At 39.4% G+C, this 144,179-nt stretch overlaps 3 protein-coding genes across 5 annotated transcripts; all 3 read left to right on the top strand.

The window, feature by feature from the left end:
* The first annotated feature begins 3,736 nt into the window (after positions 1 to 3,736).
* Positions 3,737 to 45,597, top strand: rbbp8l (retinoblastoma binding protein 8-like). 2 transcript variants are annotated; one of them, XM_047387854.1, is made up of 16 exons: positions 3,737 to 3,851; positions 4,302 to 4,323; positions 4,442 to 4,565; positions 18,289 to 18,377; positions 18,468 to 18,510; positions 23,682 to 23,777; positions 24,914 to 25,026; positions 25,139 to 25,214; positions 26,979 to 27,157; positions 27,252 to 27,295; positions 30,120 to 30,199; positions 33,667 to 34,372; positions 34,452 to 34,545; positions 37,471 to 37,535; positions 37,648 to 37,840; positions 45,062 to 45,597. In XM_047387854.1, the coding sequence occupies exons 4-16, from the start codon at positions 18,317 to 18,319 to the stop codon at positions 45,121 to 45,123; spliced, it is 1,812 nt and encodes a 603-aa protein (XP_047243810.1). In that variant the 5' UTR covers positions 3,737 to 3,851; positions 4,302 to 4,323; positions 4,442 to 4,565; positions 18,289 to 18,316; the 3' UTR covers positions 45,124 to 45,597. The 2 variants fall into 2 exon arrangements, with proteins under 2 accessions (XP_047243810.1, XP_047243729.1); XM_047387773.1 differs by having other exon boundaries at positions 37,468 to 37,535.
* Positions 45,598 to 77,809: 32,212 nt separating this feature from the next.
* On the top strand, positions 77,810 to 104,775 carry hck (HCK proto-oncogene, Src family tyrosine kinase). 2 transcript variants are annotated; one of them, XM_047377271.1, is made up of 13 exons: positions 77,810 to 78,063; positions 89,478 to 89,560; positions 93,237 to 93,270; positions 95,139 to 95,232; positions 96,728 to 96,823; positions 96,903 to 97,006; positions 97,291 to 97,440; positions 97,804 to 97,956; positions 98,049 to 98,231; positions 100,049 to 100,125; positions 101,946 to 102,099; positions 102,294 to 102,425; positions 102,581 to 104,775. In XM_047377271.1, the coding sequence occupies exons 2-13, from the start codon at positions 89,486 to 89,488 to the stop codon at positions 102,781 to 102,783; spliced, it is 1,455 nt and encodes a 484-aa protein (XP_047233227.1). In that variant the 5' UTR covers positions 77,810 to 78,063; positions 89,478 to 89,485; the 3' UTR covers positions 102,784 to 104,775. The 2 variants fall into 2 exon arrangements, with proteins under 2 accessions (XP_047233227.1, XP_047233216.1); XM_047377260.1 differs by having other exon boundaries at positions 77,814 to 78,063; positions 89,478 to 89,602.
* A 5,117-nt stretch (positions 104,776 to 109,892) lies between these two features.
* Positions 109,893 to 137,511, top strand: tm9sf4 (transmembrane 9 superfamily protein member 4). The gene is made up of 18 exons (XM_047372377.1): positions 109,893 to 109,937; positions 116,298 to 116,408; positions 117,516 to 117,615; positions 119,858 to 120,014; positions 120,303 to 120,447; positions 122,823 to 122,946; positions 123,082 to 123,203; positions 124,034 to 124,145; positions 126,257 to 126,327; positions 126,482 to 126,614; positions 128,170 to 128,251; positions 129,164 to 129,239; positions 130,724 to 130,807; positions 131,956 to 132,131; positions 132,233 to 132,296; positions 132,427 to 132,546; positions 135,033 to 135,122; positions 136,726 to 137,511. The coding sequence occupies exons 1-18, from the start codon at positions 109,920 to 109,922 to the stop codon at positions 136,873 to 136,875; spliced, it is 1,935 nt and encodes a 644-aa protein (XP_047228333.1). The 5' UTR covers positions 109,893 to 109,919; the 3' UTR covers positions 136,876 to 137,511.
* The last annotated feature ends 6,668 nt before the right edge of the window (positions 137,512 to 144,179 follow it).

Genomic DNA, 144,179 nt, shown 5'->3' with positions numbered 1-144,179 from the left:
AATGGTTGTGATCAGTCTCACAGAGAAAGGTATCTCAATCCTTGTGGTTTTTAGTATAACAATGACCATCAGTGGGACCCTTTGTGGGGTGCCTTGAGACGACATTGTTGTAAATAAGCGCCGTTTAACTAAATAATCTGAACTGAAACTATCTGTGTAGTTATGCTGCTATAGGCTTAGGCTGCTGGAGGACATAACGACCACTTTCACCCTCTTCGCTACATTCTCACACTACTCTCCAATTTTGCATTATTTGCTGTTATTTCAGCTTTTAACCTTGTTCTCTCTATTCTCTTCGTAGAAGCTACACCTGGCCTGGCTCTGTGTCTACCTGTGACACCTTTCTGGAGAGGGGAATCGTCCGAGCTTCTGCTGGTAACAACTTAATGCTCACCCTCTACCAATGATCCACATGGCCCTGTCTTTTAGTGTTTAACCCTTTCTCTCTCCTAGACATGGCGATTGACTGAGCTTAACTGTAACATACTCTATGTGCTCTCTTTCAGACTCTTACCTTGAAAACTGACTCAGAGTTTTCTGTTATTTCTTTCTAGGTGAAACGACTAAAGGAGCTACATCCATTAACATTTACTTTTCCTTCCCATAGAAAGTACTCCTGGATCAGTGCTTCTGTGTTCTTTTTGTGTCTCTGCTCTGTTCTCTCAAACCCCCAGTCGGTTGTTGCAGATGGCCGCTCATACTGAGCCTGGTTCTGATGGAGGTTTCTTCTTGTTAAAAGGGAGTTTGTCCTCTCCACTGTCGCTACATGCATGCTTAGTATGAGGGATTGCTGCAAAGTCAACTCCAGTGACTGTCCACTGTCTCTACATGCTCATCCGGGAGGAGGGAATGCTGCAAGTCACTGACTGGATGCAATCTGCTGGGTTTCCTTAGATAGAAAAACTTTTTATCCAATTTGAATAAAAAGCTGACACCGACTACACTGTTCAATTGTTAGTATTAATTGGAATGTATGTACCTGACTTTTGTGAAGTGCCTTGAGACAACATGTGTTGTGAATTGGCACTATATAAATAAACTGAATTTAATTAAACGTCTATCCTAGATCTTAGCAAAACCAAAATATTATCACACTGCTGATTAAAACCTGTTAGTAGCTCTTTAAGCTCCTGGTTATCAATATTTTCCACCCTTCTTGTGCTACTTTGGTATGGTGTGTTTTATATATTATTTCCATCTATTCATTTTATATTATGTTTCTATCATGGAACGTAAAATAACAAAAATTGTGTAAATCTTTTTTTTTTTTTTTTTTTTTGTTTCTATATTTTTTGTGCATTTCTGGGAAAAATAAATAGGTTAAGACCCATCTTAACAGGTTGACAACTGGCCATCCACCTGTTGCCTCTACTGGCCCTTACCAGTCCACAGTGACTGGATTTCATTCACTCATAGGCCTCCATTCAGCTCTTTCCAGGGACTGTGAGGTTCATAACCACTAATTGCCCAGAGAACTTCAATTTTCTGACCAAATATCACCTGAGAGATGTTCGGGTCTAATACCCGTTTCCAGTTGTTAACTGAAACCAATGGGTATACTTGTAATGATTTTTTGTAGACTTACAAAAAACCCAAGTCCAGAGGAGGAAACCCAAAAAAAAAAAAACACAGGAATCTCAGGTGGAGCACAAACAGTAAAAAATTCATAAAAAGCAGGAGCGTCTGACAAAGGGATAACTGTGAGACTCTTAAATCCATTGGAGTTTGATTACTGTAGTGCAAAATAAGTAAGACTGCCATGAAAAAAGGACTGCAGCTGTGGGGCAAGCAGAGAGCTGGTGAGAAGTGAGGGAATAGTATGAGAGGGATTATTAATAAACAAAAAGAGAAACACAAGGAAACAACTAGATAGAGCATGACTGTATGCAACAATGATTCATCCAAATTAAAAGGTGATAATGAAACTCAGAAGCAGGACTGACCCCATCAGAGAACTCTATTGTAGCCACTTGGTAGGAATGTCACCGTTATCCCATCTTGAAGTGGCAGACTGTCCCCATCCACCTTGAGAAATGCAGGAGCCTGAAGAGTGGGTCATCTTTGAGCCCCTCAGAGAACTCTGGAGCAGTCAGTTGGTGAGGCCAGTTGTCCTCAGTCCCCACTAAGAAAGCAGAAGTTTAAAGAGGGACTACTTGGAACACATTGAACTAGTGAAGGATAAGTGCCGGCTGTGACTAGAGTGGCTGGACTTATGCGACTGTGATTAGACTATGAAGAGAATTCCCAGTTTCCAGAAAACGTGAGTAAAATACTTGTCTTATCCAACTTGTCTCATGTGTTCTTTATCTCCTGAGTCCATTTAGCATGTCATGGTGGAGATGAGCTGATTTTTTTCCAATCCATTTTTTAGCAGTACCAAGAATCTGCTTAACGTCTTCCAGGAATCATGCTCCACACCTGCAGCTGTGTATTTGGTTCACATGATGTGTAGCTGGTCGGCTCAGATAGTTGAACATTTTCGACTAATTTTGGACCAATTAACTAATTGCATGTGAAAACACATTCTCCAATAGATGCGGTGAATAGTACACAGCATGAGTGAAAGATTAGTATTCGCGTTTATGTATCATCTAATTATTCCTCTTAAACTGACTCTGCTTTCAATATTGGTTTGAATAAACCCAATTAACTTGTGCTTGTGCTATGTGATTCTTGGACCTTTCTACAGCTTCAGCTTAAGAATGAGAACCGGCGAGCGAATAATGTTCGAATATGTCAATTCTGCCATTGATGTTGGTGTGTGTAGCGCCTTCTCTAACAGGGGAGTGGCAGGTGGAAATGACGATGACCAGCGCAGCCCAGTCGGTCCGGTGGTAAGGAATCTGGTTTTGGAATCAGGAAGACGTGTGTGTGTTTGTGTGTGTGTGTGTTCTTGTACTTGTTGCTGAGTGAGAACCATTTGTCGTATTTTTATCGCAAAGTGAGGACATTTTGACAAAGTGAGGACATTTTCCTGGTCCTCACTTTTTCAAATTCCATTCTTGGGACAGGGGTTAGGTTTAGGACTAGGGTATGAATTGAGTTATTGTTAGGGTTAGGTATTAACTGGTTAGGGTTAGTAAGATAGTAAAACACGGATGTGTGTGTCTGTGTGTGTGTGTTTTTATAACAGGAAACACAACAGAAATCATGTATTGTCTGCTATTGTCTGCTGTGTACCATCACATCTACATACCCGTGACACAGCCGCCATCTTTAACACACTCTGCTGATTGTTTCAAATTCCAGTCTGATGCATTTTAACACAATACTGCTTAATTTTACCTCAGGACAATGAACATTGTTTCAGTAGATAGTGTTTGTCTTATTAGTACTAATTTAAGTTTTAAATTAAAGCTTTAGAATTATTCAGTTCATTCCATTGTCAAATCAGGTTTTGCATTATCACAAATAGAGGAAAATAATTAGACTTGTTTTTTTCATTAGTGTCTACATTGGATACTTCTGTTTCCCAGCTTGCTTCTGTCCCTTTATCACTGCAGGGCTTTCTGGAACCGGTTTAACCAGTTTTGTGGGATTTCAGCAGAACAGGAATATCAAGGGAGAACTTGCCCAGGCCTCAGTGTTTGTGTTCCTCAAGGGGAGGACCGACCAAACCAGTTTTCTCTAGTGAAGAGATGAGAGAGGGAGAGACGAAAAAGAAAAAAGAAAGGTGGGTGGGTGAAGGGGGGTGTGAGCGTATGGGGCGTTTCCCTTCACCTCAGTCTCTACTGCTTCTCTTCTTTTCATTACGCGTTTCCCTCCTCGTTTCAGCCCTTATACACTTCTGAACAGAGAGGCAGAAAACAGGACCCAGGAGCGCCAGAGCAGGAGTTCCCAGGTTGAGTTAGGTGAGTTTGGAATTGGCAAAGGTCTGACCTGAAGGCCAGGAAAGACTAGCTTATAGATGAGCAGAGGAGCTGCTAGTAGGTACTGCAAGAAATAAGCGACTGTACAGGAAACAATTTATGGATTTATCAGTTCACTTATGCATATGAGTGAGGATTTGGTTTAAATCTACCCACTTATTATCTTTACTACATATGAAGTGTATATTTGTAGTTTTTTTCTTTTTAAAACATTTGAAATGTTTTTATGCTTTTTTTTGTATGTTGAAAGGATTTCAATTATGTGAGTAATTTCATTGTGTAAAAATATGTCAATAATTAGCCCTGCAACCACATCCTCTCACCACATGTCTTCCTCTGATAGTAAATGAAGACTAGAGTGAACTAAAATTCCTGTTTTGCTCCCTTTCTTCAAATCACCATAATTGTACCTGTTGCTGACTTGAACACCAGAACTTCCTCCCACGCAACTCAGGTCTGGTTTTGCTCAAACTCCAAATTTCCCGCTCTGATACTAATTGTTTGTCAGAGGCTTATAGCTTTCACATCAGGTGTGTGTTGTGTTTACCATTGTGACAAATGTCTCTTCACAGGTGTGGGGCATCTGGGGCTAGCTGTTTGTACAGAAAATGGTAACATCTCTGTCAACTGACAGAGAAAGTCGATGTAATTGGTCTATTTGATGCAGTCTAAAGACCTGTGAGCTTGAAATACTGGGTAAGCAGTAATACATTTATGTATTTATGTGTGTGTGTGTGTGTGTGTTGGGAGGGGGGGGTGTGAATAAGGATCTGTGATAGCAGAGCCAGCAACCTGAGGCAGACAGGTCGTTTCTTGCTCTGCTGATCTGAACAGCCTCTTTTCTAACATATCCTGACACGCCATGAGAGCCAAAACTCCACTGATCAAAACATTAAATAATAGTCTTCAACTTCATTTCTGACACATTTAGGTACAAGTTTGATGTCTCTCACTCAGGCTACTTTACATACTGCAGGTCACAAAGCTCAAATCCAGTTTTTTTGCTGACACCTGATTCTTTTTGAGATTTTGTTCACATTACAATTTTAATGCAACTCCTATCAGACTCCAGTGTAAGCAGGCGCAGAAGAAGGTGTGACATCACACGTAGCACACAATGTTCATAGAAGTAAATACAGATTATACACATGTAACCATACAGTCTTTCAATAAATTAGAATCTAGTTCTTTATTGCAGTTACTCCTATATAGATTACTTACACACAAACAGATGTTTTCAAGCCTTTATTTCTGTTACTTATGTTAATTTTCTACTTACATCTAATGACAACATGACATTAAAGATTAGAATACATTGGACCGTTTAAAGAACACTATTTTAAGAAATATGTGCTTAATGAAAAGTATGTTTAATACCTGGTTAAAGGTTGTTATCTTTAAAAGGTACTGACAAACAAGCCTCACCAGAACGCATATTCTAATTTGTTGAATACGACTCTCTGTGCATCAATTCTAAATTTGTGCAGTCTAAGCTGACAAAATCATGAGTGACTTCATCAACGGTGTCTGCTTAAATGCTTATAAATACTGTTGCCCCTTCTCCACTAGTACCTACTCAATGTTGTTCGGCACCGCTCAACTGATTGTTTACGATTTTAAGTTACTATTTTTTTTACCTTGTTTGCTAGCCGTTCCAAGTTAGCTGACCCGTGCTGAAAATGCGATGTCATAGGACTATCTATTACTAATTGGGTAGGGGGCGTTACTAGTCACAGCATATCTGATATCTTCAATAGTTAAACTGCTGGAAAAGTGGCATTTGCAGGCAATATGTTGAATATCTTGATTTTAATTTTTTTAACTTTGCTCAGTATTTCACTATGGGAGATAATGATCTACTTCTGGATTACATGTTTCCTCGATGCTGTAAATCACAGCATTCCTGTTACGGGCATCAGTCAGGCCTTGACATTACCACCTCAAGTGTGTGAGCCAGTGATGACTGAGCAGATATGCTGAAAGTCCAAGAGTCGGTGCTCCTAGAAGAATTGGCATGAGGGAACACCTGTAGTGGGTTCGGATTCCATTAAGTAAAAGATATAGCCTTCACAATCCAGTGTGGTAACCTCTTGCCAAAGATAGGCATGCACCTTATTAGAAATTGCAGAAGACATAAATAAGTTGTCAGATACACACCTGTGCTTATGTCTTGTATGACTTTTGAGAATGTATGCGAAGGACAGTTGGGTGTCTGACACACAGCTGTTCTTTCTGCATCCAAGACATTAGCAGTGGTCTGTCATGGAGAACAGAGGTGGATTCAAAGCCACTCATTCCACGTGTATGACGACTACGACACTTTAGACTCATAACTTAGTGAGCCCAGGTGCAGGTCCACTGTAAACCAACAAAGCTGACAGACATGGAGAAAGTTCTTATCAGTGCAGTCTTAAATGGAAGGAATTTCATACTGGCAATTTCAATAGCCTCAAAGGGACAATGGCAAAGGCCCTACACCACAAGTAAGAAATATCACAATTACATCAGTGGCCAAGAGACTGGTAGTTAACATCATGTGCATCTCAGAAAAGCACACCACGAATGTGGTCTCATGGTTCTGTCACCAAATCCCATGGGCAAGGTGCTACTTGAAAAAAACGTTTCCAATAAGCTCTGTATAAAACACTGACCTTCAATACAATTTGTTCTCCTCATTACTTCGGTTGAGTCTTGTAAGGCCATATATTGCCATGGAAATTTAAACTAGCTAAACATTTTGGCAGATTTGAGCTCTTTTGTTGATGTTCACAAATATTACTATAATATTTAACCCTCTAAGCAATACATTTAAAATAATTCTAAAGCTTTAAGTTTTTTTTGCAAGTTTTTATTGCAAGTGGCTGAGCGGTACCTGATGTGTGAAAGAGCTGAGACTGAGAGGAGAGAAAGGAGAGAGCAAAGCGAGTGACAACAGATAGAAGAAGAAAGAGAGTGCAAAACAGCAAAAGCACAAAATTTCAAAACTCTTTTTGACTATAGTTGAAATACTTGATTGGATATTTGGTAATTCTTAGAGTTTCTCTGTTTATTGTCCACCACAATGAAAGGGAATTCTCTCTTGCTCACACTAGTACTCATTTGACAATGTAAAAACTGCAAAACCGGGTCTTGCATTCTGGATCGTTTCCCTCTGGAGGAAGACCTGCAGTGTTTAAAGTGAAACAAAACCCTGAATCAACTTTTTTTTGCAGATAAACTGTATAAATTGGGCCTTAAAGGTGCTATCTTTATGTTACTGTGCAATGTTTTACATTTTCATGTAAACCTGTTTAATTCTGAAATATTTGTCTAAAAGCCATCTTAGTGTCTCTTGGCAATGCCCACTTCGGTGGCATTTTTTTAAAACTTGGCTGGGGTTATACTTTTGTGTCAGGTTTAGTTCCACTTTAAATGTTACCTGTCAAGGGCCAGCCCCAGACAGTCAATTGATCCAGGTGTGGATGAAAAATCTTTCCTTGTGCTTGAGACAGAAAGTCTCTGCGAATTGGAGAGGCCACGTTTCTCATTCTAAAATAAGATCTGGTGCTATTCCACATAATTGTTTCTCTGGACAGCTTGTGAAGCACGGAACCATGATGGTTTTCATTTTCAACACATGGCAGTTGATTATACAGGACAGATAAAGTTTCAAAGCTCAGTACTGAGCTCAGTTCTTGTCATTGGGAGCAGAGGAACATGCTTTGGTAATCGTTTGGTTTGTTTCTCCCAATTTATGGGGTGGGGAGGTGGGGGGGATACTTGTTACAGATAAACATACATGAGTATGTTTAAATAGGAGGTGTAATGGGGAACAGGTGAGTATCAGGTGACACTAACAAAGGGCTGTGGAGCGTATAGCAATATTGTTGAAGTGCTTGGTGGCACTATGTTTACTGAACATGAGTGGGAGAATTTAACAGGACTTCTTGTAAACTGGGAAACGCAGGAGCATCTCAGCACTGAACAAAGACATTTGATCATCTGTTTGGTAACCTTCGCTTACTTGAGGGAGGAGGCAAAAGACAAAGAGGAGAAGGCGAGAATGGGCTTGGGTTTACACCTCCATACTGTTTGATTAGTTGTCCAGCAGGCTGTCTCCTTCAACAACCAAATTTCATCTTTGTGCTTCCACTGCTCCCTAAAAGAGCACAAAATAAGATCACACACTTATTTCTTCCTAAAGAGAAGGGTAGGGTGTCTTTTACGCATAAAATGGTAGAATATTGTGACTATTAAGGAAGTAAACTTATTGTTCAGCAAATACAGGGGTTGGACAATGAAACTGAAACACCTGGTTTTAGACCACAATAATTTATTAGTATGGTGTAGGGCCTCCTTTTGCGGCCAATACAGCATCAATTTGTCTTGGGAATGACATATACAAGTCCTGCACAGTGGTCAGAGGGATTTTAAGCCATTCTTCTTGCAGGATAGTGGCCAGGTCACTACGTGATACTGGTGGAGGAAAACGTTTCCTGACTCGCTCCTCCAAAACACCCAAAGTGGCTCAATAATATTTAGATCTGGTGACTGTGCAGGACATGGGAGATGTTCAACTTCACTTTCATGTTCATCAAACCAATCTTTCACCAGTCTTGCTGTGTGTATTGGTGCATTGTCATCCTGATACACGGCACCGCCTTCAGGATACAATGTTTGAACCATTGGATGCACATGGTCCTCAAGAATGGTTCGGTAGTCCTTGGCAGTGACGCGCCCATCTAGCACAAGTATTGGGCCAAGGGAATGCCATGATATGGCAGCCCAAACCATCACTGATCCACCCCCGTGCTTCACTCTGGGCATGCAACAGTCTGGGTGGTACGCTTCTTTGGGGCTTCTCCACACCGTAACTCTCCCGGATGAGAAGAAAACAGTAAAGGTGGACTCATCAGAGAACAATACATGTTTCACATTGTCCACATCCCAAGATTTGAGCTCCTTGCACCATTGAAACCGACATTTGGCATTGGCATGAGTGACCAAAGGTTTGGCTATAGCAGCCCGACTGTGTATATTGACCCTGTGGAGATCCAGACGGACAGTTCTGGTGGAAACAGGAGAGTTGAGGTGCACATTTAATTCTGCCATGCTGACATTACCCTGGATACCGTGGCTCTTGATACATCACAAAGACTTGCTGTCTTGGTCACAGATGCGCCAGCAAGACGTCCACCAACAATTTGTCCTCTTTTGAACTCTGGTATGTCACCCATAATATTGTGTGCATTTCAATATTTTGAGCAAAACTGTGCTCTTACCCTGCTAATTGAACCTTCACACTCTGCTCTTACTGGTGCAATGTGCAATCAATGAAGACTGGCTACCAGGCTGGTCCAATTTAGCCATGAAACCTCCCACACTAAATGACAGGTGTTTCAGTTTCATTGTCCAACCCCTGTATGTGTAAATATTAAAAAACGCACAGTAGGCTGTCAGTTTTAGCTGAGAGAGAGATGTTTTAGTAGGCTGAGACAGACTGGCCTTTAGGGCATAGGTGGTAAGCCACTAACCCCTCCACTGCTATTGGTACAGCCAGCAACATCTCACCCATCCCATGTAATTCATGTTTAGAGAAGCCTTTGGTGGAGAGCTTTCTCTGGATCAGACTTTACCAATAATGACTCATCACGCAAGCCAAAAAGGCTGCCAAAAGCTGCTTTGATGTTGGCAAGGCTGTTGGGAGGCTCTTACCATCATACAAGTCATGTGTAATGTGAGGCGGAGATGACATCATTCGCGGAGGTGTGCATATGGATAGCGAATGAGCAACGACTTATGACTTTCCCCAGTACTTCTTTATTTTATATATCAACTTTACCACACGTTACTGGGGAGCACACCAGCACACCACACATGGGGAAATCTAGCTCACACAAAGAAGAAGATAATATATTGGCCTACTGATCATAACAGGCAAGAGGTGACATACTGCATTACAACAGCAGGAACTGTTACACATGTTCTGCCCTTTCTGCATCCTACGCTGCCCGACATGGAATGCCAAATTTCAAGGTGACTAACCTGCACCCATCATAGACGTTGCTGTCCACTGAGCAAGCAGTTTCTGGTCTATTTGTTAATTGCAATTGTGGAGCAGTGTTAAGGTGAGGGTGATTTCAGTTACGAGCCTTTGGCAAGGGCGGAGGCCATAGCCATAGCAAGAACTTCAGAACACAGAGGTTGTCTTAACAAGGTAGTGTGTGAACTATAAAATAAAGTGATCTTATTATGACATATTACCTTCGCTGAATGTTTTGCAATTTAATGCCACACAAAAGTTAGGCTACTCTTTACATGTAAGCTCCTAAGCAGGACAAAATGAATAGCCAAGAAAATAGTTCACCTTTACTTCGTCACTGTTTCAAAATATTTTTCAACCAGCACCTCTTTCAAAGCTCTTACTCAGCACAGTACAGACCTGAGCATTCAGCAATGTTTTTCCAATACACGATGTCAGAGAACCTTGCAGTGCCAAGCTAGCCTAAATGTACAGAAGGACTTTCTCTGTTGTTTCTAAATAGGGAGTGATGACATCATGTCTAAATACTCGGTAAACCAGGCAACAGAGATCAAAACAGCTGTAGCAAGTATATTAAAATTCTGACACAAGGCGTCTTGGTATTTAAATACAGAAACTGTTTAATTGAATTATCTACTTCCTGAGGGGAATATTTTAACCACTACCCATTGTGACTTGTGTTAGGATGACATAAAGAAAAGAAAGGATATTAGTTTAGATATTTTTTATATTGGTACCACTTGGCTATTTTTTGTATTTTAAAGGCTCAGAAGTTGAGAAGAATTAAAAACGGTCTAATATTCCTAAAAAAAATTTATACAAAAAAAAACAATGACATGAAATTGCTATTTGATCCCATCATAAAGGAAAACTAAATATCTAAAATACAGAATACAGAGGGCAAACACAAAAAATATTCATAAATGTATTACTAGATTTGGCAGACACGACACAAATACTTACTAGCTTACTCAATATAAATTTTTTTTTGTGATCCTGTAACAATGAAGCAACTCAACCAGAACCCAAAACGCAGCCAGACAAGAGAATGGTTAACCAAAAGTTTTAATATAAAAAAATAATAATAATAATTGGGTAGGAGAGGTTCCACTGAAGCGGTCAGACAGGAAGGACAGGAATGGAGGTTTATCAGGAAACTGAAATCCAGCCGGGGAGGAAGGGGAAGTGGACAACAGGAGGTCCTGGGGGTTCCAGGAACAAACAGGGGACAGAGAATATTTCCACCAACCAGATGCAGAAGCGGGAGACAATCCAAGGTAAAGCACTGGAGGGTTTCAGGCAGGGGTAGTCCAGTAATCCAGAGACAGAGTCAGAGACAGGCAGGTTTCAGCAACGTGAGGTCAGGATTTTTCCGAACAGCAGAAGGACTAGGCAGAAATCTGTGTTCAAAAAACAGGCAGGATCAGATAACCAGAAAAAACTCTCTTGAAACATGAATCAAGGCTTGAAAGCTGTGACAGAGGCAACAGACGATCTCGCACTGAGCTGGTGACGAGCAGCTGATTAAATAGGAGCAGCCCAGTGCAGGTGAAGGCAATGAGTAATCAGCACAGTCAAGGTGGAGCTGAAGGGCTGGAATCATGACGTCACCCCCTCCTCTGGGCTGGTCCGGATGTCGGCGATGAAAATCGCGGATAAGGCCCTTATCCAGGATCAGGCGAGAAGATATCCAAGACCTCTCCTCAGGACCATAGCCCTTCCAGTCCACCAGGTATTGGATGCCACGGCCCCATCGTCAGGAACGTAGCAAGCGTTTTACAGTGAAGACAGGGGCTCCATCTATGAGTCGGGGGGTGGAGGGGGTCTGGAAGGAGGGCAAAACCTGGATGACCTTACAGGTTTGACCTTGGAGACATGGAAAGTGGGGTGCACACGTAATGAAGAAGGTAGACTGAGACGCACAGCTAGTGGGTTAATGACCTTGGCAATAGGAAAAGGACCCACAAAACGGGGTGCCAACTTGCGATTCTCTACCTTGATGGGTAAATCCTTAGTGGATAACCAGACCTTCTGACCCACCAGGTATCTTGGAGCTTGGGATCTGTGACGGTTGGCATTACGGGCATAGACAGCTGAGGTCTTGCAGAGAGATGCTCTGGCCTTTCTCCATACTCTGAGACAACGACGTGCTGTTAAATGGGCAGCAGGAACCTGGGTAACCCCTTCCTGAACAGAGAGAATAGGCGGTTGATAGCCATAAACAACATGAAATGGTGACAGACCTGTGGGCACTTGATGGTAATCCATTGATGGCGTACTCCACCCATGGTAAATTCTGTGACCAGCGACTGGGAGCATCCATGCAGAGGATGCGTAATTTGGTCTCAACTTCCCGATTCATCCTTTCTGTCTGGCCGTCCGTCTGAGGATGGAAACCTGAAGAAAGGCTGACGTCAATGCCAAGAAGGGTGCAAAACTCACCCCAGAAACGGGAAATGAACTGAGGTCCTCTATCTGAAACGATGTTACGGGGAATGCCATGAAGTCTAAACACCTCTCGGGTTATTACATCAGCGAGTACAGGAGCTGAGGGTAACTTGCGGAGAGGAATGAGGTGGGTCATCTTGGAAAATCTGTCAACCACAGTGAGGAGTACAGTGTTACCATGAGAAGGAGGTAGGCCAGTGACAAAATCCATAGAGATGTGGGACCATGGTCGGTGTGGAATAGGAAGAGGCCTTAGTAGACCGGCTGGAGGGCGTCTTGAGGGCTTAACTTTGGAGCAGGTGGTACATGCTGACACAAACTCTCGCGTGTCCTTTCTGAGTGTGGGCCACCAGAAACCTGACTGGACCACTGCCAGGGTCCTAGTAATACCCGGGTGACAGAAAAGTTTAGAGCCATGACAGAACTGAAGGACTTTAGACACCATCTCCTCAGGAACATACAGAAGTCCCTTAGGACACTGAACAGGAGGTGGTTCTCTGTGATGACTCCTCTTGAGCAGGCTTTCGATACTGGTAAGAGCTAGCCTGGTCTTGGGGGAAAGGATATAGTCATGATCAACAGAATCAGAAGGACGGACAGAAAACTGATTAAGTCTAGAAAGTGCATCAGGCTTGATGTTCTTGCTGCCAGGTCGATAGGCTAGGGTGAAGTTAAATCTACTAAAAAATTGTGACCATCTAGCCTGGCGTGGGTTAAGTCTCTTGGCAGATTTGAGATATTCCAGGTTCTTATGGTCTGTCCACACAGTAAAAGGATGTGTGGACCCCTCAAGCCAGTGCCTCCATTCCTCTAACGCTAGTTTGATAGCCAATAGTTCTCTGTTCCCAACATCATAGTTTCTCTCGGAGGTCGAAAGCCAGTGAGAAAAAAAAGCACAAGGATGTAACCTAGCATTGTCTGAAAACCTTTGCGACAGGACTGCGCCGACCCCAGTCTCCGAGGCATCAACCTCCACAACAAAAGGGTTCGATGAATCTGGAAAACGCAGAATAGGAGCTGAGGTAAAGAGACGTTTTAGTTTGTCAAAGGCCTGTTTGGCTTCTGAGGACCATTTGAACTGAGTCTTTATAGAAGTGATTTGATAAAGATGGGCGGCCACAGAACTATAACCCTTGATAAAACGGCGGTAAAAATTGGCAAACCCAAGAAAACATTGAAGTTCCTTCAAACTGGATGGATCAGGCCACTCCAGGACTGCAGCCACCTGAGGGGTCCATGTGAATTCTGCCAGGAGCTATGACAAAGCCCAGAAAGGATACAGATGATTGATGGAATGAACATTTCTCGGCCTTAACAAATTGTTTATTTTGGAGAAGCCTGAGAAGAACCTCCCGAACATGTTTGATATGGGTAGAAAGATCCTTTGAAAAAATTAAGATGTCATCAAGGTATACAAAAACAAATCTGTTTAGCATGTCCCTTAAAACATCATTAATCAATGCCTGGAAGACGGCTGGGGCATTGGTGAGCCCGAAAGGCATGACCAAGTATTCATAATGACCCGAAGGGGTGTTAAAAGCTGTCTTCCATTCGTCTCCTTCTCTTATGCGGACCAGATGGTAGGCATTACGCAGATCAAGTTTGGTGAAGACAGTACTACCTTGAAGGAGCTCAAAAGCAGAAGTCATGAGAGGTAGAGGGTATCTGTTCTTAACTGTAATTTCGTTTAGACCTCGATAATCGATGCATGGTCTAAGTGAACCATCCTTCTTGCCAACAAAGAAGAATCCTGCACCTGCAGGAGAAGAAGACTTTCTGATAAGTCCTGCCTTGAGGGCGTCAGAAATGTATTCCTCCATTGCCTCTCTCTGGACCTGTAATGGAATACATTCTGCCTCAAGGAGGGGTAGTACCAGGGAGAAGGTCAATGGCACAGTCGTACTCTCTATGGGGTGGTAGAGAAGTGGCCTTAGATTTGTTAAATACCTCACACAAATCATGATAAATCTTAGGGACCTTAGACAAGTCTGGATAGACAAGGTTGATCTCACGGGGAGATGTCATGATAGGGGCTTCCCTCAAACAATTAGTGGAGCATGATGGCCCCCAAGACTGAACCTCACCAGTGAGCCAGTTGATGACTGGACTGTGTTTGATGAGCCAGGGCCATCCCAGAATCACAAGAATCTCTGGAGACCTGGTTAGCAGAAACATGATCCTGTCGTGGTGGTTTCCTGAAATGAGTACAGAAACAGGCTTAGTGCAGCGAGTTACTTGATCAATGAGATGCCCATCAATAGCAAAAATCTCACGTGGTCTCTCTAGAAGTTCCAACTCCAGTGCAAGCTTATGAGCTAGGCTGACATCAATAAAGTTAGCATCAGCCCCAGAGTCAATGAAAACAGGTACCTCCTTATTTTCAGGAGAGTCGGGAAATCTGATGGTGCACTGATTATGGGGAGGGTTCTGAGACCTGAGGATAGGGCTCAGCAAAGACCTCCCGAACTTTACTGAGCCTGCCCTTTTAACGGACAGTTAAAGGCCCGATGATTCCTCTCTCCACAATAAAAACATAGTTGATTCCTGAATCTCCTATTCCTCTCTTCAGCGGAGAGTCTGGTCCTGCCCAGTTGCATGGGCTCCTCAGTGTTAACAGGAGGAGGAGTGAAGACTTGGGGCATAGTGCTTGAACTGACCTGGACGGTTGAGACTCGTCTTTGATAGTTAGATGATGACCTCTCCCTCTTACGTTCACGAAGGCGTTGGTCAATCCGTGTGGCCAGCCTTTCTAAGGCCTCGAGGGTCTTGGGAGGGTCACGAGTAGCAATTTCATCCTTGATATCATCTGACAGACCCTGGTAAAAAACGTCAAACAGGGCTTCATTATTCCAAAAACAACTAGACTTCAAGGCATGGAAATTGATAATGTAGTCAGTAACAGGTCGAGAGCCCTGTCTGAGAGAGAACAGACTCCTGGCAGCCTCTCTCTCAGGTCGAATAAGATCAAAAACCCTCTTCATCTCATCAGAAAATTCTATAAATGAGACACAACAGTCAGCATCATTCTCCCACTCAGACGTTCCCCAAAGCTTAGCTTTACCAGACAGTAGAGAGATTGTATAGGCCACCTTGGCTCGTTCCGAAGGAAAGGCAGTGGGCTGGAGTTCAAATAGCAGGGAACACTGGGTCAAAAAAGGTCTGCATTGTTCAGGATCCCCATTAAAACGCTCAGGGGGGGGAAGCTTAGCCTCGTTGTTTGCGTTAGCCGTCGGAGTAACAGTAGAGGGGAGTGGTTGAGCAACTGAGGAACTAGCTTGAACCTGGGTGATTTTAAGAGAAGAAAGTCCCCGTAAAAGCTCCTGGACATTTCTTTCTAGGCCAGTAATAGCCCCCTCTACTTTAGAACACCAATCGAGATTCGGCTGTGGGTTCATACTGGCGAGATCGTACTGTAACGATGAAGCAACTCAACCAGAACCCAAAACGCAGCCAGACAATGGTTAACCAAAAGTTTTAATATAAAAAAATAATAATAATAATCGGGTAGAAGAGGTTCCACTGAAGCGGTCAGACAGGAAGGACAGGAATGGAGGTTTATCAGGGAACTGAAATCCAGCCGGGGAGGAAGGGGAAGTGGACAACAGGAGGACAGAGAATATTTCCACCAACCAGATGCAGAAGCGGGAGACAATCCAAGGTAAAGCACTGGAGGGTTTCAGTCAGGGGTAGTCCAGTAATCCAGAGACAGAGTCAGAGACAGGCAAGTTTCAGCAACGTGAGGTCAGGATTTTTCCGAACAGCAGAAGGACTAGGCAGAAATCTGTGGTCAAAAAACAGGCAGGAACAGATAACCAGAAAAAACTCTCTTGAAACATGAATCGAGGCTTGAAAGCTATGACAGAGGCAACAGACGATCTCGCACTGAGCTGGTGACGAGCAGCTGATTAAATAGGAGCAGCCCAGTGCAGGCGAAGGCAATGAGTAATCGGCACAGTCAAGGTGGAGCTGAAGGGCTGGAATCATGACAGATCCATACTGAATAAAAGATGGTTTAAAGGCCAAAATTTTACCGCTTTTATTTTTTCTGTTTAAGCTAATTCTAGCCTTTAGTAATTTAAACTTTTTAGCAATTTTAAGAACCTATTTTCCAATCTGCGTTGCTTTTAACTAAACAACTCTATTTTTGGGGACAGTTTTGTAAGGGCTAATAATCTTTCTTTGTATTTATATTCCCAAGGCTGATAATCACATAATAAACAATAGAATGAACCGATCATTCATATTCACATCTTAATGTGCTCCAGAACTAATAAACATGCATCAAAAGAGACAGTGGGGTTTAAATTGCAATGATTTGAAGAATAACAATAAATCTCTCAGTAACGCTAGTCTAATTCAGCAACTTTGCAGCAATATTATTAAAAAAGCATCTATTAACAAATCTAGTCACTTTTTTTGGTTGTTGGTTGTAGTCTCACATAAAAAAGGATGTATTGTTCTCACTCTCCCAATGAATGACAAGTGCTCCTCTCGGCCCCTCCCTCATCCCAAAGTAGTCACAGACAGCCAAAGCCTCTCACACAAGTTCCTCCCAGCTGCAGTCAGACATCCACACTGCTAATGAACCACATAACCACAAACCCTGCGTACTCCATTTCACATCGTTTGAACAGGTTTGTGGTAGAGCTGGGGAGAAAATTAATATTTGCTGCCCAAATTTCAGAAAAATTAAGAACTTATACATTGACACTAGCATTGGACTAAATGGGAAAAACAGCTATGAGTAATATTGATAATGGTTATTCCTAACAGACTTCTTGGTAATATACAGACAGAGAGACTCATTTAGCAAAAATATCCATAATTTCTGTTCGTGACTCAACAGAAACGTTTTAGCAAAGGTTCATTGAACAACTCCACTAGGTTAGCCAGCTAGGAATATAGACCCCGGGTGTATAATTAACAGCACTCAGGAGTTCTTACATCTTATGTGGCATTACAAAGACACATTTTTAGACTTCTATACATTAATATCTATATATTTGACCTTTCATGTAACATCAGTGAGCAGTGAGCGCAGTTTCTCTGGTTTGCCTTGCTGAAAAAAATACTACCTACAGAACAGCAGCAGGGACAGTTGAACCTGTGGCCTGGTAAAAAAACACAAGGACCGGTACCGAGATGATATTAAGTGAAAGAAATTCTCCTCTGTTTCCTGTCCTTGTGTTTTGGTGTTGCAGACCAGGTGTGTTTGAAAATGTTTTGCAATGATCTTGTTTTTGTATGGTGTCACTGTCAAGCCAGAGATTGTCCATATATATTTTATATAGTGGCTGCAATCTATATGGTGTTGTAGAAACATAGGGAGCTAAGATCAATTTGCAGCACAGCACCCTCAACAAAATGTCAAGCTCCACCATAGCACCAGGACCTGGTGCTGCCACTAAAATCAGATTAGATCAGCCCAAACCTCTATGAATCCACACTCTGCTTACCAGTATTTCCCCTTTCTCTTTTAATCACTGAACTCGTGTTGTATTTTGAATTTACTGATGTAGGAGAAATATGTTCCAACATGCTATCCTTTGTGACTTGAAAATGTGATTCATTTTATAGTGTAAGCCACACAGTCACTTGTGGTGTTCATGTATTTAAAACACAAACAGCAAACCAAAGTACCACACCTGGCAGGTCCGGCCTAACTAGTTTTCCTCGATTTAACAAAAAAATTGCTTCCACATGAGAAAAACAAAGGGAACTGCACTTCTTGTTCTCAGATTCACACAAACAGTCCTCAGGCTATAACGTTCATGCGTTTAACAGTTTTGTGAATGTTTTCACAGGTTTTATCATTTCATAATAACATTGGATTAAGGGCGTGGTGTTTCAAGTTACACCAAACCTGATTGTCCAAAAAGGAAAATCTTCTTTAGTTCTATTCTTCAGATGGAAAATGATAAAAAAATAACTTGTCTGTCTGTTTCGCAGTTTAAGTTAGACTGTGACTGCTGGAGAAATGGAGAACTTTAAAGATGTTCTGCAGAAGCTGCATGAGGTCCATGAGCGAGAAGTGGAAGGTGAGGGCTAAGGACTAACAAGCATTACAAAGCACTGTTGTTTACGTAGCTCCTCATAATCAAGGATGTTTTCTTTGTTTTTCCTTGTAGTTCTGCAGGTGAAAGTCAAAGAGCTGTCCAACAAGAAGGGCTGGTGAGTAGATAAAGGCTACAACTGAATCATGGTATATGTGGACAAAGCTGGTTCAGTCTGCATGCAAAAATTTTCAGACAGCTAAAATGTTAAGTGTTTTCGGATCAAACAGCGAGCCGGGTGGGCATGTCAGACCTGCACCTGGCTCCATGTTCATTCACGTCATTTTCTGCAGGGAAGGAAGCACATGTTGCAACAAGTCTGTTATTGAGTCACTAAACCTTTGATTTGTTCATCTTGGAACTGAGCAAAAAGGGAAAGGAGAGAGGAAGGTTATGCAGTCTAAAAACACCTATAATAATATTAATATTATATTAATTCAACAAACAATTAAACAAGTAATAATCAGGCAGCATACGCCAATAACACTTGGTTTTATGAGGCTCCAGAGCAAAGAAGCTATGGTGAGAAAACTGCATTTTGTAGATAAAACTACAGTAATTCATGAGTCTTATTTGTGTTGTGATTAAACAGCAGCTGAAAAGTCTAAGAACCGCTTCAAAAATACTCTTTACTGCCACCAGCTCTCTATGACTGCAGAGAAAGCAGCTATTATTATAAAATAAAGGAAGAAAAGTTTTCATTTTTGCTGAAAGTTTTACAGTCTAACTTACATAAATAGCTTTTTTTTTAAAGAGGGTGTATAGTTATAATCGTCAGTATCTTATTTGGAGAAAAAAAAGCAGTCAGTGTGTTCTTAGTCTCGAGAATCACCAAGAAATTCTCATAGAAGTGTCAAGCAAACAGTTGATTAGAGCAGAACCTTCACAAGTGAAGTTCAATGATGCAATACATCCCAGTCCCAAAACATTCCCAAATGTTTGAGCAAACATTAAGTATTTTTAGTAGGGATTGTCGCCTTAAAGGAAAAAATACACACATACACACACACACACACACGCATATGAATAAAACCTATTCACAGTGGGGTTTTGCATCATTGGTCTGAAACATTACATATATTGATACTCTGCCAATGATCCAATACGGTTTAGATGCATAGACAGAAAAAACTATCATAAAACTACATTTCACCTCTCTATCACAACACAGTCCCCTTAACATTTAGGGTAAACAATGTGCATTTAAATGCAGAGCAGTTTTGTTTCATTTGTGTTGATGCAACCACATAAAATGAAAAAATGGTACCACACAACTAAGTGCACGTAATTAATTAACCTAATATAACATTTCACAAACAGGTCTCATCTAACAATTCTAGTGCATTTTATTAAACCCTGACTCACAACTCGCTTAGTTTCAAACATAAAATTACCTTTCAAAAAGTTTCCTTCTATAACTTCTGTCCTTCTAAGTTCATTCAGTACTGCCCCCCGCCACCCCTAGTGACAGTTGTTGGTGTATTAGTTGTCTCTGATTTCTAGAAATACGCGTACATCATCAGCAGCTGGCATTACTAAACAACCTTTGTATATGTTCAGTAAAGAAAGTAGATCTATACCTGTCTATAACTGTCAGCATTTCCAGATCCAGCATGTTCCATATCAGGCACAAGTTGAAACCTCAAAGTGGGACATGGAATGGAATTTGTGCAGCCTTCTTGTTTTCTGCTAAAAGTCTTGAAATGGACATGTCTCAACATGGTGTAGAAAAAGCGATCCCTTTTAAGCTCAGTGCTTCCTGTAACATTCTTTAAACACCTCAGTGATACTGAAAATAGCTAAGGTTGCTTCTGCTTCACTCAGAGACAGCATCCACACTGAAGAGTGTCGTTATCAACATGACCTGGCAGCACCTAGTAGGGTGTGTTCACTAATAAAAAACAAGTCATTTTTAATTTGCGACTGGCCAGTCACAGGTAAGTGCTGGTCAAGCTGAAAATAGATAAATCCAGATAATTTGGGTATTCCGTTTCCTAAAGTTCCCAAGGAACGTATCAAAAGTAAGATGTGTTTCACAAGTTTGCTATTTTTCTTCATTTTCAGCCATTTTGACTTCATGCTGCCACCCAATGTAGTGTCAACGTATTGCAGGCATTTGACATTATAAACAGGATGAAGATCAAGTTAACTTCTTTTAAATCAGTCAAACCCAGGGGTGAAAGTAGTTTCAAATTCATGCTGGTGCTTAGGGGCGGAGCTAGAGGGGGGGCTAAGGCATCAAAACTATGAATTAACACATGTGGAATTATATACTGAACAAAAAAGTGTGAAACAACTGAAAATACATCTTATATTTTAGGTTCTTCAAAGTAGCCACATTTTGCTTTGATTACTGATTCACACACTCTTGGCATTCTGTTGATGAGCTTCAAGAGGTAGTCACCTGAAATGGTTTTTACTTCAAAGATGTGCCCTGTAAGGTTTAATAAGTGGGATTTCAAGCCTTATAAATGGGGTTGGGACCATCAGTTGTGTTGTACAGGAGGTGGATACAGATGATAGTCCTACTGAATAGACTGTTAGAATTTGTATTATGGCAAAAAAAAAGCAGCAAGTAAAGCAAGTAAAGAAAAACGAGTGACCATCATTGCTTTAAGAAATGAAGGTCAGTCAGTCCGAATAATTGGGAAAACTTTGAAAGTGTCCCCAAGTGCAGTCGCAAAAACCATCAAGCGCTACACAGAAACTGGCTCACATGAGGACCGCCCCAGGAAAGGAAGACCAAGAGTCACCTCTGCTGTGGACGATAAGTCCATCCGAGTCACCAGCCTCAGAAATCGCAGGTTAACAGCAGCTCAGATTAGAGAACAGGTCAATGCCACACAGAGTTCTAGCAGCAGACACATCTCTAGAACAACTGTTAAGAGGAGACTGTGTGAATCAGGCCTTCATGGTAAAATAGCTGCTAGGAAACCACTGCTGAGGACAGGCAAGAAGCAGAAGAGACTTGTTTGGGCTAAAGAACACAAGGAATGGACATTAGACCAGTGGAAATCTGTGCTTTGGTCTGATGAGTCCAAGTTTGAAATCTTTGGTTCCAACCACTGTGTCTTTGTGCGGCGCAGAAGAGGTGAACGGAGGTGAACTACATGCCTGGTTCCCACCGTGAAGCATGGAGGAGGAGGTGTGATGGTGTGGGGGTGCTTTGCTGGTGACACTGTTGGGGATTTCTTCAAAATTGAAGGCATACTGAACCAGCATGGCTACCACAGAATCTTGCAGCGGCATGCTATTCCATCCAGTTTGCGTTTAGTTGGACCATCATTTATTTTTCAACAGGACAATGACCCCAAACACACCTCCAGGCTGTGTAAGGGCTATTTGACCAAGAAGGAGAGTGATGGGGTGCTGCGCCAGATGACCTGGCCTCCACAGTCACCGGACCTGAACCCAATCGAGATGATTTGGGGTGAGCTGGACCGCAGAGTGAAGGCAAAAGTGCTAAGCATCTCTGGGAACTCCTTCAAGAATGTTGGAAAACCATTTCAGGTGACTACCTCTTGAAGCTCATCAACAGAATGCCACGAGTGCACGGAGCAGTAATCAAAGCAAAAGGTGGCTACTTTGAAGAACCTAGAATATAGGACATATTTTCAGTTGTTTCACACTTTTTTGTTCAGTATATAATTCCACATGTGTTAATTCATAGTTTTGATGCCTTCAGTGTGAAGCTACAATATCCATAGTCATGAAAATAAAGAAAACTCTTTTAATGAGAAGGTATGTCCAAACTTTTGGTCTGTACTGTATATATACGTGTGTGTGTGTATATAAATATGTGTCGTTATATTTACATCTATCTATCTATCTATCTATCTATCTATCTATCTATCTATCTATCTATCTATCTATCTATCTATCTATCTATCTATCTATCTATCTATCTATCTATCTATCTATCTATCTATCTATCTATCTATCTATCTATCTATCTATCTATCTATCTATCTATCTATCTATCTATCTATCTGTAAAATGATGATATATTAGTTTATCTAATAACAACACACTAGCTCAACAAATGTAGATCAACTTCTCCGAAACACCATGTTTGAACTTTCAGAGTTACCGTAGTTCCCCTGTGGTGCAAGCACAGCGCGACGGTTCCGAGCCTGCAACAAGCACGCGCCTTTTGTGCTAGTGGTACGCAGTACCGGACCGTACCGGCCCATTTTCACCTCTGGTCAAACCTGTTTTCGTTGTCCGATGAGCTAACCCCTCCCTCCTACTTCCCCATGTCTCAATCCAGGTCTCCATCCAACGGGTCCGGACTTCCCTAAACCTGAAAGGTCTTACTAAGCAGGTTTACTGAAAGTTCTGTTTAAGCTGGTGTCGGGAAATGACTCGCCTAGCCTCTGATAGCCTTCATCCAAAAGTCTCGCCCTTCTTCAACTGGAGGTCCAGGCGACCGAGTAGCCTCTCGTAGTCATCCACACCTTCAACAGTCACTTTTGTTCAAGGCTGCTCATTCCCTAATTTACAACTGGCTCTTGGTATATGGGCTAGGTTAATTTTAGTAGCTCAGCACAAGCCCCAAGGGCGCTGTTTTAACAAACTTGGCTAAGGCAACCTATAAAAACCTCCTAAAATATCTGAGAACCAGGCAACAAGATTTTTTATCACCAACGAAAAACCAACAATACGGTGACTCAAATAATTGAATGTCCACGATTGAACTAGAATTTTATAGATAACGTGGCAGATAATATGTGGCTCCACACAGGCCTCTCCAGTCTCTCAGCTCCAGAATATGAGAACATGCTTGTTTCACTCCTCACTGCTTCAACTGTGTGTTTTACTAATTATTGCATGGATTACACATAAGGATATAAGGATATTTATTGTAACTTTTATGGAGTTAACTGTGAGCAGTTACTAAATGTTGCATGGATTACATGGAAAGATCTCACCTTATTTTGACACTGTATAAAGACTATTTATATCTCAGAAAAGCAATGCCTATTATTACACTTCATAACTTCTATAACAGACAGGTGTTTAATTTATATCCATTCAAACTGACCTTTATTTTAATTCATGGTACTTGTTTAAGAGATCACTTGTGTTAGTGTAGTGATGACATACAGAAGTACATTCATTGTCATGCAAAATAAGATCCTCCTCCCTACACACTAGAGAACTTTAGTGTAAGTTGAAACTTGTTTCAGCACAGACCTACAAAGTAAAACAAAAAAATTATATTTATTGATTTTTTTATTACTTGATTACTGAAACCCAACTCAAATCTGAATGATTTGCTGCCAACAGTGACACAAAGCGCATGGAGGAACTGTTCACCAGAAACCAGCAGATGAAAGAGCAGCACAGATTACTCACTGAGAACATCAAGACACTGGAAAATAGGTACAATTGACTAAAAAACGGCTATTTTCTGTTTTGCAGGGTTACTCGAAATATTGACTTGTTTTCTGAGAATCGACTAATGTGGCATTCAGGTAGTAATTACAGGACAAACTGAGGGAACATAAGAGTGACTAAACAGTGCTACAACAAGCTGAAGCTCTAAACAGGTCAGATATCAGGGAGAACATTGTTTATGTAATTATTGCGAGCACCAGAAAGGGGACCCAAAGGTTTTTAATGTATAGACATTCTTTTAGATTAGTAAGATGGAGAGGTTTACAGGCTTGTTTGAGTCCTTTCTTTGTTTGCAGAAAAAAATGAAAGAAGCTGGTCAAGTTAAATGTTACAGTCATACAGTTCCAACCTAAAAGCATGGAGGCGAAAGTTAAAATAAGGCCTTTTTTAGGTCATTTAACTGGGATACAGCTTTAGGTTAAGCTTAAGCCAATTGTTGTACCTAGTTACTCCTGGTAAGGTTCACCACTGTCCCATATTTTTTTTCATTTGTGGATAATGGCTCTGACTGTGGTTGTTGTTAATTTGCCATTGTCAGACAGCTTCCATTTAGATTATTTCTTGGATGTATGGGTCTGTCAGTGATCTGGCCTGGGTCAAGCTTATCAATTTGAACTCAGCTGTCCAAAAAATGTAGTTAATTATAGGTAATTTATGAATTTAACAAGGCCTTGAAATTATATTTTAACATAAGACCAGGTCGGTGTGGGGAACTTTTTTTCCCTTAATAAATAAAATCATCATTTGAAAACTGAGGTTGTCTTTGTCTGATGATCTGAACATTTTCCCAGACAGCCCAACTTAACAGCTGTGCCTCTTAAAATATATGTGAATTCAGAGCATTCATTCATTCATTCATTCATTCATCTTCTATACCGCTTATTCCATAGTGGGTCACAGAGGAGCTGGTGCCTATCTCCAGCAGTCCAGGGGCGGGAGGCAGGGTACACCCTGGTCACCAATCCATCGCAGGGAATTTCAGAGCATAATTAGTTCATAACTAGATGAGAAAAACACATTAAAATGGCATTTTCCATTGCAATGTAAATAAAGAGGCACAGAGTTTTTAAGATGGGCCTAATCTGTTTGTAATACCTAGTTTTGTTCTGCTGTGTGTTCAGACTGCGAGCCGGACTGTGTGACAGATGCACAGTAACACAAGAGGTCGCCAAGCGAAGACAGCAGGAATATGAAGCCTCACGGATACAGAGCCTCCAGCATATCTCACTCCTTGGTATTCCAGATATGTTTGATTCCTCTAAAAGTTCCTTCATTTTTCAAAACTTTACTTGTTGCTTTTATACAAACAATCAATTCTTTCTTGCTACTTGTTTTTGGGGTTATAGCTGGAGAAATGACCAACCTAAGGAAAGAGAATCTGAAACTTAAAGATGACATAACCAATTTAAGAGCAATGCTTGAGTGAGTATATTATATTTAAATATAAAGATTTAGTTTAATCTACAATTTAGAGAGAGTGCTAAAATCCTATTTACTGATGTTATAGTTAATGTAACCTTGATTTCAAATGGGAACGTAATCATATGGAGAACTGCTGTACATATTGCTGCACTTATAAGGGGTTTTATTAAAAGTGTTAATTAAACAATGAGATAATTACCTTAATTCAAATCCCGTAGGTTTTAAGAATAAATTTGGCAGTTATAACTGAATGCAAAGGAAGCTGTTGAGCAAAATCAGCAGGAGATGCGTTCAATAAATCATCCTTGGGTGTTATAACTACATGTGCCCAACCAGAATCCAATTTAATGTGGTCAAAGTCAATTTAAGTAAAGAGTTTTTATATTCAAATCAAAAAGTATTTGCTTATAGACCAATTCAATCTAATTCATTAGAAAGAGTTTAGAAACATCTCTGCAATTTAAAATTCACAGAAGAAAATGAACAAAAAAATCCAGATTTGTTCTAAAATGTTCAGTTCACTGCTACATATGTTCCACTAAAACTTCCAATGACAGATTCCAATTCAATCAATTTTTAATAAATGTTCATCCAAATCATTCCATATTTGTGCTAAAACTTTAAAGCCAGATCCTTCCCGTTTGATCCATTTCAGCAAAAATGAAATTACCTTAATTCAAATCACTTAGGTTTTATTTATATATATCTAATTTAATTTCCACTGGATAAAAATTAAATGCTTTGCAATCAACTCCAAAAACAGGCAGCCCCAATTAAGACAACAGGACAAACAGCCATGCCCAGTTCAAGTTATTCCAGCAAGATTTCAATAAGTTTATTTCAGTTTCATTTTTAACTCTCACAACAAAAGGCATCTCAGGGCACAGAGAATATAAATTACAATATTGTCCTCTAAAGCACATCCCAGTAAATAAATATACATTCATTCATCTTCTATACCGCTTATTCCATAGTGGGTCACGGGGGAGCTGGTGCCTATCTCCAGCAGTCTACGGGCGAGAGGCGGGGTACACCCTGGACAGGTCGCCAATCCATCGCAGGGCAACACAGAGACATATGCAGAAAGACCCCAACAGTGCTACCAACTGTCCCACCGTGCAGCCTTAAATAAATAAACTTATGAATTTATCTCAAATGAAATTAATAGGTTTAAGAAAACTGATTTAAAGGCCTTTGAATACAATTTATTTCAAATCAAATTGATTTTAGTTTAGCTGAGCTGTTTTTGTTATGTAACAAATAAAATGAAATATAGCTACAATAAAATTGTAACCTGTTCAGTCCAAATAAACTAGATTTAAGTAAACTGTTTTATTTATAAGGTACATAATAGGCAAACACATGTCCTCTTAGCCAATTAGGTCAAATATCTTCCAACTGAATACATTCCAACAAAAATCCGTTCAGCTCAGTTTTATTTGTATACTTCCACTTTACAACTAAACTCAGACCTTTCCATTTTGTTATCTTACAACCAAGTTTCTGTCATTTCATTTTCATACAAATATATTTCAGTTTACACTTTATTGAGTAAAATGTCTTCAGATTCAGTTTAATACAAACAAAATGTGGTACATGCTATTATCAAATGTGAACAAATAAAGTTTAATAAAATAAAGTCTATACTATTTTTTCATACCTTTACCTGTGTGCTGTATTCACATATTTGCTTATATAACTAATATTACTACAAGATATGTGTCTTCCACTTGTTCAACGTTATGCGTCTGTGTGTAAAAACAGAAGTCGCGGCGGGCCCTCCGTTAACAACAGCTGCTCAGTTGATATCAAACCAAAGATGTCTCCTAACCTTTCGCCCTCTGGAGCTGTGGCCCTCGTCAGCCCAACAATCAGTAGTTCCAACAGCCAGCCAGCAGATAGTGATGTAATGGTAAAAACTGAGGCAGACCACAGAGGTGAAGGTGAGGATAAGATGAGGCTCAGAAGACCTGAGAGCAGAGAAATTGTGCTTATTTGTTTAGAACAAGTTTCATAAATTTTTCTTTTTTTGTACAGAAACCGAATGTAGACAGCTGAAAGGCACACAACGCAGGAGCTTCGTAAGTGTTCAAAGTAGCTCTCGCTACTCTGCCTTTGTTAAAATCTAAATGAAGTTTTTACAGTTACCTTATAAGCATGATTTTCTGTTCAATAAAATTCATGGATTTCTTTTTTTTACTGAGAGTCAGTGTAAACATTGCAAATTTAACCTCAGGTATGCTTTGTAATTTTCAAATATCAGAATCAGTTTTATTTGACACCTTTGTGCGCACAAACACAGAATTTGACTTTGGTTCCACTTTGCTCGCAATTAAGACATTTTAAACATAAATGAAGGTAAATAACAATTGAATTCTTTTGTAAATATGTATATATACATTGTTTTACAAAAGAGAAGGACATGGTTGAATTAGTGCAAATGTGCACGGTTTCGATCTGGGCACTCTGACTATTAAGTGTTCAGAGAAACAGCGTGGGGAAATAAACTGTCTCTGGTTATTGCAAACCTGTGAAAGTAAAAGTCAAAATAGTTTGTGACCAGGATGTGTGGGGTTTGCAAAGATTTTAGTTGTCATTTCCTGATGTTAGACCTGTAAAAGTCCTGGATGGAGGGAAGGTCAGCCCTGATGAACCTCTCTGCAGATATGATTGTTCGTTGCAGTTTGGACCTGTCTTGTTTTGTGAATGAGCCAAACCGCAATGAGATAGGCGAAGGGTAGATTCTAGGAACCGGACGTGGGCCACAGTAGATAAATTGTTGTTGAGGATGGTAAGGGGAGGCAGTGTGGGGGGTGTTCTCCAGAAGTCCACCATCATCTCCACTGTCTTGAGCGGTTTAGGTTTCAGGTGATTCTGACTGCACCAGTTGACCAACCAACCCACCTCCCATTTCATAGTCTGAGGTGCAGTCATCTGTGCACAGAGAGGAGTGCGGGGAGAACACACAACCCTGGGGGCCGCAGACGCTAATGCTTCTTTTGCAGGAGAATAAACTGCCGGTCAGTCAGGAAGCTAGTGATTCACTGACAGGTGGAGGCCGGCACTCTAAGCTTAGTGAGCTTCTGGTGAAGGAGGTCTGGGTTGATGGTGTTGAAGGCCGAGGTGAAGTCCACAAACATTGTCCTGGCGTGCATCCCTGGGTAGTCGAGGTGATGCATGATGAAGTGTAGTCCCAAGTTGACTGCATCATCTGTCGATCTTCCAGCAGGGGGCCTTGGATGTCCATTAGATGCTTCAACACCAGTTGCTCAAAGGATTTCATGACCACAGAGACCAGTGTGAAATGCCTGTAGTCATTTAACTAGCTCCAGGGACTTGTTGAAGTCAGCGCAGGTTCTCCGGAATGAGGGGAGACATTGTCAGCTTTCCTTCTTGGTGATGTCTTCTGACACTGCAACAGCCTATTTATATTTTCTTCTGCGATATGGACGAGATGGTGGGAGGTGTGAACGGCTGCTTTCAAACCTGCAGTAGAAGCTGTTAAGGTCTGCCAGATGAGGATTTTAATCAAGGTTGGGGGATGGACTCCTGTGGCTCTGCCCCTTTTCCATGGTCTCTACTTCGGCTGGCTCCACTAGCCTGTTTTGCCATTTCCATCAGTGGATTTTCTTGTCCGATACTGGCTTTTTTGGTGCCTGCTTGGAAGCAGGTCCCATTAGGGCTGAGCAGGGCTGAAATGTGACATAAACAGACTGCTATTCAATGATTGACCATGGGTGTGGTCAGGCGGGATCAGCAGTATGTCAGCGGCATGAGAAGGTATTTGGCGAGGTAGCGAAGAAAATGACAAGCCACTGATTATACCGCACAATGCGGCAGTACCCAGAAAAATTTTAAGAAATGATATCCCGTTTGGGGTGTTTTGATTTTTTTTAAGTAGGGAATGAGAGGAGTTTTTAGTATAAGCAGGTAGCATCAGACCTGCAGCAATCAAAACAGTCGGTTTATTCTGGATTAAACAGCTCAAACTTGCAGTTTCTGGATGGGAGCCAACGTTTTCAGGAGCAATCCTCTTCCTGCCTGTTCTAGTCAGGAGTGTTGATGCTTCTGATAAAATTATCCATGGCTGAAGTTCAGGAAACTGGTCTGTCTTGGTGTGTTCAAGGTTCCAGCTAATGGTCATGGGAAAGTCAAGCTATCAAGTACTCAGAGCAGGGCCTTTTCAAGCCAGTTTGACTGGAGTAATTCAAACAGTTCCTCTGAAGATGAATTCCTCATTTGTGTCACTTTTGCAAAGGACAACTGTGTACTTTGTTTTTATTTTTAAACCAAACAACATGCTTGTTGAATTGTTTTTTATGTGAACAGTGGTGAAGAGTGGCTGCTAAAATATTTTCCCACTTACTGAGTCCATCAAGAGTTGTTTCGTACTTCTATTTTATAATCTAAGTCATATAAATATTGTACTATACATTTTTTGTAAAATTGTAACAAATATGATTTTATTTGCTTAAAAAAATAACAAAACTAGAAATGACTAGCCTATGCAAACTTTCTCCTGAACTACAAAAAAGTATGTTGTCTGGTTTGTTCGGGGGTAGAGGAAAATTAGTCTTGAACGGGTCCTGCTCAGTGGAGCTGCTAATTTGACTACCCATAAAAATTCCTCTTTGATTTTCCAAACTAACATAGGTGTGACTGTTGTCCACTGCAGGTAAGATACTAGGTACTATTATTTACACTAAGCTCCTGTTGAAGTCAAATAAAAACCATATGTATTACTGCATTTGACACTCTAGCTCATATTTAGCTAACACATGATTAAAGTGCCGGTCAAGTTCTGAAAAGTATAGTTATTTTTTAGTATAATAATGTATTTCTTTTTATTTAAAAAAATCTGATAGAGACATTGAAATTAGTTTTTTTCCCTTATTTCTCACACAGGAAGTATATAAGCCTCATTCAACTTCAACACTATCATCCTGGAAGACAGAACACAGGATAACCCGAGAAGGAGAGAGGAGGTAAAACCTTACAAATGGGTTTATACAGCCCTTTAAAAAGAAAGAAATGTGTTCAGAAGAAGAATACCCCAAAAGCCTTTAATATGACAATAATTGCTTTAAGAAGTTCCATGAAAAAAATCTAGCTCTACTCTAGATCTGGTCTCCCAGTGTTACAAGCTGAGACCTGATAATTAGTAGGACCTGGTAGGGGACTTATTAGGTTAAATCACTTGTTGTGTATTTATTTGTTGTGTACTTCTGTTTATTTCCATTTGAACCCCATCCATCCATCTATTTTCTATCCCCGCCATATATCACAATTTCCAAATTCTAAGTCAAAAATTTAAACTGGGAAGCGCCGCTTAATTGGGAATTTCATTTGGGCCTTCCTACCATCCTCGGCCTCAAAAGCCAGCATGGCTGCTGTATGTGTAAAACACAGTGAAAGCTGCACTGATACACTATTTCTTTGCTAATATAACAGTTTGTTTTATGAAATCAGTGGCGCGCATAGTAACATCCAGCATGTACCTGTGAACATGTTCCTTTAATGTTTGGATGGTTAAATTGGAGCATAATACATGAATGAAATTGGAATTTTCAGTGAGGGAAGGATCTGGTTTGATGGTGAGTTGTGGTGTCAGGTAAAATCCTAATAGTAGCTTCAATACTCCCATCCTTAGCTTCTCCTCAATTTAACTATATCAACAGTTAAATTATACTTTGAGCTAAAGTAAACACAAACTATTTCCTCATCAGTGTTAGCAACATTTAGCCTCATTTAATGTCGGTCTGACCTTTTCCTCTTTTATGTAATTCCACAAAATCAAAGGGAAAAGAAAACTGGCTGCTCCAGTGGGTTTTTGTATGGTAAAGTTTATGGGAAATTCTCTAATATTTAATCAGGCCATCTCAAACAGAAACCGTTTGGGCTAATACAGAAAAAGCACAAATAAGCAAAGCCACAAAACCAAGTCCCATTGAAGTGCACAGCAAAACCAGGAGAACCAGCAAACAAAAAAATGAGAGATGGTTAAAACACAGGTCTACGACAAGTCATTTTAGGCTATTTAAACTCTATTTTTTTTTTTTTTTTATAAGATGTTTTTTCGGCACTAGTGACCTTTATTTAATTTTTTTTGACAGTAGGCAGACAGGAAAGAGGGGTAGAGAAAAGGGGAGACATTCGGCAAATGTCACCGGTTTCCGGGACGGCCACTCCGAGGACTGTAGCTTCTGTATATGGTCACGGGCTTAACCCCTACAACATCAGCACCGCACCTATTCCAGGCTATTTAAGTTTGCATTACACAATGCTCAGAAATTTACCAGAAACCTGGTGAGTTGAAAGCACAGTGATCACTCATAAATAAACAGTGATATAAACTTCAAGAAAGCAGTACAAGGAGCAGAATAAAAGCAGCAGTTGAGATGCCTTTAATCCTGTCCAGTCTCTGTACCTTGTACAACCTGTCAGTAGTCTCAGTTTTCTTACAGATCAGGTAAAACTGGTCGCTCTCTGTAACGTCTGGGCAGCATTTATCAGCACCATACAACTCTGGGAATTTCAATAGAAATAAGCTGACTTGTGAACAAAAACCACTTTCACTTGACATTAGACATCCCAAAATTAAGGTTTATGCCCTCAAGCTGATCCTATCATCCAGCGGAATGATGTAGATGACCTGAATAGGGAATGAGCACATAAGTCACACTGCAGCGGTCAGAGAGAGGGAAAAAAAATGGGGAAAAAACTCAAAGAAAGACAGCTGTAATAATTGTGGGAGAGGCAATGGCCTCTCTCATAAAACAAAATGAAGATTTAACAGGTTTGGATCCATTTGAGCTAAGGAGTTATCCAGGCTTGCTTTGGCTATTTTTTGCTTTATTGGCATTCTTGAACTGCGGGGATTTGCCTACAAACATGAATTTGTTGTTGTTAGTGTGTTTTATCTCTGGTTACAGAGCACATGTTTATGCATACGAGAATACAAAACAAGTCATTTAGATAACTCATAAATGAATTCCATGTACATCACTTTGTTTCATTTCAAATTTAGAGGAGTTTTAGAGCACCTCCAAGGTGGCCAAAACTCAGACATTAGTGACAATTTTAGAAAGGAATGTAATTTCCTCACCATCAGCTTAAAAATCCATGGTGATGGATAATAAATACTGGTGATAAAAATGTATAAAATTGAAAATGACCAGTTTTCCATTTTTCCCTCAGGGCTCTGGCATCTAATTAACTTTTTTCTTAGGTTAAAGCTGGGATCTTAACCTTAGGACACATATCTTTTACACTTCATGTAATGTGTAAGCATGGATCTGCAAAAGTGCTGGTGTTCATGGCTAGCTTAGCAACTAGCAAGGAAATGTGCTGGAGCAACACATAACAATCCTATACCCTGTACCCTATAGCCTTCAGTTCTGTGCTTTTAAAGCCATATAATCCAACTTTGCATTGAACGTGAACGTTGCGTTAACATTGAGAAGGCACGGTAATCTGCACAGCAAATGCAGCAGCAGGCAGCTTCTCAGTTCATGGGTAGTAGAGTCTGCTGACTGCAAGAAAAAGCAAAGAGGCTCTGCTGTGATTGGTGGATCCTGCAGCAAGCTAAACGTGTCATACAACTTATAATTACAAAGAGGTATTATATGTTTGGTTGGTTTTACTGTTACTGATGACAAATCTATCAATAAAACAAATATTGCAAGGCTTGCTATGATTTTTACAGAGGGCATGCCAATCACTGAGCTGATTTTTAGTTATTTTTTACATTCCTTCAAAAAATACTTTTAAAATTTATTAGGGCACTGTGGGGTTCACCTTTGTGTAATGTTAACTTCAATGTTAACATTTATTGTAATGTAATGTCAACTTTAATGTTAATATTTAATGTAATGTAATGTTAACTTTAATGTTAACATTGCATTAGATGTTTGCATATATTAAATTAGTAATGTTGGCTCAAAAAAGTTTGAATAGACCTAAGGATCATTCAAACACTCCTTTAGAACAATTAACCAAACTTTGCCATAAGCCTACATTTCCCTGTTAACTGTGCCAACCAGCTGTCTTACCCCTTAGCTGTAGAGAATGCACCTCAAATGCCAGTCTAGTGGCATCATGCTTTACACCCCTTTGTATTGCACTATTGTGATGTATGTCTTGGATGCAGCTGTTCGGCCATGAAAACCCATTCCATGAAGCTCTCTACGTACTGTTATTGTGCTAATCTGAAGGCCACATAAAGTCTGGAAGTCTGTGCTATTGACTATGCAGAAAGTCGTTGACATCTGTACACTATGGGCATCACCATTCACTGCCCCTGCTCCATCAGTTTAACTGGCCTACCACTTAGTGGCTGAGTTGCTGTTGTTCCCAGTCTTCCTTTTCGTGTCTTGTTAAAATAATAAAAAAGAAATGCTAATACATATATGTAATGAATAACACAACACTTTTCTCAATCATTTATTCAAAGCTTTGAAGCACTTGATCAGCATCATGCCCCCATCCATCCATCACCTCTTCGGAAGAAATCTCCCTCCTCACCAGGTGGAGAGGTGAAACCAAGCAGGCCTGTAATCCATGCTCCTATACCCTGCCATCCCAAACGGCTCAAGAGTGGTCCTGTGTCTCTGCCCTGGCCCGCAGACTGGGTTTCTGTGGCTGCTGCAGGAAACAGCAACACATTACAAACCTCCTCCAGCAGGCTTCATTTGCCACACTTTACCAACTTGATCCCGCCAAGCTTACCAGCCACCCCCAAAAGGCATACTGTTGGTTCTCCATGGCAAAAGCCGAGCACCCCTCTCCCCCCTAAAGAACCAACAGTGGTGTTCACATTCAGGAGGATGCCAGATAACACAGAGAATGAAACTAGGCCCCCAGAGAAAAAGGAAGACCCTCCTTCCATTGCTCAGAAAATCTCTGGAGAAGCGCTTAGAGATAGCTGTGATGGGCCTCTGGACCTTTCAGATCACGCTAAGTCTAAACCTAACCAACCTGCAAATGAAGATAGTCCCATCGCCTTACAATGTCAGGAGGGCATACAGAGGAGCCCTGACAGACATGTAAATATGCTGATACCTGTATCATCACCCTCACTCGTTGCCCTTCCTTCTTCCTCCTCCACAACACAAGTCAAACAACAAGAACAAGAGCCAACCAATGATCATAACCATGAGGTAATTTCAAACATCATCACACTAAAGTTAAAGAAACTGCAGGAGATGAAGGGGTGTAATGATGGTATTATTACCACAGGTTAAAGACCAGCAACAAAAAGAAGAAGCGGTTGGTAAAACAGAGCAAAGCAACAGAAAAAACGTTCCTGTCCTCACCTTGTCGCTACGTCCAGGTAAGTAATTAAATAAGTAAAACTTTTTTATATAGCACTTTTCAAGACAGATCACAAAATGCTGTACAGAAGATTGTAGAAATGTCTCCGATCTGCTTGTTTCAAACCAAACTATGTCTAACAAGTCTTCTACATGAAATTACATAAATCGTAATGTAGCATTAAGGTATACATTATGTTTGGGGGATTGTCTTTACTGTGAAACGTTTCTGTTTCTCACACTGTTTGATAAATCCATCCCATTAAGAAACAATACCATCTTAGAAAATATTGGGGTTCTTCATGCTCATCTCTGTCTTCTTACATGAAGAAAGGGTTTTATTACCTGTTCTAAAAGGGCCCTTATTCTGATTGTGTTTCTACTGTGCCTCTGACCCTACTGGTCTAATCCAGCACTGTGAGGAGTTTCACAGGAAAGAGAAGAGAAGACAGACGTTTACAAACTAAACACTTGAAGGAAAAGTTCAGTTTTTGGTTATGCGTGGGAGTTATGAGCAGTCAGTCTCTTACCTGTATTCAATGGAACTCAAATAAAACTCATTTTAGAAAATCAGAGAGGAGCAAAGCTAACAGCTACTTGTAGCACAATTCTCACTAAGACATTGTGCACACCAATATAGATTTGGAAAATTTGCAAGCCAACTTTAATACACATACATTTAATTTTAATTTTTTATGTATTTTTGTTGGACATTTTAAAAACACATGCAAAATGGAGATTTTGCTGTTTCAGGCTTCCAATGTTAATCCCTGAAAGCCCTACGACTGATTTTTCAGTCTGAGTCCCCCATGGCAGTTTCTGTTTGATTTGTTAAACTGAAACAACTCTGACTGCTGAATCACTACACAACCTGACTTTAAATGAGCTTTTATACTATGTCAACATTTTTTATTTACTTTGAATTCCTTCTTCTGCTAAGCTTGAAAAACTAGTTATAAATTTAGCCTATACAGACAAAAGCAGAAGAATCTGTCTTGGAAAGAAAGCTATTTCCTGAATGTGTCACTTCTCCACAAAACCTCACTTCATAAAAAAAAATCATTGCATTATTATGACTGCATTCCACTATAAATTGTCTAAATCTATCTAAAGCTAACTGTTATTTGAAAAGATACACCTAACACCAGAAGTTTACAAACATTATAAAAGTTACAAAATCTATTTATTCTCACTGCCTGATATGAAATAAAGCTCAATTATCTCTGTAGTGTATTAAGCAAAGTATATGCAATTGATGGTGCTAGTTACATTAAGAAAACTGTCTTTCATTGCAAATTTCTCTTTCTTTATTCAACTGCACTGTATAGAAACTTGACAGAGGACTGCATGTCAGTATAAAACTTCAAGTGGAATTTTAACAGGATTGCCCTTAGAATCCTAAAGTGGCAGATAATAATGACAAGGTATCATCTTGGGCCAGATGTATATATGTGAAGTAAGTTATATGCTCTCTCTTCACATTGTGCCATTTGCAGTATTAATAACAACTATGATAATAAATTAAATAATATATATTGTTATTTTTATTGCCCCACTTTGCGCATTTAATATCTACCCGTGTGTCTGCATACATATTGAAGCATTAAATGTTCGGCACGTGTCTCTGATGTGTACATTACTTGTTTTCACCTCAGTTTCCCAGCATGGCCTGTGAGTGTCGCCATAGAGCCAATACATGGACAAATATGAGCTGCTATAGGACTGCAGGGATTTCCACTCTGAGTTCACTATTGATACATCTTAACTCTTGCGTGGATAGGGCGTATGCCATGTTTTTTGTACATGAGACTCTTGGTCTTTTGCCCTCCATGTCTAGCAGGATAGTACATTTCTATTAACTATTTTTTGCAATGTTGGACTTGATCCAATATTTGAATGTCACCCAGTCCAACGAAGGTGTTGTCCTGTTTTAGGCCCCACAGCAAATAGACTAAATTGTTGCTTTTTTAGGTGTTGTTGGTCAAGAGTAAAAACCCATGTAATGTACTGGTAACCTGTCTTATTTGTATGTGTCCAGTGTCAGGGTAGCTTTAGTACAACAAACTGTTAAAAGATCTAGTTGTCATAATCCGCCTATGTGTTAGGTTATTGTGTTTATGTTCTGTTTGCTCTCTCTGCACAGCCAGGTTCTTCTCGTGTTATTTCTGTTCATTCAGGTTTATTAGATTCTTTCTGTTTAGTTTTTGTTACTTCCCTGGATTCCTATGTTAGATGTGTTAGTTTATAGTTCCTTATAGATCTGGTTCCTCTTGTTTATGTTCTGTAGTTTATTGTTTACCTAGATGTTTTTCTGTTACCTACCTGTACTCCCTGCTCATTTGTGTTAGCCACTCTCCCTCAGAATCTTTTAGGCTCCCTTGTAAGCACCTGTTTCATATCCCTCCTGATTGATGCCTCTCAGTTCATTGGTTCATACTCCGCTTCCTCCGGTATTTTAACTCTCCTGTTCTTGTTGTTTGTTACTGGTTCCTCCTGTCTTGTACCGTGATGTCAATCTCCTTGTTTGCTACCTGGCTTATGCCTGCTCCATGTCTGATGCCCTACCTGTGTTCTTTGGCCTCACCCTTCTGTAAGTTTAACTTTGTGGTATTAGAAGAACAATTTAACTCACCATGTCCCGTTGAGGCTCTTGTCTGCACTTTGGTCTGCACTCTCACAGCTCTTTATGATGGTGTATTAAACAAGTGGCCTGGCAGGATATTATGGAAATGTGTCAAATGGTGATTAAGGTCAGTAAAGTTAGAGGAGACCGCTAGTAAGGCAAGTCAGACAAGAGCTATTAAAGAGTAAAGCAATGCTTTCTTTTGGTGTTCAGTATTGGTGTCCTACAGGATGAAGCAAAGGAAAACAGAAACGTTTAGGAGTTGGCGAGTATGTATGCAGACAGGTGGTTATTTTTTACTCTTATTATTTTTCCAAAGCAGTGGTAAGGCTGGAGACCCTAACATCTGCTCTACATAAGCAAGAGTCGATATCATCAAATGGCAAGGTAATCCAAACCAAGACAGTCAGCACCGTGCAGGTTGTGTTGGTGGACTACTTTATTCATTGTCAGCAATCTAATATATAAACATTAGCTGTCTCTTTATTTTCACTTGCAGCCAAAGTGTCCTTCTATTGTGAGCCCACGTGCTTCCTCTGAATCGTCACAGTCCTCGTCTTCAGCGAATGAGGCACAGAGCAGCCTGGATGAACAGGAAGACAAAAGTGGGTCGGGTCAAGAGACCAAGCCAAACTGCAAGAGGAAGAGACCTCGTGTAGAGACCGAAACTGATAGAGACTCAGACACAAACAGTAAGCATGAGTTTATTTTTAGTCCCACATTCAGTGTAACCATTTCAGGGTAATGTAACATTTGAAGTGTTCAGAATGAAGCACCAAAGAGAGGGTCTGAGAGAACAGCTCCCTGGAAATGAGCCATTTAGTCAGCTTTTAGGTGAACTCTAGAGGTGTTTGAATACTATTCAAATATAAAGGAACAACAATTCCTGCTTCATCTCAAGCTGTTTATCATTCCAAACACTGGAGCCATATTCCTGTGTACAGAGTGGTAGGTATGTACAGGTTAAGAATAAATGCCTTGCTGCATGTCTTTGGTTCTGTCTTAACTTGCTACTTGGAAATATTTGTAAAGCTGTTGTCGCACCGTTTATCTTGCCACATATGTTGGCATAACTTAAAGGGCATTTTACATGGGTCTAACGTGAAGAAATGAAGCACCTTTGGTAAAATATCAAGTCCAGTCATGTCTCTGGAGTATGTCACTTATAATGTGTCTGTTTTGTATATTGGGTTGGATATTTACAAAGTGCTTCTATTTTGCAGTGATGTAACCCTCTCTCCTTTTTTTTTTTTTTTTTTTTGTTTGTTTTTTTTTTTTTTTTGGCCTTTTGATTGCCTGATTTGCTGAAAGTTTAATGCTCAATACACATTCTGTAAGTGCCCATAAATAGCCAAATAACAGTCAGCTGAATCCGTCAGACAGAAAACAGGTCAGACTTGCCTGCTGTTAAATCAAAAGTATTTGAAATCCCAATGCAAGTGAATCTTCAACCACGTAGACATTGTGTCTGCATATTGTAGCATGTGTTAAAGCGATATTAATATTGGGTCATTGCTACAGCATTTAAGTTGCACTTGTAGAAGTGGTGCATATATACATCATTTCTAAGTTACGATCCTCATGCCATGGAATTTTTCAGCAGGAACAAAAAACCTTGCATCTTTTACAACAGGAGGAAGGCAATGCTGGAGCATTAGTTACTGAAAACCACAGACAGTGGTGTGAAATGGGATTGTGCCCTTAATTGCTTTTTTGTCACACTTAAATGTTTCAGATTATGAAATTTCATCCTAATATAAGACAAAAATAACTTTCAGTAAATACGCAAAGCAGTAATCAAATAGTTTCATTTATTGGGGGAAAATGGCTATTCAAAGCACTCTGGCTACATGTGAAAAAACTGCCCCCTCGTTAAATCATGAGATAACTGTAATGAACACTTTTTTTTTTTCTTTTTTTTTTTTTTTTTAATCTCATTGGTCACACCCAGGCCTGAATGCTGCCAAACCTGTAGAATCAGGAAATTTTTAAACAGAACCTGTCTGACAACATGAAGTAGTCTAAAAGGTCTCAGAAAACAACAAAACATGTCCCAATCTAAAAGAATTCAAGAACAGATAAGAAACAGTCATTGACATCTATCAGTCTTGAAAGGGTTAAAAAGTCATTTGCCATTATCCACAAATGGAGAAAACAGAGAACGTGTTGAACCTTCCCAGAAGAGGCCAGCCTTCCAAAGTTATTCCAAGAGCTCATCGACTGGGGGAGCTTACAAAAACCCAAAACAACGTCAAAAGCTCTGCAGGTCTCATCACTTAGTCAGTGTTCATGATTCAACAATAAGAAAGAGACTTGGCAAAAATGGCATCCATGGGGGAGTTCCAAGGCCAAAACCAGAATGACAAGAAAGAACACAAAAGCAAGTTCCACATTTCCCAAAAAACATTTGGATGATCGAGGAAATATATTATGGACTGACGACATAAAAGATTAACTTTCTGAAAGGTGTGTGTCTTTATTATATAAATTTATTATAAAATTAACACAGATTATCTTTGTCTATTTAAATATGTTTGAGTGTATTAAAAAAACAGAAAAAAGTGCAAACACTTTTTTGCACCTATGTATTTTTAAATGGCATGTAAATCCTGGGCAGATACAAACCTGCATGACAGGTTTCAAAACTTGTTCTGGACAGTTTTACTGGATTAAAAAAAATAAGTTAAATGCTACAAAGGTATCATACAGTGTCTTTTTTTATTTATTTTTATGCTGTACATAAATCTATTCAACTCTTATTTATTTTACCGTATTTTTAAAGTGATGTCGACCGTATTGGTTTACAGGATGAAGGTCTTGGAAAGTGTTTATTCACTAATTTTCAGTAGTTTCAAATCTTGTACCTGACAGTTTTTGTTTTTTTGTTTTTTTTGCAAATGATTTTCTGAATTTTAAGCCATTTAGCTATGACCAGTGAGTATGTTAAGCATACCTGTTCATTTGTTTTCTAACAGAAAAAGCAAATTAACCGATCACATAGGAGAAGATAAATGCATTTGGACATGGTGAGGGTGACTCACTGAAGCTATACACAAGCATCAGAAAGAGGGAAAATGCACAATTAAGAGTTTTTGGTATGGTTGTTGCCAGACAGACTGTGTTACGTATAGAATTTTCTATGTTCTGCCTGTCACACAGGATGTGAGCTCTATGCCTCATGGGAGAGGGAGCTGTTCTAACGGTGTTTAATAAAGATGTGTTCTGCAAGAGCGCTGGGTCAATCCTTGTGTTGTCCAATACCTGAAGAAATTGCATAGTGTCAGAAGTAACCCCGGTGAGAAAAATTAGAATATTACATAAGACCAATTTTAAAAAAGTATTTTAACTTAATGTTATGTAATGGCCATATTATCACGGGGAAGACCGCCGACTTGACAGATGTCCAGAAAACAGCCAATGACACTGTCCACAGCTAAAGAAGCTTGTTAACAGTGTGCTGTATTCAAGCATATTCATAGAAAATACAGTGGAAGGAAAAGCTGTGGTAGGTAAAGGTGCAACCAGGATAACCATAGCCTTTTAAGGACAGTCAAGCAAAATTCATTCCAGAATTTGGGGGAGCCTCATACGGAGTGAACTGCGGCTAGAATCAGAATGTCAAGATCCAACACATACAGAGTAATCTTACACATGGGCTACAAACGTCACATTCCTCGTGTCAAGCCACTCCTGAACCAGAGACAATGTTAGAAGCATCTTACCTGGGCTGAGGGAAAAAACAAAAACTGGATTGTACGTAGCTTAGTGGTCCAAAGTCCTCCTATCAGATCAAAGTGAAGTTCAGATCAAATCAAGGTCCCACAGCCTGAAGGAAGAGCGGAGAGGAACAGAATCCATGTTGCTGGAAGGCCAGTGTGAACTTTCTAAGATGATGACTTGGGATGCCATGTCAATCTGCCAGTGTTGGTCCATTGTGTGTTTTCTGAAGTCTACAGTAAATGCAGCTTTCTACCAGGACATTTAGAGCACTTCATGTTTCTTTCTGCTGACAAGCTTATGAAGATGTTGATTTAATTTTCTAGCAGAACTTGCCAACTGTCCACACTGCCAAAGGTACCATGCCATGCTGCATTGATGCAGTAGTTAATGCAGAAAGAGGTCCAACCAAGTATTGAGTGCAAAGAAATGGACGTAAACTTCTGTTTAAAATACGATTGTTTTTTTTGTTGTTTTTTTTTAAATTGGTCTTATGTAGTATTCTAATTTTCTGGGACACCGAATGTTGGGTTTTCATTATCTGTAATATGAGGTTCTATGGGTTTCACTTTCTGAAACTTTACCTTTATGAAATGTTGAACTCACAATATTCAAATTTTTAGACATACCTGTATAAAGGGTAGCCTGAGTATAAGGTAGATGGATTGGTGGTCGGAGGTTGTCGTATTGTGATTCCAACTGGGTTAAGGAAGCAAATGACATACAGGATTCATGTGGGTTGCCTAGGACTTTGAAAGTGCAAAGAGAAAGTTAGTCAGTATGTGTGGTGGCCACAAATGTCACAGGACATTATCTCAAGAATAAGACAATGTCAGTTTTGCAGAGAAAACAGGAATACTAAAAGAAAGGAAGCACTAACACCAACAGACTGACCCTCCAGAGCATGGCAGAAAATAGAAGCACCCTTTGTGATAAGAAACATTCCTGTCTTGTAATTTAAAATTACTACTTGAGATTCTTAGAGATTCTAAATCTACCCCCAAGAACAACACATCAAATGGCACAAAACAGAAGGCTACTTTTGCACACTCTTGTATTCCGGATGTGTTGGTGAGTGATAATGGTCTTCAGCTTGTTTCAGATGAGTTCAGTGAGAAATATGATTTTGTCTATGTAGGTCCGCCATTTGTTGATGCCTGAGACAGAGGATTGATTAGTTGGATGGACCTGCCGAGTGCTTAAGTCCTAGCTGGTCTCGGGGATCACTGGGTTTTGAGCAGTAGGCTAGTGCAGATTGCAAACAACTGGCCCGAGTTCTACACTGAGGTGGTGTGGGCAGAGTTGGACGGTGCTTGGGCTAATTGGGGAACTGGTTCTAGGAAGGGGATTCAGGCAGCCACCTTGGCACTTATCCCCTTCTGCCTAACATAGGCAGGAGGTATGGTCAGCATACCTCAAGATTAAGGTCATTAAGGTCTTGAGGTATGCTGACCATGTCCATCCCTTTATGACCCCAGCTACTCATATTCTGATGGCTACTTCCAGCAGGATAATGCACTATGTCACAAAGCTCAGATCATCCCAAGCTGGTTTCTTAAACATGACAGGGAGTTCACTGTCCTCCAATGGCCTCAATATTCACCACATCTCAATCCAGTAGAGCACCTTCAGGATGTGGTGGAACTGAAAATTCACATTATGGATGTACACCCAACAAATCTGCAGCAGCTTTATGATGCTATAATGTCAATATGAATCAGAATCTCCAAGGAATGTTTCTGATATCTACTTAAATATATGTCATGAAGAATTCAAGCAGTTCTGAAGGTTAAAGGGGTCCAACCCGGTACAACAAGGTATACCTGATAAATTAGCCGGTGAGAGTATTTTGTAAACCCTGGATAGAAGCAGGCTGGCCTTTTTGACCCGTTTATAGTTATCTGTAACTAAGAGAAGAACATCTAATCATAACTTTATATTTTACAATTTGACACTCATGTCCTTAAATCCATATTTTCGAGTTCATTAAACTTGGAATGTATAGCTACAGAACAGTGGCGGATGTTGGTGTTTCAAGGAGGGGAAGCTCAATTTCAAAATTGCTGATTCGCTCATTTGCTCATTTCGCTGTCAATAAAAAAGGGATTCAGCCTCAGACAGATCATCCAATCAGCATCTGAGCGTCCGGGCCAGCTGAGGCCAGCCCACTGCCCCATAGACCCCCAGAGATGCTAAGCGTTCGATGGGCAGGACAAAGCCTAGCATTTATGCTTTGCTATTGAACGCACTGTTTAAAGCACTGTGAAGCTGCGGGAATGAGTGAGAGGAAAGCCGCGTCATTATCAGTGATAAGAAGGTAATTCTGAACAAAAGTTGAGCGCGTTGTAGCGCATGTTTAGTCAATGACATGTACACACAACAGTATACAGGTCCTTCTCAAAAAATTAGCATATTGTGATAAAGTTCATTATTTTCTATAATGTAATGATGAAAATTTAACATTCATATATTTTAGATTCATTGCACACTAACTGTAATATTTCAGGTCTTTTTTTGTCTTAATACGGATGATTTTGGCATACAGCTCATGAAAACCCAAAATTCCTATCTCACAAAATTAGCATATTTCATCCGACCAATAAAAGAAAAGTGTTTTTAATACAAACAATGTCAACCTTGAAATAATCATGTACAGTTATGCACTCAATACTTGGTCGGGAATCCTTTTGCAGAAATGACTGCTTCAATGCGGCGTGGCATGGAGGCAATCAGCCTGTGGCACTGCTGAGGTCTTATGGAGGCCCAGGATGCTTCGATAGCGGCCTTTAGCTCATCCAGAGTGTTGGGTCTTGAGTCTCTCAACGTTCTCTTCACAATATCCCACAGATTCTCTATGGGGTTCAGGTCAGGAGAGTTGGCAGGCCAATTGAGCACAGTGATACCATGGTCAGTAAACCATTTACCAGTGGTTTTGGCACTGTGAGCAGGTGCCAGGTCGTGCTGAAAAACGAAATCTTCATCTCCATAAACCTTTTCAGCAGATGGAAGCATGAAGTGCTCCAAAATCTCCTGATAGCTAGCTGCATTGACCTTGCCCTTGATAAAACACAGTGGACCAACACCAGCAGCTGACACGGCACCCCAGACCATCACTGACTGTGGGTACTTGACACTGGACTTCTGGCATTTTGGCATTTCCTTCTCCCCAGTCTTCCTCCAGACTCTGGCACATTGATTTCCGAATGACATGCAGAATTTGCTTTCATCCGAAAAAAGTACTTTGGACCACTGAGCAACAGTCCAGTGCTGCTTCTCTGTAGCCCAGGTCTGGGGAATGCGGCACCTATAGCCCATTTCCTGCACACGCCAGTGCACGGTGGCTCTGGATGTTTCTACTCCATACTCAGTCCACTGCTTCCGCAGGTCCCCCAAGGTCTGGAATCGGCCCTTCTCCACAATCTTCCTCAGGGTCCGGTCACCTCTTCTCGTTGTGCAGCGTTTTCTGCCACACTTTTTCCTTCCCACAGACTTCCCACTGAGGTGCCTTGATACAGCACTCTGGGAACAGCCTATTCGTTCAGAAATTTCTTTCTGTGTCTTACCCTCTTGCTTGAGGGTGTCAATAGTGGCCTTCTGGACAGCAGTCAGGTCGGCAGTCTTACCCATGATTGGGGTTTTGAGTGATAAACCAGGCTGGGAGTTTTAAAGGCCTCAGGAATCTTTTGCAGGTGTTTAGAGTTAACTCGTTGATTCAGATGATTAGGTTCATAGCTCGTTTAGAGACCCTTTTAATAATATGCTAATTTTGTGAGATAGGAATTTTGGGTTTTCATGAGCTGTATGCCAAAATCATCCGTATTAAGACAATAAAAGACCTGAAATATTTCAGTCAGTGTGCAATGAATCTAAAATATATGAATGTTAAATTTTCATCATGACATTATGGAAAATAATTAACTTTATCACAATATGCTAATTTTTTGAGAAGGACCTGTATATTTGATCACTTATTTTTTGACATTTTAGGGGAAGCTGAGCTTCCCTTGCAGTCTTAGAGCAATCGCCACTGCTACAGAAAGTGTGCAACAGCAGAACTTTCTGGTTGTCTGTTGTGTCCCTCTTTTATTTTTTTTGCCCTATTTGTATTGCAGCCAAACATCATAACAATGTGTCTTTTTCTTTGTTAGTTTTTTTTCCACAAGAATTATGAAGGTTTTTCTTTCTCTGTCTTACAGAGATCCATCAGGACAGAAGAATCAATATTACAGTGATAACTGAGGAGAGGAGCCCCAACTAAAGAGGAGGATATTGCATTGATATTACATGTGCATATTCACATCAATGATCAATGATCTGATTTTCTCCCACATGGAGGCAGCATGACAAACTGTAAACACAGCACTGACTTAATCAAATCTTCTCAACCTTCTGCATTAAAAAGGGAGGATTTGTTTGTATATTGTTTTTTTTTATCTGCATAGCGCCTAATCAGCATTCATTCTTTTTAGCTCTGCTTTTTTCTTAGGCACAACCTAATCTGCACATTTACTGCTATAACTTTGACCATCTGACTGAAGAGGTAGTTTTCCAAGTGCAAGTATGTCAGCTGGTGAAATCAGAATGAGAATAGTAAGATTAAACACATACGAGCAGCAACAATATGATAGTGTCCTGAAAAGATATGTGGCCCACAGAAAATACCAACCTCAATGTCACGTTGTTTTTGTCTCTGGGTTTATGACTACAAGTAAAAGCCAATTTTTGTGTTGTCTGTCAGTCTCTCTGAGTGTTCCTTATTAGCTACTGGACAAAGCTGTGTTAAAACTACTTTTACTACTAAAAAAGTCAATATTAGTGTCATCTGACATGTGCTGCATCATGTTGAATGTGTTGTCAACATAAAAACAAATCACTTTTGGATAATAACTATTCTTTGACCCCATCTGCTTTGAAAGTGAACACAATTTTTTAACTCTGTGAAAAAAAGTAGTTCCTTACAGATTTCTTCTGGTTTTGCCATTTTGTCAAACTCAATGGAAACCTGGGAAACAAAGAGCAATGTTCAAATGTTTTCATTTATGAAGGGTTGTCCAAACAAACCTGGTTGCATGTGAAATATAATATCCACCGCTGGTTAAATCATGATTTAACTGTGTTTAGCCACATTTTTTTGTTCAGTTTTACTTGCCACACCCGGGACTGATTACTGCCTGAGAAGTAAGAAATCATTCAAATACAGGTCCTTCTCAAAATATTAGCATATTGTGATAAAGTTAATTATTTTCCATAATGTTATGATGAAAATTTAACATTCATATATTTTAGATTCATTGCACACTAACTGAAATATTTCAGGTCTTTTATTGTCTTAATACGGATGATTGTGACATACAGCTCATGAAAACCCAAAATTCCTATCTCACAAAATTAGCATATTTCATCCGACCAATAAAAGAAAAGTGTTTTTAATACAAAAAACGTCAACCTTCAAATAATCATCTACAGTTATGCACTCAATACTTGGTCGGGAATCCTTTGGCAGAAATGACTGCTTCAATGCGGCGTGGCATGGAGGCAATCAGCCTGTGGCACTGCTGAGGTCTTATGGAAGCCCAGGATGCTTCGATAGCGGCCTTTAGCTCATCCAGAGTGTTGGGTTTTGAGTCTCTCAACGTTCTCTTCACAATATCCCACAGATTCTCTATGGAGTTCAGGTCAGGAGAGTTGGCAGGCCAATTGAGCACAGTGATACCATGGTCAGTAAACCATTTACCAGTGGTTTTGGCACTGTGAGCAGGTGCCAGGTCGTGCTGAAAAATTAAATCTTCATCTCCATAAAGCTTTTCAGCAGATGGAAGCATGAAGTGCTCCAAAATCTCCTGATAGCTAGCTGCATTGACCCTGCCCTTGATAAAACACAGTGGACCAGCACCAGCAGCTGACACGGCACCCCAGACCATCACTGAATGTGGGTACTTGACACTGGACTTCTGGCATTTTGGCATTTCCTTCTCCCCAGTCTTCCTCCAGATTCTGGCACCTTGATTTCCGAATGACATGCAGAATTTGCTTTCATCCGAAAAAAGTACTTTGGACCACTGAGCAACAGTCCAGTGCTGCTTCTCTGTAGCCCAGGTCAGGCGCTTCTGCCGCTGTTTCTGGTTCAAAAGTGGCTTGACCTGGGGAATGCGGCACCTGTAGCCCATTTCCTGCACACGCCTGTGCACGGTGGCTCTGGATGTTTCTACTCCAGACTCAGTCCACTGCTTCCGCAGGTCCCCCAAGGTCTGGAATCGGCCCTTCTCCACAATCTTCCTCAGGGTCCGGTCACCTCTTCTCGTTGTGCAGCGTTTTCTGCCACACTTTTTCCTTCCCACAGACTTCCCACTGAGGTGCCTTGATACAGCACTCTGGGAACAGCCTATTCGTTCAGAAATTTCTTTCTGTGTCTTACCCTCTTGCTTGAGCGTGTCAATAGTGGCCTTCTGGACAGCAGTCAGGTCGGCAGTCTTACCCATGATTGGGGTTTTGAGTGATGGACCAGGCTGGGAGTTTTAAAGGCTTCAGGAATCTTTTGCAGGTGTTTAGAGTTAACTCGTTGATTCAGATGATTAGGTTCATAGCTCATTTAGAGACCCTTTTAATGATATGCTAATTTTGTGAGATAGGAATTTTGGGTTTTCATGAGCTGTATGCCAAAATCATCCATATTAAGACAATAAAAGACCTGAAATATTTCAGTTAGTGTGCAATGAATCTAAAATATATGAATGTTAAATTTTCATCATTACATCATGGAAAATAATGAACTTTATCACAATATGCTAATATTTTGAGAAGGACCTGTAGAACCTAGTCTTATAACATGAAGCACATCATGTCCGAGTCTAAAGAAATGAATTAGTGTCATTGTACACATGCGTTGTATGATGTGGTCATTGTCTAAATAAAAACCGAACAACTTTAATATGAGCTGACTGTCTTCCTTTTTATGGTTTGTCAGAATAACTGTACATTTTCTTTTTAACAAACCAACTTTTATACCTCATACAATCTTTTTTGATACAGAAATAATTTTGTCAAGGAAATAGAAAATTTTGCAAAGAAAGTAATTGGATTTCTTAGTAAACAGAATCATGTTGATAAGTTAAAACTTAAAATCAGTCTTGTTTGGATTAAAAACTTTTTTGTCCACTGAATTTACTATTTTCTATTTAGGCCTATGAATGAGATCACTCAACTGTTTACCGCATCCAATTTATTGATTTATTATCTTTACTTTAGACTGGAGGAAAGAAATCACCATGAGGTAAGGTAAGTTTATTTAGACTGTCAACACTGACGAAGGTGCCATTGTCCTTGAAAAAGAGATGGAAGTTTTATCAAACGGCCATACAGTTCAGTTCACAGATGAGGGGGGTCACTGGGGCAGAGCATCGTATATCTAGGAGAAATGTTTTGATAAGAAGCCTGTGAAGGCCATATCGGGGCGCCTGAATTAGACAAACAATAGATGTTTTGGTTCAGGCTGGCTGTGATTTTCCACCTGCCTTCAAAGTCTTACTGGCATTCTCAATTTCAAATCCAAATAGCCAAATTTCTGGTACTTTCAGTAGATCCTGAGCAAACAACTTTCTCCAAGATTAAATCATATCACCTTTAAGTCCGGGAAACGCAACCAGCTTGCGATTCTGCTCTCTTAACATATCAGTCTGAGGGCTGAGAGCTCTAAAGATCCCTTCAAACATCCCAGCTTTGAACAACTTTGAACAGCTGCCGATGTTTTACAAATCTTTTGATAAGCCAGGTAACCGCCAACTCCAAAAAGCAGAAATCCTGTTATGTACAAATCTTCCACGTCCTCGACTGACAATGTTGTCAGGCACACAATCTTCCACTGCTGCCAGGAATCCATTGCGTATCCGGAGAAGAACGCCCCGTCTGGACAAGAGGGTTTCCCTTTATCCTGTCTTCCCGTCGAGAAAATTTGATCGATTGCATTGAGAGACCAGCTGACCAAATCCATAATGAACAAATTAGGAGGATATGCAAACAGAGGCTCTAAGAAAAACATAGACAAAAAGCTGAAGCAGGGCAAAAAATGGGGGAGGAGAGAGGAGAGAGTCGAAAAGTGTCTGACCCCACCGAGAGCAGAAGAGAAAAAAAAAACGTGGCAAAAAGTTAGGGGTTCACAAAAAACCTAATGATGTTCATGGTCTAGATTCCATTTTCTTGAAATTTCATAAGAATGAAAGTTATTTAAGCAAGCTGTCAAACACCTACTTGGAAAGAGTCTACATCTATTCCTACTTTTTAACTCAGGGGAAAAACCAAAATATGGAGCCATTTACCCTTTAATTATTTCCTCCTTTTTTACTTTTTTGTCACACTTAAGTGTTTCAGATCATCAATCAAATTATATCTGACAAAGTAATCCAGAATAAATACAAAATGTAGTTTTCAAAGGATGATTTAATTTATTTTATAAAGAACAAAGGTTATCCAAACAAACCTGGCTCGATGTGAAAAGGTCAGTGACCCCCTGGTTAAATCATGAATCATCTGTGATTAACCACAAATTTTAGATGACGTTGAGTTCAATTTTACAAGCCATACCGAGGCCTAATTACTGTCTGACCTGTAGAATCAAGACATCACTTAAATAGAATCTGTCTGAGAACAGGAAGTAGGCCAAAGTATCATGCTGTGATCTAAGAAGATTCAAACCCGGAAGAGAAACAAAGTCATTAACATCTAACAGTCTGGAAAGCGTTGAAAGCCATTTTCAATGCTTTGAGACTCTAGTGGCAACAACCTAGTGAACAACATTTGACTCAGTTGAGGTCAAAGTTCATGATTCAACAATCAGAAAAAGGCTGGGCAAAATAGCATCCATGGGAGAGTTCCAAGGCCCAAACAACTGCTGACCAAAAAGAACACAGTGGTATAGTCTTGCATTTTGCTAAGAGCCCTCATGTGATGGACACAGACTGCTTTACCTTTTCAGGACCAACATGACTCGCCGCTATTGATACAACCAGGAAATGTGATTTGTAGCAGAAATTCCCAAAGAAATCTGTCCCGCCATCAGTTTGTGACCTTAAGCTCAACCCCCTGAAAAGGCCTGATTCTCACAACAAAAAAAGCAGTGTCCTATGACCAAACCCCCGAAACAGGACTAAGAGTAGGCTACCAGTTGTTTTAGATAGCAGTAAAAAAAACTTCTCTTTCATTTTTCATTGTAAATTGTTGCTGTTCAGTTTGAAGTCTTCCAATGAAATACTATGACAATAAACATAGTTTTCATTTTAAAAAACAGCATATCCAATAAAGACCAAAGACTTTTGTTAATCAAAAATTATCAGTGTTGCTATGTGTATTTTTGTTTTACCTGTCTTATCATAATTGTATAGAGCAATAAGGGTAGAGCTGAATGATAAAAATCTGTTTTCAATGGAAATTAACTGTTTTTGTTACCTTACAAACTCTGATTTATATCCAGCTACTCAGCATCAATTGTATTGCTACACTAGCCCAATATGGACAAATACAACTTTGCTTCAAAAGCAGACCTTTTTAATTTTTCCTTAGTGATGTGGTACTATTTTCTGCACACATGGAAGGGAACTGTGAGATTAAAAGAAATATATAGCAACATATCCATTTAGAATATTACATACACTCATAGATAGCATGAATGACTTTTTGTGATGCATTATGACAAACTGGCACAATTGTGGCTAAATATGTTGCCACTCGATATTTGAACCATTCCAGATGTTTAAGGTTAGTTTGCTTGATTCTAAAATCAGTTGGAATGTGTGTTTGGGACCAATGTCCTTTTGATACATCTAGCTGTTTCCCAAGTTTAAATCCTCTAGCCATTGACTTGTGGTGAAGTTGACATATTTGCAGGTAGTCCTTCTTGTCCATCCACTACCAGTACCAATGACAGCAAAAAAGACCCTCAACATGATGGTACTACCGCCATGCTTAGCACAGTACAGTGTTCTTAGCTTTGAAGGCTCATCTTGAGTCTTCCAACTATTCTTCTTGCCACTGAGGTAAAATAACTCAGTCTTTGCTTTTGTCTCCATTAAACTTATTCTCCAGAAGATGTTTGGCTACTCTGTGTAGTTAGTTTTAAATTTCCGATGTGCTCAAAGGTGTCAATCTTGGATCGGGAGCTTCCTTCTCGATTGGTACCCTTTTCATGCCAGTGTAAATTATTTAGACAGAAAATTTGAATCTTCCGTTTTATAATAGGCTGAGTCATTTTTGACCATTATGACTAATTTCTTTTTAGCTGAGGGTGAAAGTTTGGGAGCTTCACCTGATATGTTATCAAGTTGTAAAATGTTGGTTTAGAACCGAAAAATTCCTATGCAGCACCATCAAATGGTCATTTCAGGTATCACAACTTGGCAATCTTCATTTTTAACAAAACTTTATTGAACGGAAATTGAACAGTCAAACAAAATAAGTGATGGTGCCAGCAGGCATTTCATGGTGTCCTTTCGGAAAAAATGACTACACACATCTTTTGTTTAGGGTTACATTGCCAGTATGTGCTAAAAGTATGAATTTGTAACCTTGTTTTGTGCAAGAGTTTGCACACAAATGCATTATTTGATCTTACACAGGCCCTTTGTTATGCTAAAATGTTATGCAAAATGTAAGGTTATCTAAGAAGTACATATACTCAGTTATATTTAATGTGTTAAACCGTTGTTTGATTATATTGTTTATCTTGTTTTCAGTTTCACCTTTTTGAATGTCATTAAACCTGATGACAACGTTCTTTAGAGTTGTTATATGGGAAAGGTGTTAGATAGCCCTTGCATCAGATATGCACAAGTAACGGCACAGTGAAACAGCAGCATCCATGCCGACGAAGATAACACAGTCATCGTACACTAGAATGAAGCTGAACGCCGGTATGCCTCAATGCAGTACCGCATACAGCAGTGATCCAGCAGTCGCCACCTAGTCAACTCCATCATGTCCAACAAGACACCATCTCTCAAGAACCGGTCTGAGGCTTCATGTACGTCTTCCACAGGTTATGCTTCAGCCAAGGCAAGACCAACAGCTGAGGTAGCCAATGCCTTTCCTTGCTTTGCAGCAAAAGAAATGGACTTAAAAGTAGAAAAGGCGCAAACTGAATGGCCCATTCCTGAAGCAGAGGCATTAGAAGCAGCAGCAACCTATGCCCTTCTGTAACAACAAAGCGTACAAAACAGTATGTCATCAGCCAAGCTAAATTTGTGAAAGAGGAGGAAGATGCAGCTCTTCAACCATCACAAAGTAAGAATGCACCACAAAGTAAGCCAGAACTCACTAGCAACGAATCAACTGACCAAAAAAGTAGAAACTCCAGTTGGTCCTTAGTTCCAAAACCAATTCTTGTCCACCTTTGTCTGTATTTATGTTTGCCTTCGTCCTTTGTTCCACGCGGTGTCGTTATGTCTTTTCAATGTCCTCATGAGATGTCTTTTGGATTTTGTCCTTGAACTGGAGAATCTTGTCACCCTGCACCTCGTCGGCATGTAAGTGGACTCGCTTTAAATTAAAGGAGTTTTCGACCACCTCTCTGCTTTTCTCCGTGCTTGTCTGCCTTTTGGTCCACCACAAAAATAGAACTATGACAGAAGGGCTCATTTTAAAACGCAATAAGTGGTTTAGACCTAACAGCAATCGAGAAGATGGTCCTGATGTTAAAGTGGCTTGGCAAAGAATCCGCTGAGCAGTTAAAGCAAATCAGAGCCATACACATTAATAACCCAGCCAATGGTCTTATCATGATATGGTACATGATATGACTTGAACAATGTCACAGCTCAGCTGAAGTGATACAGGATGTGCTGTAGACGGCAACAGGATTAGACACATTCACAAGAAACCTCCTCCTCTCTCAAAATGCAGAATATTTCATATGAAAACACTGGTGAATAGGAAAGCATTCTTAAAGGAGAATAACCTTTGCTTCAAATGCTGTGCCACTAGTACACACATGGCAAATGACTGTAAAGTTAAGGTACAGTGTTTGGAGTGCAGTAACGGGCAACACTGCCCTGCTCCCCACCCAGGACTAGCACACTGGCTAAAAAAACTGAACTTGCAGCAGAGCATGGCAGGGAGCCGGACTTTGCGGAACAGGAGGAGATCACTTCCAAATGCACTCAGGTTTGTGGCGTGAACTAAGCAGGTAGACATGCATGCTTAAAAATATGTCTTGTTAAAGTGTATCCAGCAGGCCACCCATAACAAGCGGTAAGGCTAATTAGTATGCCCCGAGTCCTTTGAACTGTGTAAAATGATCTTGGCCCTAGTTCTCCGTATTCACTTAAAATCTGTGCAGGTTCTAAAGATACGATGGGAAGAAGAGCTACAGGTTATGTAGTGGCACCCTTAGATGATTCAGTCCACATCCCTCTGCCTAACCCTATCGAATGCAAATATATCCCAAATGAGATTAAATACTCACCCCTAGTGCAGACTCTAATGCCCCCATACTAATGCCTCTTGGATGGGATGTTATTAGAGTTCATGACCATTTAGAATGTAATGTGTTCAAACAAACCACACAGGACAATTACATCTCACCTTCCATTCAAGACAATGTCTTTTTAAAAACAATGGAGGAAGGACTAAAAAAAAGGACACAGATAACAGTTGGACAGATTGCCATGCCAACGTCTCCCTAACAGACCACAGGCCCTTAACCGCCTAATGTCACTTGCACGCAACTTTGAGAAAAAAGTGGAAATGAAGGAACACTGTTACTTTCATGGAGAAAATATTCAAAAACCAATATGCCTCTCCACTAGAAATTGCCCCTCCATTAGAAGACCGAGAAGAATGTTGGTATTTGCAGCTGTTCGGTGTTTATCATCCCTGTAAACCCAAACACATTAGGGTTGTCTTTGACAGCAGTGTGAAGTACGAGGTTGTATCATTGAACGATGGGTTGTTAACAGGACCTGATGTTAACAACTCCCTGCTAGGCATCTTAATACACTTCAGAAAGGAGGCTGTTGCCTTCACATCAGACATTGAACAGATGCTTTACTGTTTCAACATTCAAGAGTAAGACCGGAAGACTGGAGCATGTCTGCATTTATGAATATGCAAAACATACGATGATGACCCAAACGCGCAAATTCATGGGAGGAGGATATGCAAATGTCATCCCTTACCACCCGCAATACGATATTAAAAGCCTGAAATGGTTTGCGGCGCAATTTTGCATGTGGATTCAGCACATTTGAAATGCAGGTTGTTGTGATTATGAATATGAATATAAAATTTAATATTTAATATCAATTCTTTAATATTTTATTAAATAATATTTCGGTCTGTTAAGGGTTGTCCTGTGAATACCAGCCCAATAAGGTGGTGGTATTAGGACAAAATTGAAAGGGGTGAGCCAAGCTCTGACATTGTTGAACAGCAAAACTCCGTACACACATGGAATGAATTCACACAATTCCTTAAAATACAAGAATTTATTAACAAAAATAAGTAAAATCAAAGTCAAACATATTTCAATCAACAAACTCTTTACTATGTTAAAACAACTCAACTAAACTACCAAGCAGAATGAAAAAATAAGGAAGACTAATGGGCTATGTACAATATAAACAAGTTGATCAAAGGTGGTTGAAAACCATGACCGAAATAGTGATGCAACATTACCATGCCATGTTTATGTTTGAGAGCCAAGGATTATCTTGAAGAATCTGGAAATTAAGTTAAGTTAGTCTTGGAACCAACTTAGGCAATAATTGGTATACCTTTGAACAACCATTCACAATGCAAGATCCAATAAAACATTTTGATAAAACATTTAAAAATATATATTATTTGCTGAATCAAATCAACTCTCTGGATGACCAATTCTCAACGGTGTTTAATTAGCTGCCGTTATTTGTTAATATTTAAAGAAATATTAAAATATTGAAGGAAATATTATTTTGAATTAGAACCAAACCTTTTAGGATAAATGGTCTTAATGGTGTTTAATTAGTTATCAAGTTTAGTAAAATAATATTTTGGGAAATATTATTTCCTAGATTGAAAACTAACAACCTTTTTAGGTTAATGATTTTCAGCTGACTCATAGTAGGCAAGCAGATGTTCTTAGCTGTTAACGGTTGGGGATAACAAAACAAACTTGTAACTTATCATCAGAATCAAACACATTCCTTTAAAATACCACTAATAAAAGGGTTGAAATTCATAAGCGTGGACGGCGCGTTATGGCCGATCTTCTGTGTGTTTAAAATCACCCTTTAAATTAAATTTGTCTTTAAAAACACAAACACAGAACACATAAACTGAGCACATGTGCTGAATAGCTAATCTGCTAGCACCAAGATAGCCATGTTTTCAACACAACAAAACCAAATGTCATACAACGAACATTGTTTAGATTATCTCATTCTAAACTAACCTTCTCTAACCAAACAACCTCTTACGTGAACCGTGCTGAGGAAAAGTAGTCCGGGGTGACGAAGTTGAGGAAAGCATCCACAGTGAACAAAGGGTTAACTTGCAGTTAACCTCCGTAGCTGTGGGGTGGGGCGGCTCATTCTGCACCTTACTACTGTAGCAGTCCCATTGTCCTTCCTTCAGATTGGGAAAATCTGCTCTACTCAGCAACGTAGAGACAGGGTCTCTGCTGGGAACTCTCTAGAACACAGTTTGCTTCTGTAGACCTCAGAAAGAAAAGTCAAGCCACGCTTGAACCTTAATTACCCCCGTTCATGAATGAATACCGGATACACAAACAGCAATTCATTCCTACTTAACTTAGTGTATATGTTAGCGTGATCGTATGACACTCTTGGATCCAGTTTGAAGAGTTGTGTCTGTTTGCCAGCAAAGAGCATTAGCGTGCTGTGTCCCTCCGTCCAGTTCCACTGGGGACCTGAAAGGAAGAGGTCAGTTTGTTGGCATGCAGAGTTTTTATTCAAACACTGACATCACGGGAAGTCTGCTATTACTCCCTTCTAGTTCCTGTTCTTGGCTATGCTTGAAGATTCCAGAAGCTTGAAGTTCCAGAAAAGTTCTTACTGGCCTTTAATGTTGTAAACCATGGCTGGTTCCCACCAAGGTGCTAACTGGGACGCAAAAATGTCAGCTGTCACTTTGGCCAGAAGGAGGCATAGATAGAAAGACAGATGACAGGGGGAGAGAATCTTCTGTGCATGTGCCAACAGATTTATGCTGTCAAAAAAATAGATTAAAAATAGACGAGAATAGAGGATTCTATGTAGGATTATCTAATCTCTGATTTGGAGCCAATCACAAACAAAAGCCATGATATTTCTCCTATAGTAAAACTCCTTGCAACACTTCATTCAACATCATTCCAGGGTAACATCGCTGTCAGTGATCATCTGCTGAACGCGCACAAACCTGATCATGGCAAAATGCACACATAACTGTTGGACCACTTGTTTGCTGAATATTGGACCATTTGCACGTTGCTGGACGCCACTATGCCTTTCCAACTTCATCGGCCATTTTTTACCGCAGGATAGTCTGTCCTACAAAACCCAGCGGCCACTGCGGCTGATATGACGGGGCCGTCCCAGATCTGACGTCACAGGAGGCAATATAGGAAGGTGAACATTTGAAAGAAGCTGCCTTCAGCTGGAGACCTTGACACTGTTACCACTCAACTGAAGCATCCTCTGGAGAAGAAGAGGTCCCACGTGGAGCCTTCATTTATTCTCCTTCGTTGGCCAATGAAAAATTCATGAAAGAGGTTTCTGGAATGAGAAGGCCAGAAATTTCACTTTGCCGATCGAAGACGTGAGTTTAACACGTAACCAAAACCACGGAGTTTCAAGGAGACACAACTTTCCCTCCTTGCTTGGTTCTAGTAGTTCTATGATCTGCTGACGGTCAGATCATATTTTTCCTTTTCGCCAAGGAGGCCAAAGGACGAAGATTGACCGCTCTTCCCGAAGTTAACTGTGGACGCACGTTAACTTCCAACTTTCCCCCTCCTCATCTCTCCCTCTGCTCAGAAGGAAGACTTCAACAAAGTAAAACTCATCCTTTTATTTTATTTTTTTTATTTCTTTATTAGGAATAGTGTGGGCAGGGTAGAGTAGGATTTTTAGTGCGATTAGAGTCACCATTTAGAGTCTAATGTGTTCTGAATTGTATGTGCATGCCATTGTTTTGAAACTTGCTGGTTTAATAAATATTCACATAGAGGTTAATGTAAGGTTAAAATTTCCCCACGTTTCGGCAGAAACGGATTAAACAGTGACATCTCTGGTAATAGTTATCAATTATTACTGAGTATTTAACGGTTGTAATTATCAAAGGCGTTGAGCCACAATTACAACACCAGAAGACATCTCTGGTCTCGATTCATAAATGAGGATTTTGGTTAAGAAATCAATTTTTTCAAATTATGATTGTTAATTATAATTCTTGATAAATATTAATTAATCAATAATCATAATTCCAACATAACTGATCAAGCGTGCATAGCCTATTATCACACATCATGCAAAAGACCCACTGTGCTTTGATGTTGATAGTATAATTAATAGGAAAGAACTAAAGGAAAGGACTTAACGACCACTTTCACCCTCTTCGCTACATTCTCACACTACTCTCCAATTTTGCATTATTTTCTGTTATTTCAGCTTTTAACCTTGCTCTCTCTTTTCTCTTCCTAGAAGCTACACCTTGACTGGCTCTGTGTCTGCCTGTGACACCTTTCTGGAGAGGGGAATCGTCCGAGCTTCTGCTGGCAACAACTTAATGCTCACCCTCTACCAATGATCCACATAGCCCTGTCTTTTAGTGTTTAACCCTTTCTCTCTCCTAGACATGGAAATTGACTGAGCTTTTACTGTAACTAATTATATGGGCTCTCTTTCAGACTCTAACCTTGAAAACTGGCTCAGAGTTTATCTGTTCTTTCTTTCTAGGTGAAACGACTAAAGGAGCTACATCCATTAACATTTACTTTTCCTTCCCATAGAAAGTACTTCTGGATCAGTGCTTCTGTGTTCTTTTTGTGTCTCTGCTCTGTTCTCTCAAACCCCCAGTCGGTCGTGGCAGATGGCCGCTCATACTGAGCCTGGTTCTGCTGGAGGTTTCTTCCTGTTAAAAGGGAGTTTTTCCTCTCCGCTGTCGCATTGATTTGCACATAAAGAATCATTTGCACACAAGTTTTAACTATTTATTGAATATTTATTGAGTATTTTAATAATGAGCATGTAGCCTTTTTTTCCAGGCTCTGCACAGCTGCTCCTCATTAAGAATTGGGGTGGGTGTCTGTGAAAAGACAATTGTTATTCAGAGCAAATAAGGTCTACTGTTTCGAAACTTGAGCAAATGTTTGTGTAAAATCTGTTAAAAGTGTGAGTGCAGGAGAAGTGTTGTGCTAAAAAAGTAACTCGCATGTCTTTTCTGTGTCCTCTTCAGGGTGTTTGGACAAATTCTTCCCCAGGGGTCCAGACACCATTTATAGGTTCCGGGAGAGACCATGGAAAATGTGGGGGATTTGTGCACATAGTAGTTGTGAGGTTTTATGATGTTTGATTTTAGGTTTACAAAATATAAAATATTTATAAAAAGTAAGGGGGAATATGTATTCAATTAAATTCAATTCAGTTTATTTATAAAGCGCCAATTCGCAACACATGTTGTCTCAAGGCACTTCACAAAAGTCAGGGACATACATTCCAATTAATCCTAACCATTGAACAGTGCAGTCAGATTCAGTTATTTATTCAAATTGGATAAAAACTTTTTCTATCTAAGGAAACCCAGCAGATTGCATCGAGTCAGAAAGTTGCAGCATTCACTCCTCCTGGATGAGCATGTAGAGACAGTGGACAGTCACTGGCGTTGACTTTGCAGCAATCCCTCATACTGAGCATGCATGTAGCGACAGTGGAGAGGAAAAACTCCCTTTAACAGGAAGAAACCTCCAGCAGAACCAGGCTCAGTGTGAGCGGCCATCTGCCATGACTGACTGGGGGTTTGAGAGAACAGAGCAGAGACACAAAGAGAACAAAGAAGCACTGATCCAGGAGTACTTTCTATTGGAAGGAAAAGTAAATGTTAATGGATGTAGCTCCTTTAGTCGTTTCACCTAGATTAATCTGAGTCTAACAGGTCAAATTTAAAATCCTAAATTTAATATTGTTTGAAAGCCTGTTGCCTTAAAATTGTCACATTATCGTTCTGAGAATGTTTTTTCCCTTCCAGCTTGCAAAGAGTTTTCCACAACTGATGCTGCCAATCTAGAACACGCAGATGTTATTTATGGCCATGCCACAGAAACTAATCTTCCTCCCCTCAAACTATGAAATACTCCGTATTTAGAAATACTTAATCCAATTTAATTCACAATATGGCCTGAGAAATACTGACCAGTTATCTTTTTGTGTTTTACACCGAGAATTAGGAAAAATTAGACGTTTTGCATTTCCGTTTAAAGCTTCATCAGCGTGAATACTTTGCCTCAATTACTTAGCTGTATCACTGCTATTCATATTTACGTTATTGTAAAACATCTTTCTCTTGCTTTCAGTAAGGATAAAGGTTCATTTATTCTGGACTTAATCCTCACAGAGATATGCACAGGAACTCTACATCTGTATGTGTTGTCTTATTTTGTGTCTCGAAGTTAAATGTATGTGCCATGCAGTTGCTATGCTGGCATTTGTGAGAGTGTGTGCTTGTGGGTCCTTGAGAATGTTGTGGGTATTTCTGTGTGATTTTTTCACATTTGTTTGATACGTTTTACTGCTGTTTATCTTCTGTTCTGCAAGGACCCTGTCAAAAATGAGATGGTGCATCTCAAGGGGTTACCCTTGAAATAATTAGTTGTCAGTGCTGCCAATTATACCTTTTATTTCTTTCCATACATAATATGTGCCATGATAGGGTTAAATAAAGTCAAAATCAGGTCGAAGGACATTGGGTCTGCCCAGCAAATGTTTCTGTTTGCCCCTGATAAAGCTGCTCTCTTGTAATCATCTGGTTTCATAACAATTTTTGTGGTATTCATCAGCAAGATTATAACAGCTCTGAATGTTCTATTCTAATCTAGCCTTATTTAGATCTATCTATATTTTCTAATGCCGTAAGTACTTATTATATTTAAGAGTGGGGTCGCTAGGTTGTACAGGTCCTTCTCAAAATATTAGCATATTGTGATAAAGTTCATTATTTTCCATAATGTCATGATGAAAATTTAACATTCATATATTTTAGATTCATTGCACACTAACTGAAATATGTCAGGTCTTTTATTGCCTTAATACGGATGATTGTGGCATACAGCTCATGAAAACCCAAAATTCCTATCTCACAAAATTAGCATATTTCATCCGACCAATAAAAGAAAAGTGTTTTTAATACAAAAAATGTCAACCTTCAAATAATCATGTACAGTTATGCACTCAATACTTTGTCGGGAATCCTTTTGCAGAAATGACTGCTTCAATGCGGCGTGGCATGGAGGCAATCAGCCTGTGGCACTGCTGAGGTCTTATGGAGGCCCAGGATGCTTCGATAGCGGCCTTTAGCTCATCCAGAGTGTTGGGTCTTGAGTCTCTCAACGTTCTCTTCACAATATCCCACAGATTCTCTATGGGGTTCAGGTCAGGAGAGTTGGCAGGCCAATTGAGCACAGTGATACCATGGTCAGTAAACCATTTACCAGTGGTTTTGGCCAGGTCGTGTTGAAAAATGAAATCTTCATCTCCATAAAGCTTTTCAGCAGATGGAAGCATGAAGTGCTCCAAAATCTCCTGATAGCTAGCTGCATTGACCCTGCCCTTGATAAAACACAGTGGACCAACACCAGCAGCTGACACGGCATCCCAGACCATCACTGACTGTGGGTACTTGACACTGGACTTCTGGCATTTTGGCATTTCCTTCTCCCCAGTCTTCCTCCAGACTCTGGCACCTTGATTTCAGAATGACATGCAGAATTTGCTTTCATCCGAAAAAAGTACTTTGGACCACTGAGCAACAGTCCAGTGCTGCTTCTCTGTAGCCCAGGTCAGGCGCTTCTGCCGCTGTTTCTGGTTCATAAGTGGCTTGACCTGGGGAATGCTGCAACTGTAGCCCATTTCCTGCACACGCCTGTGCACGGTGGCTCTGGATGTTTCTACTCCAGACTCAGTCCACTGCTTCCGCAGGTCCCCCAAGGTCTGGAATCGGCCCTTCTCCACAATCTTCCTCAGGGTCCGGTCACCTCTTCTCGTTGTGCAGCGTTTTCTGCCACACTTTTTCCTTCCCACAGACTTCCCACTGAGGTGCCTTGATACAGCACTCTGGGAACAGCCTATTCGTTCAGAAATTTCTTTCTGTGTCTTACCCTCTTGCTTGAGGGTGTCAATAGTGGCCTTCTGGACAGCAGTCAGGTCGGCAGTCTTACCCATGATTGGGGTTTTGAGTGATGAACCAGGCTGGGAGTTTTAAAGGCCCCAGGAATCTTTTGCAGGTGTTTAGAGTTAACTCGTTGATTCAGATGATTAGGTTCATAGCTCGTTTAGAGACCCTTTTAATGATATGCTAATTTTGTGAGATAGGAATTTTGGGTTTTCATGAGCTGTATGCCAAAATCATCCATATTAAGACAATAAAAGACCTGAAATATTTCAGTTAGTGTGCAATGAATCTAAAATATATGAATGTTAAATTTTCATCATGACATTATGGAAAATAATGAACTTTATCACAATATGCTAATATTTTGAGAAGGACCTGTATTAGTTGTTATCATTCTAATAATGTGAAGTGCTAATTTCATTAGTTCTAGTGCTTATTTTAATCTCTTTCCATACCTCGACTGGTCTCTTTTTATGTGTAGCGTAGGCATCAAAAAGGGTCAGAGTATTGTATTTATTTAATTGTGAATGTAAGTATTCTGGATCACTGTTACACCACCATCAGAGACGCTTATCACGCCGTCCCACGTGCTGCACTGGGCCAATCCGACCACATCATGGTCCACCTGATTCCTGCATACAGGCAGAAACTAAAGCTCTGCAAACCTGTTGTGAGGACGTCAAGGAAGTGGAGCCGTGAGGCTGTGGAGAATCTCCAGGCGTGTTTAGGCTGTACAGACTGGGATGTGTTCAGGACTACTACCAACAGTCTGGACGAGTACACAGAGGTTGTGACTTCCTACATCAGCTTCTGTGAGGACAGCTGTGTACCATCATGCACCAGGGTGAGTTACAACAACAACAAACCCTGGTTCACAGCCAAACTCAGAAGGTTAAGACTGGATAAGGAAGAGGCCTTCAGGAGTGGGGACAAAGACATATACAGAGAGGCAAAGTACAAGTTTGGCAAGGCAGTGAAAGAGGCCAAACGACTGTACTCTGAGAAGCTCCAAAACCAGTTCTCAGCCAACGACTCTGCGTCTGTCTGGAAAGGGCTCAAGCAAATCACCAACTACAAGCCGAAAGCCCCCCACTCCATCAACGACCGACGCCTCGCCAACGACCTGAACGAGTTCTACTGCCGCTTTGAAAGACAAAGGGACAGTTCTGCAACCATCCCCCACGACACCCCCCAACACCTGCAGCCACAATCCACCATCCGCACCTCCCCAACCTCAAGAGGGGCCTTGGCACCTCCAACCCCCACCCTGAAGTTCCCCCCCACCAGCCCCCTACCCACGCCGTGGACGGCTCTTTCCATCCAGGAGAGGGACGTCAACAAACTCTTCAGGAGACAGAACCCCCGGAAAGCTGCTGGTCCGGATTCTGTCTCACCAGCCAGCCTGAAGCACTGCGCTGATCAGCTGTCTCCAGTCTTCACAGACATTTTTAACACCTCACTCGAGACATGTCATGTGCCAGCCTGCTTTCAAGTCCTCCACCATCGTCCCTGTTCCCAAGAAGCCAAGGACCACAGGGCTTAATGACTTCAGACCCGTCGCCCCGACCTCTGTGGTGATGAAGTCCTTTGAGCGCCTTGTGCTCTCACACCTAAAAGACATCACCGACCCACTCCTGGACCCCCTGCAGTTTGCCTACAGAGCCAACAGGTCTGTAGATGATGCAGTCAACTTAGCCCTTCACTTCATCCTCCGGCACCTGGACACCACAGGAACCTACGCCAGGATCCTGTTTGTGGATTTCAGCTCTGCCTTCAACACCATCGTCCCAGCTCTGCTACAGAAGCTCTCCCAGCTGAGTGTGCCCGACACCACCTGCAGGTGGATCACTGACTTCCTGTCTGACAGGAAGCAGCGCATGAGGCTGGGGAAGCACGTCTCTGACTCCCTGAATATCAGCACCGATTCCCCCCAAGGCTGTGTTCTCTCTCCTCTGCTCTTCTCCCTGTACACCAACAGCTGCACCTCCAGTCATCAGTCTGTCAAGCTTCTGAAGTTTGTGGACGACACCACCCTGATCGGACTCATCTCTGATGGTGACGAGTCCGCGTACAGATGGGAGGTGGACCATCTGTTGGACTGGTGCAGCCAGAACAACCTTGAGCTCAACGCTCTAAAGACAGTGGAGATGGTTGTGGACTTCAGGCAGAACCCAGCCCCACCTGCCCCCATCACCCTCTGTGACTCCACAATTGACACTGTGGAATCTTTCCGCTTCCTGGGAACCATCATCTCCCAGGATCTCAAGTGGGAGCCAAACATCAGCTCCCTCATCAAGAAAGCCCAGCAGAGGATGTTCTTCCTGCGGCAGCTGAAGAAATTCAACCTGCCAAAGACTATGATGGTGCACTTCTACACAGCCATCATTGAGTCCATCCTCACCTCCTCCATCACCATCTGGTACGCCGCTGCTACAGCCAAGGATAAGGGCAGGCTGCAGCGTGTCATTCGGTCTGCTGAGAAGGTGATTGGCTGCAGTCTACTGTCGCTCCAGGAACTGTACACCTCCAGGACCCTGAAGCGGGCAGGGAAGATTCTGGCTGATCCTTCCCACCCCGGTCACAGACTCTTTGAGACTCTCCCTTCTGGCAGGAGGCTGCGGTCCATCCGGACCAAAACCTCACGCCACAAGAACAGTTTTTTCCCATCTGCCACCAGCCTTGTTAACAAAGCCCGGAAACCACCTTGACATTCTCCCTTTCCCCCACACCCCCCCTTTTTTGCTGACAGGACACTTGTAACCTGTAACTATGCGTTACATTAACACTCAGCTTGGACTCTTGCTTTACTTGCACTGCCATAATTGCACAATGATCACCTGCACTGTTGTATTGCTCTGACATCCAATAATGCTCTATATTTACTCTCACTCACTTAAAACTGGGCACATATATTTATATTATTAAATATGTTTATACTGTTTAATTTGTATTGTATTGCACCGACTACGCCAAAACAAATTCCTTATATGCCCAAAAAACGTACTTGGCAATAAAGCTTTTCTGATTCTGCTTCTGATTTCTGATTCTAAATCTGAACCATAGATACAAGTTTTTTAAATCTGGTTCAATTACATTTAACTGTAACTGAGTCTTGTGGAAAAACTTATCCATTTAGAACGCTTAATGAAATTGATGAACACAGAAATGAAGGGCATGTTATGTCTTATACTCTTAGTTTGTCTTACCCAATTTTATAAACAAACCGTACAGTTTCAGTCAGCTATAAATTACGCTTTATATTTATTTCAAGTAACTAAAGTTTGTTTCAGTTAACTCAAGTTTCTCCATTTCAGTCCAGTCCAGTAATTATGTTAAGGTGCATTTCATCTTGTGTTAAATTTTGGTATAATATAATAATTCTGACAGGAAAAAGTCAAATCATCTGTTAAAATCATGTTTTGAGGGGAGAGATTGTCCCTTTCTGGCACTTCCTTTTCGTGTTATCATAAAGAACTGACCTAATATTATTATGGTACTGCTGGATCAGACCTGCTCTTGTAGTCTCTAATTATTATTGTGATACCTTATTTAATAAATAACACTGAGTGTCAGATAGTTTAAAATGTTTTTACCTTTCAAGCAGGCGGTCCATGGTCAGGACTGTCTCCAGACCTAAAACTCAAAATTCCCATTAGTTTCATATCAGAAAACAATTTAAATTAAATGTATTCTGCCACATATCCCCTAATTTCTTACATAACATGAAACAGACACTCATTTCACAAAAACAGACAGACACAATGGATAGATATTGGCCACATGAAAAGTTCGATTACCCTGTAAATACAGCATTTTAGAATGGAACCACTTTGTGTCACTTAATGGTTAAAATTATTTCTTACCCTTTTCTGGTGAGTCAACAATTATTTCCGGGACCCAAACAGGCTCCATCAAACTGTTGTTTTAACTTGTTAAAGCGTCTTTGTGGTTGAAACTTGCTTATATATTTCTCCTCCCTGTCTCCAAGCATTGCTCCAAGAGAACAAGCAGGGAGCTCATTTTCTATTGACGTCTCAGTCATTCTCTCACTTCACACTCTGGCCAACCAGGCGATACAGCCCCGTTTCCTGTTCCACATGAGAGCTTATTTCGTCATCTCTCAGACACCAAAGCTTATCACAGCACAGTTTATTCGTGAGCTAGGGTTTGTTAGCTTAGCCTGTTAGCTTAGCATGTTGCAGTCAGTCAGTGGCCCCCGTCACGTTGGTTAGCTCACTGTTATCGACTCTCGCACATCCACACTGGCCAGTTGATGTTACCTCTTTTGTATATATATACATATAATATATATATATATATATATTCTTGTTCTCTTTTTTTATTCACAGCTGGTTATTCACAAGGAAGACTTCCCCTCGGCAGTATCTTTCAGACTTCTTTAACGAGGTCCAGGACCCTACAAACCTTACCCGAGTTTGCGCTTCACCGGCGTGCTTTACAATCAAAGGAGTGGGCAGCTTTAAGATCTTTTAAGAAGATCAGGGAGGCCGTTTAAACCCATACACTTCCCCTCGGTAGTATCCTTTGACCCTCCTTATTGGATAGTCTGGACCCAACAAACCCTAACCCGAGTTTTAGCGTGCCTCATTCTCCGTGAACTTACAGGTGAGAATGGAGATTGGGATGCTCCATTGCCCCAAAAGATGGAGGAGTCCTGGATGCTCTGAAAAGCATCATTTAAAGAACTTTCTAACCTGACCATTGCTAGAGCATACACACACACATTTCCCCTTCAACAGCCGCAAACAGGGAGTTATGAATTTTTCAGATGCATCTACGAAGGCCAAAGCTGCAGTGACCTATTTAAGAGAAACAGATGCAGACAAAAGCTGTCAAGTATGCTATGTTATGGGCAAGGCAAAGCTTGCACCACTCCCAGATCAGACCATACTACGATTTAGGCTCAGTGCAGCTGTGTTAGCAGTAGAGCTTGCATATTTAATTGCAGACAAACTTGACCTAAAACTAGACTACACAACATTCTATACAGGCAGTAAGGTAGTTTTAGGTTATATCTACAGCAAGACTTGAAGATTTTATGTCTGTGTTAGCAACTGTACAACCAGAATCTGTAGATCCTCTCAGCCAAGCCAGTGGCATTATGTAGTCAGCAGTCTGAACCCCACAGATCATGCCACTGGTTCTATTCATGTATACCAGCTCCCCCTTAGCAACTGGCTCACTGGCTCTGACTTTTTGCTCTAAGACCAAAGTACCCCTGGAAGACTCATGATCTTGTAGACCCTTGCATGGACTCAGCTGTAAGACCTCAGGTGACCACACTCAAAGCTACAACCTTAATCAGGCAATTTGACTCTGACAGATTATCTTAGTTTTCCACCTGGAAGTCCCTCACACATGCTCTTTCTAGACTGCTGCATGTCATCCACAACTTCAAATCTCCACCAAGCAAAACCAGTCACTGCCACAGCTGACATTACTGTGAGGCAGGACTCAACATGGGTGAGTTTACAAAAGCTTAAAATGTGATCAAAGTGATTCAAGCAGTGCAACAGGATGTGTACACCGTAGATATTAAATGTCTAGAAAGACGTGAGAAACTACCGAAAAACAGTCTTCTCAAAAACTTAGACCCCTACCTGGATGAAAATGGACTCCTTTGAGTAAGTGGTCACATAAGTGACTCAAACATAAGCCAAGGCAAAAATAATCCTCTCATAGTTCCAGGAGACCATCATGTTGTAGCTCTTCTCATAAAACAGTACCATGGGCAAATTCATCACCAAGCTCCCCTGTTTACAGAAGGAGCTGTATGCTCTGCAGGATAGTGGATAGTGGGTGGCAAGAGAAAGGTGAGCACAATCATCTGTCAGTGTGTAACTTGCAAAAGACTTTGTGCCCCTCTGAGCACTGAAAAAAATGTTAAAACTCCCTCCAGACCATCTAACAACAGATCCTCGATTTACGAATGTAGGCTTGTGTTCAGCTCATGGTTTGTGTCTTTCCGTCGTACAAGAGGAAGTGACAGTCCAAAAAAGATGGGCTGTCATATTCACATGTTTGAATATTCGGGCAGTTCACATTGAGGTAATAGATTCCCTAGACACTTCAGACAAGTTCTCATCACCTTTATGGCAGAGGTGGCAGCTATTATAAATTCTGGGCACCTTGTCCCAGTTTCATCAGATCCAAGTTACCCTTTTTTCTGGACTTCAGCCACTCTTCTAACTCTAAAGGAAACTCCTTTTCAGGCTTCAGCTGGTAACTTCACTATTGCCCTTTTTCCACTGGCTTGATTTGGCCCAACTCGGCTCCAATTGGCTCACTTCGCGAGCATTTCCATTACTGTTATTTCAGTACCGGTACCTACTTTTTTGGTACCTCCTTCTTAGCAGGGCTAAGCGAGGGCGAGTTGGTACTGGAGGTGACGTGAGCAAACGGCTGTTCACTGATTGGCTGTGGGCGTGGCCAGCCATAAGAGTCGACCAGCGTAAACAAAAAACAACCGGCATTTTCAAACGTGTATTCAAGCGAATGAGAGAAACATATGAAGGAGTCTGCACAGTTTTCCGGAATAGTCACCCCTTGGAGCAACGACGAGGTGCAACCTTTTCTGGCGATCATAGGAAACTGCATTATTCAGCCGCAGTTGAATAAATATATAGGCAACAACAAGAAATAAAATAGGACCTAATTCAAATCTTTCCAAGTCTCTTAAAGGGAAAGTCAAATCTTTAATAATAATAATAAAACAGGTGTCAAAATCCTACTCATCAAATCTGATTGTCAATGCAGTCAGCAGATTTAATCCCCAGGCAATAGATGTGTTACTTCTTGTTTTTGTAACGAGTTACGGTCTTTTCTTCTTTACAATGGCCGTTAGGAGTTTCATTCACGGTAATGCAGCATGACACATGATGCTTTAAAGCCGCGCTTCCAGGAAGTGTTCCTTTCAGCAGAGCAAAAGTGGGTCTATGGAAATGGAACACACAACCTGCAGAGCTGTTCCAGGTTGGCCAAATCGAGCCAGTGGAAAAGGGGCATTAGTCAGATCTCCACAAACACCAGTTTCCGCCACCTTCTGGGACAGTCAAGTATCAAGAAATGAATGGCCTCTTGGACTCATAACTCAGGTGTTTCCAAGTAAGAATGGTAGGGTATAAATGTGTTCACTAGACCCATCTCAGAAATTGTACATTTGGTTCCTTCAGAAGATGTATTTTTCTCCCTAAAAGTTTAATTAGTGGCGCCTACTCACGCCAGACGGGCAGTGTTCTATCATCAAGTTGTAAAATGTTGGTTTAGAAGTGTAAAATCCCTTTTTAACTCAAATCAGTTATTTTTAAATGTATACAGCACCATGAAGTGGTCGTTTCAGGAATTGCAAATTTTCATTTTGAACAGAACTTTAATAAATGGAAAAATCACTTAGTCAAACAAAACAAGTGATGGTGCCAGCACACATTTCATTGTGTCCTTTCGGAGAACATTACTGCACACATCTTTTATTTAAGGTTGCATCGCTGGTACGTACAAAAAGTACAGTGGCTTGTAAAGGTATTCATACCCCTTTAATTTTCCACATATTGTCACATTACAACCAGAAACATAAATATATTTTATTGCAATTTTATGTGAAAGATCAACACTATTGTGAAGTGGAATGAAAATTACACATGATTTCTTTTTTGAACTGAAAAGGTCATTGAGCAAAAGTATTCAGTCCCCTTTACTCTGAGTGCAACCAGTTGCCTTCAGAAGTTGCCAGATGATTGCTAACGACTAAATAGAGTCCACCTGTGTGTAATCTAATCTCAGTACAAGTACAGCTGCTCTGTGACGGCCTCAGAGGTTGCTTAAGAGATTATTAGGAAGCAAACGGCATCATGAAGTCCAAGGACACACCAGACAGGTCAGGGATAAAATTATGGAGAAGTTTAAAGCAGGCTTAGTCTATAAAAAGATTTCCCAAGCTTTGAACATCTCATGGAGCATTGTTCAATCCATCATCCAGAAATGGAAATAGTGTGGCCCAACTGTAAACCTACCAAGACAAGGTCGTCCACCTAAAATTACAGGCCGAACAAGGAGAGCACTGGTCAGAGATGCAGCCAAGAGGCCAATGGTGATTCTGGATGAACTGCAAAGATCCACGGCTCAGGTGGGGAATCTGTCCACAGGACAACTATTAGTTGTGCACTGCACAAATTTAGTCTTTATGGAAGAGTGGCAAGAAGAAAGCCATTGTTAAAAGAAAACCATAAGAAGTCCCAGTTTGCAGTTTTCCAAAAGCCATGTTGGGGACACAGCAAACATGTAGAAGAAGTGCTCTGGTCAAACGAGACCAAATTTGAACTTTCTGGCCAGAATGCAAAACACTATGTGTGGCAGAGAACTAATAATGCACATCACTCTGAACACATCATCCCCACTGTGAAATATGGTGGTGGCAGCATCATGCTGTGGGGGTGCTTCTCTTCAGCAGGGACAGGGAAGGTGGTCAGAGTTGATGGGAAGATGGATGGAGCCAAATACAGGGCGATCTTGGAAGAAATCCTGTTGGAGTCTGCAAAAGACTTTTAAGACTGGGGCGGAGGTTCGCCTTCCAGCAGGACAACGACCCTAAACATGAAGCTGGGCTACAATGGAATGGTTTAAAACAAAACATATTCACGTGTTAGAATGGCTCAGTCAAAGTCCAGACCTAAACCTAATCGAGAATCTGTGGCAGGATCTGAAAACAGCTGTTCACAAATGCTCTCCATCTAATCTGACTGAGCTTGAGCTGTTTTGCAAAGAAGAATGGACAAAGCTGGTAGAGACATACCCTAAAAGACTTGCAGCTGCAATTGCAGCAAAAGGTAGTTCCACAAAGTATTGACTGAGGGGGGCGGAATACTTTTGCACGATGCCCTTTTCAGTTTTTTATTTGTAAAAAATGTTTTAAACCATGTATAATTTTCGTTCCACTTCACAATTGTATACCACTTTATGTTGGTCTTTCACATAGCTTTCACATAAAATTCCAATGAAATATTTTTATCTTTGTGATTGTAATGTGACAGTATGTGGAAACGTTCAAGGGGTTTGAATACTTTTACAAGCCAATGCATGAGTTTGTAACTTTGTTTTTGAGTAAGATTTTGCACAGAAATTATTATTATTTGATCTTAAAACAGAACCTTTTGTTATTCTAATGACCTGCAAATTGTGAGGTTATCAAAGATGTTGTGTACAAGTACACATACTTAGGTATATTTAATGTGTTAAACCGTAACAATGCAGCTTTTTAGGGCACATTATGCTGCCGATATCTGTGTCTGATTGTGTTGCTTATCTTGTTTTCAGTTTCACCCTTTTGAATGTCATTACACCCGATTTCAGAGTCGTGATATGAGAAAGGTGTTAGATAGCGCTTTCATCAGACATGCACCAGTAACAGCACACCACCCATACATCAGTCCAAAACACATCAACACTGGCTTTGGAATGGCTTTGACCTCAACCATGTTGCAAATTTGCAGGCTCTGCTTAAGGTGAGGTCCATGCCAGAAAACCAACCAATTCAAATGATTAATACCAGTTATGATCAGATGAGCAGTCAAATATTAAGCTGGAATTCTTCCAGGAACCTGTTGCCTAATGAAATGTTTGGTCGAGATGTAACTCGCTAAGGGACAGTTTTCCAAATGTTAATCAGGTGAATCTACATATTTGAGCATGTATGTTTAATTTGAACCCTCAATTGATTGGATAAAAGCCACCATAAATTCTAACTTTTGCCCCTAAGAATGTCTTAAGTTGTATGTTTTAAAATCATGCCATTATGGAAAAAACAGTTCAAATGCATAATTACAAGCCGAAATTATTATGACATTCATGTCCATGACGAGTGGATGTAAATCTGTGGTTGAAAAGTCTGAATTGCACAGCTAGACCTCATGTCATTCACATTAGACACACTGGCTGAGATTTGATACATAATAGATTCAATCTTCTGCTTGTGACCAAAGAAATTATATAAAAGAAAACAAATTTAAATGTAGTTATCAACAATAACTTTGAAAATATTCTTTTGAATAATATTGCATAAGCTAGCTACAACATTAAAATAGTTGTTGGTGTGAAACATTTCATAGCTTTTCATCAGTAACACTTCATTCTTTTGTGTTGACAGTTGTAGTTACAACACAATCAAAAAATGTAAGGAGGAAAATCAGATTTCAGTCAGAAGATTTTATGTCAGTTTTATAAAGCACATGAATTTATTTATTCACACAAATTTATAAAGTAACCCTCAACAAGTGTTCAAAATCCAACAGCAGCTTGTCATATCAACGGAACTATGTGCAGGTTGGTGTATGTGTGTCTCTCCTCCACAGCTGAAGCTCATTAAGGTTAATCAGGAGGAGCTTAAAGATGAGCTGGTTGCCTGATGTAATCAGACTCTCACACTTACTGTTTTGATCCTCAAAGAACTGGAACTTTCCTTCACTGTTGTTCTCTGACAGAAACCAGATCCTACCATTGATGTCCTTCATCTAGCCAACTATGACCTGCTTCCTAGCTGCTAGGCTAGGGGAATCCTTTGGCTGCTTCCTCATTCCTCCCCACTGCTCCTCTGGCAACCATCCTGGTGACAGCTGTCCAGATTTTATATCACATCTGCTGCTTCACTTAACTGCCTGTCCACCCTCCAACATTCCACTATTTCTCACTATATCAACCTGGAAGGAAAATGACAAACATCATTTCCCATCTCACACCAGTCCCCTGCCAACAGTTTCTATACAGATTATAATTCACCTACCTCTCCTCCTGGTGCCATCCTGGAAACCAGTCCCAAACCCAAGAAAAACCATCTCTTGTACATATTTAACAAAATCTTTAAACTGTTTCTTGGTGTCTGTATTTGTTGCTTGTACTAGAGTCCCATATTCTAAGCACGACACAGCTATCAAGATACTCCATAGTGAACATGATAGTGATTAAACTATTTTGCTATCATTTTAGGTCAGTATTATCAGAACCAGTTTGTGCATACAGGTAAGATATTTGACTTTGGTTCCACATTACTTATAAAGAAGAAATTATAAAAATTAATATATAAAAAGGAAGTGTTTTTTTTATATGTACATATGCAGTAGATACATATACAAAAGAGGAAGACATTGTTGGATTAGTGCAAATATGCATGGCATCAATCTGGGCACTCTGACTGGTGTTCATCAGAGATTCAGCCAGGGAGAACAAAACAGAAACTGTGGTTGCTGTTTTTTGCAAAAAGTACTCTGTAGCGCCGAACATACCTGGTCCATACACAGGTCCTTCTCAAAATATTAGCATATTGTGATAAAGTTCATTATTTTCCATAATGTAATGATGAAAATTTAACATTCATATATTTCAGATTCATTGCACACTAACTGAAATATTTCAGGTCTTTTATTGTCTTAATACGGATGATTGTGGCATACAGCTCATGAAAACCCAAAATTCCTATCTCACAAAATTAGCATGTTTCATCCGACCAATAAAAGAAAAGTGTTTTTAATACAAAAAACATCAACCTTCAAATAATCATGTACAGTTATGCACTCAATACTTGGTCGGGAATCCTTTGGCAGAAATGACTGCTTCAATGTGGCGTGGCATGGAGGCAATCAGCCTGTGGCACTGCTGAGGTCTTATGGAGGCCCAGGATGCTTCGATAGCGGCCTTTAGGTCATCCAGAGTGTTGGGTCTTGAGTCTCTCAACGTTCTCTTCACAATATCCCACAGATTCTCTATGTGGTTCAGGTCAGGAGAGTTGGCAGGCCAATTGAGCACAGTGATACCATGGTCAGTAAACCATTTACCAGTGGTTTTGGCACTGTGAGCAGGTGCCAGGTCGTGCTGAAAAATGAAATCTTCATCTCCATAAAGCTTTTCAGCAGATGGAAGCATGAAGTGCTCCAAAATCTCCTGATAGCTAGCTGCATTGACCCTGCCCTTGATAAAACACAGTGGACCAACACCAGCAGCTGACACGGCACCCCAGACCATCACTGACTGTGGGTACTTGACACTGGACTTCTGGCATTTTGGCATTTCCTTCTCCCCAGTCTTCCTCCAGACTCTGGCACCTTGATTTCCGAATGACATGCAGAATTTGCTTTCATCTGAAAAAAGGACTTTGGACCACTGAGCAACAGTCCAGTGCTGCTTCTCTGTAGCCCAGGTCAGGCGCTTCTGCCGCTGTTTCTGGTTCAAAAGTGGCTTGACCTGGGGAATGCGGCACCTGTAGCCCATTTCCTGCACACGCCTGTGCACGGTGGCTCTGGATGTTTCTACTCCAGACTCAGTCCACTGCTTCCGCAGGTCCCCCAAGGTCTGGAATCGGCCCTTCTCCACAATCTTCCTCAGGGTCCGGTCACCTCTTCTCGTTGTGCAGCGTTTTCTGCCACACTTTTTCCTTCCCACAGACTTCCCACTGAGGTGCCTTGATACAGCACTCTGGGAACAGCCTATTCGTTCAGAAATGTCTTTCTGTGTCTTACCCTCTTGCTTGAGGGTGTCAATAGTGGCCTTCTGGACAGCAGTCAGGTCGGCAGTCTTACCCATGATTGGGGTTTTGAGTGATGAACCAGGCTGGGAGTTTTAAAGGCCTCAGGAATCTTTTGCAGGTGTTTAGAGTTAACTCGTTGATTCAGATGATTAGGTTCATAGCTCATTTAGAGACCCTTTTAATGATATGCTAATTTTGTGAGATAGGAATTTTGGGTTTTCATGAGCTGTATGCCAAAATCATCCGTATTAAGACAATAAAAGACCTGAAATATTTCAGTTAGTGTGCAATGAATCTAAAATATATGAATGTTAAATTTTCATCATTACATCATGGAAAATAATGAACTTTATCACAATATGCTAATATTTTGAGAAGGACCTGTAGAACAATTCCTGGCTGTATGGGGCAACGGTCATAATAAGGTCAATGTACCTTTAAATCATCGACAAAACAACTGTGTTAAGTTTGACACACTTCTTAAATGTGTCTGAAAAGCATTGCCGTTCTATCACGAACCTTTTAGCTGCAAAGTGTAGAAATGAGATGCATTCAGGCTCAGAAAGTCACACATTTTGCAGCACATGCCAGCTTGTTTTCATAAGATTCTATGTAACCAACCAGACACAGCTTTTTCAAGTACGAGTTAATAAGCGCCTAAGTAAGTGATCCTATTTCAATAGTGGTGCTAACCCAGTGACTTCTGCTTTTTTAATAGTTTAGACATAATCATAAGACAGCCACCTCTCCCCACAGAAAGCAGCCATTACTTCCTTGTGAACCACTGAAAAACGTCCAGGTGAAAGTACTTTTTAGCTCCCCTGCTTCTTCTTTTCCATTTTAGCTCAATTTTAACTGAATGATCTCATATGAATTCCAAAGAAAGCAGGCCACAGTGTCTTTGAGGGTGTTACTTGTGGAGAATTAAAACATAGTGGTTTCCCCGCACTGATCACTGATGGCTATTTTTTGCACAACCCCAGTCCTTTTTTTTTTTTTTTTTTTAAACATGTAAAAAAGAGCAAAGCAGTTCCTCTTCCTCATTCCGATTTTTAGAATGCACATGTTTTGCAAGTATTAACTTTCCATCCACAGCTTTGTCAGCTTGTGTTAACATGGGTAACTGGTGATAAAAACAGAGCAAAAGATTAAATATATGGCCCAATTGCAGGACAAAATAGGACAAAATATGCATTTTATATGTTGTTTTTATTCTAAAAAGTGTTTTCATATGCCAGTCTTTTAAATCTCAAGAGATTTTGTATGATTAGTACAGTAATTATTTGAAAGCTCTGCTGCCTAAATAACCCCTGGCTACCTTTTAGGTCTCTGTTAACAAAAACACAGTTGAACACTGTGTTACAGCAGTCTGCAGTTTTTTACTATGACAGTTTACCTTTCATTCAAACATTTCTTTTGATTGGAATACTGTAAAATTGTAAAAAAAAAATGTAGTTTGAATGTAAAATATCCAAAGGTAAACTCTGTTCTTGAACATTGGCCTTTTTATCTATGATTGAGCCCCTATATGCTTCTGCTTTGATCAGGAGGTTACACATATAGCCTGGTTGCTCTGATGAAATTTGCAACATTTCCCCTGCAGGAAGTGATAGATGGAAACTTTTGTCATCAGTCAGTCATTTTCTACCGCTTATCCATAGTGGGTCGCAGGGGAGCTGATGCCTATCTCCAGCAGTCTATGGGCAGGAGGCAGGGTACACCCTGGACAGGTCGCCAGTCCATCGCAGGGCAACACACAAACAACCATGCACACACCTAAGGGCAATTTAGAGAGACCAATTAACCTAACAGGCATGTCTTTGGACTGTGGGAGGAAGCCAGAGTAACTGGTGAGAACCCACACATGCACAGGGAGAACATGCAAACTCCATGCAGAAAGACCCCCGGCTGGGAATCGAACCCAGGACCGTCTTGCTGCAAGGCAACAGTGCTACCAACTGCGCCACCATGCAGCCCCTGGAAACATACTTATTTCAAAGTAAAATGACTTTGTGCTTCCTTTTCCAACTTTGACTGGGCCCTTGCAACATATGGATTCTATTTCTTTAAAGGTACTCAGTTACTAATTTGTTGCTTTGTTCTGTCATGATCTGTAGATGTTTGAATTTTGTTTTGGGTTTTATCTCTGATCAATATTATTTATGCTCTGAAGGTGATGTGTCATAGGTCATTCCTTAGATTTTGGTTCTTATTTATTCTTGTATTTCTGTTTATGGTGCATTTTAGTTCTGCTACTTCTGTACGATTTGTTTTATTGTCTTTGTATCTCAGTTCAGCTCATTCATGTTTATTTGTTTCTACTCTGTCACAGCCATTTGGTAATCAGGTACATTCAGCCCACCTGCATCATACCTATCAGCCTCCCTGTCACACCTGTGTTCTCCACTATATTTATTCCTCTGCACGTTTGCTCCAGGCTGGATAATACTGTTTGACTTGTCACGCCTGTTCATGACTGTTTGTTTGTTTCTTGGCATGCCTGTGCTGTGTCCATACCTGGATTTCTGCTTTTGCTCCATGTTTTGCCAACCTCATGCCTGCCTGTAAATGTTTACCTTTTTGTTTATTAAAATCTTTAAATCACTGAACCACTTCCCACCTGCCTGTCTACAGCTGGGTGCTGCTCCAAGACCACATCTCTGAAATGTTTGGGATGGTTGTCCTGTTTAGGCAAGGTAAACAGAGGAGTTTTTTTTATCTGCATGTCTGCAAGGTGTTTGTGATTAAGGGCTGCAAACACATCCAAATCATCACCCATCCAACACCCTGCTTGACAGTTTGTGCTGTTTTGGTTTTCTCCAGACATAGCACTGTGCATTATAACTAAACATCTCTACTTTTGACTCATTTGTAAAAAGACACTGTTCCAGAAGTGTTGTGATTCAATCAAATATAACTTTGCAAACTTACAACCTGCAGCATTTTTTTCTATTTAGAGAGAAAGGGCTTTTTGGCATCCCTCCTAAACAAGCAGTACTTGTTCCGTTTCTTTCTAATTACCCTGTTATAAAGAGTAAGGTTTAACATGTAAGAGACCCAGATGGCGCTTTTGGGGTTCAAGCTGAGCTAGCAAATGCTTTTCTTAACTCGTCCTTTTTAGCTAGATTTCCGCCATGTCAGATTTTTCTTCACATTAATCTGAGTTGATTCCAAACCCGAGCCCTTTGACTGCCTTTTTTTTTTTTAACAGGGATGTGGGACATTTAAGGTTAACATACCACATAGAGCCTCAAGAGCTACTGGGAAAATATCACAAAACTACAAATAATAATCCACATGACATGGAAATCCAACTGGATCAAAGGATTAGGCAATGAGCTAGGATTATGTAAAATATCAACAGAATGCAGGAACAGGAGCTCATTGTGACACTTTGTCCAGGGAAGATTTAGATCCATGCCACAGTACATGCACGCAAACTCCTTGCTGTGGGTTATTTCTTGTGTAATTATTAAAATAACCTCGGCTCTGTTATGTGGTAAAAGAGGAAGTTATTTCTACCTGAGGTTTGAATGTGAAATGGATGAAGAACATTGTCTCTGCATGAGCTAAAATATGTTTTATACACAGCCTTAGTTCTCCTTCCGGTTATTATTGTTATCTGGTTCCCTCAGTCCCATCCTCACCTCTACAACCGGGCTTTCAGAGGGAACTTTGTTTCTAATCCTTATTCTTGATTAAGGATTACATCTCTGTCTGTGTGTTAATGCCCGACTGGTGCTGCCCGACTGCCCCCCCCCCCCCCTGCTTCTGCCTGCACTATCTCCCTCAGTGTTGCACAGACACACTTTTGAATACCTGTTAGAGTTTCCCTGCACAGCATGCAAATGTGCCTCTCACATCTGTGAAGTCCTTCAGGCGAGCATTCTTCTACTGAAACGCCCATTCCAAATGGATCTAAATTAAAACTAACTGGGAAACTGCAATTGGTGTTCATGGATTTATTTATCCTCTTTTCTATAAGCTACCAGAGTAACCAAGAAAAAGTAACTGACAGACATAAAGAAGAAAAGGAAAGCTGTGGTCTGTTTAGCCAGTGAAACCAAGAGCACAGCTGACATGCAGCTTGTTCCTCTTTACCTCAGCTCAGACGCGCATAGCTCAAACTTCCTCGTTTGAGTCCAGTGTGCCTTCGCTCTGCCGCCCTGTTCACATCTGCAGCCTGACCCAGCAAGGTTAGGGAGGAATGGACGCTCCAAACGAGGATTGAGGAATGTTCTTATTGCCATCACCTGAGCCCAGAACATCATCTACAAGTACAGAGACAGCCTGTGACTCCAAGTGACTGATTAAAACGAGGTAAGGGTGATCTGAGTCTGCTTGTGTGGGGAAAAGAGGAAGCTAAAGTGAATGACAGTTGGGTCTAAGCTTAAAAACATCTACAAAAAGGTTGAGTAAAATTTGTTAGAATAAAAGGTGGTGTTGTATTGGAACTGTTAGAGCAGATGGTGTTTTTTACTGAGAGGATGCTATGTTCCAAAAGAGGAACTAGAAGGTCGAGAGACATCCATCGCCTTCAGAAGTTGCTGTACACAAATGAGATGTAAACTTTTATGATCTGATAGGTGAGAGCTATGCAAGCGCTGCTGATAATTTCCTTTTGTGACGAATGCAATGAACCGGGGGGGGGGGGGTCTCAATTAATTTCCACTTGGTGCTCAGCTGCATGTGTATTTTTAGATGCGGACAAAACTAGAAACCACTCCATTTTCAGTTCAGTGTTCTCACCGGGAGCCTTTATTCACTTTGCCTTTTACATATTTGATTCAATTTAGAATCAGAGACCACAGAATGGATTTGGCTGGTGTATGTGAAGCTGTTTCATTTATTTAAATATATAATATATTTAAATAAATAAAACAGCTATGTGTACTTTTTTGTATTTTCTTTACGACACTGGGGGAAACACACAGGCAACCCGCTTAGATTTACGTTTTATATATATATATAGTACATTCAATTCAATTCAATTCAGTTTATTTATATATATATATATAGATTTACGTTATATATATATATATATATATATATATATATAACGTAAATCTAAGCGGGTTACAGAGCTGCCTGTGTGTTTCCCCCAGTGTCGTAAAGAAAATGCAAAAAAGTACAAGTGGTGCAACTATACAGCCTAAACTGCACCAGACTAATTGATTTCAGGCCAAAGACATATTTTAAAATACTGTGTAAATAGAATGAGGACACCGAATCTGTATTAAGTTTGGTTTGGGAGGTAAAATAGTTTATAAAGTCATATGGTGGTCTATTGAAACAATATATTTTACATTGTCAGGGGAAAATAAATCAGCCATACACTTCCCATCTGGAAAGAAGAACCAGAGAAAGTAACACATATGCGTCAGCTGAACTGAAAATCTTTTATATTTAGGTCAAAGTATAGCAAGGTTTTCAAAATTCACAATTTCAAAACTGCACAGGTTTTCGCTCATATGGTTCCTATAGTGTAAATTGACTTTCATAAGATGCTGCAGAAAGTGTGAGACCTACCATGGTTTTCTCTGACTATAAATACCACAGAGAAGTAAAACATTGTTAGGCTAATATGATAATAACAAGCCTAAAACTCTTATATAATATTAATTCTTCAAGTTTCTCCAGGGTATCATACTGGAAGGAAGAATCTCAGACCAGCTCATGAAATTCTTTGGCTATTTTTTTAGACATAGGTTTTGTTTATGTGACATGCATTTAACAGTTTTATTTACAGCATAGGACTTCAAGCCTTAATTGCATTCAGTAATAAAAATACTGTTTTCAACAATTTTATAACTTTTTCCTATTGTTAAGGTGATAATTTGGAAAAACAAAACACAGGTCAAACATGACCCCTCCAAATGATCCTCATTGATATGGGGTGGATACATTGGTATTAAAATGATAAGCAATTTTATAAAAAACATCAGAGCAGTTGTATTACACTTGATGTGCACTCTTCCTGAAATAAAAATAATACTAGTATTATTATTTATTTTTATAAATAGTACATTTTCCATAAACCCGTTGTAGGAGATGTGATTGGACCTGTCCAAAGTCAGAACCGATTAAGATGATTATGGGCCCTTCGGTTAACTTAAAAAGAAAATGTATCTCCCCCAGTACTACAAGGCAAATGCCCGGTATGCCTAATTACCAGTCCAGCCTTTTTTACCATAAGCGTTTCATGAGACAGGACTGGCAGTTTTTAGTTGACTGAATAAAGTCAAGGACACAGTGCCAGCTGTTGACACTCTCAGGCATTAATAATGTGAGAAACCCCAGTGAGTTGAAGAAACTGAGAAAAAAAGTGTTTTTCCTGTAAATAACAGACTAAAGAAAAAAGACTTCCTCAGTCGCACGGCTGATGGCAGGTGATGTTATTGAGGCCTGAGGCAGTTCCAAACAGGTACAAGCTGGCACCTCATTACAGCTCCAAAATATTTCCATCTGGGCTGAACATCTCCTCTCAAAGTTGGACATATGCATAAATTATTCCTTTCACCTGTCTCCTGAGAGAGGCTTTGCTTCATTGTCCAGCTGAAACTGTCTGAAGGTATGATGTCAGAAGAGAGTCTTCATGTCCACACAGAGGAGCTGAAGTGACGCAGGACAAGCTCACTTTTTGAATTAAGGATTGTAATGAATAAAGTGAAATTGTAAGTAATTCAGGGAGATGATCAGACCTTGTTGTCATGACTAAACTTTAACTTGTTATGAGGGTTACAAAATATTAGGAAAATGTGTAATTGTGTTTTTATTGCTGATATCAGTTGTGATTAACTGACATTTTATTCACTTTCTTTCATTTGCGTTGTAATGATTATAAAACCTCTATCCAACAGCTTTAGGTGTGTATCAGGTGTGAGCATCATGGGCATCCAACTGACCAACTATATAACTGGTTTGCAAACTATGAATGCATGCAAGTAATATTCTTCCAAATAGTGCATCCAAGAGGTCAATTACAATTGCAGTATTGCACACAATGTTGTTGCAATGACAATGTTACACATTGTGCAACCCTATTTGGTACCATTTAAACCACAAAATGTTTGCCCTGAATATATCAGATTTTTCAGCGCTTTGGTAGATTTGTGACCAGCCCAAACCGATTTTAGATCAGAAGATTGTTTACAAGTACTATTCGGTAGTTCTAAAGAAGAATTTCAAGGGAATTCTGTCCTTTTGAGTAGGGCAAAGGTAAAACTGTGACCAATGTTTAAGGTAGCAAAGCACCTAAGTAGTAGTAGTAGTAGTAAAGTATGGCAAAACAATGTTGAAAGAGGGTACACAAAATTTGGGAATGTTTCCAACATAAACTTGTTATTCCAAAGCTAAAAGAAAAATAGAGGAGCATATTATTTGAAAAGTTTACATATATTTTAATATTTATATATGTTTGAAACCACAGTATCACAGAAGAACAAGGAAACGTTTACCTTAACAGCCCAGATTTTATTTTTTAAATAAAGTCTTGTCATATTTTGTATGTCATAAGTTGGCCTTTCAGTTATCGTTCACATTATCAGAATATCATTTCATTAATAAAGACAATAGAAAAACCTTAAGCATGTTGTTTTTGTTTGAACCTGATTATGAACTAGACACTAGAATACATGGTTTCTCAGGCAATTTTTACATTCTGACTTGCTTTCTTAAAATGTGGTTAAATATATCTTTGTTTTTTAAACAACCAGATCCTGTCAGACATCTTTTAGAAAAAGTCACTGTTAACAATGATCGTTTGTTAACTGAAACTTCTGTAAGCTGAAGAACTCTACACATTCTATTGTTCAGCAGTGCCCTCAGTTTTCTGAGTTTGGTCCATTCTGTTTGTCCTCAGAAGGCAAATTTCCAAGTTGCAACTGAAAAAAACGGAACTCCTACTTAATTATTCCTTTCTCGAGTCATACTGATCACTCAAAATGTCATAACGTGTGTTTGAGGAGTCAGACCAGGATGCAGGAAAACACTCGGGAGCCAAACAGTGGATGAAGTCATAATTTAAAGATGAATATGAAACAACATACAAACGAATGAAAAGCCAGGAATCTAAGGAACTAAACTAAAACATAACAGGACTGATCTAGGGGCAGGCAGGAACAAACGGTAAACAGCAGCATGTGGCGACGAGTAACGAGGAGAACCGGTAAGCTAAAATAGAGGGGAATGTGAATGATAAGACAATGGGGAGGAATGAGAGGAGTAGGTAATCAGATGAATGCTTACTGGTGTGATGGTCAGGTGAAGGAAACTGAGGTAATGGAGGTTGCTATGGTGACTAATAGAGCAGGAGGCTGGGAACATGGAGACATGAAACTAGAAATGTCAACAAAAGCTGAGGAACTAAGCAGGGGCATGGGGAGAAGCTAAACTAATGGGAAATAGGCCTAAGGAAACCTATATAAATATAATCCCTGACATAAAACACAAAACTAAATCTGGAAGGAACACTAACTGGACAAAGCAGGGACACGAGGAACTAACAAACTAAAACCTGCACACAAACAATATATAGTAACCAAATCTGGAAAGGGAACTATACTAAAGAGCAAAGCTGGGAAAGAACAACTGATATTAAGAGAAACAAGCAACTGGGTAAATCATAACAAAAAGGGGTCCAAAGCCAGGGGGAAGAAACTAACAAAACTCAGCACAACGCAGGAATAAATAAGCCTAGTTAAACTGCTCAATCAAAACAAACACAAAACCAAAACAAAGCTTTCTGTTTTAATGACTTGTTAGCTTTTCCCATTGCACCACAGTCACCCCAAACTCCCTCTGGTTTTCTGATTTGTGACTAGAACGTGCTTAGCTTAAGTGTGGCATCATTCCCACCTCCAAGTTACAACTTGCCACAAAATCTGTTTGGCAGTAGTACAACTAAGGCAGACACTGCAGAAATGTACATGATCAATGTTCCTGAGGTAGCCATTATTCCTTTAGGTCCCACTACAATGGGATCTGATTTTGAGAATGATGTAGCCTGCTGAATGACAGATTACAGTTTTTTAAGACTCAGAAATTCAGAGGAAAAAAAACAGAAGTAAAACTGCTTGAGTTGTAATCAGGAATTTTTTGATGCATGTTTCACATCCACAATAAAGTGAAAGAAGACTGAAGTGGGAATGATAGCATTCTTTCTTGCAGTTTAAGACTCAGTATTTGCAGTTATGCATGCAAAAATAGTCTGTGTCATAGATGATGATTAACCTTTGTTAAAGGAATGTCGATATTTTTTCCTCGTATGTTTCTATTTGAGATTCTTTATAGTCACACCCTTTTTATGCTAAGGTTTACCCGCAAAAGAGAGGGTTGGTGAGTGCTTTTATTTGTTTTCACTTTTAGGTACATAGATGCTAGTTATTCATAAATTAAGGTATATACTGACTTCTAACCCAAAACTTCTCAAGAATACAAATATAATTTTTTTTTAATTTCTTTATTGCGAGTTAGAGTAGGTCTGCAGTAGTGGCTGCTATTGCAGTAGTTTTTTTTTTTTTTTTTTGTGGAAAGAACATATCTATGCCAGGTTTGAATGCCTCTGGCACTTTTAAACACCTGTTATGATGTGTAACAACAGGAAATAGGAAAGCTGCTAGTCCAGTGACGTGGACTAGAAGCAAACCTTTTATGATGCCAAGATTAAGACCATAAATGGAAATTCTTTCTTTAGCCATCAAAGGGAGGCTGAGATTCCTGGTAAATAAAATCAAAGATTCTGCAATGCTGACTAAGACAGAATAGGATTATCAGAAGACATGGCAGAAAGGTCATCCTTCTGTAACCAGCTTTCAGACTGTACAGGGATTGCAGGCAGGGTGCTAAGAGTAAAGAAGGATGAAGTGCTATTATTATATTTACTTAAATACTGAAACTTCGGGTGTAAAAAAATTATACGAATATGTATTTTTGTTTCCATAGTGGTCAATAACTTTAAAGATTATAAAGAAGATTTCAAATCTTTTTTATGTGAAACTTCTAAATGTGCTGTATTAATGTGAAACTACTCTCAGTTTGAGTAAATGTGTTAGGAATTTTTAGCATGGTGTGGAAAATATTTTACAAATTTAATTAAACAAAAGGAAAAATGTCCAAACATAAGGACAGTCCAGTGAAACAGGTTCAGCTTTTACTTCATTGTTCACATGTCCTGAAGTGTAGAACTACATCTAAACAGAGATGAGGTAGTAAGAGTCATAAATAATTATTGGTGTACCTGCTGTAGTACTATGGGTTTTACCAGCCCTGTAACTGTGGACAGGATCTCATTAATGCAGCTGTTTCATGTTGCTGCAGGTCAGTTTTGCAGTTTTAGGGAAGGAAAGGAACTTCAGCTATGTTTTGACAAATTGATTTACAGATTATTTAAACTGTACTGTTAAAATGCATCTTCAAAAAGAAACACAGCCATTGAAATGGCTAGACATTTGGTTGGGTAGCATGAACATTATACTCACATTGGTGGGTTATACTAAAAGAATAAGAAACTATGCCACAGAAATATTTAAATGTTTAAATAAAATATAAGTAGATATTATTGATAAAGAATTTAAAGTGCATAGTGTATGTTCTTTATTAGCTGAAATTAAACATTTTGAAGCAATTGTAGCAAGTGTTTATACACTAAGTAAAAATGTTTGTTTGATTTGATTTAGTTTCCCACAGACATATCCTGTGTCTGTTGTATTGTGATTTTCTGGAAAGCATTAAAATATCAAGTTATCAGGTGTGTTTGTGTTCCAACCAGACAGCTTAATAATACCAGCAATCTCTGCTTGAACCGACTGTGTCTGTGAGTGCTCCTTATTTTGCTAGCTAGTATTTACAGTCTTTAATAAGTGTTTAGAAATGGTGCCGAAGCAGGGTTTATACTCAGTTTCAAGTAGGATTTATAAATGCCAGTTGAAAATATAAAAATAACTGACAGTAATAATAAAGGAAGTAACAAATGTTGTTTATAAGTTCACCTAAAAGCTCCATTTGTGAAAGCAGCTGTATATGTTTTTCCACCAAACTGATTCCAGGGCTAAGCTGGTATCTGTACTAGTTCTGTCTTTTTCCACCACTGCAAGCCCAGATTCTGTTACCAATAAACTGGTTGTATTTTAGCTTCAACTCTGGACTACGTTGTAAAGAGTTGCTTTCTTTGGGATCTGGGGCAACAGGCAATTAAAATGTTAAGAGTCCCATGTTTAAATCTGCAGAAATACTTTTATTTTATTATTTCCTTTTTTAGACAAAAATCAATAAAAACGCTGAGATTCATAATAAACAAAATCCTATTAGCTCTGGAATAACATCCGCTCACTGTCGCTCATTTTCCTTCTATTAATTTTAACATCATAGGTCAAAGTCTATTTTAAACATGTCAATGAGCCACACAGAGCTGCAGTTAGAGCCACTGAATCTATAAACACCTTTATAGACTCAGTTCTCAAACATAGTCGCTCTTTTAATAGTGTCAGGTATAGGTGGCCTAGTTAAATCCAGCATTAAACCCTACAATGTGTGAACATTCCTGTTTGTAGCTATCCCTGCAAACAGGCATTCTATTATAACCAGCTTAATTTATTAGCATTTTCAAATAACAAGAGTGTTGATGAACATTTACAATCCCAACTACGCCTGCACAATATATCGTAAATATCTCATCATCACCATATCAGTGTGTGCAAAGTTCATATTGCAAAGGAGTGCTTGGAGTGCAGTAATTGATAGCTAATATATTCCAAGTGTTAAAAACGTGCATTTTTAATGCTAATTTAATATTTAGCCAGTTGGACAGAGTCACACAGCAGCAGATGCTTACACCGGACACAGATGATTTTACCCCAAATGCTAAAGGTCACAGAGAGACAGAAGCACAGATGAGAAAGAGAGGAAAGAAGAAAATCGTCAGATATCCCAACTGACACATCATCACAATATTTAACCATATTATTGCTGAATCGTGATCAGTGCCAGCAGACCTGCATGAAACACATACACTCAGTGTTTACAGGAATATTTGTTAACTCTACTGGGTGATATCAAAAGATAATCGCTGTTTTAGGACTGAGGCGGCATATTAGTGGAAATATGTCTCTGATCGCAGCCCTATATGGTGCATTGATCTACTTAAACTCTGTGAAGGGTGATATCAAAATGAACAGTTGAAAGATGAGAGACATTAACACTGAGACAAACATGCTATTCCACTGCTAAACTGTCTTTTTAGTAATGCTGCAGCTCTTTGTTTTTACTAATAGGCAGATCAAAAATTAAACTAACTTTCTAAACACGGAGGAAACAAAATCTTTAAGGAGATTATTACATTTAATTTGGTTGTTGGTCTCCATGAGCCGGCCTCTACCTCCTGACAGAGGCTGCTCCTTCCTCAGGCTCAGGAAAGAGTTTGTGTTGAGGTGACATTGGAGTGAATTTTGTGCTAAAGTCTCAGTTTTAGATGGTGGAAACAGAAAATTACGAGTGCTGGTTATAGAAAGTAACAGAAACGCCATGTTATAATCTTGTAAAGGTATTTTTAGACATTATCTGTTAATCAGGTGATAATCAAATAAGTCTGCAGTGCAAAGAAGAATTGAGGAATATCTTACTAACTTTGTTAGATTTTCTCCCGCTTTGTTTGTTTTCCACTAAGAGATGGGGTTGATATCTTTTTTGCTCATTTGGTTTAAGTACATTTTAGTTTTGATTGCAACTGCTTGAAATCGTTGGGCTGCCTGTGAAAAGAAGTCCTGCTGTTTTATACTGGCACTGACACTTCCCTTTTCCTTAAACAATCTGGGGTAATGTTTCACCAGCAGACTCATGCTGACCTCCATTTAGCAAAAAAAAAAAAAAGAAGTGCATAAATTAGCAGAACTGTGCTAAAAATATTTAAAGTAGGAGTTTCCGCTGCCAAAAGAACTTAGAACATCCTCTATTGGACATCTTAGGAGGAACGTGGTTCAAAAAAAGGAACATTTTTATGCTAAAACCACAAAACAAACTGACCGTGGCACTTCCTGGATTGTCACACTCAAATCAGCTTATTAGCATTTATTAATCACATAGTTAATAGTTATAACTACAACACAACATTTAGAAACTTTTCTAGCTGTTGACACTTCCTGGTATGTAACATTACGCAACAGTAAACTTATAGTGCACAATTGTGAGCGATCATATTAAATGTAACTTCCCTCACTCAGTGCAATAATCTGCCTCTGAGAGCAGAAGAACTATAGAACTCATTAAATAGCTCACTAGTCTCCTCTCCACCTGTGAAAACTTGCTTGCAGTAAAATGCAGCATCCGGGTTCCATTACAGATTCCTCCTTCGTTCTGGTTGCTGCTAAACCTCATTCTGTTGATCAGAATATATGGTTCAATTTTGTTTTATTGAACTGAATTCACATTTGCATACACAAATGCATATCAGGGCAAAGCAGCAGCTTAGCTGCATGCTAAACGTCAGATGGGTTATATAGAAGTATGTAAAATATAATGTGCAATGTTAAAAACAAATCACTTAAAGTAATCAACTTCAGTAGTTTAAAGTTTAAATATACAACAATTGTAAAATACAAACAAATCTGCTGATATCCACTCAAAAATAATGTCTACAAACAAATGAAACTTTACCATATCCCACAGAGTATTGCTTAAAATATCTTCAAATCCTGATCTTACCACTATGAGCCATCTTTTCAATGTATTGACATTTGTTGAACAGTTAAAACAGTTAAAAAAACAGCATTTAGATCCAATGCCAGTGAGTCGATAGGTGTTTTAATGTGCTGAAACTAACTTCTATATGTTTGTTGCTGAGCTGACAGCCCTATCTGCTTCTTTGCCACCTGTCTGTCTACCCTCGATGAGTGGGGTGTGTGGAGGGTTTGGGTGACATAAGGAAATAACGTGTTTAGCCCTAGGGTTAGTGGTACTGTGCTAATGCTCGCTTGAACATGAAAAGAAACAAGTAAAGATCCAACACTATTTTTGTTACCATTTCCACTTTTGAAAAAATACAATGTTCTTTACTGCTGCTTATGTGAAATTTGTGTTAGGTTGCAATATTCCTACGACAATGTAACTTGTATCCTACGAGAATGTATTTATGATTCAAACTTTACCCTACTGCATACATTTTTTGTGCTTGTTTTTGTAGTGTGAAGATTATTTTCATGGTTATCTTTCAGATTTCCCCAGTAATTTATGGGTGTAGTGAGTTATTGTCAAGAACTGTGAACTTGCATACAGGGATTTAGCTACAAAATCTCATAAATCATAATTACTCTTAGCATAAGAGTTAGCATAATTATTTGTCAGCTCACCAAGTCACTGTGTATGTTTGCCTCGTCAGACGTCCTACAGTGATCAATAATATTATGATCTCTTTCTACAGCAACTGTTAGTTAAAAAGACTCTGCTCTACCCTGTTAGTTATCAGTGTGAATTTATTTCATTATGGAAATCTGCATAGCAACATAAAAAGGATGTTGGCCACAAATTGTGGTTGGAAGTGTGGTAAGCAAGCAAAACTGTCACTTTACGTTTTACAGACAGCTACATTATAGACAAGTTATACCAATGACAGTCAATAAAAGATGGTAACTTTAACAGAAACCTCACAATGTTCCTTAAAGTTCTTCAATTTTGTATCTGAGGGATCCACACTAACAACAGTAGGGCTCTCAGAAAAGGTCTAATTCCGATGCAGTTCATCCTTTTTGATGTCTAAATCTGACCATTCAATAACTGAACCTTTTTGTCAGTGATTGTAACATAAAAAAAGTTGTTTTAAAAAGATTCTCCATCTATTGCTACATGTAATCAACATTTATAGCAACTTATTTACATACAGTATTTGGTTATGTGCTTCCTTCCATTCTTTTCTAAGAACTGATAATATCTTTCAGTATCTCAGCATTTTTTTCTGAACATTTTGCATATTAGATCCTTATCTTGTAAACATCACATATCAGAGGATCTCTTTTATTAGTGTTCTTACTGATATCAGAAATAAAAGTAATTTTTTCACCATTTATTACATAACAACATGTTATATTTGGAGAATAATAAAGCTCTTTGTCTTTTGTAATTCTGATAAAAAAATATTTTCTTGTATTATTCCATTTTAAAAAGGCATTGTGGACTTTTGCTCTAAACTACAATTGAACTGCAGTGTCTCAGGAAATACACCTGTTTTGTTGACTTTCTATACAAACATAATGCCTTCATAAATGTACCTTGTAACTTCCTTCTTTGCTCTCATGGCAGGTTTTTTTATTCTTTTTGTGGAAAAACGATGTTACTGATTGCAAGCATCAATCAAGTCAAAGAATCTTACGTGCAATTTAAAAGGGTCTAGATTTATATTAACTTCCGAAGTTTCATTTATTGCATTCCAAGGTTATTGATTAAAATAATTGTTAATATATTAAGTGCATACGTTGGATACACTATAACAGAAATTAGTTCATAGCCTGAGGCCTTACTGAAAATGTTATTGGGCTCCTTGATGTGCAAACTGAGCTTTTGCAAGAAAAATGTTAAAACAAGTTTAAATGTATTATAACAAACATAAGGTAAAAAGCTCTGTTGTTATATTGGACATTTGACAGATGCATTGGTTGTGACCTTGAAGATGTCTCTCTGAATACAGTAATAAGTCGCTTTAAAGCTTTGATAGTTTCTCTTGAGCCTTAACGTCTTCTGTTATTCTGCAGACGGCATCATGGGCTGTGTGGGCTCGAAGGAGAAGTCCACCAGCAAAGACACGGATAACAGCAACCAGCAGAACAGAGCTCAGGTACACTATGTCAAAGACCCCACCTCTGGAAGCAAAGCTGCTGTAAGTTGGAACTGAGAAAATAGATACTGATTTAGAGATTCAACAACTAAAAGCTGTAGAAAGATATCTATATCCTAAGTATGTTTGTTTCTTAGATATCTCTTTTATTTTAGCGTGCGCCTAGAGATGCTTTTTTTGGGTGACTGATTTAAATTGATCATTTCACCTCTTCAGCAGCTCATACCCCAGTTTCATACCTAGACATTTACATTTCATCCCAACCCACATTGATTCTGCACCCATGTAATCAACCAGTTGATAAATAATGCTTAGTACTTAAGTACTAGGAATAAGGAATATAAATAATCATTGAAGACCTAAATCATATGTTTAATTGAACTGGACTGTATGTTCTCTGAAAACATTATATATGTGGTTCTGATTCTCATTAGAGAGAGTCAACTCTTACAAACATACCAGACTCTGAACCCTGACTGAACCAAAACAAGTCTAAGCAACGTCCTGCTAAAAGATAATGCTCATTAGAGTCACATTAGAACAGTTCCTTACTGTATATGAACATATCACACAAAAATACTAGATGGTTGTCAATGTGGGCCTGAAACATTCCCTAGGCTTGGATAAGTTAATGCATGGTAGGAACAGGTGTCCTGTGGCAGTCACTCCTTTTAGAATCCAAAAAGGCCAGAACCACAAATGTATGAAATGAGTGCAGTGGGATAAGATTACCAATGTTTGTTGTTTGATTTATGGTAACTGTTTTTTGCTGGGATTAATCTTTTAGTCCCAACCAGACAAAGACATTGGGATTCGCAGGTCTTGGAAGTAAAACGAACCAAAAAGTAGATGCTCTGAGATAAAAAGTGTAAAATGCATACAATAGCAGCGAGAGGAAATTATCGAACTATGTGTCAATCGTTTTAGTTGTATGCTGAATTTTCTCTATCGGCCAGTACATGGTAATGCTAGGTGTTTGAATAGGACATATTTAACCTATTGCGGCCTGATTTGTTTTTTTACAATTAAATTTTTTAAATAGGTTAATTGGGATTTTGCAAATGCAAAATTAGATATTAATTGTTCATTTAAATATAGCACACAGAATAAATATAAAATTTAGGTATGGTGTAAACTTGTGACATTAGGCACAACTGGACATAATTGTAATTAAACAGATGTTCCAATTTAGGTCTATATATTATTTTTGTGACTCTGCTATTTCTAAACAGGGCTTTGAAACTGAATTACAACATGTGTTCTGTTACAGTCCATTCTGATCTGTCATCACAGTATTTCAAAAAGTTAATACTGTAAAGTCAAAACTGAAAGTCAGTCTCTCAATAATCGCTAGATGGTAGCAATGTGCTTCTAATACAATTCTTGGTATGTTTAGAATATGCAACAACAGGCACTTCAACTGCAGTTTAATCAGATCCAGTTTGAGGCGATTTTGTGATAATAGTCTAAAAGTGTTTAAATGAGATTAACTCAGGTTCCTCCAATCACACACCTACAATGCAAGCTTGACTCTTCTCCAAGGACAGATGCTCCCAGTCATAACATTTAACATCTTTAAACACGTGACCCAAAGATTATAGTCTCCTTAGCAAGCATTGTTTTGAAAAATGAAAAAGCAGGTGAAAATTATGGAAAATATTTTATTAAATGGGCATGAACCCTATTACTGTGATCGTCCTAGAAACTGTTTAAACGGACTGAATTTATATAGAGCTTTTCCAGTCATATCAACCACTCAAGGAGGTTTACACTAGAGCCACATTCACTCAATAACACGCATACACAGATACGTAGGCAACTTGAGGTTAAGGGGCACATCAACAAGTGACAAAGGGCAGCTGGAATTGAACCCACAGCTTTCGGATTGCAAGACAACTACTCTTCCCACTGAGCCACAGTTGCCTGAAAAGCCTGGAACTCCCAATCTATGATTAGAACTGAAAAAGCCTTTGAATAACAAGTGTAATTCTTTTCAAGGGACAAGAAAAAAAGTTCAGTGGCACTCTGTTCAAAAATTTCCTTCCAAGCAGCCAGATATTGTTGTCAATCTTCAGAAAAGTTCTCTTCTGGTCTTGGAGGTAACAGATCCAAAAGGGAACCCCAGACATCCCTCACCCCAGCAACACACTTAATCTCATTCTTGGGCATCCCAATGCATTCCTAGGTCAGATGAGAAATACTGTCCCTCCAGGGAGTTCTAAGTCTGCCCCTGGATATCCTCCCCTTGGGAGGTGACCAAACTATTGCCAAACGAAAATGCTTTGGAGATATCCTGATTACAGTTTAATGTCTTCTAAATGTAGTTTGTGTTTACCCACTTTCCCTATCTCTTAGGGATGCACTGCACAATATGTTTTCATGTTCAGGCATAAGGACTGCAAAGAATACTTTCATAGGCAAGAAGCCAATGTCTTAAACAGTTTTAAAATTCCAGAAAACAATTTATTAAGACTGTTAGAAAAGTTTAAAGGAACGTCTGTCTTATTGGAAAGAAACAGTGGAATTTGGAGTACTTTTATACTTGTACTTTTGTAAAGTAATATCATTCTGTTCAAAAATACTTTGTTGCTAAAGGACAGTTTAGGTACATGTCTATCTTTTAAAGAAAAAATACCTGCATAAGCTAACTGGCTTTCTTTTTTTTTTTAAAAAAAGGAAGAGTAATTGTGAAAAGGCAGAAACAGGCAAGCAGAGTTCAGGGAAGACAAGAACACAGTCCCACAATTTTCAGCAAAGAATCGATAGGAAGTAGCTTTCCTTTGTTCTCATTTGCCAAAAGATGCATGTCGACACAGTCTCAACTTGTCCATGTGACTTACTGTGAGTTTGTATACTGGCTAGACTTTGATCAGTGGCAGGGTTAAAGCTGCAGTTTTTCTGTGAGTGTGGTTCATCTGGCTACTGCTTCCTGTTCAATGACTGTAAGATCTCTTTCGGCCTCAATGAGGAAAGAGGAAGTGAGAGAAGCAGAACCAGGGTGTTCAGCCAGGACATGTGTAGCAAGAAGCTGCACCTTTTCATGCTAGAATAACTCTAAACCTATAGACATCACACTGACAAGCCTGGGTTTTAACAGATAAGCTTGTTTTACCTTTAAAACTAACTCTGATATAAAAAGCAACATTTCATTTTTAGTTTTTTTGCATCGTTTTATTGTAGTTAAACTGGAGTTTGACTTAAAGCCATTCTTTAAAATGAAAAATATATATCTAAAACAACCTGATGCTATGGAAAAAGTAATTATAGTAAGTAAATGGGCTTTGAAGTGGTTGAGATGTAGTGGCATGACCTTGAATAGGTCATTCATGCCATTGCTATGTGACTGAATTAAAACAATTCTGCAAAGAAGAGTGGTCCAAAATATCTCCACAGTGATTTTAAAGACTCATTACCATTTATTCCAAAGTTTTATGGCGGTTTTTGTTGCCAATGGTGACACAGCCAGTTATGAGGCTTGTAGAATACTTTTATCTTCTGTTCGAAATATTAAAAACAGACTCCTAATCTTGTTGGGTTTGCACTGTTGTTGGTAACCACAATGTGTCTACTAAAAAATGTTTAGCATTTTTAAAAAAAGGTATTTTACTTTCATTTGAATGCATGGAAATTAAAATGAGTGCTGCATTCATGTGTGACTGTATCTCTCTCTCCACAGGCTAAGCTGCCTTCTAATGCAACCTCTTCAGATGGTGAGTTTATTTATGGTCTTGCTGAAAGTGTGGGGAACGTAGCTAGCGCTACTTAATCTTAAAGTGGAGCTAAGGAATATTTAGGAACTAATGTAATGTTTGATTCAAAATGGCGTCAAAACCACAGAAAGTCAGCAAAAGCCTTTTTTCAGAATAATGGTCAGTGTTTTTTAGAAGCAGAAAAACCCTGTCTCTGAGCTCACAAAGAGGAAGGAGTATCAGTGTGTGGGTGCCGAGCGATAACTCCTCTCCCTGCCTCACCCTGCAGACGTAAAACACTAGCACAGAAAAAGACCAGCCCTGCTGCTATTATTATCAGGCGTACAAGGAAGTTAGTCACAAAGCAAAAATATGGGGAAACCTATTTTAGCGACAGAGGTGTGCCTACAATTAATATGATAATTATCAATAATTTTGTGACAGCAATGTGACTGAAAGTGACAAAATCAGATAGGTATTTTTATAGAGTTAAAACAAATGCTACAGTTCATTATTGACTGGTTTTAGGCCACTGCTAACAGAGCTAACAGTTAGCATGTACATTTTCTGTCTTTAGTCCTCCCTTGAAACATTCTGAAAGACTGGCTAGTTTCTATAAAAAGTTAGTATTTGCACAAAGTAAGAAGCACATGCGAGGAAGGAAACTTGAGACTGTATCTTCCCCCATTCGTACTGCTTATAGATATAGAAAATGTAGATTCTTTATAGTCTCTACGATCTGTGATTGTGCTAGCAGTAGCAACGTTGTAATAAATGAATTTTAAAGAAAAGAACTGATGAGTTTGTCTAAGAGTCAATGATACAATCCAGGAATCATGGTTGAATCAATACCTGAATTGTTGTTTTCATTTTTTTTCTTGTTTGTTTGAAGAAGCAGGAATAATACAAAAATGTAAAAAGGTGACCTCACAATTAGCATGGTTTAATCATTCCATGACTGTATGTTGGATTTTAATTTATAGGTGTTTTTTGTCTTGTCTTATCTTCTTTCTGCATTTCTCACCCCTATTATGTCTTAAAGCTAATTTAAATCCAAAAGGCTTTTTTAATTAAATAACCTCTGACACCTTGTAATCTTTTAATTAATCTTTTAATGTAAAACATACAGTTGTCTGTATTGAGTAAGAGCTGAAGCCCAGACTAAATAGTTGATTGATTTGGCGTCTTTGTTTGTATTATAAATTAATCTTGCCACTAATGCTAAAAGGGTTAGAATAGAATAGAATAGAATAGAATAGAATAGAAATACAATTTTATTGCCCCATAGTGGGGAAATTCAGGTGTACCAGCGGCATATTGAAAGGCAAATGGAAGCATACAGATTGGATTATTTTTCGTTGGTTATGGAAAATCAAGAAGAAAGTGGCAGAAGAATCTAAATTTTAGAGCAACCACTGAAAGCCCTGCGGCTGGGCTCTTTTCACTTGTGAATTAAAGCCAACAAAGGATGAAGATCCGTGCCCCACTGGTGCTTGAGCTACAACTGATCATCGGATAAATTTAACTCTCTGAAAAGGATCAACAGCACCTGATCTGCTCTCAGCAGAGCAGATCAGAAAAGAGCTTTACCAGAAAAGCAGAAACTTGTCACACAAATTCACGTATAACGATCTCTCAGAAATGTAAAGTAAAGAAAAGGCCTGATCTGCACCAAATTATTTATTTCAGTTCTTGTCTGTATTTAGGATTTTAATAGAGTATATTGGCATTTTGGATTTATTGAGTCATCTATATCTATTGTATTATTCTTTTGTTGGCTTTAGTACCATCAGTTCTCCAAACAAAAGTACGTCATGTCTTTTTAATAGATCATCTCAGAAGGTAGACATAATGTTGTGTTTTGTTCTGTTTTTTTTTTATCGCTGTAGGTGAGAGTGCCGCAATTGCACTGTACGACTATGAGGCTATTCATGAAGGAGACCTTGGTTTCAAGAAGGGAGATAAACTCAGAATTTTAGAGGAGTAAGTAACTCTGGGACATACTCATAATATCATGATTTCAAGGACAGTATTATAGACTCTGAGCACCCTTTTGATCAGAGTGGTAATAAGAAAAGAAGTTCATGGACCTTTGTGATGTTTCTTTAATAAGAACATTGGCAGTATAGATATTGGGTAGTTGAGATGTTTCCTCACATTCAACTGGACAGGCATCTAAAGAGTTTAGGGAGACTTTTTTAGTTTTTTCAGGCAATTGTAAGGTTGATTAACAAAATTCTATTACAGAGAGCCAAGTGTAACAATGTTTAAAATGCCATGCTTTTGTGATATAAAGAAAAAAAACATTTTAAATTATGTCAGAACCTTTTCTTTCATTAAAATGACATATATCCTTTTCGATTCAAATGAAAAACAAACAGTTTGTAAAGATAACATTTATCTTAAAAGTAGCAACAACCTGGTTTGCCCACCTTTAAAGTAAAACTTTCTTGGGGCACAATTTGATTTATTTCTGCATTTAGTCTCACCATCAGTTATAGTGAACTACAATAAGTGAATCTGATTAAGTTAGCATTCAACTGTCCTAGTAGAATTTTCCTGACAATTGCTCACTTGCATCCTTTGGCTAAAGCATAATTTGCAAATATTTTATAAAAGCCTCAGAATGGTTTAAAGGACAAGACAGAAACTAGTGGGAGTGGGACCTCCATCAGGCCGACAGCAACAATGGAGGTAGTTGAAAGTACTGGTTGTGTTCTACATGTGACCACAGTCTTCTGTTTTTGTTTTTTTTTCTATATTTCTAGACAAAGAAGTAGGCATGTACAACAGCTGCTTTTTCTTTCAAAGAAAACATCTAGGCTTGACTAAAATCATCTAATCCTTTGTGTTAGAATGTATTATTGGCTGAAGGAACACAGTAATCATCAACATCAACAAACAATGACTTCATGAGATAACTTTAAAGTTTTGCATCAGCTGAACCAAGACCAGAACTAAATTCAACAAAATCTGTACGGAGTTATTTTGTAAGGTAGAGTGGACCAATATTATTAAGTCAAGATGTGAAATGCTGATGAATTCATACCAAGGAACACTTAATGTTGAAATTGTATCAAGATGCTTTAACAAGGCATTAGTTTAAGGGTGGGTATTACCAGGTTATGGCAGCTTTTGAATTTTACTTTTCCACTAACAGATTTGGTTGCTTTTCAATTGAATTGTACAGGCTTAATTACATGTGATGATAAATGTAATAAATAATTCATCATGGTCTACTTTTTTACATCTCGAAAACCTTCACTAAAAGAGTGAATTTTTAAGCATCACTATAGATTGCAACTTTTGAAGACTATGAAACCATTGTGCTATAGCACTGCAAAGTTACCCTTTAATTGGTCAACATTTTATCACTGTTTGATGCACAGCTAAGTGTTTTGATTGTTTTATATATTTTTGTTTATGGTTTTGTTTGTTGTGCCTTTTTTGCCTCTGCTCTGTCCCTTTTACACTTTAGATCAGGCGAGTGGTGGAGAGCCAAGTCCATCAGCACAGGCCAGGAAGGTTTCATTCCCAGCAATTATGTAGCCAAAGATACTCTAGAAACAGAGGAGTAAGTGTGCAAACAGAAACAAGGATTATAATGTGGCCTTTTTTTGGATTTAAAAACGGATGTTTTTCCTGGTGTTCAGTTGGTTCTTTAAGGGTGTGAGCAGAAAGGATGCTGAGAGGCAACTGTTGGCTCCAGGGAATCGAGTCGGATCCTTCATGATCCGGGACAGTGAGACCACCAGGGGTGAGATGAACAAACTGTAAATGTAAATGCATGAAGGCTGTACACACCAGCCTTGTTAAAAGCCTTCCAATGATTTTTGACATTCAGAAGGGGTCATTTAATCTGTTCTTGTCTGTTCTCCCTCTGTTGAAGTGATTTCAAAGAGTCTGCCTTTTTAATTTAAAGGGTTTAATCTAATTCAAAATACTGAGTTTAATAATGAAATGTTTGCCATTTTCAAAATGACTACTATGGATCACATGTGATCTGCTTCTTTATCTATATTTTGCCTGTTTTTACCCCAGGTAGCTATTCTCTGTCCGTTAGAGATCTCGATCCCCAGGCTGGTGACACAGTTAAACATTATAAAATTCGAACACTGGACAATGGAGGATTTTACATATCTCCACGCATCACCTTCAGCAGCCTGCAAGAGATGGTCAGCCATTATAAGAGTGAGTTACACCCACCAGACCAGATTATCTCCTATTTCCATTCAGTTGTTTCAGTTTCTCAGTGGTGTCTTTCTGATGTAGTATATTGGTGGATTTCCAGTTAAATCTGTGCTTATTTAGTGTTGAGCAAGCTTAGTTTCTGGGGCCCCCATGAACCATTAAAACCATGGTGATGTATAGCTTCCTCTGCTGGCCAAGTCTTGTAATTGGTCCTCAATTAAGGGAGTTATTGGACAGTTACGTTTCCAGTTACCTGTAGGTTTCCTATGATAACAGAGAAAAAAACTCTTCTTTTAAAATGTTTTGATCATCAAAAGCTGCGTAACACCTACAACTGTTAAATACTGTATTTGTTGTTTTCAGAGCAGGGAGATGGCCTCTGTCAAACTCTGACAAATGCATGTATAAGCCCCAAACCTGAAAAGCCATGGGAAAAGGATGCTTGGGAAATCCCAAGATCTTCACTTAAGCTGGATAAAAGACTTGGTGCAGGACAGTTTGGAGAAGTTTGGATGGGTGAGACAGACTGGTACCACTGTAAAGTACAATCAGTAACAAAATTACTAAGCTTGTAACTAATCCCTCTGATTGTATTTTTTTCATTGAAGCTACATACAATAAGCACACCAAGGTAGCGGTGAAGACCATGAAGCCAGGCACTATGTCAGTGGAAGCTTTTTTGATGGAGGCCAACCTGATGAAGAGTCTACAGCACGACAAACTGGTTCGACTCAACGCTGTGGTCACCAAAGAAGAGCCCATCTATATCATTACTGAGTATATGGAAAAAGGTGCACCTTCATGTGTACTTATTATCAAGCTAATTATCAAACAATTTGTCATAGACAGAAATTAAAAAAATATCTAATAAAAAAATAAACATTTACTTGAAGGTTTAGTTAAAGATTATGATGATGTGCTGTTATAAAGAGTTAATATCTTGCAGCAGATAACTTGCTTGGTATCTTCAGTTACTGTGAATGCAGATTAATTTGACCAAGAAACTAAAGTCAGCTGCTAATCTGACATAGACTAATCTCAGCCTGGACTCATAAATGCCATAGCGCTTTACATAGAGGCTGTTTAATGTTTGAATGTCATATTTGAATTGGTTGTTAACACAAAAACTCATGTTTACAGTATGGCAAATGTAGATAGGAGGCAGTGTGCTAATTAATGATAACCCTACGTGAAAAACGTACTGACAACTGAATATGTATTACATTTCCACCCAATTTAACTGTCTGATATAAAACTGGGGTGAAAAGAAAAAAATCTTAGGGTTAGGGTTAGGGTCAGTCTAAGTAAATGCTATTTTATTGATTTTGTTATATCGTCTTACTTTTTGACTAGAGAGTAACAAACACTCTTATATCCTTCTTGTTGTGTGTTTCACATTGGAAGGTTATTGTTCATAAAGAAAAGTTCATAAAATAGTGCTCCCACAAATTGCTCTAACGTTTTTCTTGGACTAGCCACTACTAAAATGGGGACACCTGCTTATAACCTTTAAATGGAACCTCAATTACAAAAACTTGAACTATCCAATTAATTGTAACTGTAGTTTTACAAAAATAAATTAAACTGACTGGTTAACCTGCACAGCTAATGAAGACAGAATATACCAGAAACTGGTTTGGTGAGGAACGATACCAACTGTTATTTTTTAAGGATGTGATTTCATGCCAGGACTTCTCTGGACAAAATGTAAAGCAGTCATACTGTTTCTAAATGATCAAATAACACACCGTTACTAGAACATTTGATCAAATATGCATATTTTGAACTCTGGATTGTGCATTATGCATGTGTTCTGAGTTTTGGAAAACATTGTGACATTGAAACAAAGATCTGCCAGTTTTTGTGTGGCAAAGGTGAAGTCTTGCTGTTTAAGAGCAATCACTGTAAAACAGAGGTTTAGTCTTTTAGCACTACAAAACAGCAGTGTTTATGTGTATATTCTGTATAATGTAGAACTGCACTTTGAAGCTGAGATTTCCAAAAGGCTCCCAAAACGTCCCTAGTCCAGCATATTTTATAACAGAGAGAAGCTGAAAGCTAAAAAAATTAAAATAGTGGCACTGTTCTGCTCAACCCTCCCGATATCTGCTAACAGCCTGGCTGTCTCTTGCTTTCTCGCAGCCTGAATGAATCACAGACTTGTGTTGACATGTGGAAAATACAATGTCAGGGCTGCCTCTGACTTCATTTTTTCAGTACTAGTGAGGTGTCACTAGTACTGAACTGCTAACTTTGGGTCTCTCAGTAACAGTGTCCACATAATGACTGGAGAAGAAAAAGAAATAGAAAACTGCAAAAGTTTAATAAACACAATGTCCAGGCTGTGACACAAAAGTAAGAAATCCAGATGACCATGTAACAATGTAACTCTTTTGCTGTTTCTTTTAGAATTTGAAAATTAAAAAGGGGCATAACAATAAAATTGAAGCACAAATTGTTTAGCTGATAATTCACCTTTCTTCAATCATGTTGATAATGAATGTACATTAAAGATTCACTTAAAATCAAACTGTTATTATGATACTTAGCCATTATATGTGCTTTAATATTCATTTTGATGTATATGAACGTGTGTGTTTTCTTACAGGTAGTTTGTTAGACTTCCTCAAAAGTGATGAGGGCAACCGTGTCCAGCTTCCAAAACTCATCGACTTCTCCGCCCAGGTGGGAATTCTTTTATATTATTTAGTGCAAGTGGTGTATTCTCACACAACACTGGGACATCATTTTCTGCTTCTGATAGTTTCTAAGCATAGTTTCTGAGTGAAAATAATAATAAAAAAATCTAACTGTTATTTTAGATACATATATTCAGCTGGAAATTCATTTCACATATAATTAATCACTGATGGCACAAATACTGATAATCATGCTGTCAATCCTTTGTACAACTACCTTTCACCAACAGAACAGCACTTATTAGTCTTCTCCTATAGCTATTGAAAAGGTTGGAACATACAGAGGGACCATTTCTCTTTGCATAATCTGTCTACATCAACCGGAATCCTGGGTCCTCAGTCACACTGATTCAGCTTAGCCTACAGGTTATCTACAGGGGTTGGACAATGAAACACCTGTCATTTTAGTGTGGTCTTTAGGCCAGTCTTCATTGATTGCACATTGCACCAGTAAGAGTAGAGTGGGAAGGTTCAATTAGCAGGGTAAGAGCACAGTTTTGCTCAAAATATTGAAATGCACACAAGATTATGGGTGACACCAGAGTTCAAAAGAGGACAAATTGTTGGTGCACGTCTTGCTGGCGCATCTGTGACCAAGACAGCAAGTCTTTGTGATGTATCAAGAGCCACGGTATCCAGGGTAATGTCAGCATACCACCAAGAAGGACGAACCACATCCAACAGGATTAACTGTGGACGCAAGAGGAAGCTGTCTGAAAGGGATGTTCGGGTGCTAACCCGGATTGTATCCAAAAAACATAAAACCACGGCTGCCCAAATTACGGCAGAATTAAATGTGCACCTCAACTCTCCTGTTTCCACCAGAACTGTCCGTCGGGAGCTCCACAGGGTCAATATACACGGCCGGGCTGCTATAGCCAAACCTTTGGTCACTCATGCCAATGCCAAACGTCGGTTTCAATGGTGCAAGGAGCACAAATCTTGTGCTGTGGACAATGTGAAACATGTATTGTTCTCTGAGGAGCCCACCTTTACTGTTTTCCCCACATCCGGGAGAGTTACAGTGTGAAGAAGCCCCAAAGAAGCGTACCACCCAGATTGTTGCATGCCCAGAGTGAAGCATGGGGGTGGATCAGAGATGGTTTGGGCCGCCATATCATGGCATTCCCTTGGCCCATTACTTGTGCTAGATGGGCGCGTCACTGCCAAGGACTACCGAACCATTCTTGAGGACCATGTGCATCCAGTGGTTCAAACATTGTATCCTGAAGGCGGTGCCATGTATCAGGATGACAATGCACCAATACACACAGCAAGACTGGTGAAAGATTGATTTGATGAGCATGAAAGTGAAGATGAACATCTCCCATGTCCTGCACAGTCACCAGATCTAAATATTATTGAGCCACTTTGGGGTGTTTTGGAGGAGCGAGTCAGGAAACGTTTTCCTCCACCAGTATCACGTAGTGACCTGGCCACTATCCTGCAAGAAGAATGGCTTAAAATCCCTCTGACCACTGTGCAGGACTTGTATATGTCATTCCCAAGATGAATTGATGCTGTATTGGCCGCAAAAGGAGTCCCTACACCATACTAATAAATTATTGTGGTCTAAAACCAGGTGTTTCAGTTTCATTGTCCAACCCCTGTACATGGTCTTGGGAATTGGTGGAAAATAATGAAGGCAGTTGTTTTAAAAAATTTCATACTTCAGATGTTTGTTTGGCTTCCATCTTTCCATCTTGTGACTTAATGTGTTATATGATGTGATATGTGACTATGCAAAGCATTTACATATCAATTTCATTAAATTTTACTCTAATACATTAAATTATTTGCTTCCAGATTGCAGAAGGTATGGCGTACATTGAACAGAAGAACTACATTCACAGAGACTTGAGAGCTGCCAACATCCTGGTCAATAAGTCCTTAGTGTGCAAAATTGCTGACTTTGGCCTTGCTCGTATCATTGAGGACAATGAGTACACAGCAAGAGAAGGTACATCTCATCTTTTTGCATGTTGCAGAAGAATAATCTCCTCCTCTTTTTCATGTTAATGAACTTTTGTATGCTGATTGACCTGTTTAAACAAAACAATAAATTCCCTGCATTTTTTGCAGGACTTAACAAGTGTCTGAATGTCCTTATTAGTTCCAGATGATTAATGTCTTTTATTGTTCTTCCTTAACCAGGAGCCAAGTTCCCAATCAAATGGACAGCCCCTGAAGCCATTAACTATGGCTCCTTCACAATAAAATCAGATGTCTGGTCCTTTGGAATTTTGTTGACTGAGATTATCAGTTATGGACGAACACCCTACCCAGGTGAAAACACCACTTATTATCCTTTATTCCCTTTAATTTTATTTAGTTTAAGGTATCCTTTTAAAATGAGCACAATTCTGTTATGGTATTTGGTAAAATAAAAATTTGAACATTGTCTGATACAGAAAGGTTAAGCGGGGTTTCCTGTTTTCTAGGAATGACCAATCCAGAGGTGATCCGTTCTCTGGAGAAAGGCTACCGAATGCAGCGCCTCGACAGCTGTCCCACTGAACTCTATGAGATCATGCTGGAGTGCTGGAAGAACAAGCCCGAGGACCGTCCCACCTTTGATTACCTGCAGAGTGTCTTGGAGGATTTCTACACAGCTACAGAGAGCCAGTACCAGCAGCAACCATGATACATAATTTATTAAAATGTGCTGAAGGTTTAGTTTAGTTTGTGCATGCCGCGATGCAGCTCAGGTCACAAATACATATGCTGTTAGTTTAGCTGCCTGGCCTTATTTACGCACACATACACAGCACAGTAATGGTAAGGACTGTACAGAAATTATAAGTGGATAGATTACTTTCACTTTGGGAAGATAGGCCTTTACACTTTTACTATTTAATAATAATTTACCTTTTTCAAAAAAATAAAAAAAGGGGGGGAGGAGCTACGGGGTCTGAAAAGTTTAGGTAACACAGCATTTTCTAAAGGTTTCCACTTGTGTCCACTGAGTAAAAAGCTCAGCAACTCTGTCCGTGAGAAAATGTCAATGCTATTTTTATACTTAAAGACAATTACAATGCCTGCATTCATCTGAATTGTGTGGCAATAATTCTGCAGTACTAAAACTCCAACTCAAAAGGTGGCACCAAAGACATTACAGATCACAAGTAAAACCATTATCAGAGACAGCAAAGCAACTCAGACACTCATATTTTAGGAGGTACAGTGCAAAGAGATTACTTTTTGCTCACAATACATTCTATTTAATGTTAAATGTATTATTTATTGAATACACAGTTCATTACTCAAGACACAAACTGTATCAAGCTCTGTTGACAGAATAGTGCCTTATCGCCACCTTCTGGTCTGGAGTTTAACACCAAGAGTTAAACCCACAGTGATCTTAAAGTGCTATAAATAGATATGTAAGGTCTCAAAAGTAGCACAAATAGAAGCAGACAATTAAGTAGATATTAAGTTAATGTTTATCCTCTCAAAACCCACCAAAACTCCTTTAGATGCAAACCAATCACTATGTATAAAATGTTTAACAGTGGATGAGCTGTGTTTTCAGAAATGGATGTCAGTTTGGTCTCTAACATAAAGAGTAACGCTTCATCTTAGTAGATATATTCAGTACAGACTTTACTCTACATTTGCAGCCAGACAAATTTAGCACAAAAGACACATGACTAGACATTTTCTTCATGCAACTATTTTGACGTAATTGTTGCTAACAGTAATTTGTAATGTATTTCTAAAACTTGTAAGGTTGTGAGCTGGTTAATATGAACTGGAGGGGGGCATTTTTTTCATATTTCTGTGGTAATTTTATTACACTCCCTAAAATGTTAAAAAAAACCAACTTCATGTGTAGTGGACTTTAGCACAAGGAAATATTTTCAATGCTCAACTATGAGAATGCCATACTATCTCAGGAGTAAAGGAAATGAAAGCAGGAATTTACAAAGTGGAAAAACATAGGACTGGTCATGGTAACGATTCTCTCTCTGTGCATGTTTTCTGATTATTTGTTGCGTTTTCTTTAATATTCCTCATTCACAGTGCCTTCACAGTGGTTCTTTAATCCAGATTCATTTAACAGATTAACATATATTCCATATGATTTGTATATACAGAAAAGGTAGCACTCAGAGTCTTAGATGTTTTCTGCTTGTTAATTCTTACATATTTGATCTTTATGACATAAGTTATTAAAAAAGCAGTGTGTACTAATTTCAACAATGTTTTGCCTTAGACAGAATATTTGCTTTTAAAGTAGAAACTTTTTATAGGTTTATGTATTTTGTTTTTTTTTTTTGTTGCAAAAATCAAGGACTGATACTTACTAATGCATGTGTGATATTGCTGTTGAGTGTAACTTGCACATAAACATTCAGGACCAAAATCCTGAACAAGTGAGCTTTCAAGATTTTAAAATTTAATGCTGTGATAAATATGGTATCTGTTTTGAAAGACTTCTAAGCAACAATGTATTGGAAATGTCTTTTTAATGAAGAGCCATGTAAGAATAACCCACATCATCGCTCAGAATTGTATAAAAATGATTGAATTAAGACCTTTTTCCTCTTTTCGCAATACAGATCCCTCTGGTTTGTTAATGCTTTCTTAAGTGCAACTGTTACAAAAATGGTTAAATAAATTTTTTCAGAAATTACCCAAATGAGTACTCATAGGACTGTAAATTGGATCTTTTTATCATAATTTGTATGTTCTTTCTTTTGCCTTTTAATTAATTTGTTTATTTATTATATTTCAGCCTATTTAATTTATTTGCTGTTTTACACACTGCTCAAAAAACACATCCAATCTCGATTTTAAAAAAAATCATGTTGGATATCCATTCTGACATGGAATGGGTAATGTGTTAGGGACAAAAGGATACCACATCATTTAAGGAAAATGAAAATTATCAACCCACAGGGGGCTTAATCTGAATTTATGTGGCAAGCTGAAAGTCCAATTTGCTGAAATGTTATTGCAGCAGCTCAAATTGCTACTCAGTAGTTTGTATGGCCCCACGTTCTTGTCTGACAACATCGAGGCATGCTCCTAATGACATGATAGATGGTGTCCAGGGCATCTCCTCCCAAATTAACTGCAGCTGCTCTAGGCCCTTTTACATCTGTCACATGAGCTCATAGTGAACCTGCTCTCATCTGCAAAAGGAACAGAGCACCAGTGCCAAACCTGCCAATTCTGGTGTTCTCTAGCAAATGCCAGTCAAGCTCCACGGTGCCGGCCAGTGAGCACAGGGCTTGCAGATATCAGTCCTGCTGATGGGTTAAGGACCTCCAAAGGCAATGTCCAACTCTCCTATATTAACTGCCTGTCTCCTGGAATCTCCTTCATGCTCTTGAGATGGTGCTGGGAGATACAACAAACCTTCGGGCAATGGCATATATTGATGTGTCATCCTGGTGGAGTAGGATTGCCTATGCAACCTCTGTAGGGTCCAGGTCTCCCCTCATGCTAACAGTAGTGACAGTAACCATGGTCAAATACAAAACTACTGAAAAGCAGTCAAACAAAATGAGGGTAAACACGTCTGTTGCCTCCACTTGCAAAACCATCCCTGTTTTGGGGTTTTTCTCAATATTGCCCCTTCAGTGAACTGGTTGTTAATTTCATTTACACCAACACAGCTGATACTGATTAAAACCCACTCTACTGCTGAACTGATGAGATCAATATTACACAAGTTTAACTGACTTGATATTATGTTCTGATTAAAAAGGTGTTCCTTTAATTTTTTGATTAAAAAATGCATCTGCACAGCACCAAAATTATACATTAAAGCTCAAACATATTCATACACTAACCACCTTTAATTTATGGTCAATTGCCCCTTTGAAAGTTGCTCTTGGGCCACAGACTTCATCATCAAGCTTCTACAGTTAGCCTGCTTTGTCTATTCCAAAACATGTTTTGATGGTAATTTGACAGTAATCATTGTCCTACAGGAAGATGCAGTCCAATTTTGAGACATTTAGTTGTTGATTAGAAGTAAACTTGAAAGATTGAATGTCATCCAGCATTAACTGTTCTTTGCCCTGCAATACACCAGTACTACTGACAGCAAAACAGTCCTACTCCATAATGCTACAACCACCATACATGGCAGTTTGTAACTTTCTTCTTATTGAAAGCCTCTCCTCCATACATACAGTACTTCTTGTTATTGTGGCCAAACAGCTCATGGCTTCTCCAGAAGCCATTTGGTTAGTACACAGAAGCCTGTACATTTCCATCAAGTAATGTAAAACTTGCTTCACTGTACCACTGGTGTTCCAGAAGCTTTCTGTTCCTGCAGACTTCCTTCTGCATTGTTCCAGAACACCCTAACCCATGGGTGTCCAACTCCAGTCCTGCAGATTTTAGATGTTTCTCTGCTCCAACACAGCTGAAGAAAATGGGCCAACTACCTCTTTGGCATGTCAGAAAGCTCTGCAGAGCCCTGCTAATGGAACATCACTTGATTCAGGTGTGTTAAACCAGAAAAAGAACTAAAAGATGCAGGATACTGGCCCTTCAAGACTGACCTTGGACACCACTACCCTAACCAATTTACTTTCATCTTTCACCATACAGTGATGGTAATAATAATAGCAGACCAATATTACTAACCAGATCAATCATTACTTTTGATAAAAAAACAAATTAAGAAATATTCTGCATGGTGAATAATTCAATAGTAAAGTTAAGCCCAATTATCCATACCCCTGGCTGATATAGATTTGAAATTATATTTAATCAGCCAAGAATGTTTTTCTCATAGGAAATGAGAGGGAATTTATAAATATAACACAATAAATAAAAGAAAAAAATAAATATTTTTGTATTTTAACTTTGCTGAGCAGGTTTTTGCATGTTTCTGCTGGTGTTTTGACTATTTATCTTTGGTAATGAGTTTCCACCACAAATCCTCTTATCAGAAGTCCAGACTCTGGCTGGATTCTAAAACGTTCAAGTTACTTCCAGTCAGAGGAAGCATGTTGCTCAACTTAAACCTAAATCTGTCAGGGGAATGAATTATTTTGGGTTTATCTGTCGCTGTGAGTCATAGAAAACAAACAGATCCAAAAGTCCCAGAATCTATGTAGCAGATTCAGTGTAACAGAACCATTAAATTAAAGGTGTGAGCTAGAAATAGTAGCAATGTTAAGTCATTCATTCTGTCCAAAATCGGGTGTAAGGACAAAGACAGATAAATGCTAAATGCTGGTTATATTGCATTAATCTCTAAATGAGATAATCTCTAAATAATCTCTAAATGAGATAATCTCTAAATAATCTCTTAAATGAGTTGTTCTACACATAGAACAACAGCAAACTTTGAGTAAACAGTTGATTGGAGAGGGGAAAACATTTCAGCTAAAATGATCTCAAATGCTTTAAAATGGAAACCATATCCAGAAAGACCCAGAAGACAAGAGAAATTTAAATTAATCAAAGAATAGACAAAAAGATTCAGCCAATGATCATCTCCAGCTGATCAAATAAGGTCAGTTACCCATGAGCACTGTAATGATCAGAATACATCTAGTAAACCCTTACAGAGTCACATTGCCTAAAAATGTGACATTGGCGAAAGCGGTTACAATTAGCCTAAGAGCACATGCCCTAGGGAAATGGTGCAACATGATGTGTTCTAATAAAATCAAGACTGTTCTTTTTTGAGACTTTGGTCCAAAGATGGCAACTTCTGTCTTGTCTGAATTTAGAAGCAGAAAATTTTAAGTGATCCAGATTTTTATGTTTCCAAGCCATGACTGCAGTCTATCTAACTGGTTGGATTCATCAGGATTTATGGATAAATAAACCTGAGTATCATCAGCATAACAGTGGAAATGTATCCCATGCTGCCCTATAATTTTACCTATTGAAAACATACACTCACCAGACATTTTATTAGGTACACCTGTCCAACTGCACGTTAACGCAAATTTCTAATCAGCCAATCACATGGCAGCAACTCATTGAATTTAGGCATGTAGACATGGTCAAGACGATCTGCTGCTCTTCAAACTGATCATCAGAATGGGGAAGAAAGGTGATTTAAGTGACTTTGACGTGGCATGGTTGTTGGTGCCAGACAGGCTGGTCTGAGTATTTCAGAAACAGCTGATCTACTGGGATTTTAACGCTCTACCATCTCTAGGGTTTACAGAAAATGGTCTGAAAAAGAGAAAATATCCAGTGAGCGGCAGTTTTGTAGGAACAAATGCCTTGTAAATGGTAAATCGACTGAATTTTATATAGCACCTTTGCAGTCATACAGACCGCTCAAAGCGCTTTACACTAGAGCCACATTCACCCAATCGCACTCACACATTCATACACCGATACGCAGATCGTTGGCAACTTGAGGTTAAGTGCCTTGCCCAGGGGCACATCAACATACAGCAGGAGGAAGCTGGAATCAAACCCACAACCTTCCGATTGTAAGACAACTACTCTTCCTACTGAGCCACAGTCGCCAGAGGTTGATGCCAGAGGTCAGAGGAGAATGGCCAGACTGGTTAGAGCTGATAGAAAGGCAACAATAACTCAAATAACCACTCATTACAACCAACATGTTGAACCTTGAGGCGGAGGGGCTACAGCAGCAGAAGACCAGACCAGGTGCCACTCCTGTCAGCTAAGAACAGGAAACTGAGGCTACAATTTGCTCAGGCTCACCAAAATTGGACAATACAAGATTGGAAAAACATTGCCTGGTCTGATGAGTCTCGATTTCTGCTGCGACATTCAGATGGTAAGGTCAGAATATGGTGTCAACAACATGAAAGCATGGATCCATCCTGCCTTGTATCAACGGTTCAGGTTGGTGGTGGTGTAATGGTGTGTGGGATATTTTCTTGGCACACTTTGGGCCCCTTAGTACCAATTGAGTACCGTGTCAATGCCACAGCCTACCTGAGTATTGTTGCTGACCATGTACATCTCTTTATTATCACAGTGTACCAATGTTTTGATGGTTACCTCCAGCAGAATAATGAGCCATGTCATAAAGCATGAATCATCTCAGACTGGTTTCTTGAACATGACAATGAGTTCACTGTACTCAAATGGCCTCCACAGTCACCAGATCTCAATCCAATAGAGCACCTTTGGGATGTGGTGGAACGGGAGATTAACACCATGGATGTGCAGCCGACAAATCTGCAGCATCTGTGTGATGCTATCATGTCAATATGGACCAAACTCTCTGAGGAATGTTTCCAGTACCTTGCTGAATCTATGCCACAAATGATTAAGGCAGTTCTGTGGGCAAAAGGGGGTCCAACCCGGTACTATCAAGGTGTACCTAATAAATTGGCCGGTGAGTGTATGTATAGTAAAGAGAATTGACCCAGGCACAGAACCCTGTGGTATACCACGAGTAACCCTGGAGTAAGAATTGCTTTACTTCTAAAAAATATTTCTCAAGTACAAGTTAAAAGTATGGTAGAGTAAAACTACTCTTAAAAGTCCCTTTTATTCAAAAAGTTAGCCAAGTAAATGTAACTGAGTAAATATAACTAATCACAACCCACTTCTGTAGTACTCACCTCTTTCTTGCTTTACCTCTTTCTGACTTACTTACAAAACAAAAAGTTATATATATATGTATATATATATATATATATATATATATATATATATATATATATATATATATATATATATATATATATATATATATATATATATATATATATATATATATATCGTTTTTTCTTTTTTCATTTCTTGTTTTTCACAAAAGAAGAGACGCCGTGGTAACTTCCGGAACGTCACTAGTGACACGTAATCAAAATGGCGGCCGAGGCTTTGGTAAGTGGCAAAATGAACTCTTTCCTCTATATAGATGTTGCCTACTCGCTACCCCTAAAATAAGCAAGACACTGCGATATAATTGTGACAGAGTAAATTAACTGAGCCAGGGTATAGCATCTTAATGTAGACATACATTCACTGCAGTTTATTGTTTGAATGTTTGGAATGTTGCTAACTAAGTTAGCCTGCAAACGTTAGCTAGCTTGGATGTCACTGAGCTGTGGCTGTTAGAATGATTCTAAAAATTAGTTTGAATTATAAAATAGTGCGGATACACGGATCAGAGACCTCGGGCTCGGCAGTTAGTGGGCTGTCACACCCGCAGAGCAAAGAGAAAGAAGGACATTGGCCTTTAGCTTCAATACTTACGTCTCGAAACATCAGTTAGGGTCTGGTGTTGTAGCTGTGGTTATTATGACTGGGGTGTTAGCATGACACTAGAGAATTAAGTTTAACATTGTATCCACAGAAACGACAGTTAAACTATTTACCATTTTACTATGTTGGCACCCTGTATGTCAATAAACGTGTTACATATCCATTCTATCACAATTCACTGTGTTATTGGTTATACAGTTGCTAATTAAACGTTGTGATGTTAAGGCATAGCAAGGATAACTTAAATAATGATAAACTAAACTGAAAAGAAACCAACATTTACATTTTTTCGTTTTTATTATAGAATATTTGTATAAAACCTCAATTATTTAGACTTTTCAGTCTTGAAAGGTGGATTAGATATACTTAAATCGACATTTAGTCCATTACAATATTGTTTTTGTCTTAATTGCACTATGCTGCAATGTTTTTTATCAGTATCAGTCCCTAGATTAAGAATAACCTGTTTTTTGCTTTCCAAGGAAGTCCCATTCCATTTATTTTTTTGGTGCTATTTCACAACTAAGTTAACCCTAAGTCAAGTTTGAGGCCAAAACATATCAAGCTCATTCGTAGTTACCTATCGTCTAAATGTACTGAATTTAGTTGACCTTGGGGAAGTTCTGTATAATACAGTCTGATTCAAATTCAGTCATACAGCCTATCAGTGTGTCCATTCCTCTGTTTTCCATGCATGCCTGTTCATCTCTAACAGTCAGTTGGGGGGAGAAGAAGGTACATCCTAAATAGATTGCCAGTCTACCACAGGGCAACACAGAGATACATGAGGCGCACATTCTACACAGTTCGATTTGATCTTGTACTGTGCAGTTGTAATAAAATCTAGGTAGCATGGGGAATGCAGCAGGTTGCATTCCATCTAATCTTTGCTTTACTGCAATCCGGCATTCTGCGCTAGCACAGGGTGGCAGTAAAGAACAACCGCTCCTTTGTAACAGGAGGAAACCTACAGCAGAACCAGGCTTAGTATGAACCTCAACTGGTTATTGACTGAAGAGATATCAAATAAATGCACACTAAGATGACAGTACTGGGCCAGGTGTTCTTTTTATGGAAAGAAAAAAGGATATGTAATGCTTTTGGAAACAATAACTACAAATAATCAATCAGCAGAGATTTGGCATACTAAAGATGGGAGACTGAGAAAAGGTTTTCATTGTGTCCTCCATCAGCCTAACCTGTAGTAGTGTAAAGCTTTGGACAAGGGTCTTCATCCTGCAGCTTCGGAGCCAGATGTGGCTGTTTATGCTCTCCTTAGTGACTCTTACTAATAATGGCCAAAAGGGGTTTCATGTAATATATGCAAAGAACTTCCACAACTGAATGACACTAAGGGTACACTGAATGTTTTTTGTCATCAGGTCATAAATTTAGCACTTTTTCCTTAAATATGCAATGAAACATTCAGGAAAAGTCTTGAAATTGTTTTGGTAAACATTTGATATTTTCCTTTTCTCTAAAACCTAGAATGCCTAAAATAACCTAAAATAGAACAAAACTAGTTGTTGAACCATAAAACAGGTTTTATATCGTAGGTATTTAGAAAATCTTAGAAACTTTTTTTTTAAAGATTGTGTAGACTTTGCAGCTGAAGATACATTTTATGTAGTAGCAGCGAGGCCAAAAATTGTCCTTTGGGCTCAAAGATTGCTGGCATCTGGCTTAGGATAAGCAAGGAGTAACTGATGGAGTGATATTTGAGAATGAACAATATAGACATGCTGATGATTTTCCAAAGTGGTTTTGGTATAATTTAAACATCACATTCTATCCATTTTTTTCTCATGTTGTTTATCTTTTTAAACTGAACTATGCCTTTTTAATTTGGCTTAAGATTCTGACACTGAGTTTATCTCTAGTCTGAAGTAGAGATAAACCAATCAGTCCCTCATTAAATTCATTAAAACTAGAAACTGCCATTTTCAGTTCAATACTGCATCAACCTACAGCATGTAAAATGATCATCCTTATTCACTTTTTTCTTTTTATTCATATTTTTTAAACATTTTTAATTAGAAAACAGACACATTATGTGATGCATAAAAGGGAATAAACTTATTTATTCATTAATTTTCTGTTGGATTAAAAACCTTTAGCTCTATTAAAGAACCTGCAGCATATTATGGTAATCACCAGGGGTGCTGGGATACTATATACATTCACAGGCCACTTTATTAGGTACACCTTGCTAGTACCGGGTTGGACCCCCTTTTGCCTTCAGAACTGCCTTAATCCTTCGTGGCATAGATTCAACAAGGTACTGGAAACATTCCTCTTGGAGTTTGGTCCATATTGACATGATAGCATCACACAGATGCTGCATATTTGTCGGCTGGACATCTATGATGCGAATCTCCCGTTCCACCACATCCCAAAGGTGCTCTATTTGATTGAGATCTGGTGACTGTGGAGGCCATTTGAGTCCAGTGAACTCATTGTCATGTTCAAGAAACCAGTCTGAGATGATTCATGCTTTATGACATGGCGCGTCATCCTGCTGGAAGTAACCATCAGAAGATGGGTACACTGTGGTCATAAAGGGATGGACATGGTCAGCAACAATTTCAGCAAGTGACACGATGCTCAATTGGTACTAAGGGGCCAAAAGTGTACCAAGAAAATATCTCCCACACCATTACACCACCACAACCAGCCTGAACCGTTGATACAAGGCAGGATGGATCCATGCTTTCATGATGTTGGTGCCAAATTCTGACCTTACCATCTGAATGTCGCAGCAGATACCGAGACTCATCAGACCAGGCAACGTTTTCCCAATCTTCTGTTGTCCAATTTTGGTGAACCTGTGTGAATTGTAGCCTCAGTTTCCTGTTCTTAGCTGACAGGAGTGTCACCTGGTCTGGTCTTCTGCTGCTGTAGCCCATCCGCCTCAAGGTTCAACATGTTGTGCGTTCAGAGATGCTCTTCTGCATGCCTTGGTTGTAACGAGTGGTTATTTTAGTTACTGTTGCCTTTCTATCAGCTCGAACCAGTCTGGCCATTCTCCTCTGACCTCTGGCATCAACAAGGCATTTGCGCCCACAGAACTGACGCTCACTGGATATTTTCTCTTTTTCAGACCATTTTCTGTAAACCCTAGAGATGGTGGAGCGTTAAAATCCCAGTAGATCAGCAGTTTCTGAAATACTCAGACCAGCTCGTCTGGCACCAACAACCATGCCACGTTTAAAGTCACTTAAATCACCTTTCTTCCCCATTCTGATGGTCAGTTTGAACTGCAGCAGATCGTCTTGACCATGTCTACATGCCAAAATGCATTGAGTTTCTGCCATGTGATTGGCTGATTAGAAATTTGCGTTTAACAAGCCGTTGAACAGGTGTACCCAATAAAGTGGCCGGTGTGTGTGTGTGTGTGTGTGTGTGTGTGTGTGTAAATATATATATATATATATATATAATATATATACACACACACAGTGGGGAGAACAAGTATTTGATACACTGCAGATTTTGCAGATTTTCCCACTTGCAAAGCATGTAGAAGCCTGTATTTTTTATCGTTGGTAGTCTTCAGTCCAGAAAATTATATATATATTTTTTAGATTTTTTTGAAGTAATTAATTAGCATTTTATTGCATGACATAAGTATTTGATACATCAAAAAAATAAAACTTAATATTTGGTACAGAAACCTTTATTTGTAATTCCAGATATCAGATGTTTCCAGTAGTTCTTGTCGTTTTGCACACACTGCAGCAGGGATTTTGGACCACTTCTCCAGATCCTACAGGTTTTGGGGCTGTTGCTGGGCAACACGGACTTTCAGCTCCCTCCACAAAGATTATTGATTGGGTTCAGGTCTGGAGACTGGCTAGGCCACTCCAGGACCTTAAGATGCTTCTTATGGAGCCATTCCTTAGTTGCCCTGGTGTGTGTTTGGGTCGTCATGGTGGAAGACCCAGCCACGAACCATCTTCAATGCCCTTACTGAGGGAAGAAGGTTGATGGCTAAGATCTCCTGATATATGGACCCATCCATCCTCCCCTCAGTACAGTGCAGTCGTCCTGTCCCCTTTGCAGAAAAGCATCCTTAAAGAATTGATGTTTCCACCTCCATGCTTCACTGTAGGGCCCTAAGCTTGGTGTTGAATAATGGTAGGGGAAACGCTGTTCTATACTAAAATAAATTGTTTCAAAATAAACATAGATCTAGTGCATACAAAACATATTTTTTACGATGTAAACAATCTGGTGCAAATGTAATCAGCAGCAGCCCTGTACAATTTCGGGTTTTTTTTCCTGGTAATTTTGCTGAATGTTTTTCCTAGTAATCAACTACAGCAGCAGGGTAGGTAGCAACAGCTTCCTACATAACCAGCTTTATTATTACCAATTATTTGATCTGTGCGTCCCTATTTTCATGTATTTATTTTTTGTAAGTATTGATGAACACACAAATTGTGTTTATAATATCTTTAGGCAAATTAAGAATCAGATTCCCTTATAATTTCTCGGGTTTAGGCACTTTGCATATCTTTAAAATCCTGTCAGTGTTAAATGTTGAGAGATTTGAACTAGCTAAGGTTTTTGCCAGAGAAACTCTGGGGAACGCAAAAGTATTGTGTGGGAACGCAAAAGAAAATAATTCCCCCATGTTTCCTCACGGGCTCCGTAATAATGAGATCAGCTAAAAACATTTTATTACTTTTCTAAGATGTTGGCTTATATAAAATATCAGCTGTTACGCTGTTGTCGTCTACATAGTAGTTTTTTTATGTCATTAAGCAACAATTTGTTTTTTAAATAACAAAAATTTTATTGTCAGTCTGTTGCAATGCATGGACAATACTTAGTGCTAGGATTTAGACACAATACTGACTGACACTGCTGTTTAGCAACACCACAAACGGAAGAAAACTTAAACGAAATATGGTTTACTTCATTAGAGTCAGATAAGAAAGTAAATACATGTGTGTGTGTGTGTGTGTGTATATATGTGTGTATATATATATATATATGTACACTGCTCAAAAAAATAAAGGGAACATTCAAATAACACATCCTAGATCTGAATGAATGAAATATTCTCATTGAATACTTTGTTCTGTACAAAGTTGAATGTGCTGACAACAAAATCACACAAAAATCATCAATGGAAATCAAATTTATGAACCAATGGAGACCTGGATTTGGAGTCACACACAAAATTAAAGTGGAAAAACACACTACAGGCTGATCCAACTTTGATGTAATGTCCTTAAAACAAGTCAAAATGAGGCTCAGTATTGTGTGTGACCTCCACGTGTCTGTATGACCTCCGTACAATGACTGGGCATGCTCCTGATGAGATGATGGATGGTCTCCTGAGGGATCTCCTCCCAGACCTGGACTAAAGCATCCGCCAACGCCTGGACAGTCTGTTGGTGGATGGAGCGAGACATGATGTTCCAGATGTGTTCAATCGGAATCAGGTCTGGGGAACGGGCGGGCCAGTCCATAGCTTCAATGTCTTCATCTTGCAGGAACTGCTGACACACTCCAGCCACATGAGGTCTAGCATTGTCCTGCATTAGGAGGAACCCAGGGCCAACCGCACCAGCATATGGTCTCACAAGGGGTCTGAGGATCTCATCTTGGTACCTAATGGCAGTCAGGCTACCTCTGGCGAGCACATGGAGGGCAGTGCAGCCCTCCAAAGAAATGCCACCCCCACACCAATACTGACCCACAATGAGTGTGTCTTGGTAATCGCCAAAGATTTCCCCCTGTTGTCTATTCCATTTGCACAACAGGATGTGAAATTGATTGTCAATCAGTGTTGCTTCCTAAGTGGCCTAAAAGATTTAGAAACCTTTCTCTAAATCATTTCTTAGCATTCATAGCACCATCATAGACAAGACTGTGCTCCTTCATAAACATCATAACTTTTATTCTCATCAATATGCAAAGTATTTTGTAATAACGAAGAGGTTGAATCAATACTGATGTGTGTTTCAGGAGACATGGTGGGCTGTGCTGCTGTTGGCCTTGCTTCCTGTGGTCCAGGCTTTCTATGTTCCTGGAGTTGCTCCTCAGGACTTCCATGAGGGCGCTCAGGTAGAAATTAAGGTAAGACTAGAATTCAAGTCAATTATTTGAGGTTTTCGAAACCTTTTACAAGAAGCATTTGGTTTGAAGTTGCATGAAGTTCCTGTGTTTTAATCTGGGTGGTGATCAAACACAGATTCTCTGATTTACTTTTCACTTTAGAATGCTGTAAAGGATGTTTTTATATGAAACATAAATTGATAATTCTGAGTTTGATTACTGTGTGGCTTCAAGGACCCAGATGTGTGACACAAAAAAACTGAGGTTTGGAACTGAAGTTGAACAATAGAACTGAAAGTTAAAATATTTTTACACTGAATTTTTAATACAACGAAATACATTTTCAAAGCAAATGAATTCAGTTTCAAACCATTAAACTCAGTTTTGATTTAGTGTAATTTATTTTTAAACCAATGTATTTCATCTCAAATCACACAAATACAGATTCAGTCTGAGCAATTCAGTTTCTGATGGTAGAAGTTAACATGGTTGACTCTTTTATTGTGACAGTCTTTAGAAAAATTTACTTCAAGTCATTAAAAACGTTTTAATGACTGTGATGTATTATTTATGGTTTTAAGAATTGTAATTAGGTTGAGCAGTTGATTTTTCTATTGGCCACTTTTAGAACAGAAATTATTTCAACTGAATTGTCAACAGATATGAGAAACACAGTAGAAAACATCTGCTGTGTTGAAAGTCACCAGAAGCACAGAAACTGGTGTCTTCTGCATTCTCAAACACAAAAGGCTGGAAACCAGCAGCAGCATTTTAACTTTGGACTTTTCATCTTTCTTTTTAATGAGGGAGAAACAAGCTGACAGGTAACTGGCTAGTTTTGGTTTGGAAACGGTTTATTTCCCCCCGTTTCCCTCCAAAACATAATAAAATGTGAGTAATTTCAAATATCCTCATATCTTTAAAAAAAATAATAATAAAACAACAATCAAAAAACAAAAAATGGGTTTTCATTTTATTAATTCAACACTCATTACCTTAGTTACGTAATCTTTCCTTTAGGATGCAGAGCTACTTGTTACTTCTAAATCTTCCTGTTTGTTGCAGGCCCGGTTGCCTCAGTGTGGTTTTGCTTGAGCCAATGTTGTCTAAATCTAAGTTGTTTTCCAGGCAGTGAAGCTGACCAGCTCCCGGACACAGCTTCCATATGAATACTATTCCCTGCCTTTCTGTAAGCCCGAGTCTGTTTTATACAAGGCTGAAAACCTGGGTAAGTGGGCTGCAGACTGTGGTGGGGATCTTGTTTCATTTCTGTGCTTGTTTTTAAATGTCTAATATGTTCATGTTTAAACAAAGACACAGTTTCCTATGACTTAGATGAATTTATATGTTTGGTTAAGCACTGAATTGTTCCATATTTTAATAAGAATATTACTTGACCATTTGTTTTTGTATGTCTTGCAATAATAACAAGTAGAACAATAATTAAAAGTTCTAAAGTGAACTGTGTTTAATACCTAAATTATAGCCTTTTTTCAAAAGAACATCCTCGCGTTTTTGTCCAGAAAATACAGCGCGACAGAACCACCGCTATAGACTAATGTAGAATCTCCTTTAATGGGGCGGAGGGGAGCTTTGCTACGCTCACAAGTATTTTAGTGTTTTTTTTTTTTTATTAACATTTAGATGTCCCCCTGTTACAGCACACCTGATTTAATTGGTGTAATTACCGTGCCATTCAATGAATTCAACAATAAGGGTGTAACAGTACATCTGTTCAGGGGTGTTGAAGTAGGAAAACCTCTAAAACATTGAGGACCCATGTGTGTGCACCATTGATGGTGACTGCTTTAAAGTGCACTGTGGCTGCATTAAGGATTTAGTTCAGTTTTTGGAGTCGGGTTGTAATGCCTGGTTCACACGGCACACTTTTAAAATTGTCTGTTGATTTTCAAAACCTGACGATTTAAAAAACAAAAATCATAGACATAACAGGTTTGGTCCTACAGTGTGTGGTGTCCTGCCACAGGGCAAGCACAACACACCACACACGAACAGATTTCACTCACAAACATTCAGATGTTGGACGGAAAATCTCGACAAACCTCTCGAGATCGAACATTAGTTCAGAGTAAACATGGCCGACAAGGAAGAAGCTATGGCAATAGTTTGTGGACTAATTTTAACAGAGAAAAATAATTACAAATAGAAAAGGCGTTGGTTAAAGGAGTGGAGACAGAACAAGTAGGGGCTCTACTTGCTGCTCTATGATATGGAGGTGAATTATTATTTTTTTTCTCAGGAAACGTTGTTACACATTAGATTGTTTTCTGTTCTGATATTTCATTGAGCTTTCCTGATTAATTACAGTTGAAATAACATGCATAGATTTCTGGTGCAGTTGTTTTGTCTTATGTATTTTGGATTCCCCTCCGTGTTCAGCTCTTCAAGGAAACCTGTATAATATGAGCTACAACAACATTTCATTTCCCTTTTAGGATTAATAAAATATTTTTAAATGATTTTTTTATTGTTTCCGTCACCTCTCTTTCTGATTGGCTATACGTCACATTCAACAGCCTGCATGCTCGTTTGTACTCGGAACACTCAACAGGCTAGGGTATCGGGCCAAGACAATCCAACATGTTGACTATCTCCGATTTGAGGTTGGAGCGGTCCCAGCATCCTTCCGAGCAGACTAGATCACTCTTAACACACCACACACAGCAGGAATATCCCATAATATTATCTTTAGAGCCATTGCAATAATCGGGGCGTCCTTAAGATTGTCAGTAGGGGAACATCGGGTCAAAGATCGGCATAATTATCTTGTTGTGTGAACCAGGCATAAGAGTCATGGTGGCTGGGAATTAAGCAATTGATATGTTTTACCGAAGAACAGGAAATTACAATAACAGTCATAATGATATGCTTTTCAACTCAATAGGACTGAAAATACATGTAGCTTATCAGACCATATGTGGGGCCACATTTTTCAAAAATAAATTTTATTCTATATCACCAAAGTCTATTCGGTGATGTTCTTTTAGTCTGTATTGAAACAGATGCTATATTAGAAACTGGATTGTTAATTTAAAAATGGCCATCGTGCTCTAGCCAGTCATTATCCCAACTGCACTAGATAAATCTGCAGTCTTTATTTCGATAGAGAAACTATGAGATTTCCAGTTAAAAGCTCAAAGTGAACAGTAAGAAAGTTATCTGTTGTGGGTAAGATAGTGACTGCTCATAATTTAACAGAATCCCACTGTAATAAAATCTGATCTATCCCCACAGCTAATGGGTTTCTGGAGATAAATATATTGTCTCATCTTTTTACTGTTTGTCGTTTTTACCTTTTAGATCTTTAATTTTACTTTTAAAATGTTCAGTTTGCTTTCTTTTATGTTTTATTCTTTATAACATTTTCAGATATTGTAATATTTAAATTTAGTACTTGTCCTGACAATTTATTTTCTAATATGTTTTGTTCTTATGCTTTATGTGTTTAGGTGAGGTCTTGCGCGGAGATCGTATTGTGAATACACTTTACGGCGTAAAGATGAATGAGGACAAAAAATGTGAGCTGATGTGTGGCAAGAAGAAGCTGAACCTGGAGGAGAGTAAGCTGATGGCTGAACGAATCCAGGAGGAGTATTATGTTCATCTGTGAGCAGTCCTTCTCTTTACCTCGTTTACAGTCTAATATAAAGCTGTTTCAAAAATAATTCTTGCTTATATATTCCAATTGGCTTAATTTCTCTGTGCTGTTTCCTTGCAAGTTTATTTTAACATTCTGTGGGGACAGTTCAGTGTGTGAATGAATGGGGGATGACTGGTTGTATTGTAAAGCGCTTTGGAATCTCTGAGGACTTGATAAAGTGCTATAGTGCAGGCCATTTACCAACATTTAAACCAAAATGAACTGAGGCCTTGACTTGATGTGTGTTATTTCAGTATTGCAGACAACCTTCCAGTTGCCAGTAGGTTGGAGTATTACCCCAACAGAGAAACAGGAGTGGATGAGGAGCAAAAGAAGGTTGCTGATAAAGATGTTCAGTTTGAACATGGTTACAGACTTGGCTTCGTTGACAACAGCAAGGTAGACTTGACTCTCGCCTTTTCAGAAGTAGCTTTTGCCTCATCACTCACCAAATGAGACAACTAGAGTAGTTCTGAGATGTTTACATCATTAACATACAGGTGAATCTCAATATATTAGAATATCACAAAAAATGCATTGCTTTTCTGCTGTTCAATTCAAAATGTGAATCCTCTTAATAAATAAATACATGTTAGCAATACTTGGCTTTCGGGTAAAATTTTTGTAACACATCAAACGTTAACGCTACAGTGATATATTATGAAAGTAGGGTATTTAGATAGAAGCAGGCCATAGTAATTTTCTCATCTCAAAGAATCTATTGAAACAAGCCAACAACAGTGGTGAGTATACCACAACAAACAATGTCAGCGTCTTAATAATGTTCCTTTCGGTATCAGTTACAGCTTTACAACGACGTCTCATGATCATAAGTCGGCTTATTATCTGCTGAGTCATGGCATCCCTCTCTTCTTGAAGGGCAGACCTCAGGCCATTGAGGTTCTGGGGTACAGAGTTATGGGCGTCTAAATGGTGACCCTGCTGATCCCACAGGTTCTGTATGGGTTTCAGGTCTGGAGAAAGTGCAGGCCACTCCATTTGAGGCACCCCAGTCTCCAGCAGCCATTCCCTAATGGGTCGACCTTGATGAGCTGGAGCATTGTCCATGAAGATGAAATGAGATCTCTGTTGGTCATGTAGGGGCACAATGACTGCATTAGTAATTAGTTATTCAGGTAGTATGGGCTTGTTTTTACCAGTGTATGGCAGTCCTGTACTGACTAGAAACACCTGCCCACACTGTAACACCATCACCACTAAAGGCTTATCTGGTGACAACAGTGGTTGGTGTATAGCGCTCTCCTTGATGTCACCAACATCGTTGGCAGCCACCTCCATGCCTTTCTGTGACTCTTCCAGTCTCTCTGTATCTCTGCTGCAACCTGCTGATGACACACTGTGACACTAAGCATAGTGGCCACTTCCATCTGAGAACAATGATGAGGTTTTGTTGATCGGTTGTTAGGTGTTTTCTTGGTCTCATGATGTCAAAATGTAAACAGCATGATGAGGAGGACTGTTTGAAAAACAACTCTGATTGAGCCAGGATTGGATTGGTCCATTCATAGATCAAACACCTGTTGTGAATTTTACTGTTAATCGCCTTGTTAGAGAACAGCAAGTTGTGGAAAAACTGAGACATTGAACATTTGGACATGTGTATTCAAAGGTTTAGAGAAGGCCACAATAAGTTCATATGTAAAGGTTATAGTGCATTTTAGGTGCATCCTGAAATTTCACTCGAAAGCCAAATGGTGAGTAACTATTTGTCAGTAGGAGAGGTTTTTTTTATGGGTATGTCCAGGCTTTTTCGGTAGCGGCCATTTGGCGTCTCCATTTGACTGCTTTTGAAAACACTTGGATATATGAACTTAAAAATGGTTTAACGCCTGAATCCTTCGACATACAGTCGTGTGGCAAACTGAAAGTTCAAAAAGTGGTAAGAGAATGTCTTGTACCACTTTTTGCACAGCAAATCACCTCTCCACTGCACATGCACTGGTAAACTCAAAAACGTCTCTCCGTGCATAATTAGTTTCTTATTTTAAAACGATATTTGAAGCTAAACAATATATAAACAAAAGGGTAGCTTAACATAAAAGTTTTCACTTACTGGTCAAGGACCTTCTTAGTCTTTGCTCTCGCAGGGGTTTAGCTACTTTCATCAAAGCATTTCAGCATCATTTGTTTGGTAAAACACTCTAAAAGTCATCCCGTAATTCTATATGTGCAATTACACAGTGACTGTGCAGAAATAAACATGTTTTATGCTCCGGTTTTTTAAAGCCTGCATGGCTATGAGAGGAATTTCATTGGTTACATTTCTGTAGCATTAGACTGAACGCCAGACCTGTATGCGTAAAAGTAGGTGGAGCTTCTATCACATGATCCGACACTCAGTGGATATGATTTGATCTGGAGAGATCATAGACCAGTTGAATGAAAAGAAGCATGTGGCCATTTTGGCTCAATGGTGTTCAAAAGTTTTTTTTTGTTTTTTTTCTTTTTATGGTGACATTCTGAAAGCAAACTTGTGTGTTTCTGCCCCCATCTAAGGGATTAAAGGCTCCGTATAATCGGTAACATAAACACATGTTTGCGCTAAGACAAATTAGCCCATGTATGCTACCTGAACATGCAACAGGTGAACACATCTCATACTAAAACATCAAACTACACCCAAAGAGGATCTCTTCTTAGTGTGATGTAGCATCAAACCCCACTGCTTCAGTGGGGTTTCCAGTTTATAGTAACATAAAACAGAGGTTGGGGCGAGACACTAATTAAATCTTTTTTTTCTCCCCTTTTTACAGTTTTATCTGCACAACCACTTGTCCTTCATCCTGTACTTCCACAGGGAGAAAGTAGAAGAGGGGGAGACTCACAACTACAGAGTGGTGCGTTTTGAGGTTGTACCTCAAAGTGTCAAAGTGGAAGGTTGGTATTAACATTAGTTTTCCCCGAGCTTTGTTGATTTGTCAAACCTGAGCTTAATGCTAGCAATGTTAGTGAAATGAATTTGTGTGAATTAGAAAGTCATCTGTTGCTTTGATTTTTCTTTTTAACATTTAGATCTGAAGGCTGCTGAAACAGATAAAACTTGCACTTTGCCCGAAGCCAGTGGTTCCGCCGCACTGGAGATTGACCCAACGAAAGATAACGAGATTCTTTTCACCTATTCGGTCACCTGGAAGGTCAGCAAAATGAAACACTTCCTAATCAAAAGTTAAACCTGAACAATGCCAAAGCTCTGGACTTGTATATCTGCTGGAGTCATGAAAAGTAAAAACTAACAAAAGTTCTGATACTTTTAAATATATTCTGTTCGGCAAAAATAGTCACCATATGGATTTAACTAAGCTGAACAAGCATAAAGTACTGTAGTTAAATATTTTAGTTGCTATCAGGGTAAAAAAGAGTCCTTGTCGTTCATGTTTATATGTGCAGTGTCATGAGACAGAGTTGTTTCAGTTGGTCAGTTTGAGGATCAACAACACTAAATGCCAAAAACATGAGCTCAGCTGACCTGAATCTATTAATTAACTCAGATTTTTGAATCAACAGATTTTTTTCTGCTGATTCTGGTGGATGAGGTGATGATAGAACCAGGTTAATTTTGCTTACATCTGTTAGAGTAGGGGGCGCTGTTGGCTTAGTTGGTAGAGCGTGCGTGCCATGTGCAGAGGCTGTAGTCCTCAACACAGTTGTCCTCGGTTCGATTCCTGGTCTCAAGTCATTTGCTGCATGTCTTCTCTTTCTCTCTCCACCCTCTTCCCTGCCTGATTACTGTACAATAAATGACACCATTTGCCAAAGAAGTCTTAAAAATGATGTGGGTTTTTTATTAACCAGAAACATCTTCTCAGACAGTTAGGCCATGGTTAAGTTCAGACCCTACTTTGTTGCATGTTGATTTTGATTACCTTTTGATAGCAAACAAGGTTCGTGATTAATCTATCTATTGTTTAAGTTTAAGTTTGTTTTTTATCAATTTGAGTCACTGAGCATCTTGTCCTTTGCACAGGAGAGCGAGGTTAAGTGGGCATCTCGCTGGGACACATACCTGACCATGAGCGACGTCCAAATTCACTGGTTCTCCATCGTTAACTCTGTGGTGGTCGTCTTTTTCCTATCTGGTACGTCTATAATACTTTTAAATAAACAGAAATTGACTGTTTTCCTCATTGGGATGTCTCCAGTGAACAAAACAGCACCTGGTTATCCTGTAATAGACTCATTTCGCTGACGCAACCTTATGCAAATGGAGTTTTAGAGAGCTGGTCAATTAGGATTTAAGACGATGCTCCTTTCTCAGCTAAAAGCAAAAGATCCCTAGATCTGACTGCAAGGTCATTAATTATTGTTTAGCCTAACGATACCTTTAAATTAATTGTAAAAAAATATACTGGGAGCAAATGAAGAGATTGAAGTGTGGTGAAAAAAAAAACCTTGTTTCTACAGTCATTTGCAGAAGTAGTCATACCACCTGAACAGGTCACCAGTCAAACACGGAGAAACACAGGACAAGCAACCTTCCACACACACTCAGAGGCAGTTTAGATTGGCTAGTTGACCTAAAGGAGCAACCTGGAGAACCTATACAGAAATCAGAATAAAAGCCTTTTACAGAGCAGCAAATTAACTTACTGTTTGTCAGTGGTATTAACAATAAGAGTTGAGTGATGCATTCAAGGGCATTTGGAGAAAGCTAAGCTCCCAGGGAGTTGGACCCAGATGGATAAAGGCTCCTATGGAAGTGTAAGTTTTAAATTGGTGATAATTTCATTTCATATATCTCACATGGTCTGAATCTGGATATACTGAGTATATCGCCCAGTCCTAGTGCTCAGTTTAAAACTTGGGATGTCGTTTGAAATTTCTCCAAAACTTTCTTCTTCATCTGTCTGCTGTTTGTTTTCTAATGTTCTCCAACAAACCTCTGAGCCCACAGAACAGCTGGATGTACATTAAACAAATCAATTAGATGGGGAACCAAATTAGATGAAATGACTCACAGGTGGAATCTATTTACTAATAGCCATCCGAAGACAATCGGTTGCTCTGGAAATGCTCACATTTATTTTTGTAAACTTCCCAAGTTTGTCTCTACTTCTTGTTGGTCTGTCACATAAAATGCCAGTAAAATATGTTGTTGTGGTTGTAACCTGACATTTCTAAATGTTCCACTAGCTTGAATGCTTTCTGCAAGGCACCATAACTATGTGAGTTGACGTGTGGAGCTGCCACAACCAAGAGGGAAGCTTAGCAATCAGGAACATTGTCATAGGTACAGACCTTAAAAGGACAAAAACAGATCATTTTTCATGAAAACAAAATATTAAATATGCTTTACTTGTTTACTGGCACTTCATTATGCTTTCATTTCAGTTAATGAGGTAGAAGTGAGTTTGTTATAACTGTGGATTATGTCATCTTTACATATAGTCGAAGTGTATTATTGTCTTGTAATTCTAAATGCCAAATAACAATAGTATGTCTTTTTAGAATAGAAAAGAAATCTCCGTTATTGTCCCGTGGTGGGGAAATTCAGGTGTTATAGGCAAATGCATTCATGCAGATTTACACATAGGTAAAAATGTAAAAGCATATGGTTCCCTGGATTCTTTGACCATGCTGCCAAGGTCCATCACAGAAAGAATGGACCAGATTCGGTCCCTGCTCCAATTTTTTTACCCCGAAACGGCAGCCAGTCTAGTTGTGGCTGAGACTGTGGGTGTGGCCTGAAATTGTTTTTAGGCTTTTCCAAACCCCACTTGTTGTTCTTCTGCTGCAGCTGGTCCTTTATCTACACCATGTAGATATTTTGATCTATCCCTGATTTTCCTTCTCAGTTCCTTTGGTACAGCTTTCATCTTCTTGTTTCCTAATCTAAAGGCAGTCGTCTTCTTCTTGAGGAGAGCTTTTATTTCAGGGTTGATCAGGGTTTTTTTTATTGGAGAAACACTGTGCCTTCTTGAGGGCCACACTGCTGTCCACACAGAAGTTAATGTAGTCCATGATGCAGTCTATAACTTCTTTATGAGGAGCACAGAGCTCTTTCCACACAGTGGAGCTGGAACAGTCCCTCAGAGCTTCTTCAGTGTGTGTCTCACAGCTGGTTCTCCGTATGCAAGGGGTTTATACACAGGGTGGCGACGAGCCAGGTTGTGATCTGAGGATTAGCTACATCTCAGTCAGGTTCTAGCAACATATAAACACTTCTCCTTCATTGCCTTTTGTCTTTCAGGGATTCTGAGTATGATCATCATTAGAACCTTGCGGAAGGACATTGCTAACTACAACAGAGAGGACGACATTGTAAGAAAACACAAAGATGATCAGAGTGTTTACCTTAAGAAATTGTTTTTGTCTTTAAGATTTTTTCATTCTGAATTAATATATTTTATTGTACCTAAGACCTGGTAAGTGCTTCTCATCCTTTTTTAAGCAGCATTTTCTCCTTTCTAACCAGGAGGACACCATGGAGGAGTCAGGATGGAAGAATGTCCATGGCGATGTCTTCAGACCGCCTCAGTACCCCATGATCCTCAGCTCTCTGCTGGGCTCAGGGATCCAGCTTTTCTGCATGATCCTCATTGTCATTTGTGAGTTTGGCTTTTGTCCTCTTTGCTCTACAAATCCATTCAATTTACACAAATTCTCATTCCTCGTGATTTAAAATGGGGTTAAACAAATGTTTTCATGGAGGCCAACGTGCTTCTTTATTATGTCTAACATAAGCAACAAACATAATAACTCTGTTGGGTAAATATTGTATGAATGTAAAGGATAAAAAAATGAGTACGTACTGTGCTAAATTTGACTAATTATGTGACTTTTGAAGGGAACTGGTTGCACCAGAACATTTCAGGGGCTTCATACCAAAGGGGGTGTCTTCCTCATACATATGCACATGCCAATTTCTAGGTTGTTCTTTATCATCAATTCTTTTTCTATTTTTTTTCCTCATTTCACTTCACCAACTTAGACTGAGTTGTGTCGATCCATCACATGAAATAAGATCATCATTATTTATATTACAGGTTGGAATGTAACAAAACAGCTAAAAAGCCAAGGGGGTGAATACTTTTTTTTTATCCAGTATGTCGGGCTGAACAGCAGAGGTCTTGAAAAATAAAGCTCAACTTTGTAACTATTGATGTTTTGCATAAACTTGATTTATTTCTTTTAAAAAGCCTTTGGATTTTATGAAGTGTTTATTATTGAACTTTAAGTTTATGATTGAAACATTTGAAAAAAATGTCCAGTGATGAAGCAGAAAACTTTGTGGGAAAAGAAAACCGTTTCTGTTGGTCTCAAAGCTTCTGGCCATGGCTTGATTGCATGAAATGAACGAAGCAATAAGTACTTCTGACAACATAAGTATAAAATGGTATATTTGTAGAAATTGTGGATGTGTATTTTTGTGGGTTATAGGGCTGCACAATTTATTGCCATGACAATATCACCTTATGCAATACGCATATTGTGAAGAACTGTCTTTACAACAGCTGCTGCCCAAAAGCATTTCTATCAATAAAACCTTGTTGTCCAGGTGGAAATCATAGATTTTTTCCGGTAGCTAGATAGGCGATTCATTATTTTAAGTCTATGCTTGCTATGAACCCAAAGTAAAAGACTTTATTGTTATTACTTTATTTAGTCACATGATTATTGCTACATTCACCAATAATATGGCATGTTCTATGTATCGTGCTGTACTAGTGGGTAACTACTGAAAATTAACATTGATGTTTTAGTCATTTTAAGTTGCCCCAGTAAACTACACTGTACCATGTCAATAGCTGAGCTGATAATAGCATACTAACATGTTCCTTCTCACTATAGCCTTTTAGTATCTCAGGCCTTGTTGTGGCGATATAAAGGTCATTAATTGTATTATATACTTATACATGTACACTAATTACTGCAGCTATTTAAGAGGTGCTGGTACTTTTTCCCTTGCTTTTTTGTTTAACCTCCTTGATATTTTATCCCTGTTGCCAATAGGTCCTTTTTTATTTCCTTTGGAAATAAAAAACACTTATACCATGGTGTGGTTCTGAGGTAAAACCAGATCAGTTTTACCTCAGAACCACACCATGGTTTAACTGGTGGGTCCTGTCCTCAGCTTACTCCTGTTTGTTTTTTGTGTCGCAGTTGTTGCCATGTTGGGCATGTTGTCTCCATCTAGCAGAGGAGCCTTGATGACTACGTCATGTTTCCTCTTCATGTTTATGGGGTAAGGGCCTTAATAGTTGTTTAAAATCATCACAGAATTGAACATTTCTTTCAGTAGCCCATTTTTCCACAGAAAGCCCCAGGATTGGTTTTACCCAGGTAAAATGAGTCCCAGGGAATTGTGAATATTCTTTTTTCCATTGCCTAGAGAGGCCACAGACCATTTATTTAAATGAGCCTTATGACCTTAAGCTAATAAATAGTTTCAACTGATAAATAATGGATAATGAGCAGCTTTAGAGTTATATTAGTTTATTAATTCCTCTCATTATTCCTTAAGTTGCTCTGAATCCATAAGCAGGAAAAGTTTAAATCATTATTTTGTATTTAATTTTTTACCAACTTGCATCTGGCCAGAGTTGTTGCATTACAACTACATGATTCATTTACAATAACTACTAAACACTGACTTTTTTCTTTTATTATCATCAGGTAAACTCATATCAGGTAACTATAGAAAATATTTTTGTAAAATATTTATTTATTTATTAGAATAAAAGAAAAACTTATCAGTCCAGAAGTACAGGGAAGCCTGGTTGGACTTGGACTGGACGGAATCTTGAATAAGTTATAAGGTCTACTTTCTTGCTTAAAAACATACTAAAGCTACAATTTGTGACAAATTAATGGTATAAAGATGATTAATTTGTAAACTACCCTCCGCCATTACCGAAGCTGCTGGTGACAAGCCTCGCTGCACTCAGCTCCGCCCCTTTAACAAATCACAGGGAAAGCTGAAAAGACCATATCCAGACAAGAACCATTTACCTGTGAAAGTAAAGCCCCAGGAAAGTAAAATTACCCAGGTACATTTGTATCGAAACGCTCCCTGGGCTTTTTAAACCCTGGGGCTTTCTACGGGCAATGGGAGGCTAATGGGAATCACTCTGACTTCTGGATGTTTTTCCTTCAGTGTATTTGGGGGTTATTTTGCTGGCAGACTCTACCGCACACTAAAGGGCCATCGGTGGAGGAAAGGAGCGTTTTGTGTGAGTCAGTCCTTGGTGTTTTTATGTCTCTACTATATTCAATTGATCCTCTCTTTCACTAGGAAGACTGTCTCTCTGTAGTGCTGTTTGAATTGCAGTGCACTAAAAACCAGTCATATGGTGCAAAAAACTGCCGGAGTTCACTACTGTGGTTAAAGTAGGCCGCAATGCACTGCAGTCTAAGGTCCGCAGCTGTGGAGCAAAATAATCATGATGACTAACATCTACAGCTCAGTTTCACGGTTATTCTCTAAATCTTCAACTGTAAGGTGCCTCAAATGAACATGTAGAATAGAACTAAAAGCTTAAAGTCTGCACTGGAGCTATGTTTAAAGGTTGAGTCTAACCATGTTGAAGATGTTACGGTGTGAAAATTGATTAGTCCAGACATATTTAACAGCTTGTTCTTGGTAACAATAGATTCATAATTAGTGGAAGATTGGAGTATAGTTAAAGCCAAGTTTGTATAAGTTGGATACAAATGTTTCAAGAAATCTCAGAGTTGTTGTCAGTTCTATGGAGGCGGATGTCCTTTCTGCATTTCTCAGTTTATCGTCTCAGTTGAGATATGTACAGCATTCCTGTGTGTCCTGCTGGGATTGTTGTTGGTTTGCTCTGTCTATCTAATATATTCACCTCATTGTTATGAAGCACTGCTTCATTATGAGGGCTAACAAAATGCACCAACATATAGTCATATTCAATAAATTTGAATGTTGATGCAAAGTTTCTGTAACTCTGTTCACTGAGACACATTTTATAGATTTATTATATATATATATACACACAAGCCTTTATTCAGTTTATTTCTATAGCGCCAATTTACAACACGTCGTCTCAAGGCACATTACAAAAAAACATTAAATTCAAATCATTCAAGTACATACCTTCTAATTGACCCTAACTATCAAATAGTGCAGTCAGATTTAGTTTATTTAAATTGGTTTAAACGTTTTTCTATCTAAGGAAACCCAGCAGATTGCAGCGAGTCAGTGACTTGCAGCATGTAGAGACAGTGGACAGTCACTGGCGTTGACTTTGCAGCAATCCCTCATACTGAGCATGCATGTAGCAACAGTGCAGAGGAGTACTTTCTATGTTTGAAAAGAAGAAGGAGTAAATGACATCAGTAATTTCTTCAGTGGCTTCATCTAGGATAAAAATACAGCGAAGTAGATAACCTCTGATCCAGTTTTTAAGTCTAGAGTATGAAAGAGAGCACATACAGTAAGTCACAGTAGAAGCTCAGCCAGTAGCTATATCTCGGAGAGACAGAGTTGAACACTGGAAGACAGGGCCAAGTGGATCATCTGTAGAATAAAAACATGTTGGCAGCAGCAGCTCAGCTTAATACTTTGTACAGTGAGTGAGTGCACAATGGAAACACTTAGTGTTAGTTCACTGATCTCAAAGCATGAAACCAACTTTGCTTTGCCTAAAGATTGTAGGCGATCAAGTCTGTATTTAATTTGTTTGTCTTCTAGACGGCCACTTTGTACCCTGCAGTGGTGTTTGGAATCTGCTTCGTTCTGAACTGTTTCATTTGGGGTGAACACTCCTCAGGAGCGGTGAGTTTAAATACAACCAGAAATGATTTCGACTGGTTACAGATATTTCTGTCTAAGTTTGACTAGACCATCTGTTGCCATTTTCATGCTTGTCTAATCGAAAGTAATCTTAATGCAAAAAATGCCTTTTGATTATTTCTCAAATAAAGGTCTTAGAAATCCACAGTGTGTTTTAAAGAATTTATTCTAAATGAGAAATTAAGACGTTCAGGTTTGACCAGACAAGATAGAAATGATCAAATCCAGTCAGGATTAGTGCAGATAGGAAGTTCTGAAGCAGAAGCCAACTTCAGCATCGTTGGTGGCTAATGATTAGCAGCCCCAGTATTCTTACAGTGTTTATAAATTATTCATATTCAAAACCACTGGCGTTGACTCATTATGCTGCCAGACGAACAATTCAGTTGTTGTCATTCAGTGTTGGAGGCTTCCTCTGTGTTTATGTGACCAAGTGTTGTCAGCCAGCCTGACATTAACTCTTTCTTGACCAAATCTGTGAAGAGAAAAGGGCAATGACCACTTCCTGCCTTACCTCAAAATAAGAGGCTTAAACACGCGTTCAAAGGTGTCAGGTCTAAGGCAGCTTCATACCAGGGGAACACAGCTAGTTGACACTCACAAAGACATAAAAGTTCACTTTTATCACTTTTATGTGATCATGAAATTAAAAACTCACTGATCAGTATAGTTGTTTCAGGATGCCATAAAAAGTCGAGAATAATTTTTCTTTTTTTTTAAATTATTATTATTATTGTTCAAGTAGTATTTTTGCATACACCTGTAAGATTATTAGTAGTCTGCTACTTTGTTTATCTAGAGCTTACATTTCAGCAGAGGATTCCAGGTGTTGTTCACAATGGCATCCTGCAGACATACAATGCATGAAATTCCCACACATATTTCCAGACATATAGTTTGACGATGTTCAGTGAATGTTTAGTGAAGGCAGAAGCACAAGAAGAATGCACAGGAACACTGACTTTTACCTTCTCAAGGCTATGTGCTCGTATTAATTCTAGTTTAATAATACAATAGCTCTGTTATATCTAGGTGTGTCAGTGATTAAGCTGAGGTACAGTCCAAAAGAAATGCATGGTCATGGATTATAGGGCAGGTTTTCTTGATATTTCTCTTTGTCTGTGTTGCAGGTTCCTTTCACCACTATGCTGGCCCTGCTGTGCATGTGGTTCGGCATCTCCATGCCTTTGGTCTACCTAGGTTATTACTTTGGCTTCCGTAAACAGCCTTATGATAACCCAGTGCGCACCAACCAGATTCCCAGACAGGTCCCAGAGCAGCGCTGGTACATGAACAAGTTTGTAGGGTAAGTGTGATCCACATGTATGTCTATTGTTCACATTTAAAGGTTTACAGTGTGTTTGAACTTGTGAACTAAAGGTATGTTTTTCCTCCTCCACTTCCCAGAATCCTCATGGCTGGGATCTTACCGTTTGGTGCCATGTTTATCGAGCTCTTCTTCATTTTCAGTGTAAGTCACAGTGTATCTTAGCTCATTTCATCAGTTGTAAAGATATTCCTCCTACATTAAGATATGATTTTGATGGTTAGATCTACACACTCTAACATCCTCATCAACGTGTGTGTGTCACCACCTACAGGCCATCTGGGAGAATCAGTTTTATTACCTCTTTGGCTTTCTGTTCCTGGTATTCATCATCCTGGTGGTGTCCTGCTCTCAGATCAGCATTGTGATGGTTTATTTCCAGCTGTGTGCAGAGGTAAGACCATCCCGCCTGGATGGGACCAACTCTCGTGTTCTGCTCTGTGGTCACATGGAGTTCTTTGATTGGACAACGGTCTCTGTATGAGCAAAGGCATAATAGAAACAACCTCAGATGGATGGAAACTGTAAAACTTCCTCTGTTTTTGTCACCTGTAGATGGAAATGCTCATTGGTTTGTGTGCTGAGGAGCATAAAATGCATGTGAATCATTTAAGGGGCACTTTCATTCTCACTGAAAAAGAAAACGTTGTCGGATCAGCAGATTCATTCCAAACATGTCAGGTTTGATGATTCCTATGGTGGACAAGCTGGTGACAATCACATATGTCCATAAATAGCTGCATAAAATTGCGCGTTATTGTGGAATGATGGCAGCTTTGGCACAGCTGGAGGACATGGCCAATGGAAGAAGTTGGAGAAAGCGTTTTTTTCAGAGATCGTACTGATCTGCTGGCACATGAGCTTTGGCTCATGGCTAATCAGCCAGTTTAGATTATCCAGGGCAACTATTTTGGAGCTCTGCACAAATGCAGCACAGAGATCTAACAGAACCAGAACAGACACAAGTCCATTATCTGAGGCCATAAGAATATCATTAGTGACTTTCAGCAGAGCTGTTTCAGTGCTATGATGAGCTCTGAAGCCTGATTGAAACTCTTCAAACAGATCATTGCTGTATAAATGTTCACACATTTGATTAGCAACTATTTTCTCAAGAATTTTAGATAAGAATGGAAGATTGGATATAGGTCTGTAATTTTTCAAGTCATCTCGATCAAGTGAAGGTTTCTTAAGTAAAGGTTTAATTACAGCTACCTTAAAAGCCTGTGGTACATATCCATTTACTAAAGATAGATTAATCATATCTAGAATGGGGCTGGTAATCAGAGGGAACACTTCCTTAAATAATTTGGTTGGGATTGGGTCTAACATACAAGTTGAAGGTTTAGATGAAGCTAATATTTCTGATAACTCAGGAAGCTCCACAGGATCAAAACAGTCCAAACACAGATCAGGTTCTACAGTTACTTCCAATGTTGTCTTACTGAGAATGAAGTAATCATGTTCGGGAGTATTTATGTTCATACGCTTAATGAAGTAAGTGTGCGTACATCAATAATACATTTATTGAAGAGAGTCATAGTAACACTGGAGTTTTAACAAGTGAATTATAGAACCCCACTAAGTCTATTTAGTGTTTCTGTGGTGCTGTCTTTGTTACCGTATTTTCCGCACTATAAGGCGCACTTAAAAACCTTTAATTTTTTTAAAAATGACGTTGCGCCTTGTAATCCGGAGCGCCTTATATATGGATCAATTGGTTAATTGGTTGATCCATACTGGTTGTACACGGCGCTCTGTCAAAATGTTTCAGTACGACTGGTAGCCGCACCGCTTGCAGCATTACGGCTACCGTAGTCAGGGGTGTCACCGAAGTAATAGCGGTAAACACCTGTACTGTGCTTACTCCTAGTCCAACACCACTTGTGTGTGTATAACGTTTGAATGTACTGTTGCAGGAATTGCCTGAACTATATGTGATTAGAAGCTCAGTGTGTGTGGTGTATGTTTCGTGTGTGTGTATGAAAGATGTTGACATTACTCCTCCGGACAGAGGTGGCGCTGTGTGCTGCCGTAGCTGAGAATCAAGAGTGAAGGAGTGATGTCGGTATTATTGTGTGTGTGGGGTGGGTAGAGACGGCGACCGGAGCAGCGGTGTATGAGTCTGTAAGCCCTGTGTTTTTACGTGCTGCAAAGTCATTAAAAAGAACCCCGAATCTCATCAACAACTCAGTGTTTTGATGCTGTTTCTTCATGTTCAACTCAGCAACGTATGAGTGAGGGAGTTAACCCCGAGGAAACTAGTAACTTAGGCCCTGGAGAAAGCGTCTCCCCTGTGTCATCAGACTACGGTCAGGGGACAGAAACAGGAAAGGTTAACAGTACTAACGTTTGGTTTAGTGCATCAAACTGTTTCTTTTACGTGTTTACTGAATCAGGGAAAAGTTCCCTTTCACGTTTTAACTAACGTTTGATTTCAACTTCAACTTCATAGACTCCAATGCATTCCTAACGTGCGGTTGGCTCTATTCAATAGAATTCTATGTAGAGGAGACCTTACCATGAGAGTGAATGGAGTTATCAGAACGCTGGTTTGTAGTGTATTAATAAAGTTTGACTGACTGTTTTGTTGACATTCTCTTTAGCACAGCTCCATCTAGTGGATGCATAACGCAACCCCAGTCAAACGTTTGACTGCAGTAGCTTCTATTCTATGCGCCTTATAATCCGGTGCGCCTTATAGTGCGGAAAATACGGTAATTGATTGTTGACGTGGTCTGTGTGAAAGACTGTTTGTGATGCTAATAGGAATGTTCCAGATCAGATCGTTTTATTCAGTAATGAACCACCTTGTCTTGCCTTTTGTGTCACATGAACAGACATGATGTACCTTGATGTCTCTGTCTTCCTCACTGTCAGGACTATCGATGGTGGTGGAGAACCTTCCTGGTGTCTGGAGGCTCTGCTTTCTACGTCCTTATTTATGCCATCTTCTACTTTGTCAACAAGGTAAAAACCAGAAGAAACTCAGCATTATCTTTTAACTGGACAGTAGTCTACTTTGATTAGGAATAATTAAAGGCTTTAAAAGTTTAACAGTGTGGAAATTAAAATGTTGGGGTCTTTTTGCCAGGTACTGTGGCTGATATGTTTAAATGTATAAAGTTAAGGCCAAAATGACTCAAGGCAGTGATAAGTTTAAAGCAATCTTTCAATTTTACAATCATGTTTCTTCTGACAAAAAGTAGTGCTGCTTGAGTTTAGGGAAATAAATGTTTGGGATTCTGTTACGGAAAATTGTTATAACAATATTTAATACTATGAATGGACATTTTCCTGACCCTTTTCTTTCTTTTCTATTACAAAATGTTCCCAAAATGTCAGCTTTAGTATTTTAGGTACTGAAGTACTCATCAGGGGTGGCCATTAAAGCCCTGTTTTCATGGGCTCTACTGTGGCTGACTCCACTCCACTCCGCCACTTTGAGACAGTTTCCATTACTGGCTTTTCCGGCCCGGTACTGGCTTTCTTGGTACCTGCTCATCAGCAGGTCCCATCTGGGCTGAGCAAGCCCAATATGTGACATGAACAGACTGCTGTTCACTGATTGGTCATGGCCGTGGTCATCCGTATGCCAGCAGCACAGGAAGCTGTTCGCCGAGGTAGCGGAAACTCAGGAGTGATTACAAAAATTCTGTGGCAGACCAAACTTGTACTTCAGTTGCTGGTCGAAGTAGAATCGCTGGAAGGCAGCGTTATTTCCTGAACAGAACAAACAGTGGAGCTCACTGAACAGAATACACACCAAACTCATGGTGCAGAATTGTCTCCATCTAACTGTGCCTCTCCAGCACCTCTACACCAATAAAAAGAAAAGGAAAAGGCTCACACCTAATCATAAAACAGTAACAGTTAAAAGTGGCATAATACCCACTATGATACTGTGGTGAAGATTCAATATATTGTGCAGCTCTTACTAGAAGTAACATTAATGTTTTGTTGAGGTCCAGCCAGAGTCCAATCTTAAATCTAATAGAGAATCTGATGAGTGTGCTAATGATTAGGGTGATTGCAAGGAGGCCTTCAAACATTAAAAGACTTGGAGTCCATCTCCAAGGATGAAACATCAAAATAAAATAGACAACATGCAGAAGCTGGTCAGCATTGATAAGAAGGGTTTGATTGCTGTAATCATAATAACATTTTTCCATACATTATTGAGAAGGGTGTAATTATTTTGCAAAATGCCATTTTCTTATTAAAATGTAAATATAAACTATTTTTTCTAACTGAGTTTTTACATTGTTTTATGTTTCGTGAGATGCCAGTCTCTTTTCCTTTAATGGTTCTTGGTTAAGGTACAGCGGAGGGACTAAGTTACACCAGCAGGTGGCAGCATTCTACCATTTGTGTGGCACCAATGAGCTAATAGACAGCAATGGGTGTTTTGTCTAAAAATTGTCAGACTTTTAAAAGAAAAACGGAACATTTCCTTTTTCAATCTCGTAAATGTAGATTTTTCAAGGTCAGTAGTGGTAATAATTCTGTAAATAACACTGATTTACTTCAGATGAACCTTGCCTGATTTCCTTTCTGTCTGATTTCTTCCCAGTTGGACATCGTGGAGTTCATCCCCTCCCTGTTGTACTTTGGTTACACCACTCTGATGGTGTTGTCCTTCTGGCTGCTAACAGGCACAATCGGTTTTTATGCAGCTTACATGTTTATCAGGAAAATCTATGCTGCAGTGAAGATCGACTGATTCCTCAGCGGCGCTGCTGTTCTCGTAGTTTTTGGTTGATTTTTCTCACGTCAATTTTTTAAATGTTTTTTTTATTTTTATTTTTTTATTCTTTTTGTCCAACTAGCACTGACTTATGTGCAGAAGGAGCATATTGTTATTATGCAACAACCCCATCTGCTGGCCACATGGTGGAATAACAGCGGCGCAAAGCCTGTTGTTTCCGTTCCTCCCTGCCTCCCGTTCCTCCATGTCAGGACAGAGACCTAGAGGAAGTCCTCCTCTTCTGGGACAATTTGTGTCTCTTGTTGCTGCACCCTGCACACAAATACAGTGGGCCAAAGCTTGTCGGACTATTTTTTCCGCAGATTTTGTTTTTCATTTTGTTTCTAACTTAAGGTTTTCCCTTTGGCTATCATAAGATTGATATGGGACTTTGTTTTAATTATCTCCTGGGATGCTATTTTGTCATGATTTCGTCCCACTTATTCCATCTTACACTTTCCATTGATTCTGCTGTCAGAGGGGACTTTGGTTTCTGTTCAGAGACCTTATGGGTCAGGGTTTTGGTGTTTGTTTAACTGATGGGAATTATGCGGGGCTGTTTTACTTTGTAATACAAGAAATGCATCAATTAAATATTATATAACTTTTTTACTTCAGTTTCTGTGTCCAGTTGGAACCTAGTTACCCACAACAATGATGTTTTGCCAAAACAATGGATCTCCTATTCATCTCAGCATACTGGTTCGTTTATTCTAAATGTTACAGAACAGCTCCTGATTCAACTGAAAGGACATTTTTGGGCCAAGCAGCCACATCCGTGGCCTCAGTGCAGTTGGAGCAGCCACGGGACAAACCCCACGGAGGAGGAACTGTTGGCATCCAAAGCAGAACATACTGATGTGTCTTTAACAGTGGCATCAGTGTAGCCTTCGCAGTGCCAGGGCCTACAGAACTATGCAGTAATAGAGAGAGTGTAACATTTAAAGCTAATATTAATGGGCCGTGATTGTTTAAAAGAAAAATTCACAGTAAATTTTAAAGTTAAAATCTAAAGTGTGTGTACCTTTTTGTTTGAAAATCAGAGCTGTATTACTGGCAGTAAATGTAAATGTGCTTTCAGCCATTTTCACACGATAATGCTGGAGATATTTGGTTCTGACATAGAGCACATAAAATGATGCAAATCCAGCTTCTATTAACACATTGTGTCAGCTAAGGAATTCAGAAATGTAACTTCTGTTATCCAGATCTTGCTCCACAATCTTCCTGAGGAGTTAGTTGAAAAATTCTGGACGTTTGGAGGAGTTTTACATTCTTTAAGTGGCTCCATGACTTCTCCATAGCCTTCAGGGTGGCGGTACATGTGTGAAAACGGTTTTCAGAGTTTCAGCTGTCCTGCATTACCACAATGTTCCTAAAACACATGTACAGTCAGAGTTGCTCTATCAGATGTTACAGATTTTCACATCTATGATCAAGTTACGTTCTCCCCTATAATATATTAAATAAATAACAAACTTAAGGATAGAGTTCAGAATACGGTCTAGTAAAGGGCTCCCCAAAGATGATAGTAGTAAAAACACATTTTTGATCAGTGGCACAAACAGAGAAGAAACTCACTTTTTTATGTTTAACTTCTTGCAGGAAGAAATAGTGTTTGAAATCGGCTTTCTTCCTTTACATCTAAGACGAGGCTTTCGGTGCGTGTAAGATTTATTTGAAAATCACCTATCACATAAAAACTCCAGCTTCTTCTTTGAATAACTGGTATCAATTTTCTAATTTCCTGAAATCACACCAAAAATGTCCCAAACTCTGTCTGAACTATACAGGCTTATCAAGCCTTTAAACAAATAAAATGGCAGTAACATTTGTCGTATTCGTTATGTGGTTTTAAATAAATGCTACATTTGTAGGGGTGGGGGTTGTTTCTTGCACAGGTTAAAGGCGCTTGGATCTTCCATCATTTAAACCAAGGAAGTTTAAATATTTTATTTCTTGGTCCTTATCTGCCTCATACCTCCCGAACCAACTTTTTAACTACAAACAATTTCCTGGAAGAGAGCAAGATGAGCCCAAATCAGCTGAAGTTGTCCGTGTGGCTTGGTGAATTTTTATCCATTAAATCTTCAGCTCGTGGAACCTTATCAAACTTTCTGAGTCATCTTTACTTTTGCCTGATTTACAGACAGAGACACTCCTCTCCTGCTGCTGAGGTGCACGTGCCAGGAGAGATTTTTTTTAAAGAGACTTAAGAAGCCTGAGTCCTGTGTGTGAACATATGCACAGACCTCAGTTTCCAGTGTAAATAAGAGCTTTGTATTTGTTACGTTTGGCTGTTTGTGATGCTCTCTGTACTAATTACTGTCATTGTTTTAGCCAGAAGCATGATGACTTTTAGAGCGATTTTTTTTTTTTTTCTGTTTCTTTTACAGATTGTCTATAAACAAAATGTACAATGACAAAACAATAAAGTGATGACATGTTGAATATGAAAACTGGCTCTCTACGTCATTGACCTTGAAGAAGGTCTGCAATACAGACATTGTACTCATTGTGCTGTAGGAATGTTGTAAATAGAAGACCACAACAATAGGTAGACCACACTCTAACTAGGGATGTTGGAGCACCCTCTTGCATCAAGGAGGAGCTGCCAAGTGCACACCAGTTGGTCTAGCCTTGGTTCCTGGAGCTCAGCAGGCTCAGACCAAAAAAGAATCAGGAAGTCCCCTCCATGTGGACCAACCACATGCAGGGGGGAACACAAGGGTCAGTTAGCAGGTGAAGCCGGGATAATCTGATTTTTGGGACATGGAACCGCATCATGCTGGAGGGTGAGAAGCCAGGGCTGATGCGTGAGGTTAAAAGACATTGATTTGATCTAGACTCAATTCTACACACAACTTGAGATCTGGAGCCCAGCTCTTGGAGAGTGGATGGACTTTCCCCTGCATTGGAGTTGCGCAGATAGAGAGGTGTCAGGGGTGTGTGGGGGTGCCTACGACCCCCTGGCTTAGTGCCTTGGTGTAGGAGTTCTCAATGAGTGATAGGGTCACTTCTTTTGCGGGAATTTTCTGCTGTCTGTGATTATGTGCAAAACAGTAGTTCAACTTGGCGTCCCTTGATGGTGTTCTGGAAGGAATGCTGTCTGGGGATTTGTTATGCCCATAGGGAACCTTTCAATGTTATATTGGTGTTAACTGGAGGGGTGTGATTGGGAAAAACTATTGAAGACTCACATTTATTATGCTCTTTTTGAAAGTTCACTCTAGGTTGTTGGAAATGTGGCTCCAAACCCCATTGTCAAACTTCAGATTAAGGAGTAGTTTGACTTTCATCGTAATAGTGGACCAGATCTTGACTGTCATTGCTTGGAGCAATGGGAGTTTGATTGTCTCCTTCACACGTTTTATGTATCTGGAGGTTTACAACTTTGTCCCTCAAAGTTATTGGTGGGGCATGCTGCTGTAGTATAATGTAGCAGGGTAGGTTTTTAAGGGCTATCCAGCCATTTTATACCCAAAGCAAGACCTTGTGAGGTGCAGTCATGGAGAAAAGGGGGTCTGCTGTGGGAACCTTAGGGTTTCATCTTTGCTTTTTCCAAATAATCTGACTCTATTAATGTCTTCAATCCGTGACCTTCAGTGACCTCTATGACTTTTAGATAGAGCTGCTCACAGCAGTGTGAAGCAACCAGGATGAGATTCAGCTCCTCTAAGTATGAGGCAATGGTTCTCAACCGGAAACGGGTGAATAGATTTCTTCGGGTTGGGAGGTCAATATCTGCCACAAGCAGAGGAGTTTGGGTACCTTGGTGTGTTGTTTACGAGGGATTGGGCCTTCGTTTTCAGTAATGTGTGTGCAGATCTGGTCTGCCGTACTGAAGAATAAACTGACATTTAAATAATTTATCATTGTGGCCTTGTAATTCACTAGTGATTTTAGAGAGCTCTGCACAGGGTGATATGGGTCTTGACCCCATGTTAGAAGAGGGGGTTTGTGATTATTGTTTTTGAGGACCTCTTTGATCCTGATAAGTTCCAGGTGCCAGAGAAAAACAAAGAACCAGTGTCACAGAACAGAGGCAAGGTTGCAGCTGAGAACTTTAATCCATGCTGTCATGTATGTGTCCTTTCAGCTCCTCCAAGTGCGAGGCCATGGTTCTCGACCGGAAAAGGGTGGCTTGTCCTCTTCAAGTTGGAGGGGATTTCCTGCCTTAAGTGGAGGAGTTCAAGTATCTTGGGGTCTTGTTAATGAGTGCGGTGAGAATGGAGCGGGAGATCGACAGACGGATCGGTGCGGCTGCCGCAGTAATGGGGACGCTGTGCCGGTCCATTGTGGTGAAGAGAGAGCTGAGCTGAAAAGCGAAGCTCTCGATTTACCAGTCGGTCTACGTTCCTACCCTCACCTATGGCCATAAACTTTGGGTCATGACCGAAAAAACGAGATCTTGGATACAAGCGGCTGAAATGAGCTTCCTTCGGAGGGTGGCCGGGCACTCCCTTAGAGATAGGGTGAGGAGCTCGGCCATCTGGGAGGAACTCGGAGTAGAGCCGCTGCTCCTCCACATCGAGAGGAGCCAGTTGAGGTGGTTCGGGCATCTATACCTGATGTCTCCTGGACGCCTTCCTCGGGAGGTGTTTCAGGCAGGCCCCACCGAGAGGAGGCCCAGGGAACGGCCCAGGACATGCTGGAGGGACTATGTCTCTCAGCTGGCCTGGAAACGCCTTGGGCTCCCCCCAGGAGGAGCTGGAGGAGGTGTCTGAGGAGAGGGACGTCTGAGTGTCTCTGCTGAGTTTCCTGCTCCTGCGACCCGGTCTCGGATGAAGCGGAAGGCGACGGGTACGAGGACTATAATCAGTCACACACACAGTCATACATTAATGTCCTCCCCATGCGGCTGGCAGATCCAGTCTATTCAATTCAGTTTGTTTTTATTGCACCAATTAAAAACAAATGTCATCTCAAGACACTTTACAGAAAAAAGGTAATTGTATCCACTCATACAGACAGATTCAAAGTAATTCCAATTTAATCATAATGAAGTCAAGTTCAGATTTATTGCTGAAATTATTGTAAACTTTTTCTCTCAGTCTGTAGTCAGCAGAGCTTCTTCAGCTTGTCTCAGGTACCCAAATGCGTAAGAGAAGGACCAGGGGAAACCATAATGGAAGGATGATAAGATATAAATAAAGTGAACTAAATTGACTTAAATTTAAAGTTTTCTAATTTTCTAATGTTTTCTAATAAAAATGAGCTGGCCCAGCTTTGTACCAATTACTGTTGGTTGTTAAATGTGATTTCTGTTGGCAAAAGTAAGGTGAAATGACTGTGGGAGATCAAAGTTTAAAATGAATTTATATATTTCTGAAAAGAAATGAGAAAGGTAAAATAATTTCTTAATCATCCATCCATTTTTTGTACCCACTTCTTCCCTATGGCTTCCCCTGGTCGAGGGGGGGCTGGAGCCTATCTCCAGGGTTCTACAGACAAGAGGCGGGGTCCACCCTGGACAGGTCACCAGCCCATCGCAGGGCAACACAGACACACACAGGACAAACAACCATCCACACCTAAAGGCAATGTAGATACCAGTTAACCTAACAGGCATGTTTTCAGACTGTGGGAGGAAGCTGGAGAGGTTGATATTTTTTTTATTATTTTTATCTCTTGAAGAAAAAAAATATATTTATGTGTAGAGCATGCAAATTATTCAGAGAAGCTAAAATCTAAGGGTTTCTAAACCCTAACTGGGAAGAACATTTCTGTTAAACGTTGAAGCTCCTAGTGTGTTTCAGTTTAAATTGACAAAGAGTTAAAGGTTTAACAGAGCTGTAAATCCCACCTTTATTTCAAACAAGAGTTAAAATATGAACAGAAGGAAAAGGCTTTAAGTTTACTTGCATTAAAGAGAGCAGAGGCATGTGAAAAAAATGAAAAAGTTGAAAGACTTTATTTAAAACATGTATATATATATATATATATATATATATATATATATGTATACAGTAAAATACACAATAAATCCAAAAACACCTAACTAAAGCTTATTATTTAATTCTATGCGTTTACACCATAATCACTGATGAAAATGATAGATTGTCTTGTCTCTGTACAACAGCCTTAATACAAATCTAATGTAAATAAATGCTTGTGCACAGTTTCATACACATAAATGTATATGCACGCACCTACTCACTTGTACATCAAAATAACATATATACAAATAAACATTTTCTTTTATAGTTAATAAATATATACAAGCACACATATATGCAACAAGTAAAACACAATATGAAAACACACAAATGAATGAGTGTAGAGGTCCAAGGTGACTGAGCTAAACTAGTTAATGCAAAACCTTCTTAACGTGATTTAATCTGGTTGCCTTTAACGTTTATAGAGGAACTGAAACAGGCAACGATAAATCAGTTTTGGTCATACATGTAAGCCTACAGGAAGGAAGTAAATATGACGCAGAAGAGTGGATGTTAAAACCAGGGATATGCTGCTGACAGCATAAAGAACTGGACATCTGGGAATAATTTAACAACAACTTAACTGCCAATAGGCCTTGTTGATAACTGTTCTCCGTAAGTCGAGTAGATATAATCAGCAAAAATAAAAAATACATTATATTGTAAAAATAATTATCTGCATTTTTATGCATTCAGATTCTGGGAACATGTTCATTAACTCATTCTTGTCACTAATTCACCTCAAACCATCTCACTGCCACTGTGGCGTCTATATACCACTGAAGGCCTTTGATGCACATTCATCAAATATAAAACACTTTGTCTCCATCTGGTGGTCAGAGTTGTGCTCATTCCTAATAAACTACTTCACATATTAAATACCTACATTTAGATCTATTGTGTGTGCTATATTTAAATCAACAACCTCTACCTAATTTAGAATCAGTTTCCTACCAAAACACAAGTTGTTCAATATTCATATAATTCAAATAAATTCAGGAACCTACAATTGTACAGTACCACATAAATTACTTATTTAGAGAGATACAAACCATTTAAATACTCAGGCCATCGAATCTTTCAAAAATCTGTTAAAAACACATCTATTCTCGATTTCGTCTGATTGAATAGAGCATCATTTTATTTTCACTTACTAGTTTCTACTTTTACTTACTATTTTATGGTATTCTCTTTTTCACTGTTTGTTTGCAAAGCACTTCGGTCATCTTTTGTTGTTTTAAAATGTGCTACATAAAGACCTGTTTAAGGTCTAGGTTGGTGAGAAATTTGACCTTCCAAGTTGGAAGCTGCATCATGGATGGTGCAGTTCCCTGTAAATCA

The sequence above is a fragment of the Girardinichthys multiradiatus genome, chromosome 1, assembly GCF_021462225.1.
Source record: "Girardinichthys multiradiatus isolate DD_20200921_A chromosome 1, DD_fGirMul_XY1, whole genome shotgun sequence".
NCBI lineage: Eukaryota > Metazoa > Chordata > Actinopteri > Cyprinodontiformes > Goodeidae > Girardinichthys > Girardinichthys multiradiatus.
Note: the sequence above shows the minus strand (reverse complement) of the source record. Positions and strands in the feature narration are given on the sequence as shown.

Bases quoted from the DNA above. Each gene is read 5' to 3' on its own strand.
- rbbp8l (XM_047387773.1), top strand. From the start codon at position 18,317: ATGGAGAACTTTAAAGATGTTCTGCAGAAGCTGCATGAGGTCCATGAG. The intron at 18,511-23,681 runs GTGAGTAGATAA...TGCTGCCAACAG, and splicing joins CTGTCCAACAAGAAGGGCTG to TGACACAAAGCGCATGGAGG. The intron at 34,546-37,467 runs GTAAGTAATTAA...ATTTTTCCAAAG, and splicing joins CACCTTGTCGCTACGTCCAG to CAGTGGTAAGGCTGGAGACC.
- hck (XM_047377260.1), top strand. From the start codon at position 89,486: ATGGGCTGTGTGGGCTCGAAGGAGAAGTCCACCAGCAAAGACACGGAT. The intron at 97,957-98,048 runs GTGAGACAGACT...TTTTCATTGAAG, and splicing joins GTTTGGAGAAGTTTGGATGG to CTACATACAATAAGCACACC. The intron at 102,426-102,580 runs GTGAAAACACCA...CCTGTTTTCTAG, and splicing joins TGGACGAACACCCTACCCAG to GAATGACCAATCCAGAGGTG.
- tm9sf4 (XM_047372377.1), top strand. The intron at 117,616-119,857 runs GTAAGTGGGCTG...TTATGTGTTTAG, and splicing joins ATACAAGGCTGAAAACCTGG to GTGAGGTCTTGCGCGGAGAT. The intron at 130,808-131,955 runs GTGAGTTTAAAT...TCTGTGTTGCAG, and splicing joins GTGAACACTCCTCAGGAGCG to GTTCCTTTCACCACTATGCT.